Source organism: Balearica regulorum, chromosome 2 (assembly GCF_011004875.1).
Source record: "Balearica regulorum gibbericeps isolate bBalReg1 chromosome 2, bBalReg1.pri, whole genome shotgun sequence".
Taxonomy (NCBI): domain Eukaryota; kingdom Metazoa; phylum Chordata; class Aves; order Gruiformes; family Gruidae; genus Balearica; species Balearica regulorum.
The window spans coordinates 19,880,716-20,021,499 of NC_046185.1; the positions used below are offsets into that span (position 1 = coordinate 19,880,716).

At 40.6% G+C, this 140,784-nt stretch overlaps 1 protein-coding gene across 1 annotated transcript; it reads right to left on the reverse strand.

The window, feature by feature from the left end:
- Positions 1–75,579: 75,579 nt before the first annotated feature.
- EMC2 (ER membrane protein complex subunit 2) lies at positions 75,580–120,759 on the reverse strand. Its single transcript, XM_075743488.1, has 11 exons — positions 118,396–120,759; positions 111,896–112,009; positions 108,391–108,455; positions 104,036–104,121; positions 101,762–101,819; positions 89,541–89,626; positions 89,305–89,364; positions 86,815–86,896; positions 85,554–85,664; positions 83,029–83,133; positions 75,580–76,858 (listed from the first exon to the last, which is right to left on the reverse strand). Exons 1-11 carry the CDS (start codon positions 118,433–118,435, stop codon positions 76,772–76,774), a joined length of 894 nt encoding a protein of 297 aa, XP_075599603.1. The 5' UTR covers positions 118,436–120,759; the 3' UTR covers positions 75,580–76,771.
- Positions 120,760–140,784: the final 20,025 nt, after the last annotated feature.

The following is a 140,784-nucleotide window of genomic DNA, read 5'->3' on the forward strand; positions in this document are numbered from 1 at the left end:
TTTACCTAAAAAAGATTCTGCTGCACATTAAGAAGAAGATAAAAATGCTCAGATGCCACACTGAGGGGTGTTACATTAAAGACAAACCCCCAAATAAAAGCAGACAGAGATATTAAACACATAATGTAATTGCTTTCCAAATGGAGAAATCTTATGTATTCCATAGACATTGCTCCCTCTAATGGGAAGTTAGTGTTAAAGTTGCAGGTAGCACCTGCCTAATATAAGCCATAAACATTTGTGGATATTGTTCACACCACTTTCTGGAGGATTTCTGGTCACACTTGGAAAGGAAGTTACCAGAAGTTACACAGAGAATGAGAAGATGAATGTCATAGCAGGAGGAAAGAGCTCAGACAGAGGAGGATTGATTGGGCAATGGTTAAGAGAAATTCTACAAGTTGCATGAACAGGAGAGGCAACTACAAACAACACCCACAGGTAATGGGAGCCCGGTGAAGAGGACACAGAAGACATGAAAATCCACAGATGTGGTTGCACAGGGGTAAAGGTAAGTTTCAGAGAGAACCAAGAGATAGAAGGTGAAAGAGAGAAAGAAGTGCAACATGCTCAGGCACAGTGTTTTGTAGTTCCAGTGTACAATATCACAATGATGAACCTACTTCTCTTTATTTTCTGTTTCAAGTTGCAGATCAGTTGGGAGCCTGATGTATTCATGTGAAGTCCTTGGTTTTTCTTGGACTTCAGGAAAGAACCTTAACTGAGGGGATTTGGTTTTGCCTGTTCCTCTAATTCTGTTTTTGCTGGGAAAGTTCTTAATGCATCATTGGATCTCACCTCTGATTCATCCTTTCCAACCTGACCTCAGAGGAACCAAGGACTGAGACCCAACTCACGAACTATAACTCTGGCCTGAAACTAACAACAATTACCACAATTACCATCCACTTCCCACTAAACTGGAAAAACGGAACCTCAGCTTTCTTCCATATTGCCTTGGCTACCTTCCCTTCAGTGTGGTACATCTTCTCCAGGTTTTGTTGCGGGAACTGACAAGACAAGGCTCACTGTTGGGAACATATTGGCTTCCATGCTGATATTCCATCACTTAAGAAAAGGGTTAAGAAATGAAACCAGTATTGTAATTCACAGAGAAAGTGTGTTCCAAAGTCCTCTAAAGTCAGTGGAATGAATCCCACCAACGTCACCAAGTACTGGCTGAAGGCCTTAGTAAATACAGTATTTATAAAGGAATCATTGTACGTAGTGGGTGCAAAAAAAGATGTCTCAGTGATTCAGAAACCACAACTGAGGAAGGACTAGAGGCAAAGATTGAGGCAATGATTGCTAGAGGTGAAGGCTGAAAAAACAAGGATGTTAGACCAAAGTGAGGTATGGAAGGGAAGTTGAAAGACATAAAAGCTAGACTGAAGTTGGTCCAGCATCACCTACTGTTAGAAGAAGGCAAGCATGTCATACTCTGATGTCCCTTTTATTCCTTGAAACACTGTTGCCTCTGCAATTTTTTTTATCCTTGGCTGATATTTACTACTTCTTTTCCTGACTGCAGCTGCACCATACGCTCTGTTACATCAACACCTTAATTCACATCATCTGCCCAAGAAGAGTTCTGCCAGTCTTTTCAGTTCTTCACAGGTATAGACACATCCAAGGACACTGGCACCACAGTCCTTTTCTTGTGCAGAGAAACAGCCCATGGAGAGATGAGACGGGAGCACTGTGAGTGCTGGGATGTTACTGCCCCCTGAATCTGAGGGCTCCTAGATTCAGTTTAACAAGGATTTCTCTGTATTTTGTGAAAGTATCTTAGTACACTGTATCTTCCTATGATAGGCTAGAGGGTGCTGCCCCCATCACCTTATGTGAAGCCTAGTCAAGTGGGTTGGAACAGATGTTCAGGGTTTGGCCTAATCCAGGACACCATTTGAACGTATTTTCTACTTAAATTAACCTGCATAAAATGGGTTTGTATGACAGCTTGTCAAGCTAGCTCACCTCTTGTAAATCAGCTCTATGATCTTCTTATGGCCTGGTTTCCTCCCACCGAGATCCACAACATGGCCTTCAGACATCAATGGACACGCTTCAAATGTCATAACTTTAGGGTCCAAGTTCATAATTGTTGGCCATGCTAATCAGTCATAGAAGAAACACTTCCTCTTTGCCTGCTTCTCTGCACTTACATGCCTGATGTAAGATAGGCAGTAAAGAACGCATTCGTTCACTGTGTCTCTTTACCCAGTAAGTCAACAAGGAACAGCTCTGCATTTGTAGGCATGTAGAGGTGTTGGGTTTCACCTGAGGTAGAAGAGCAGCTACTAGGTGGTCCCTGTATGGCTTCTCTCATTTCTCTCTTGTGCTGCCAAGTCCTTGGCAGAGAGGGTACCCCAGCACTTGTGGTTATGTTCCAGCATTGCAGAAGAGAAGCCCAGCAGAACAGGAGGGGCACTGCAAGATCGGGCAGTGCTGCACTAACGTTGATCCCTGGAGAGTTTCCTCCTGGGAATTGCACTTGTCCGATTTTTAAATAGGTATTTGCACTTTCCGTCAAAACTATCAGCAGACTGCGCCGCACTGAGAGTTTCCAGCAGGGAGCAGCATTTATTCATTTGTGAAGGAGAAGAGGCTCCAGCCTGAAAGGGTCAGCCACCCGCAGCTGAAACACAGACTCAGAAATCCCTTGCTGCAGAAAAAAATGTCTGCAGATGGGTGTACAGCCAGCAGTGTGAGGGGTGTACGAGGGAAAGCAGGTTAAACAATTGGCACTAGGCCTCTCCTGTCCTTTTGATCCGTGCGATGCCTCTGCAAACATAGCTTGGCATTTGGGGCTAAAGAGGTTGGGTGCTCAGAGGCAGTGCCCACTGATGAGCTGGATCAAAACATTCCTGTTCAGGAAAATATTTTCATCAAAAAGTTCACAGTGTTCTCCCTGGTTCAGAATTATTACTTCAGGTACTGAAAATCCAGATTAAGTTCTCACTAATAATGTGTGCATAATATTACCATGACTCTAATAATATAGCATATTTTGCTCTTAGAAGACTAATAGTGTTCTTCATCCATCTAGGCTACTGTCTGTTTTGGAAGATTTCCATTTAAAAAATACCTTTCTAAAGAACTATTTCTTACCATGAAATCTTAACAATTTCAAATCTGCAGTCTCAGAATGTCATATCTTTGAAATCAGCCTTCCACAGGGGCAGGGTTGTGACTCTGCAAAGGAGAATATTTTAGTATTTGGAAACTATAGTAAAAAATCCTCTTTGCTACATAAGGAACTTTCCATTAAAAACAATTTTATAAAACCCAGACACCTCATTGACAGCATTTGTGGTACTGTCACAATGCTTCCTACCTATCACCTGTAGTGATAGGACAAGGGGTAATGGGTTTAAGCTGAAGGAGGGTCAATTTAGATTAGATTTTAGGAAGAAATACTTTACTGTGAGGGTGGTGAGGCACTGGAACAGGTTGCCCAGAGAAGTTGTGGATGCCCCCTCCCTGGAAGTGTTCAAGGCCAGGTTGGATGAGGCTTTGGGCAACCTGGTCTAGTGGAGGGTGTCCCTGCCCATGGCAGGGGGGTTGGAACTAGATGATCTTTGAGGTCCCTTCCAACCCTAACCATTCTATGATTCTATGATTCTATCCTTGTGCCAGTCAACCCGCCCCGGCTCTGCACAGCTGCCTCCTGCTGCTGCCCCCCGAGAAGTGGCTGCACCCCTGCGGTGGAGTCCTGGAGCTGGTGAATCAGTCCACGCAGGGTTCAGTAAATATTATAGTCTATGTAGACGTACCCAAATTGGCTTTAAACCCTCAGGCTAGATCACAAGAGCAGTGAAGCTAAAACACATGTGCTTGTATGATCCTCTACCAGATCCTGGGACTCTCAGTGTGTGCTCAACAGGTAAAGCCTGTGCTGCTGACAGCTCAAGCTTTCAATCACCAAGTTAAGAAGATGAAAGCAAGTTCCATCCTACATCTAACTGAAATGTCGTATAACCTTATAGTACCTTGGCCTTCCCTGCGATCAAAAACATACAGTCAGAAATTAGATTAAACTGACTTTTACAGACACATTTTAACTTTCATCATATTTTTTCTCTTCATATTGGGGCTAAAGGTTTGTTTTAGTGAGATTGTTATGATCATTCAGTTGTCTTAAATATGTATTTCCATATCTTCATTTGCCTAGATTTATTTTTTTAAGTATAAACTTACTTTGTGTAAACTTAACTTTGCAAGTCCTGGATTCATAATGCTTGGTTCTGAGATAATAGCGACATTCCTGTAATATTTTTTTACTCCTCAAATTACTATATTCTTTTAGCAGTGTCTCCAGATTAATGTAGCTTTGTTTCCTGGCATCACTTACGTGTTTTTAAATAATTAAAACTGCATATATGTTCTCTGTATGAGAAGCCCAAAGCCAGTACCAACAGTGTGTTTTCACTAGTTTGAAAACTGGTAGACTTAGTATTACATTCCTTTTCAAATTTCAACTTCGAGGAGTAGATCTGTCGGTACAGAAGCGTCTCCACAAAGCATCAGCCAACACGACTCAAACGGCAGCAACTCCCTAACACTGGTATTGTGCAATGACCAATGTACCGTGGTAAACCTCTCTCTTAATTTGCAATGTAGCAATCGAGGACACATACTCGAACTAAGAGGCTTGCGACAGCAAAGCTAACATGTGGCTTGAAAGTGGGTAGGAGCAAGGGGCACATTCATGACAAATGGGGGAATAATCATTCTGGGTGGATGGAGAGTGTAGCCCAGTGCCTTGTCTCCATCAGTTGCAGATGGAGATTTTGCAGATTTCTGGGAAGAGCATAAGAGCAGCACAAGGATCTAGTGTTACATGCCCAAGCACTTTCATAGCATCCAGCACCTTACAGCTTGGGAACTTTCTGAGGAAGACTCACTGTCTTCATAGCTTCAGCAATTTTTTTCTTCAGTAATGGATCCAGCTTCTCCTTGAACTCATGGGAACCACATTCCTACAGCTTCCTGTGGCAAGGAGTCCCACAACTCCCTCACACCCTGAGCAATGAGCAGCCTCCCTTCATCTGTCTGAACCCATGACATGCTAGCTTCATTTGATACCCTCAATTATTGCACTAGGAATGGTGACCAAATGTATCCACCCACTCCATCCCACCCGCCTAGGTGTTCTCCTTGCTGTGCTGAAGACGCTTAGCTGTTCCTTCATGGGAGTGACTCCCTGCAGCAACCAGACTAAGAGAAGTACAGCCAAGGACACTGACTTAGGGCTACCAAAGCCATCAGGGCTACGACCATGAACAGCCCCGAAGGATCTGCCCCCTGTGCAAAGCGGAGCCAAGCCAACAACTCTCGAGGAACCTTCAGGCCCCGCTGCCCAAGCTGCACGAAACCCCACGTTTCTTTGTCTGCAGCATATGCTGCAGTGTGGCGTGGTAATAGCTGAACTCGACTTAAATGAACCACAGCCTAGCCACAGCAGCACGGAGCTCAGCAGAGGGTAATTGACTCTGCCTCTTAGCAGGGATCCTTAAAGAGTCATGACAGGTCCAAGTAATCTGTCAGAGAGCAGCCTGACGAGCCAGCAGTCTCTGGATGCTAATCCCTTACAAACAATAGACTCATTATATGCAAATTAACAGGAGAAGTGGTGATTGGCCACTACATCTACCGAGACAACTGCTCCATTTAAAAGGAACTTTAACTACCCTGAAATCTGTAAGTTAGTGACCACAGTCTGCATCTTTGTTTAAAAACAACCTAATTTCATCAGCCAGCCTGCGCACGGATCCCGTGAACGCTGCCGACACGGCACGCTGGAAATACTGCTCAGTGACTGAAATCCACAGGGGAAATAACAATAACAAATCAATGCAGACACTGAATTTCTTAAACAGCCCTGGTTTTAATTAATTTTAATTGCCAACTCCATTACAGATTTACTTGTTAAATGTCAGAAAATCCAATCTGAATCCGGGCAGTGAGTTGTGTATTTGTGGAACAGATACACAGGCAGGTTTTATACATTACTCCTGTCTTACAGAGGAGTCAAAGCTGAACCTGAGGAGCTGGGCAGCAGCTAGACACTGCGTGATAAACTGCAGCCGGTTCCCACCTTGGTTCAAAGTTAAACATCTCTGTAGACAACTGCTTACTGCTTTCTCCAGCTGATATTTGATTGTGGGAAGGTTATGAGTTTTCCAATGCCAGTGTGCAAAGCTGATCTTAATTAAAATATTCCATTGAAAATGTTTCATAAGATAGGAATACAAGACTGACGCCAGTCTGTCACAATTCACTAGACCGCTTGAAATCTGGAATCAGCCTGGCAGGTCAGGAGCTGCTGTTGCTGTACTGTGGCCAAATGGAGTCCCGGACAGAAGGCTTGGCTTCTAGATGGGTGGGTTTTTTCTGGTTTGTTTTTTGGGGTTTTTTTTGTTTGTTTGTTTATTTGTTTTAAAGCTCACCATGTCAAATGAGTTTGTGGTGCTTTTAGGTAAGCAAGAAGCCTGGAGGGTCTTTAAGACCCTGTTCTGCTCATGTAGGCTAAGCAAATACTAACTTCCATAGACGTGGCAATAGATACGGCATTTTTAAAAATTAGCCTTACAGGGATGGATCTAGTTACCCAAATACACACACCTATTTCTGAAAGTCTCAGCCAGAATTCGACAGAAGTTGACTCCCCAACTCACCTCTCCCCATTATAGCTCAAAATCCCATTCTCACTTCCAGCTTCAGTTCAAAGAGACAATCAATCCGACACGTGGGAGCCCACTGAAGCACAGCTGATTTTCTATGCCAGTCGATAGATAAAGCCCAAGGAGCCGAAGCTTGCGTGATGCTGTGGCTGTTGCAGTTATAGTGTGCTTCAGGAGTGACAGGGAGCAGTTATCCAGCTGCTCATTTTAGTCTGCTGTCCTACATCAAATGTTTTCATAATTGGTACCTTTTTATAATATGTCATCAATTTAAACAAAAAAAAATTCACATCCCTCTTCCCTGTGAAAAAATCTGCATAATTGGCAGGCTCAAGGCATCTGCAGCAGATGTATGCATTGGTAAACATGGGTTTCACCTGTGTTCCTGTTCTGTTCCCATTTTTGAGGGTTTTTTCATAAGAAAGTACTCAGCACACAAGACCTCAAGCACCAGTGTTGTTACATCAGTGATGATCATACCATACAGCACACAGAACACTTTGCAGGCTTTTCCTAATACTAATACTAAACAGCTAGACTAATACTAAACAGCTATTTCAGCTGTACACATAGGATAGGGGAATGTGACTCAGCCTACATAAAAAAATACTTCACACTTACATTGTGCTCTCCTTCCAAGGATTTTAGTGTGCTTTCCAAAAGAACTAATTTAGACTCACAATATCCCTGGGTGCTTATTGAAGGAACAATTTCCCCACACTTCCTGACGGAAACATTGGCAAAGAGGTTGTAGGCCCAATTGTCGGATGTTTTCAGTGCAAAAATATGCATGCACAATGCAGGCATATCGCTGAAAACAATTCTTTATTTCACTAACTACAAGTGCAGATGACCAGCCAAACACATGAATGGTCACTTTAATCCACACGCAGCAGTTGTTTGGCCAAAATAAACATAAAAAAAGAAGTATGTGTATTTGTAACCCCTAAACTCCTGAACTTCAGGCTTTAAGGTCATGAAGGAAATCTGTAGGTTTATTTGGCGCAGCCTTGCAGATAGCTTCAGTGACCCTGCCTGTGTTACTACCAAAATATGCTGCTTTTTTCACCAAAGCCATGAGTGTTCTTGTATCTACTGAAGCAAATCATTAACAGAGATCTCTGGTGATGCTGTTACTGATGAGTGCAGCAAGGATCTTTGCGATGAGCAAGAAGCACACATTGAGAAGTCCCATGCTCTGGTGAACCCACCTCAAATTCAGGGAAAAGTATGAGCTGGAAAGACAGATACCAGTTTTGCAGATGAAAATATTTTCTCATGATGCAAAGAGCTCTCCTTTTTTCTTTTTGCCCTGCTCAGTTTTATGATATTCTGAGTAATTTCCCATTTAAAATTCTTTTTTTCTTCCCTCCGCAGGCCACCATCCCCAAAAGTATCATATTCATCCTTCTTCTGACTGGATTTTTGAATGATTGTTTTGGAGTCTGGCTTTATCTCCCTGGAGTCTCATATCTAGGGATCAGCAAACTGGCTCATATAACTTACAAACTGACCTGAACCATAATTCAGAACTAAGGAAATGTTTTGAGGTTAAAAAGAAACAGTGTACTTTTCACATTCATACACCTCTCTGCTTCCACCTCCTAGAATCAGCTGGAATGGCAAATGATACTGGGTTACCTGCTGCCTCAGGAGTTTGGGTACGATTTTGAAAGCCCCATGGCTTACAAAGCATCTGATTTCTTGAGTCCTTGTTTCTACACCAAATTGTAATTGTTAGTGACTGTCATGGAAGGTTTTTTCCTTTTTCTCTTTTTCTTTCATTCAGTTGTGCAATAACATCTGATTCCTTGTGTGTTTATAACCATATGGGGGATGGGCAGCTAGAGGAAGAAATCCAAAGAAATTAATGGAAAGAAGAACTCTGTATTTGTTCTGGACTTCCAAATCCACACCCCCCCAAAAAAAAATCCACCGCCCCAATATTCCTGCAGTGTTCACTGTGTCTTTTATCCCAGAGGAGAAATTTTGTGTGGTTTTCTGCTCTGTCCCCCTCTTGTGAACGTGTAAAGATATGCAGTCCGTTTTTATTGAGAAAGCACCTACAAATAAATTTAATCCAAAGTCTTTCTATATCTGCTTTCTATCTTCACCCTCACATTAGGTGGATCTAAGCTCACGCAGCTCCACACCACTGAGAAGACACAGATGCCTCACAAGATCAAAGCCTGGGTTTTGCCACACTGCCCTTTGTTTTGCCTGATTTGCCTGGCATCTAATCTACATTGCTCACTTCGTCACAGTAAGACTGTGCAATCGTGCAGGCTCCTTCTTTAAAGGTGAAGAGAGATAGTGGACAATCAGCAGAGTAGTTTTGTGGAGCTTATTTGTTCAGAAAATACGAGGTGGCCTTTCATTTTTATTAGTTATATTCCAGCTAGCAATGGCACCACTGAAATTATCTCCTTACACTATGTTTAAGTCCTTTTCATGACACATAGTGTTATTTCTTAAACAAAAAGGACATTTGTAGACACAGTTTAATCAAAACAAATAGAAATACTTGATATTGTAAGTTCCTGGCATAGAACTTACTTATTTCTGCTTTCACTGAAAAGGACAGGAGTTTTGCCATTGATTTTACGGGAAGTAGTTTCAGGTTGAGCTACCACAGCAGTTTTAATGTCTGCTAGCATGACTTTTTTCATAGAATCATAGAATCATAGAATCTTTAAGGTTGGAAAAGACTTCTAAGGTCATCAAGTCCTATCATCCTTTTTTTAACAGAAGTCCATCTGTTTTCATGTCAGATTGTGTACACCAAGTTAACAAGGCTTATTTGGAATGTATAGCTGGGTGGATGTGATGTGGTTGAAATAAAAGATGTTGCAGTAGTTGAACTAGGCATCCAAAGTGATAAAATCAAAACTCACTTGTCAACTGGAACTCGTTTCAAACATGGCAGTCTGATAAAACATTACCCTGCTGCTTGTCCTTCTCTGGCCCTGGCTTTACAATCCTATTAAAATGTGAGGCAAAAAAAAAATCAATTGATGTCCAGCATCTACAAATTATTCTTTAAGATATCCCTCCTGCTTTAACTATACATCTAACTTAACACACCAGCTGTTGTACCCGTCAGCTCTGTTAAAGTGCTTTCCTTTCTATACCATCTGCGCCTAGAGTAACTACTCAGAGAAGACATTTAGCAACACTTCAAAATTTACAGACATAGGTCAAAACTATTGGGCATGACCTTGCTAGCAGATACATGACTAACGCTAAAAGACGGCTCACCTAAATGTAGGTGCTCACACTGACAACTTTTTTTCAAGGGTTGCAGGTTCAGGATCAGGACCTACTGAATATTCATTTAACGTGACAATTTTAGAATTTTAGCTTCACCATTTGCAAGTGAAGCATCTTTTTTATATATTAAAATGCACTGTTGGATTTTGGCTTTGATAGTTGAGGAAAAATAGGGAAGTTCACAGATTTAATAAAGTAACTGTAAGACTGAAGTATTTTTCAGGGGAACTCACCCACGGATATTCCTATATTTCAGCAGTGTTAATTCAATTAGTCTGAAACTAATTCAAATAGATCATTATTGTCCACAATGGTGGAAGTTCTACAATCTTCCTTTGAAAGCATTTTTATCCCCATGAAAACTGAATGCCAAAAGCTAACTTAAATTTTACTGCAGCAGTTTACAGGGCCTGTTCCAATTCCCACTGAAGCTAACAGAGCCATTTCAATTACTCTTCCAGTAGGAACAATTTATTATGACAGTGTCTCGCTCTTCATTGACCCCTATTCAATTTATCTTCAGCAATAATCCCCCCATTCCCAATCTCAGTGTTAAACTACTACTGAACCAATTTCCCTCTCTTCACCTATTCTTATCTATTTCATGATTTCTTCTCCTTCAAACCACTTCATATTGGCCTTTGCTGGATCCCGTTGATTGATTTCAGCTCAGTTTGCCAAGATGTAATTCTAAAGTTGATTGGATTTTCAGTCCTCCCAGATCTCCTTCACCCACAAGTTGAAGCCTGCTATTGTCAGCAAGGCAAATATTGGGACTTTAAGTTGCTGGCAAATGAAGTAGAAAAATGTATTCAGTCTGGGATCACTGGAACATTGGGAGCTTTTTTCCTTGCATCTTTGCTTTATGGATGGCAGGAATAATGTCAGAAGAAACTCAAAGCCACTTTGTCATTTGCACCTTTGGCAGTCCATTCCTTTAGAAAAGCAGCTGCTACTGCTAAACTTTTTTATTGCTGTGAGTATCACTAAGAGAATTACTGGAGGTGCAGGATGTAGGGGAAGAATAGGTACTCTATTTCTTGGCTGACAAACGGCATCATTCTATTTGCAATTAACTAAGGAGTACCAAAGAAAATACCTTGACATGATGATTTAGTAACCACTTAAACACCCTGTTGACTTAGGTGTCACAAATGACATTCAGCATTAACTCAGCTATAAATCGGAGGCAGTTTTAATGGCTAGAAGCCTGTTGTGACCAGTATTAACAAAGAATTTTAGATCCTCAAAGTCCTGGGCAAACAACTGAAAGTCTTAGACTTGCCCATAAATTTGTTTCAATATAGTTTCAGAGATACCACTATCAGTGTAATGATCTGCCGTGCACAAGCACTGTGCTCACTTTGAGAACATTGTAGTTTCACACTCATAATTAAGGTGTTCCAGCTGAAGACGTTTATAGAGGCCACAGTGACAGGTCTAACAGTGCTGCTGGTCTCTGTGCGGTGGTGTATGAACAGCTGTTGGGAGTCAAACAAAAGATCTGGTGGCCAAACTCTGTCAACAGCCAGTAAGAGAGGCCAAGAGAAGAGTCCAAAGGCAGGTCAAGCATACAGTGATGATTCCCCAGCCTCCCCTTCCAGCCTACAGCAGTCTGCAGCTCAGCAACCTCCTTTCCAGAAAAGGGATCTATATATTCAATAGCCCTTGAGGGATTTCTTTCCTTTTCTTTTCCCACAAATTTGGCTACTCAAGTTAGAAGCTACGTAAACCTTTTGGCATCCACCACTGACCATACAATTGTGTGTTCCACAGATTCACTACCAATGGATGAAAAAATGTCATCTTCTCTTTAATCAAAACTAATACTCAGTCATTTAATTTGATGTTCTCTACTTCTAATGTGGACAGTGAAGAGCCATTTCCTACTTACATTATGCATTGTTTTATAGACATATGTCCTCTCTACCCTCATTTATCCCTTTTCCAAGCTGAAGAGTCCTAGACCATTTGTTCCTGATGTTAAAGCTCTTCCACACATTTGATTATCTTAGCTGCCCTCCTCTGAATCTTTATTTTTACTATCACATCCTCTTGAGATGGGGCATCTGAACTGCATGAATTCCTCTGTTGATGGAATACACTGTAGAAAAATGTTTTCTACTTACACTGTAGAAAAATGTTCTTCATTTTCTGACATTTCATTTGGTTTTGACAGCACTCAGGCCATGTGTCTCTTGCTTTTAGTTGGAGCCTTGCTATTTTTACATTCATCTACACTGAAAGATGATGCATTCTAAATAATTGTGTTTATTTTTACTAGCTGGCATTAAAATAACAGCAAGAATAAGGTTTCAATTCCTACTGAAAGTTTAAGTTTGCCCTCTGTTGTCTACAAGTCAAGTCTCTGACCTAAATTGCCCTTTATTCATTCTTGTTTTAACCGAAGCTAGCCAAGAGTTTGCCACTCCAAATAAAGAATATGTGCTTCTCACCACGCATCTTCCACTAAGCTCAAACATTTTTGTTTTCTCACTTCCAAAGCTCACGATAGCAATACTGATCAAGGACCTTTTTAAAATAAAGCATTTGTCATGGTTTAACCCCAGCTAAAACAACCACACAGCTGTTCGCTCAATTCCCCTCCCTCCCAGTGGGATGGGGGAGAGAATCAAAAAGAAAAAAAAAAAGTAAAACTTGTGGGTTGAAATAAAGACAGTTTAATAGGACAGAAAAAGAAAGATGAATAAGAATAAGAAAAAGAGTATACAAAACAAGTAATGCACAGCACAATTGCTCACCACCAGAAGCTGATGCTCAGCTAGTTCCTGAGCTGCACCACCTCCTGGCCAACCCCCCAGTTATATACTGAGCATGATGTCATATGGTATGGAATATCCCTTTGGCCAGTTTGGGTCAGCTGTCCTGGCTGAAAAGTCCTTGACTGCTTGGCAACAACTAAAAACATCAGTGTGTTATCAACATTAATCTTATCGTAAATCCAAAACACAGTGCTATACCAGCTGCTAGGAAGAAAATTAACTCTAACCCCGCCGAAACCAGGGCAGCATTTTAAATCAACAGTTGAAACGATGCATTGGAGTCATAAAGTTGTTACAATAACAGAAATTGACACACCTAATTAGTCTAATTATTTTGTGCTTTACAATGTAAATTGTGTTCTACATCCCCAAGATTTTAGCTAGGAGGAACAGTTTTTGCAGAAGGGTTTGGCTGGAAGAGACTCTACCATAGGCTATGTTAATCTATTCAGTCTTTGAATAAATTATTCAAACTATTTCAAGGCAGGATTAAAGTATAGCAAAGTAAGCATTTTTATGTATTCTTGCACACTTACACTCTAACTGGGAGGCGTTTTGTTTTAGCTAAACCATACTCATTTCTCAAATCAAAACCAAATACAAATTCTATAGATCAAAGAGTGTGAGTATAATGCCCTCTGAATAAGATGTGTCATTAATCAAATGCAAACAACATCTGACAACAGCTGTGGATTTTGAATGATGCTCAGGTGAGCCCTGGTGGAGTTGAAACATGGATATCATCTGTAGGTTAAAGACAACACAGCCTAATTGCCTCACTGTGTTTCTCACCAGCCTGAGCATGAGAAGGGACTGAGGGAACAAAGTGATGATGCACAGCAGTGAACCTTTGAAGCTGACAATGAATTTTACAATAGTACCATCTGGTCATCTGGAATCGTTCTGCTTCTGCCCCGCTCACAGAGAAATGCAGGCGTCGGTTTAAAAATGACTGATGGCAGGCAGAAAGGTGAGGAGATGCTTAGCCATCAGCTTTCCTTGGTTCCCTCTGAAACGGGAGTTTCTGTATTTAGGCTACAACATTCCCAAGTTGTTTCATTAGTTAGATGTGTTTCCATTTTCAGATAGCAATGTGAAGCTCCCAAAGGATACATCCAGGGGTAGCACAGGCCCACCTCATGTAGAATAACTTGCCTTTGTCATCCACAAAGGACTTAGCCAGTGCTCCAAATTTGAAAGCTGTTCACATCAATTTAAAATGAATCCTTCCTTCTGGCAACAAATATTCAACTCTTCTTCCAAATATTGAAGAATTATAAATACCATTGGTGAAGATACAACATGAAAGTAGAACAACCCTTTAAAAAAGATAATGACAGTTAAATATTTGAATGTAAAACCAAAGTCACACTATCACAACTACCATTTCCTTGCCTGATATCAGGCAGCTCTGAGCAGCTGTCAGTCTTGATGGCAGCCATCTGCACTGGTCAACCAAATGGCCACTGGTTTTTCAATAAGCTGGAAGCAGAAGCCAACATCTCTCCAGTGCTGGCTGTTTACTGGGGGGATCTCTTCTTGCTTAGAATTGGCATCGGTTCTCTGTTCCTCTACTGCAAGAATTACAGGAGTGAAATAGAGTGGAAAACATCAGATCACCAATGTCATGTGATGAATGAGGCTATTAGAGCAATTAGATGAACAGTTACTGAGTTTTATCTGTTTTCCTTGGTAAAATAAATTTTTAAGTAGGCTCATCTATCTCACCACACCTGATTACTCTGCAGGTCAAACTTGCGGAAAACATTTAGAATGGTAACAGAATGAAAACTGCACATATGGGCATCAGATTACTTGTAAACACATTTTGCCTAGCCTAGACAAGAGAAGCCTGCAAAAACCCTGCAGTAAGGGTAAGATTCGCTTGACCTAAGAAAATCTATCAAATGATTAGGAGTTTAGTTTAAGCCAATTCTCCAAGCCTATTCCATAACCAAGGAAAAGAGCCAGACCTCTCCAATAAGACATCATTCCCTCATAAAATAAGGCTCTAAAATAGGTGAGAAGAATCACTCTCTGAAGATTTCTCTCTCTCCATTGCCCATAGAGCAACCACAGATGTTTAGCTCAGACATGATGCCTAACGTTTTGATGGCTGAAATTATTCTACTCCCAATGACTGAGCAATGGCACTTAGCATTGCACGTTGATTAGTGTCAAGTGATTCATACTGGAAGACGCAACTGGAATTATATCAAATGAGCTCTGCAGTAACTGCACCCAGCCTGAAAAGGACCCAGATTTCATATCGCACAGCTCTAGGAATGCTTTGCTTACAGCAAAGCTCTTGCAGTCAGGAAAGCCAAGCTCATATGGGGCTGTATTCGCAAAAACATAACCAGCAGGTTGAAGGAAGTGTTTATTCCCTTTGGTTCCAGAGAGGAAGCTCATCTCAAATGATGTGTCCCACTCTGGACTCCCCTGTACAAGCAACGCCCACAAACTGGAGGAAGTCCAGCGAAGGGCTATGAAGGTGATTAAGGGGCTAGAGCAAGGAGGGACGTACAAGAAGAGGCTGAGGGAACTCAGATTTTTCAGTCTTAGGAAGGCTAAGAGAAGACCATATTGCTATTTACAACTACCTAATGAAAGGATATGGAGAAGTTGAGCCAGACTCTTCTCAGTGGTGCACAACGGACAAATGAGACAAAAGGGATATAAATAACAGCAAGGGAAATATAAAATAGTTATAAGGGAAAAATCTTCATAATGAGAGTGGTCAAGCACTGGAACAGGCTGTCTTGGGAGGCTGCAAAGTATCCATCCTTGGAGACATTCAAAATTCAACTGAGCCAGGCTCTGAGCAACCTGACCCAAGTTGGCTCTGCTTTGAGTAGAAGGTTGTGCTAGATGATCTCCAGACATCCCATCTAATCTAAATCATTTTATGACTCTATGTTATGGTTGACAAAAAAAAAAAAAAAAAAAAAAAAGAATTTTATGTTTTTTAAAGAATGGTATGGAATGTGATACTGAAAAGATTGGGTGATATAGAAATCCATGATAGTGATTCATCTTTGGTCACGTATGTAGGATCGATCTCACCTAACTTTAGCTGTCAAAAATGTCAGTGTCTCATAATGGAGACTACACTTCTCTCTGCAATTAAAAGACAGACAGACCTTGAGGATGGGAATTGTCTGAGCTATTTCAAACACTCATGTTACAATGCAGTGAGATTCTCCCTGGATGTCAGTCTTCCTACTGAGAGATCCTAGATGACTATCTTGGACTGACACTACCTTTTAGGTAGTTCTTGGGGAGGATAAAACCCATTCTTGCGTCAGACGACAGAAATAATATAAATATATTCAAAAAATGTTGAAATGAGTGTCAAGAGTTATTAAAAGGAAAAGTCATTGTAGGAAAGAGGACAGTCCAAGTAACAAACATGAAGGGACACAAATATTCCAGGTCCTTTCACATCCTACAGTGGACTTTCAACAAAACCAAAGAGCAAGATTCAAACTGTTAGGAGATGCATCATCTTCCCATAGTGCATTACACAGTGGAATTCACTGCCAACAGGGACCATCAAGCCGAAGAGGAAACATAAATTAAATATTAACAACATCTTTTCTTTTCTGAGATTATATGTTCTTAAAATAATCTCAAACTAAATTACTTTGCCAATGCTGAAGTTAAGATAAAACCAGCAACCAATCAAATACATATTAATATAAAAAGTTACTTTACCAGCCAGCAGCACAAAAAAATCAGTTTAAGATAATGTGCTTTGGCTAATAAATAAAACTAGAAGAGACTCCAGACTAGGCGCAGGAACACTCAGCCTCTACTCAACAGCCATATCAAATAAACAGCAGACTGGTAGTTACATTAAATTAAAAACAAAAAGCAAAAACTCAGCCATCACAGTACAAGTCACACTTACTGATATGAGCTAGGAATTTCCTTGCATATTATCCCATAGATGGTCTGCTCTCCAACATATCTGCTACTGACCACTCAGTTGTTAAAGCTAAATGCTAAATTAAATAGACTAAAATTTAAAGGTGTGATCTAGTATAGAAATTGTTATGTTTCTGTGTCTGAATCCACTTTAAAAAAAAAAAAACAACTCAGTATTTTAATCTCTCCCTTTTCACTAAAAATGTCTACAGTCATATCCCTTTCCAGTTTTTTTAAAAAATATTTTTCATATATACTTTGTAGTTTTTAAGTTGTATAGACAGTTCAAATCACCCAGGCCATTATAATAATCTAACCCTTCCACCATACAAAAATCTACGCCAGTTCTTGAGGCGAGTCAAAAGTTGTCCTTGAGAAGGGGTGGTCAACATGGGCCTACTCTAGTTTGCCAGATTTTTGTACCCAGTGACCTGATTCCTGTTTCCAGTCTCCTTGTGACCCCTCAGATGCAGTTAAGGGCTCAGAGCAGGTCATGCTTCACTGTCTGCTGTCTTCTTTTGACATATGTTGGGGTTCCTCTTCTGTCATATGGCTCCTCTTTCGTTGAAAGCACATTCAAATGAAATTCAATGAATAGTTAGGTACATGAATAGAGTGTTCTGGCCTGCTAAACAGTGGGGGAATAGTGATTGTTTCAGTGACACAGCACAGGTAAGTCCTCCATAAGGTGAGACATGTGAGCAGCCCTCAGCTGCATGCCACACACATCTTCCACATGGCTGGAAATACTCATAGCATGGTGGAGGACACCTGGATTTTGGTTATGTGAGCAGTACCAGCCCTGTCACAAAAGGAAAAGTGACTCATTTAAATACTTCAGGCTGGAAATAATTTATTGTAAATTTGTGTAACCTCTTCCTAGGATTAAAATCCTCACCATTAATATGATCTTACCATCTGCTTGCACTCTGCTAACTTCTTCTTCCTGGCGCTGGTTCTGTTAAAGATCTCCATCTGTTATCAACAGTTTCTACCAACAGGATTATTTACCAAAAAAATCATTTGACTGCCCCTGAACTGTCTTTCTTAGTAAGTTAACTATATGCAGCTCTTTTAGGGATCCAATGTCCTCTTTTCAGTTCTTCCAACCGTTTCCAGTTTTTCAATGTCCTTTCTGAAGTGTGGATGCTGAAAACAGTGCAGACTGCATCTGTATTGGTGCGGTGGGTTGAACCGGGCTGAATGCCAGGTGCCCCCCAAAGCCGCTCTGTCACTGTCCATCCTCAGCTGGGCAGGGGAGAGAAAATATAACGGAAGGCTCGTGGGTCGAGATAAGGACAGGGAGAGATCACTCACCAGTTACTGTCATGGGCAAAACAGACTCAACTTGGGGAAATTAATTTAATTTATTACCAATCAAAATAAAACTAAATCTTAAGAACACCTCCCCACCCCCACCACTCCCTTCTTCCCAGGCTCAACTTCACCCCCCATTTCTCTCCCTCCTCCCCCCCAGCAGCACAGGGGGATGGGGAATGGGGTTTGTGGTCAGTTCATCACACGTTGTCTCTGCCGCTCCTTCCTCCTCATGGGGAGGACTCCTCACACTCTGCCCCTGCTCCAGCGTGGGGTCCCTCCCATGGGAGACAGTCCTCCATGAACTTCTCCAATGTGAGTCTTTCCCATGGGCTGCAGTTCTTCATGAACTGCTTGACTGTGGGTCCCTTCCACGGGGTGCAGACCTTCAGAAACAGACTGCTCCAGCGTGGGTCCCCCACAGGGTCACAAGTCCTGCCAGCAAACCTGCTCCAGCATGGGGTCTTCTCTCCACAGGGTCACAGATCCAGCCAGGAGCTTGCTCCAGCGCAGGCTTCCCACAGGGTCACAGCCTCCTTCGGGCACATCCACCTGCCCTGGCATGGGGTCCTCCACGGGCTGCAGGTGGATATCTGCTCCACCATGGACCTCCATGGGCTGCAGGGGGACAGCCTGCCTCACCATGGTCCTCTCCACAGGCTGCAGGGGAATCTCTGCCCCGGCACCTGGAGCACGTCCTCTCCCTTCTGCACTGACCTTGGTGTCTGCAGAGCTGTTTCTCTCACATCTTCTCACTCCTCTCTCTGGCTGAAAATGCTCTTGGTGGTTTTTTCCCCTTCTTAACTATGCTATCCTAGAGGCACTACCATTGATGCTGATGGGCTTGGCCTTGGCCAGTGGCAGGTCCATATTGGAGCCGGCTGGCATTGGCTCTGTTGGACACAGGGGAAGCTTCCAGCAGCTTCTCATGGAAGCCACCTCTGTAGATCCCCCTGCTACCAAACCCTTGCCACACAAATTCAGTACAATTGGGTTTATGTGTCCGGGCTTGGTAGCAGGGGGAACTACAGAAGCGGCTTTTGTGAGAGGAAATCAGGGTCTGCCGTGCTGGACATAGCTGGTTCCAAACAGCTTCAAAATGGACACACTGCTGGCCAAAGCTGCGCAATGTTGGTGGTGCCTCTGTGAAAATGTATCATCTAAGAAAGGGTAAAAAATTCTGTGGAGCATCTGCAAGAGAGAGGAGTGAGAAAATGTGAAACAGCCCTGCAGACACCAAGGTCAGAGAAGGACAGGGAGGAGATGCTGTAGGAGCCAGAGCAGGAAGATCATGGTGGAGCAGATGTCCACCCTGCCACCCATGGAGGTTAATGGTGCAGCAGATATCCAACCTGCAGCCTATGGAGGACCCTATACTGGAGCAGGTGGATGTGCCCTGAAGGAAGCTGCAGCCTGTGGAGAGACCATGCCAGAGCAGGCTCCTGGCAGGATCTGTGGCCCTGTGGAGACAGGAGCCCACACTGGAGCAGGTTTGCTGGCAGGACTTATGACCCTGTGGGGGATCCACACTGGAGAGTCTGGTCCTGAAGGTCTGCACCCCGTGGAAGAGATCCATGTTGGAGCAGTCTGTGAAGAACTGCAGCCCATGGGAAAGACCCACGTTGGAGCAGTTTGTGAAGGACTGTCCCTTGGGGTAGACTCCATGCTGGAGCAGGGGAGCAGCATGAGGAGGAAGGAGCAACAGAGATGAAGCGTTATGAACTGACCACAACCCCATTTCCCATCCCCTGTGCCTCTTGCAGGGAGGAGGTAGATGAGTCAGGAGCGAAGTTGAGCCTGGGAAGAAGGGGGGCTGGGGGGGAATGTGGTATAAGTATTGCCTCTGTTTTCTCACCATCCTACCCTATTTTTAATTGGCAATAAATTAAATTAATCTTCCCTCGACTGAGTCTGTTTTGCCTCAGACAGTAATTGGTAAGCGATCGCCCTGTCTTTATCTCAACCCATGAGCTTTTCCATTGTGTTTTCTCCTCTTGTCTTGTTGAGGAGGGAGACTGAGAGAGCAGCTGGGTGGGCATCTGGCAGCCACCCAAGGTCAAACCCACCATGATGTCATTTAGAATCTGGTTGTGCTTCTTGATACCTACAGAAAAATCTCCCTTTCCTAATCCTGTTTGCCTATTCAGTTTTGTTATTAATTTGTCCAAGTATTATACCATCTCCCTCTGTCACAGGGCCACACTGGGAACACAGGGTAAATGGCCTTTCAGGACTACTTTGCAAAACACTGCTTTTCTGTATGCAGCCTCCCACCCCATGAGTATGAGGTCCCTTTCCCTAAGCAGTCTGTGGCCTTCTATTAAAGTGTAGTAACTGGAGTGTATCCAGTTTACAACAAGAACCACAACGTCCTGTAAACAAGAGTTGGCTTCAACATTATTTTTCCTCTAAGCATCAAGCCACTCTATCACTCCCCTCCTCAGCAGGAGAAAGCCGGGGGAGAAAGTAAGATGGAAAAAAACCTCGTGGGTCAAGATAAAGGCAATTTAACAAAGCAAAAGTAAAGGCTGTGCGTGGAAGCAAAGGAAAACAAAGGATTTATTCTCTACTTCCCATCAGCAGGAGATGTCCAGCTGCTTCCTGGGAAGCAGGGCTTCAGTACATGTAGCCATTGCTCCAGAAGACAAATGTCTCAATAACGAATACACACACACGCACACGCACACTTTCTCTCAGCTTTTATTGCTGAGCAGACGTGCTATGGTATGGAATACCCCTTTGGTCAGTTTGGGTCAGCTGTCCTGGCTGTGTCCCCTCCCAAGATCTTGCCCACCCCCAGCCTACTGGTGAGGGAGGGGAAATGTTGGCGAGACAGCCCTGATGTGTGCCAGCACTGCTCAGCAGCAGCCAAATCACTGGTGTGTTACCAACCCCTTGCTCGCTACCGATACACAGCACAGCCCTGTGAGGGCTGCTGTGGGGAAAATTAACTCTATCGCAGCCAGACCCAATACAAGCCCAAATTAATAGTTTTATTAATAATACTGCATTTCTGCAGTTTTTCATACTCTAGGTTAAAATAACTATGTTGCTGCTTTTTGACCTTGCTACCTTCCACTGTCTCCCCAGATTACAAATGCATGGTTTAGTTTCTGTGCAGAGGTGAGACCCAAAGGCACCAACATGAAGATGCAGCCCTCAGGAAGCAGAGATCAGTGAGTGACAGCTCCCCCCAGGTTAAAATTAACATTTCTGCAACAGCGTGAGAGGTGTGAAAACTGCACTGCGTAGGTTAGAAATCCAGCTAAGGTGCAGTTCATGTAAGTAGCAGCCTGCATGTCCTACACAGTCTGTAGAGAAATTTGGGCAACTCTACAGATGAGTAGGATGGCTATGGTATGAGAATCCCTCATATGTGAACAAAACAAGGTGCAACGCAGACTTCTGCATGACTTATTTCCTCTTGATTTGTGTCTGTTTTCTCCTAGGGTCTCCAAGGTACTTGGTATGAAGTTCAGTGTTGTTCAGTAGCATGTCATTGTGCTTTGGAATCTTTCACCGTAAGAAATTATTTCAAAGTTAGAAAATCAAAACAATGTAAAGTTTCAATAATAACAATCTGCTGGATAAATCAGGCATAAGACAGTGGAAGAAAAATTTACTCTTACCCTTTACTATAAACCCTGTCACAAACCCTTCCTGGATATGACACTATTCCTATCATTTTTTAATGTCTAGGTAACACTAATAATTGGGGCAGCCTTCTCACTCGTCACTGCCTTGAAGATCCTCTGTAGCTTATTCTTTGTAGTCTGTTATTTCTTCCTGGTTTGTGGCAAAATTTGAAGAGGTAGCAATGAATAAGAAATAAATTATGGCTGCAATAATACCTAGTCTGATGTGATATTTACTAAGTGTAATTTTTATTTTAATAAAAATGGTAGTAAATCAAATGTGGTGTCTGCTACACATCAGGGAAGAGAAGAGAGTTGCTTATAAGGAACTCAAATATTTCCTAATTCTAATATTTGCTGCAATTCATGCAGCAGGTTGACTGCTTTGTGATCTCTTTGGATACTTTTAAACACATTGATTTTTGTGGGGTTTTAAAGTCTATCAATCATGCATGTCACAGGAATTTTGCAAAGCCAAATTGGCAGGCTGGAATACTGCTGAATATATTTTATCTGGCATATAATTCACAAGTCCATGCACTATTTTTTCTCTTGCTGAGCCAACAGGCCTGTCAAAAATTTGTATTTTACAACTTATTTTGGCTAATAAAGCATCCATAGTCTGTGGAATCTTAAAGATACTCCCAGACAAGAGTCACTTCGATTCAGTTTTTTCATGTCCTACACTAAATGCAGGCACTAAGATGTTGCTGATCCCCACTATAGACAATGCTGTACAAGAATATTCTCCACACTCGTCATATTTGTCAACATTTAACCATTTCAACTAGTATTGTTTGCCTGTGGTTTTTAAGATGTTGATTCAGATTAAAATTATTAAAAATAAACTGAAAAAAGGGTTGGAAAAATCCACAAAACTTCTTGCAATTGATTTTCTATCTATCTAATTTCTTGAAAGATTTCCAATAACAAAATCTAATATTTCAAATTTTGAAAATTTAGGTGGATTTTTACTAATATTTGGAAAAAAATGTAAAAATTAACTTTGCGTAGTGATAATTGACAATGGATGACTAGGAGCATTAACCATTTGCAACCCAGAAAACAACATCAGATGGCTGGTATGGTATGGTTGGTATCAGATGGATGGTATGACTGCACAATGTGTAGTATTCAAATGGAACAGAAAAACATTAATGCCATTATACCCGTGTGAGACCTTAGCCAAAACAATCAGCCATATTCTACCCTCTCTGTTCAGAAAAGATCAGTCCAAGCTGTAGCAGACAATGACTGTATCTAGGACATTTGGGTTAGTGAGGAAAATGGCATATCTACCTTCCAAGAAAACAAACAAACAAACACACAAACTTGCTTTAGCAGAATAAATGAAAGAATAATATATGATTGTTGTCTAGAAGTTCTTTAAGAGAGGAAAGGACAGGCAGGGGAAAATATTTAAGATACCAGGCAACACTCACATTAAAATTAGAAAAGTAAACTTGCCATGAATACCTTCTGAAGAAAATTAGACAAAAATTTCTGACCATCTAACTCAATTCCTATTTGGAAGCCTGGGAACAAAACCTACCTGCTCTCAAGTTGCAGATTCAGCAGTTCAGAATACATACTGCCTTTGACATTAAAGAATTCTGCAAGCGGGCCTGAGGACGTACAATCTTCTGTAGTCCTATGAAAATGCTTGTACTCGGAAAACTGTATTGCTGCAGTATATTGAAAACTAAATCTTTCAACCATTTCTTATTGCTTTTGCTACAAAGACATCCTTTAATGGGAAAAATATGGTACATAAATAGGACCACCTTGATAGCAGAGTCAATCTTGGACAAAACAGTATTACTGTAATCATCTGTGCTGCCATCATTCACCCAGTGTTACTCAGAAAACTCACACGTGTCTAAGTCTTTGGCTTGGGACTCTCCACACATAGAAGTTTATTTGCCTATAGGGGAAAAGTCTCATGGACTTTGCATTACTGCAGAAGAGATTATAATTAGATATAATTGCAATTTCAGAGAACAACTACTCAAAATCAGTCAGTAAGATACTGATAGTATTATTAATAATTCTTGCATATGAGTGTATTGAAGCTATTCACCTGCAATTCCATGTTAGTGCAATGTGAGCATCATTTTTCACTGAACCAAGAATTATAAAATTCCTTATGAGAGTTACATTCTTAATGTGGAAAAGTGAGAAACTGTCACCAGGGAATTCATATAGTTCTCCTGGAAAAGGCCAGTATTTCAAATTATGTGCAGGTAGATCCATTAGGTGCTATTAAAAGGTCTAGCCAGTGTGACTAGGATCCCTGGACACTAGTATAAACACATTCAGCTCAAGGTATCTGGGAATACTTTGTGGGCAGCGCCTTGCCTGACTGCTGTGTCCGTGAATGCAGGACTCACAGGCTGCAGGTGCCGGAGCACTGTTTCCCACCTGACCTGGGGGTATGCCTTGAGCAGACAGCTCTGGACTCATGAGTCCAAACAGTAAAAGAAGAAATCAAAAATACAAAAAAAATTATGTTTGCAGTAAGCAGAGAAAACCCTCAGAAATCTCCTTCTGTGACTCTTTGAGAAATGATAAAAAACTTTTGATTGGGCTGGGGCAAGATAACGTCTGTGGGTAGAGAGAATACCCCTGCTAAGCCACGAGATACATCTGGACAAAATGGAGAGGCTTCATCAGATCTGAAACAGAAGAGTAAACTTCAAGTTCAGTATTGGCTGAGGACCTGACAGGACAAGCAGACTCATGTCCACTAATAGTAAGACTTCAAAAACAAAGCACATGCACACAGTCATATTCTGGCAAACAAACAAAGGGACCAGCCTTTCAACAGCAGTATCTAGTGGAGGCTGAGCCGTTGGGGAATATGGTTTTAAATCATTTATTTAAACAAGACAAGATTCTGATCTCGTTAGACTGGTGAAAATCCAAAGTAATTCCAAAACCTTCTAGACTGGGGTTCAAAAACCTTAATATCACAAAAAGAAAGAAAAGAGATCTCCTTTTTCAATAATATTGATATAAGAAGTCTGTTTGATCTTTGTGGGCATACGCTTCAAACATTGTTTCCTTTCATTAAATAGGAAGCTTTTTATTTTTTTCTATTTTTTAAAGGACCGTCTTTATTACTTCTTCACTTTTGCTGTCTCACTATTCCAAGCTATTTGGAGTTTTTTATTTTCTGGTTCCACCCTTGTCAATAGATTTATAACAAAGTTTGCTGTATATGAAGATCAAAGCATTCATCCTTAATCTAGCACAATTATCAGATGTGAAAAACAAAGTAGAAAAAACAAATATAAAGGTTTCTTATAAAGGCAGGGTGGGTGGGAAAGATGGAGACCAACTTTGCAGTTTGAAGTAGGACACAGACCGGCAGCTGCCTTTGCACTAGGGAATAGCAGTTACATAAAGCATATGTTCTTCCAGAACGTCTGACGATGTCACAAGCAATTCTCCAGGCCCCCCTCTACCACCCCTTAGCCACACCAGCCACCTCCTGCCAGCTCTGCTCTAAAAGCCCTGAGCTTGTAAACTTTGTGCCTGGAAGCCGACCACAATGACCTCACTGAAATTTTCCACGTGCATGTCTGTGGGTGCTCTACTAGGTGTACGTGCAAGGTTGGACCCAAACCCCATTTGCTGCAAGCTCTTTGCCTGCGTGAGACATACGAAATGCAGGGACACCCACAGGAGCTGGGCAACAGAGTGTCTGCAGCCAGGCCACGTGCCCTGAGGCGAGGCGAGGGGCTCCCCGGCACTGACCGGCCAGCGCCGACCGGCAACAAGCTCTGTCGCTCCAGCACGTCACACTCCTGTCCCCAGCCCACCTGCCCAGCCCCAGGGGCGAAGGCCAGCCTGTAGGCACCGAGTCTGCTCTCCAGGCAGAAGTTCCACTTACGTCTCTGACGAGCTACTTGAAAATGAGACAGATGTCTCTACAAATTCGTCCTCAATTTCTAATGAACAATTGATTGTTTTTAAACTAGTGCATTGTATATTTTGGGAAAGAATTTATGATTTACCAAAAATTTTCCTGCTGAAATAAAGCCAAATGGAGACTGGTCTGGGCCAAGTTGCTCAATGTTCATGAACAAGAACATGTTTTTCTTTTTATTCCTTTCTTGCTTTATGCATGTATCTGGACTCATTTCATCAGCTGTCAGTAGTTAAATACCATTTCAGAAAAGGGTTTATTATTGTAATTTCCTCAATTATTCTGTTTGTTTCTGCTATGGTCTCTTGAAACAAAATCAGTCAGCTAAAGTACCAATAAAATATTTTCCCCTGCTGCTCCTTGTGAAGGGCCCAAACCTTCAAGGTGCTGTATTTCCTGAGTCGGTTTGCACCTTGGAGACCCTGCCCTCAAATGAGGGCTTTTTTCTGCATGCTGGATTACTGCTTTCTGAGGGACATCACCAACACAGTCAGCTCATGTCCCCAGGTGGTACCTAATGGCATGACAGTGCATGATAAGCAGGAAAGGAAACCTATAGGAAACAAAACTGAAAGCAAGAGCCCTTTTTCATCACATCAATAAAGAAGAAAACCAGAACATGTACGGTAAGTGATGAAAGCAATCCAGCTTAAATATACAGCTAGATAATGGATTACCTTAGGCAAATGTAGGTGCTCATCTAACAGTATGTGCCTTTTGAAATCTGAAATTAAGTTTACATTGCAATATTTGGAAATTTCTGGGTTTAAAGCTATATTCTTTGTAGGAGAGAAGAGCAATGATTTTCCATATAAGGGCTGAGCAGAGCAGAATCCAGCCTCTAGCAAATGGGACATGCTGGGCACGTAGGGCCTGCTCTGACACCACAGAGGTCGGTGGAAGGGTCTCGTGGGGCCTCACGGGCCATTGGATGAGGAACCTGGCCATAAATGATGGTGGAACATGACAACACGCAGCAACATCAGGCAGCCCTGGCACTCCCTCACTGTTCCCCCGCAAAGAGAGAGCAGAACACAATGTGTGACAAAGGCACAGAACAAGGCAGCCAAAAATTCATGAGCCTCAGATGTTTAAAGCGTGACATCTGCTTCTGGCTCAAGCAATTCGTATGCTGAATTCAGTTGCCTTTCCTCCAAGACACCCAACAGCAGATAACCTCTGTTTATCGGTTCCCATTTCCAATATTGTTTATCTTAAATACAAGCAGAGATTATTTGGCACACAATGGAAATGCATCTATTTAAAAAGCAAACTAAGCAAAATCTATTTACAGCTTTGTAATTTCCCTGTGAATCATCAATAACTAGGCCAATGCTTCCAGTGTCAGACATTCAAAATCATGAATCAAGCCTTGAAAACAAGCACTTGGCTTTAAGAACTCAGATTTTTAAAAATAATAAAAGCTAGATTTTTTTTTTCTATTAATTTCTCTACATTTTGGCATTCATACCTCTGCAGTCATTAGAACTGGAAGCCTACATCTTTAAGATGCAGCTGAGTCTCCCTCGTTCACTTGACGCCAGGGGATGGGGCTTTAAAGGAGCAACCAACAAGTCTGAGTCCAGCAATAAATTCCCAAGACTGGTTTGTGTTTTCACTACTCCACATGGGCAGGTTAAACAGGTATCAAGCATAGATTCTCATATTAGAAACAGGTTGCACTGAAACAGCTCAGTGTTTTGGTGTTTCAGCATATGCGTTTCACATACATAACTTTGCTGTCATCCAGAGATGGGATAATGAAGTGTCTGTTGAAAACATCAGGAATGTTTTGCTGTGTCTCAGGGCTTTGGATCATTCATACCTCCTGCTTGAATTTAATAATTTAAAATTAATAAAAACCAATAAATAAATTTTGTACTTTATTGCAAAAATAGAGAACTGCAGAATTTACAGAACATTTGTAAATCAACACGTATCCACTCTGCACAATCCAGCCCTCCCTCCTTTCCTTTGTACAGGGTAAATTCACTCAGGCAGGCAAAGCTGTCCGTGCCTTTATGTTTGTGCAGTGTCCAGCACAGAGGAGATCTGATGGGGCTGTGTTTGGTCCACTACTCTCAATTTGCTCTCACCTCTGTACTTCAAGGCTGCAGCAGGCAATAAAAGTGAAAGTGCCAAAATACTGCAAGTGTGCGTATTCTCACTTCATTTCTAGCCTACCTGGAAGCAGAGGTACCAGGGACTTGGTGAACTCTTGTAAGACTTCCAACAGCCCTAAGCCATCCAGATTAGATAAGCTGCAGATAAACATCCGAACACTGTGATGTTTATCTACATGAAATCAAACTTTTTGAAGTTCATCTATTCCTTTCTCAAGCTACTATTATCTGTTGCTTTGAGATCCTGCATCCATCCCTATCACAATTATGTAAGCTCCCTGTGATGCCCATAAACAGTCCCTCTATCATTTGTAAAAATGCAGTCTCTCATTAAATGCATTTGTGGCTTCAGCACTTGATGCATACAGTATTTTATTGGCTTTTTCTCAGAAATACACATTTGTTTTATCATCTGATACTTAAAATAGCTATTGCAAATAAATAAAGAAAAAAATGTATGTACCATAGAAAAAAAATAATAACATACAAAAGGTTTAGCTATGCCAAGATTGCTTAATTCTGATTAGCAATGACCATTAAGTAATCATTTATGGATTTTCTGTGAGTGTTCATAGATACTAATGGGTTTTAGAATTCCTTGAGAATCCTCAAAGGTCAAAGGAAGAAAATGAACTATGAAGTGATAAAAAATGTATTAGGTGACTAATGGACAGGTTGTATATAGAATGGTTCCAGCAGAAAACGTTGAATTTTACCGCTCAGATGTAAGCAAAAGTAAATCTTGGGAGCAGTGGCCCTTCCCCACCGAAGTAACTAATGAAGAGAAAATTAAAATGCTTCATGGGGAGGCATTACGCAGTGTGCTTTTCCCTGTCACTAAGAATGCATAGGATATGGCAAGGTCACTGATATGAAGTTAAAACTTATTAGATTTTTCTTTGGAGAGGTAGCTTCTTGCTCTTTATTTATCTTCAAGAGTTTAACTATACATTTACATTTTTTAATATTTTTGCAATATTGCATTCTATGCAACTCAAGACTCAAAGCTCTTCCCAACTTAATGAATTTCTCTTTATACCACTTAGATTAACAGTTTGGCTCCCACAGAAGGAAAGGGAGTAGGAAAAGTTGGAAGGGACTTGCATGCCTCTCTGCAGGCACAATCTCAGGATCTAAGCCCAGACTGCATCTGCCCTGGACGCCAGCCCTGCCTTGTGCATCACAGAGCAGCCCCGCATCTCCACAGCAAACCCACCTCCCGGGACCCTCCGATGAGACTGAAATCATTGAGGGCACACGAGTCCAGGTGTTCAACCAACACAGACTCATTGTGCATGGTCAGATACGTTCAAAAACTTTTGACAGGGTGAATTGGTCTCAGCAGACCTCGGGCCAGATCAGATACGGTGTGCTGGGGCTGCTGGAGCCGGTGCCAGCTCCAGCACTGCTTTGTCTTCCCATGGCTGGCGGGAAGCCAGAAGCCGGCACGCAGCCTGCGTAAACACCATAGCCCCTGCTCTGGCTAATTTGACAGAAACGCAGGCCTGGTCCACAGCAGATTTATACGGGTGGGTGAGTCAGCCGTGCACAGATATGTTATTAATGACTGCGGGGCCGCGTGCGGAGTGAGCATCCAGCCTGCGAGTGGCCCACAGAATTTACTCAGACCTCATCCTGGCTGAAGGCACCTTGACCATGAAGTATTCTTCCCGGTACCATCACTCAAAGAGTGATGACAAATCCAAAGGGGTTTTCTGGAGGTAATTTTAATGTATTTTCGCATAGTGAATGGCAGTTTCACTGTACAGGGAAATAGATTTGGATTCTTGTTAGAAACACTTTCATTCAGAGCAGAAGAAAGCAATCAGAAGTAAATACAACCTGCAATGTGATATATGCCTGTTACCCACATGAATTCTGAGGATTGATACCACACTACATACCTTTAAAGTTGTGTTATTAAAATGAAGTAATTCCATTCCAGTTTTTCAAGAAGTGATTCAATCAGGTGGATAAATACAGGCCTAACTTTTAGCTTGTCGGCAAAGTTACTAATCTAAATAAGATTGTCCAAGTATAAGGACAATTAGGGGGTTTTTTTGTTCATAATTGGTCATTTTCTGCAAAAAACACTGGTTTTTTTGGTCTGAGTAGTTTTTAAAATTAAATAGCATACATATATATCCATATAGGGAAACCAAGGCAAGGCAAAGTAGGCAAAGCAAGGCAACAGGGGAGGAGAGGAGAGGAGAGGAGAGGAGAGGAGAGGAGAGGAGAGGAGAGGAGAGGAGAGGAGAAGAGAGGAGAGGAGAGGAGAGGAGAGGAGAGGAGAGGAGAGGAGAGGAGAGGAGAGGAGAGGAGAGAGAAGAGAAGAGAAGAGAAGAGAAGAGAAGAGAAGAGAAGAGAAGAGAAGAGAAGAGAAGAGAAGAGAAGAGAAGAGAAGAGAAGAGAAGAGAAGAGAAGAGAAGAGAAGAGAAGAGAAGAGAAGAGAAGAGAAGAGAAGAGAAGAGAAGAGCTCTTGACATGGACTTTTCCAAATCAGCTATTTTAATTTCAGAGGCTGAATGCACAGGAGCAGAGGAAACATGCAGCTTCCCCCTTCCCCCTGCTTGTCCTCTCCAGTCCAGTAGTTAATAACATGCACATGGGTTGTGAGAGATCCAAGTTCCTGTCCTCCTGCTGCCTGATTCAGCACAGGAGGTTGATGCAAGGTCTCCCACTCTCCATGTGGGTGTCCTACCTGCTAAACTAGGAGATAAGCAAAGGAGTTGCTCCTCTTCTCAATCTTTTCCACTCTAAACTGCTTACACATTGCCTGAATGAGGAGCTGTGGTAAATAGTGACTGAGGAAGGAGCTGAGACAGTCAACATACTGAACTAGAAAAATGCTGAATTATTTATGCAAAGGACAATATCTTCATCTAGAAGGGGTAAGACAACCAGTCCATAAAATCTTGTGGTGCACCATCAAGTCCTAGTCCTAGAAAACAGAGGGGATACTCTTAGCTAAGCACTGTAAATACAGAGCCATATATGGAAAGAATATTACCTCTCAGTAGCTTTATGAATGCAATCTTTTCAGTTTATTAAGTGTGCCTATAAATTACTTGAAAGTATTTACTTAGTGAGCAAAATTAACTGTTTCATTAATGTGGAAAATCTGAATGAATATTGAGTGATCTGATTTTTATTTTCAAATTACAATTTATATAAAGAAGGAGGAAAAGGAAAGAAAAACTGGCAGTGAATGGATCCAATGGACCAAAGCAAGTGGGGATTTACCATGGGTAATACTGTAGGTATAAGTACTTCTTTTGCAGAAGAAAGATCATGCTGGAGGAGCCGGTTTGCTAGACTTCAGTATATGCAGAGTAGGGAAAATCTTTGACCAGTTCTGTTAGTTAAGAAAACAGGCAAGGTGCTTATTTTGTTTAATCTCAGTCAATATCAATGAAAAAAGTATCACTGAAAATGGCCCAAGGAGTCAGTGTACTACTTGATGTTCCTATCTGGAAGAACAGAGTGTAACTGATCAGTGGTCATCTCCATCATGATGTATTTAGCTGGGATTTTTCCCTTCCAAATCCTTGTGTCTGAAGCTAGTAAAAGTTGAAAGGAGGATGGATATCTGCAAGGATCATCTTTAAGGTGTGTGTACTGTTTTCACAGCTATTAGATCAAAGCCCTTTAGTGAACTATTCTATTATCAGACTTATAAATCAGCCTCAGTTCATTTTACAAACATTAGTAGTGCCATCAATTACATGCATTTAAGACTAATGGTTTTACAGGAATGTTAATAGTACGACATTATTTCCTGAAAACCAGCACTGAAGGTTATTAAAAGGCTATTAATTGCTATATGTAGCATGCAGAATTATTTGTCTCTGGTTTTAAACAATCAGTAAGCTGGCATGCAAGTACATTTATAACCAGTTAAACTTCATGGATATCAAATTCAGTAAAAGCAAAACCATCTATAAGCTATCCTTGTCCAGCTTTCCTTCATAGGCATCGTCGGATAGACCACAGACATTGCTGCTGCTGCCCCTTAAAGCCACTGCGGTCTTGCTACAGCACTCCAGACACTGCCACTGCCCCTGCAGGGTGCTGGTCGGGGCAGACACTGTACCCAAGCAGAAGACATTTTACCAGGCAGGGACAAGCGTCTGCTCTCAGCCTGTTTGCTCAGGATGCAGTACTGAGACCTGAAAAAAATAGGAATAGTACAAGCGGATGCTTGAGGAGTGAGGGGTTTGCAGGAGAGAAACTTTCCTGTGTAGGCTGTGAGTCCCGCTGCAGCTAACTTCTAGGCTCTGGCTCATCCCACACCTCAGAAATTATGAAGCACTTCCTACACTTAGTCAGGCACCTCTCATTTCGCTATCCAACCCCCTGCTAATGCAGTAGACCTCTTCTCCAGATGCACAGATTTAGCTCCAGGAGTACATAATACAAATTACAAAACAAGATGTTCCTCCTTTTGTGCTGAAATCGCCTGCCCTCCCCATCCAGACCTACCCTTGGCCCATACTAAGTGCTACAGTTCTGTTTCTGATATACTAACTAATAAAACAACCGAGGCTCAAGATGTGAATGTTACACGAGTTCATCTTATCTCCTTTCCCTTTCTAACTGTGTCGTGAACCTGAGATTGCTGTTCATTAGTTTAAGAGGCTGATTCCACATAAGAGGAGGAAGGAAAGACAGATCCTTTGAAACATGTGGAACTACAGCGATTTCCACCAGCTGAGGAGATGTTCCCAGTAGAGCTGTCAGGCAATCTTTAATGAGCTACTATCTGGAGTGCAAAGTAAACTTCAGAGCTCAAAGACTGAGCAGTATTCAGCTTCCGTTAGGTCAGATATTTATGATTACCTCAAAGATCTGCAAAGTCGGAATAGAAAATTTCCAAGAAAAAACTTAATTACCTTTTATAACCCATTCCTACGACACAGCCTCTAGCCTTGTCAAGCAATGGATATACACTGTTTCACTCACAGCCCTTAGCAAACCATGCTGCCTAAAGAAATTTCAGTAAGTTGTAGGTACCATTTTACAGCTGAACCTTTATGTCAATCCTTCATTCCAGAGTGGTTCAACATTGCCGTGACCTTCACATACCCCTTCAGATTGAATCTGTTACCCTCAGTGAGTATAAAGGCTATAAAGAAGCACCTGATCATAAAATCCACTTGGAATGCTTTCTTAAACCTTCACCAATTACCCATTAAAAATTCTGCTTTTTACAGGCTTACTCTTCTAATGAAAACAAAATAATAGTATATTTTTTTAAAAACCTTTTCTAGTTGTCTGGAGAAAAGTCTTGACAACTTGAAATAATCATTGATTGATGCGACTAAATAAAATCATCCGAGTACTTCTATGGATAATAAGAGACATTAACTGTTGCTTTATAAGCAAGGATCTGATCTAAAAGAAAAGCTGTGGAAGGCCTGACAATCACCTCCCTAAATCAGCCACCAGCCTTGGAAAAGAAATATAACTGATGTGATATTGATAACATAAAAAAAATTTATTTCATTCAGAGGAGATGGAGACGCATCAGGAATAGATTTTCAGGAGGAAGCCTTTTAATTTGCAAGGAACTCTTACACTGTAAGGAAAAACACACCAGCAGTAGCTGCACCAGAGTTTCCAGTGAGTCACCCTGTGAAAGCCGAGGGTAACCAGGAGCTTCGAGGCTTTGGCAGGCTTAAACCAGCCCAAGGCAGGAAGCTGGTCCATGAGGACAAAACAGCAGCTCAGGCGGAGATTAATGCAGTACTGTAGCCTTCTTTTAAAATAGACAAAATATGGATTCTTTTTTCTTTGTCATTTTCACGTGCTTCTCTCCCCTCAAAATAAAGTGAGAGCTAATCTCTCTGCTTTTAAAACACAGCTCTGACTTCACTTGATTCTATAGTTATCACCTCATGGCCTTTTCCTCCCACAGAGCACTGGCAGCCCTGTTTGCAGCCAGCTTTTTTCCAATTTTGTTGTAAATTGCTTTAAGTGCAGCACGTGCCCTTGCTGCCCCCACACCATGCTCACAGCTGTCTGCAATGACCTGCCTCAGAGAGATCTCTGACCTTACCCTCTTGCCTCCTCATCTTCAACTTATCTGAAAGTCTCACACAGCTGTCCATGACCCTTTTCTCATAATGTTGACCTCTTCTACAGGACCCTTTGGTATAACTTCTCTCTATCAACACACAGAGAGAAAACCTCCAAGGCAGCTTCCTTCCCTGCTGCTTGCCCCCAAGCGAGGGAGCACTGCAGAGCATCATCTCCCATCTGACTGTAAGTCATCTCCCCATGTTCATACCTCATCTGTGGAGCTTTTTCTCAAAGTTTGCTCTCAAGTAGCTTCAAACAGGCAAGAAAAGCACTTGTAGCTAACTAAATATATGAGGAATGACAAGACAAATCTCACAACCCATGGCTGCAACCTTTTCCCTGGTGTTCTCACAAAATTAGCTGTTTCCACTTACTTAATGCATTAGTTTATCTACTAATAATTTAATCTCTGTCATGGAAACTCATGTCATGTTTTGTAAAAGAGATCCCAGTGTGAACATTACATCATTTTGTAGTATGTATAGGCCTTTGCACCTCACCCTTTGCAATTGTTAACCAAAAAGGGCAACCTTCATGTAAAACATCTCTATTACTGTAAGCATAACGTCACACTCACATTTCATGACATATGAAGTTCCTACAGATCGGAAAACTCAAGAATTAGTTATGGCTACCAGTTTCAGAAAAGAAAAAACAAGAAAAGTCAACTTGAGGAGTTTAATTAATCTTAAAGAGAATAGCACCACACAGAGAAGAGGATGAATTCTGCTTCAATTCCAGGCTAAATACCTAAGACCAAAGCTGAAATTCAGCTACGACATGTCCCAGGAGGCGCTGACTTTTTATAAGTGCTTCGGTTTTCACAGGGCTAAAGGTTTGCTGAGGGGCGGCTGCACAATCCTGCTGAGGTACAGTGAGGTCCTTGCTCACACCAGGGTGCACCAGGACCTGCGGACCAGGACAGGCCATGCCTGTAGCCTCCCTGCCAGCCTCCCTGCTTATTTCATTGTCTCATCCCACCACCCACAGAAAGCGCTCCTTCCGCCAAGATGTAGGAGAGCAGAGCTCAACTCCTCCCTCTAAATGTGAACTGGAGCCAGGGAGAGGAGCAGCCATATTTTGAAAGAAGGGAATGGCCACAGACTGATTTCCAAATGGCTTGCTGGCACTGATTTTCAGAGGAGAGTTGAAGGCCCCGTGCAGGAGAGAGGTTAGTCTTCACACTGCAGGGTGAAGCGAGTGAGCTGAGACATATCCTTGCCCTGAGCATATTCCACTCACAGGGAGAGGAACACTGATGTCAGCTTCATGGATGCCTGTCCTTGTTCCCTGCTTCGGAGGAGAACCTAGGGATTTGATGTGGGGATGTTATTATGATTTGGAGATGCTATTATAGTCCTGTGGCTATGAGGTCTTTAGTGGAGATTAGAGCAAAAATAATTAAATTCAAAGGGATTACAGAATCCATGTAGAGCCAAATACGTTCCTTAGCCAGGGGCATCCAAACTGTACTTAGAGCTTGCTTGTCCAAGTCACTATCACAGCTAACAAAAATGGATATATTTTTGGTCTAGGAGCTTTAAAAGGAAAGTCGACAGCTGAGACAAAAGATATTAATTCTGAGACTAGTTTTTGGCAGGACTGGGAAGACTACTGAGATTGCCTGAAAAGTCTCTGGAAGTTCGGTGTTGTCCTAGCAACCGTGAGAATGACATTAAAGAGAGCAGATACAGACCCTGTCCAGACCACAAACCCCACGTGTGCCGATCCCCAGGTCCACTGGGCTCTTTTAAAACAGCTGACATTATTTTCCAGCTTTTTAAACTATCCCAGCTTTTCTGAGCTGACATAAATCTAGACAGTGAGCTAAGCCTGGAGACAGGAGAAACATATCCAGCTCTTCAATTCCCTGCTGAATGCTGTGATGGGACTTGAACTGGTGAGAGGTTTGAAGTGAAGCTGCTCCAGACTTTTTGTGAAGCCAGCATACCAGAAGACCTCCAATCCCTAAAGTAATTTTTATTACAGAACAAAATAATGAACCAAACATTGAAGTCAGTAAATAGGAGAAAACTCAGAATGTCTGGATGGACTAATCGAGTAAAAGGCTTTAAAGCAAAGCTCCTTGGTGTCCTTGCAGGATGGGACACATCCTCCAGCCCTGCTCCTTGGAGGTTTCCTGAGCCGTACTGGCTCACGTCATCCCCACCGATGGTCACAGCTCCTTTCCTTCAGGAGCCTCTGGGACCTTACTTTGCTGCAGACATGCTCATTGGCCCTCGCTGAGCCTCTAGTCCCCGGCTGCAGGCCTCCTGTGCACCCCTTCCAGTGGCCGCCTGGGAGCAGCTAGCAACAGGGACCCCTACCCTGTGTCCCGGCCACTGGCCCCGGTGGGGTGGCTGTCACGACAAACAATGCCTCACGTCTCCTCCCACGTTAGGAGACCTCTCACTTTGCTTCAAGACTGCTGTGCTGAAGCAAGGTGATGAGGAGGGTTTAGTGCTCTCTGCTTCACCAATTTCTGCTTCTTGTTCAAGCAGCTTGCATACCTGGAAAATAGCTTGAGAGGGGGAAAGCGGGCACAAACCCTTGCTGGCTGCTCCTGTTACAGATCCTCTGGCAACCAGATGATATTGCACACACATGTAGCCGTGACAGGGAGATGGCAAAACATGGCTGCTGGTACTCCTGGTATCTGCAGCCCCTGGTCACTGTCACTTTTGCTCCTGGTACCCTGTGCCCCCATCACAGCTTCCCCTGTGGGCAGAAAGCCAGGGCCAGCGGGCAGGGACTGCTGGGGTGCTGGTGACTCCTGCCTGGCGCTGATGTCACCTCTGTGGGCTGTGGTCCATGCTGCCTTCAGCAGCAAATGGGCAGAATTCAGGTTTCTCAGCCTCAAATCCCAGATGCAATGCATGCTTAATATAACAGAAAAAGCAGTGGAGAAGGGTATAAACTAATCCTCATCCCTCAGAAAAATTACTGGGTGACATCAATCTCTTCTGGGGAGCCACAGAGTGAAGAAAAGTGATTCTTGAAACATTTCCTTTCTTCCACCAGGAAAATAGTAAAAAAGTTGAGGAGCTCTGTGCCTTTTATATGCAATAGCTGAGCTATGGTGTTCTCACTCTGAAATCAAGAGAGACCATCAAATCCATCTTCTGATTTTATTTGTATTAGCAATAGTTGGATGAAGCTGGAGGAGGCAAAAGAGAAAATAAAAAGCACAACTGGCTTTAATCTCAGCAGGGAGACTGCTAGTGGAATATAAAAGTCACCAGGGTCCAGGCTTTATGCTAATGACTACTTAGTAAATTGATAGAAAGTGGAACAGCATGGAGAGGAATCATAAAAAAAGAGGAGCCTCTCAGTACCAGGTGAGATAGGAAACTCTGGGCTATATCCAGTCGAGCAGACGCAGATCTGCATGCCAGAGCTCAGGAGATGGGATGTCCTTGTGCTCCGGCAGCTGGGACAAGAAGGAAAGGCTTTGTGGGTGGGAGACAATCAGGTGTGCTCAGACAGCACCAGAGCAGGCAACATGGAAATGCAGAGGGGAAAGGAAATGCCCAGTTTGGGATATGAGAGGTGTCGTGCAGTCCGACACAGCACATACCTGGTGCAAAACATCAGACACCTACCAGGTACTGCTGGCAACATGAGTTCAAACAGCTCCCAAATGGGATTTTAAGGAAATAAATTTTGGCCTTTGGGTCTGAAGCAGCCACTGTGGACTGTACTTTAGCTGCAAGGGTGCAGAAAGGTACCGTCTCCAGCTGTAGCTCCAGTTCATCTCAGAAGGGTCTCTGTGAAAAGGTGTGTAAGAGCAAATCACCCCCTGCCAGCCCAGCTGAGTGCCGGTGGAGGCTTACATCCCACACTCCAAATTACAGCTCTATGCTCTTCTGTCAGACAGCAACGACTGAGGAAGATAAATACAATGTGTATTCCTCTGGCCTCCAGGTGCCTGTATGCTGCATTGAGCAACCTTGGTTCAGCTCCTGGGAGGTTTTTTTTTTTAATACAGACAGTGCAAAAGCCAGAATTGAATTAAATCCACTGTAACGAGTAAAAACACTTCAAGAATTTGGTCTGGTGACGTTAATGAATGGCTGAAGACCATGTGTCTTGGAAGACATCTCAGGATTACCTGAAGGAGGATTAGTTCGTTCCACAGCTCACGCACATCAATCATTTAGCTCCTTATGGATCTCTTAGCAAAGTAATTTTCATGACCCTTGATTTCTGCTTTCTGTATGAACTTGTTATCACAACAGAATACTTAATTAATTCCAGGCAGTATCCAGAACAATCCCCTAAAACAGGGATTCACACATTTGCATCTTTTCAGTGTTTCACAGATGTTTGAAAGCTTTGTATTGTTTTTAAATACAAAAGGATCAGAAAAAATATACAGCAAGTATTCACCATGTCATTTGGACTCAGATTGGTACAATGGCTCTTCACAGCGCAGCTCAGAGCTGTGTGAGGCCACCATCCTTCCTGCTGCTTGAAGACGAATGAGGCCGTGCTGCTTCACAGGGACACAGTATTGACTGAGGAATCCAATGTCTTTCAGAGAAAGGAAAGCTGTATGTGTCATCACAGCCAAAGACCTCAGATTCACTTCATCCTTGCCTCTTACTGATTCTACATCAAAATCAGCTAGTTTGGCGTGTAATTCAATGGACTTCTTATTCCTGGACTCTGTAGACAGGACCACAATCAAACCCTTCAGCTCCAAGGGTTGTATGAATTATATCTTCCTTAAGGAGGGTTGGTTCTAGATCTAGTGAGGACAGTGGGCGAGCCTAGCTTATGGACTAAAGTTTCATCTGCAGAATAGGTCATCATTCATGATGGCTTACATATGCTATGGGCTAAATGTTGTACAAATACATAGACACTATTTACGCCAGGATGGAGAGCAGAGGCTGAATATCAGATCTTGTTTCTGCCTTCTCCTTGGGAATGTTGATATGATACAAATAAGAATATTAATTAAAATGCTTGTAGTTTATGGACTGCTAGCACACTGCTATTACTGTCACTTCAAAGCTATAATTCTGCTAAAATGAACTGCAGTGATGAATTAATTAACTTCTGCTATGTGAAGAACTGGGAATCACATCTGTGCAGGATGTTTATGATACAAAGAAAGATTTGAGGATTTTGGGACCAATTACCACATCCTAACAATGATATTTAAGACAGAGGCAACCCCGTCATTTTCCAGAGGCTCAGTTGCGCGTCTCCTTCTTGCACCTGTGCAGGGCAGTGAGCGGGTGCCACAAGCAAAAGGAGCAGCAGAGGCAGACACGAAGCAGCGAGAGCTAGCGGAGCTTCAGTTTAGCATCCCCAAAGCTTCAGCCAATGCAGCTGAGAGAGTGGGAGCAGGTAATAAACTGACCCAGAAAAATAGGTGGCGGCAACCTTGTTCCTCCCTCCAGGAGCAATAGGGAGCAGGAACTGAATTGTGACTTTCATTGGCAATTTGATCTTTGCTATGTTCCCGAGGCAGTGAGACCATGCCCTGCCCCTCACCTTAGTGTGGATTGCAAAGTCAGTGCTAAAGGAGATAACCAGCTGTAGGTCTTTCAGAGAGCCTGAATTTAATCCCCCCAGTGAGAGCATTCAGTTATGTATTTAGAAAGGAAAAAGGTTTCTACACGGTATAAATCCTTGCTTGATAATCCCAAAGCTAATGGGGAAGGCATTCGGTAGTAAACTACAGTCCTTAGACAAAGACATCTGTAACCAGACCGGAGCTCTATGATTAAACTCAAATTCACAGATTGGTTACACGCAGCTAATTTTATTCACTGAGAATACGTGACCCCCCTAAGCGGATGTTTAAATTAAATAAGAATATTGATGACAAATGTTCAAAATGTAAGACAGATGCCTGCAACTTTTGGCATGAAATTTGGAACTGCCAAGAGGTTTGGGAATACTACTCTGGGGTCATTAGGAATTTGGATACCCAAAATGTTCCCCAGCTGCTGATCTCTTCAGAGGCTGCTATACTTGGTCCTGGAAAAATATGAAATCAGTGCAGTAAGTGATGCCATATACATTGCTGGGCTGGTAGAGTGCACAAGCAATTGAAGAAACTTTCCCTCTTTTCTAGGAAAAATGCACTAAAGATAAGGGTGCTGATCTGAATCTGGGTTAAAAAAAAAAAAGCGTAATTAACAAAACATTAAAATCCCTGGTTCTTTAAAAAAATCAATGTTTGAACTGTCTGGATCTGGTCTTTCTCACTGCTTCTGAGCCCAGGCGTGACCACTGGGAGTTCATTTGCGTGTTGTGTTGTTGTTTCCCACGAGTGCGTACAGACCTTGTCTGCTACAGTCAACGTCACCACTGCACCACTGCTGCCTGCCCCTCGCTGCTCAGTTGGTATCTACGGAAGGCTCGCTCTCAGCTAAATAGACAGAATGACAACAGAAAGAAAAGAGGATGAAGGTTGAGAATTTAGCCCACAACAGACATGAGGTAGAAATCCCCAGGGCATGTGTGTGGGTCTGATCCAACGCCCAGGAAGTTAAAGGAAGGAATCTCATGTTATTTTAATTAGCTTCACACTAGATTCATTACTGCAGTGCTATAAATAGAGACACTTTGCATGGATCAGAGACATCAGACCAAAACTGGAATAGATTCTGCTTCCTAACTCTACTCCTAACCACCAGACAATACAGTTTTTCCAGTGCTGAGTCCCCTAGCTCCTTCACCTAGGTATTTGATGGCAGCTCCAGATTTTGCTTAGCCATGCCAAGCTGCCATAGGTGGGGCCTTCAATCACAACCCAACATGTACCACTGCTTTCCTAACTGACCTGGGAAAATCTTGCTTCAATTTATGGAGTTATGTGATCCAGCTACAGTATAGCTAGGAATTCTAGAAGAACACTGAGGTGTTTGATGTCTCATTTTCCTGCCAACAGCAAGAACAATTTATCCACTCATAACTGTTTCATAGCTAGATTGATAACTGGGAACAAAAAAGTGTGTTACTAATACTGTGTTTTTCCTAAGGTTGTATGAATACAGGCCAGAATTACAGGGGAGGGGAAAAAAAAACCTTTGAATTTAATTTTTGGGGAAAAAAAAAAAAAAGGCAAAACGCCTCTTCTCTAAAGTACTAGGAAGTTTAGTTTTCCACAATGGCCGCTGGCAGCTTTCTCAGCAATTCATTTTAATAGTGCACACTTTCTGGCAATAAAAAGGAGATAGCAACTAATATAATTAAGTCTGCAAAACAACCTCTAAACTGAAATGTGTCTCCCGACAGAACAAGCATAGGATTGTTCATTACAGTGCTCTCCAGGAATAACAAAAACAATTCCCAAAAATGCATTATTAATGGACATTCCCAGAATTAATGATAAAGCAAACCAGATGTTCTCTTACATTTGTCTTATGAATGCAAAGTCAATATGCCAAACCAAAAACCCATCTTTGGAAAGCTATAGGCTATTTATGAAGGCACTTTAACTGTGTTTCCCTTTACTATAACAGACAGAATTCCTTATCTATAGTCTAAGACAATGTAGTTATGATTTTATATATATTAATGAAAAAAAGGCTCCTCTCCAAGAGAAAATGCAGGTGAAATGTTTTTTACATAGCCTGCATTTACTATAGAGCTGTCCATTTCAAACGAGACAGATTTTTTGTAAAACAGAAAAATACAATATTCTTACATGAAGAACACTCCAGTCACAGTCACAACTCCCTACAATAATAAATCTGCTTAAAATATGGTTTAAGACTGAAAAAAATCCCTTCACCAAATAAGTTTTAGCTATATTAGCAGGTAATAGTTTGATATTTATCCTTTACAGAACATGATTACTCACATGGAATGGATTTTATTCCCCTGAGTAAAGGTTGCAAAAGTGCACTGAAGTTGATAGAAAGCAAATACGACTGATAAAGAAAAGTACAAAGCAAATTATACATATGCTAATACCTTAATGTAATAATATCAAACATGGTGGGCCATCTGGTGTAAATCATCATAGCTCTGATGAAGTCAATGGACCTGGAGTAATTTGCATCAGCTGAGGACTTGGAATGGTGTACCATATTTCTTAAGAGAATTTTTTTAAGAAAACCATTATTAAGAAAAATGTCTTTTGAGAAGTTACAAGTGTGTGTTAGGACTAAAGAATGAACAGTAATCAAGCACATGGGCCGACAGCAGAAATTTAGTATCTTTAGTTAATAAGTAATAGAAGAACATAAAAGATTTTCAAGCAAACATTAGGTTCCTATTTTATATAAATGCTGGAGCCCAACTGCTGTTTTTTTTAATTATTATTGAACAGTGAGTGTTTTTCATTTTCATTACTAACACTTTCAGCTGCCAAAGGACATACAGAAGGAAATGGCAGCATTTATGCTGAAGGATGCTGTAATGACAGGCTGCACTGCAATACTGTGTGCAGACAGACACGGAGCCAAAGCCATTGAGGAGAAGGAAGAGGTCATTCTTCACTTTGTGAACTTCATTAACACGACATAGGTTGTTGGGGTTTTTTCAGTACCATCATTCCAATCTTTATAATGTTCACTAGATATTGCCAAGATCCTGTCCACAGATTCAGAGACTTTTAAAATCCTTTGGGCCTCTTGCAAAGCAGCAATGCTGTGAGGTGCCATCTGCCCTGCTGCTCCACCTGGCTGGGGCACTGTGCCCTCTGCACTGATACCCAGATACCCAGCATCAATAACACTGCAAACTCTCCTTATCATTATTGCTACTCCACTAGTCAGATTCATGACATGACCAGCTAACTCAACCTTTCATCAATCCTGGATTACACTGTTGCACCCTAGCAATGGTGAACAGTCTTCCTGACCTTGCAGGACCAGATATGACCATCTCCATAAGTTCCACTCTGCAGATCTTGGAGAGCTGAACAGTTCTGAGCTCCAGGAGAGCTCAAAACCATACTTTTCACTGAGGGCTGAACACCACATAGCCTGCTTTGGGGTCTCAGCACAAGGAGGGTCCAGATACACCGTATATCCTTCCCAGCCCACAGCCAGCTTTCTTTATAGCAGAGTGGGTGCAGGAGAGGCACAGGTACATGCTTGGATCTTACCCTGATAAGGGGCTGAATGCACACCTGGACCTAGACATGCAGATATCCCATGTTATGTCCCATGTAAACATGGTATATTGCTCTTCAGACACCCAGTCTCTCCACTATAGGCTGGGGTAGGCTGCAGGACAAACAGTGACTTCAGGAACAGCAGATCCTGCTAACTCACCTTCCTCCAAACCCAGAGCTGGGGTCAGCTGGCAGCCTGTTGGTTGTGGGATGCAGCTGGGGCACAGCGCCGTGTGGAGGATCTACGTGCTGTGCTTCTGCCCTGCTTCCTTGGCCATGAGGCCCATACCAAGTGCTGGGCCTGCTCAGTTTCCCAAAATACTGACTAGGTGAGGCTGTCCCACCTCTGGGACTCCCTGACCCCTTCGCAACTCTGCTCTTAGAGATAACAGAAAAATAAACTGCAAGACTAACATGCAGTTGTGCAGATGCTGAGGTCCTCTTGAACACCATTTTCCCAGGCTGTCTTAAGGTCACAGACCCCACACCTCCCAAATGAATCACGAACAGCAGCTTTCCTAACAGGCAGGTCATCTTCAGTCTTCCTCTCCCAAATGCCACAGAGTGCTGTAGATACTCATGACAAATACGCACATGGCCTCTATTCATATGAGTGGGAACAAGGATGGGAAGATAGTCTGCTTGGAGCATTTTAGTCCCTGTGTCTCCAACAGGAGCTCAGAGACTGAAGTGAGAAACATGGGAAAAGCTGATAAACAGAGCAGAACAATTAAAAGTATGTCCCACCTTGGTTTGCATACTTAGGATCAGTCAAGAGAAATGGAAAGCAGAGGTGGATGCACTTCTTAGCTGATATGCATATATGCATTAAATGAAAATATTAAATATTAAATAAAAGCAATTTAACTAAAATAAAGAAATAATAAAAACCTTATTTCTCTATTTCACAGCTACTGCATACTGTTCGATCATAACAAAGGTTGGAAGAACCTGTGACAGTCACCATATCCAAACTCTTGCATAAAGCATGGGTTATGCAATGGGGAACATCCTTCATGGTTAGGGAGAGTGGTTATTTAAAGCAGATTAAGAAAATAATAAAATAATACCAGGAGGGTGCATTCTTCAGTTCTACAGAAGGCCACAGGAAAAGAATTTGGTATTGGTTTTGCAAACTTGTCCATTTAACTTCCATTAATCGCCTGTTTTCCAGTGATTTTACATTCCACTTTTCATCCATTAGCAATTTTGTTAGGGAAATCATGCAAAATATGTTCAAATAGAATTTGGGGAAGGCTGTTTGCAGAAAACATTAAGGCGATTACCTTTGACCAGCCTAACTGGCCAAATTAGCAGAAAGCACATTTCTAAATCAAACAGAGGAATACAGCTGGAAAACAAAATTTTAACTGATGCTTAACCAAGTGTTGGAAACTAAGCCTTCGAATTTGATAAGTCAGTGATACCAGTGACACAAAACTTAAATATTCAAGAGCTATCCACAGGAGTCAAAAAGAAATTGAGCAATGAATACTTACAAGGAGAGTGAGTGACTACATACAAGGAAAGTGAGACGCAAGGGTGAAACATTTGCCAACACTTGGAGCAATTATTCTACAGTCCTAAAACAGCCCCAGTGAGTGTCACAGGTTACTTACACAAATTTGCTAAAATCCATTTAGCAAGATCTCTCACAATGTGGTTAGCACAACCCCAAGAGAATAATTGAGATGACTTTTAAGCTGATGCTACTACATTTGTCTCTCTTGCTGCACATCTCGAGTATGGATTTTGAAAAGCCCTTATTCTTACTTGCATGATGCTTTCTTTTTACACCATTGCATTTTTTTAAAAGGCAGCTTTGGAAATAAGTCAGCTTCACTGACTTTTAAATGGGTGGCACCATCATCCTTAGCAAAAATGCATATATAAGTACAATGCCTACAGGACAGTTTGTGGTATTTCAGTGTTACTGATGTACATGGGATCTGTCCTTATGGAATCTTGTGTAAGTATGGGATAACCCAGGGGTGGATCAGGACCCGCACGTATGCACAACCAGGACACGGATCATTAGGCCCATCATGTGCAGTCTGCCAGGATGACAGGTATAGCAGGAGAATAAACTTGTATTAAAACATGTTAACATATTTTTCATGCTGTAATGGCCTAATTCTCGTTCTCTCAGTTGCCCTCCATGCAGAGTCTCTCTCTGATGCTTTCTCTCACGTGCTGACATTGCTTCGGTGTTTTTACATGAATCCCCCGTGCCTAGAGATAATTAAGAACAAATTATTTGGCAGAAGCCCAACATCTGTAATTGGATCTATTAAACCTTAAAATGTCTCAATTTTTCTTTATTGAAAAACATGCAGTCAAAACACTTTTAAGGAGGAAATTTATCATTCTATTCAAAAAACTTTGTGAAATTTTCACCCCAATGTACCACCACCAAGAGGTGCATTGAAGCCTTCCATTAAACCTTCAATAAGAAAGAAGATCTCCTCCGGAGGAAGAGAGAAGCAGCAGATAAGCTTCAGAGGAGGAGGAAATCCCTTTGTAGCGGCAGTGGCCGCCAGATCCTGCCTTGATCCCCAGCCTGCCTCACCCCCAGTGTCGGTGGGAAGGCGCAGGGCCTAATCTAACCCATATGACAAATGAGCTTCTGTGCACCGCTGCGCGCTCGCCTCAGAGATCTACCCGGCGTCTATGAATTATAAGATAAAGTAACACATGTAATACTTGTTTTTCATGTGTCAATTGCCATCTGTAATTTACAGGCACAGGGAATTGCAGAACTAAATAACGAGTTGCTATTTGTGCTACAGAGGCCTTGTTGGGCCTGCTCTCCCATGATCCCCCAGCCATTGCCTGCCTGCAGCCGGTGCCCCAGACATCACCTTCCCTGCCCGCACCTCAGGGGTGCAGCCGGGTGAGGGTATGAACCGTCAATGGCAGCGTTTGCTGTGGTGTTTTGGGTTACCATGTGGCAAACAGAGAAATTACAGGTAGCAGTTTGCATCTGGCTGGTTTTGTGGAAAAGCTTTTATGACCAGAATTGTTTTCTGATTGCAACCTGCTGGCTTGTTTTTAATAAAGTTTGGGAACATTTTGGTTCTGAAGTTACCTGTTGCTATTCTCTGCGGTGTGCAAAGCAGAGGCGTGACATTTTTCATGTGCAACTTCGTGATGTCGTCTTGCCCTCACTCCCTCAGTTTGAGTATGGCTGAGCAGAGACTGTGTAAGCTGGACGCCTTTTCCCCTCTTTTAAATAGAGACTACAAGCATATAATTTTTGTATTCCTTATACAGACTTCTCTATTTTGTCACTGCCACATGTATATAAACGTAAGTCTCCAGCATAACAGTTGCACTGTCCTACGTATAAGATTTCTGTCCCTCTAAAGTGTCAGAGATAATTCCTCAATCTCAAGAGTATGAACATTACACAACCCTAGACTTTTCAGCTTGATAAAAATAATCTCCATTCTTATCCAAATATTTCAGAGCTCTCTAAGAAAACAAAGAGTAAATCTTCACAGCCCCCAGCATCCAGCCCCAAGGTATTAACCAAAGCTACATCTATACCTAAAGTGGCAGAGAATTAGGATCAACATATTTACAGGGCTTTTCCTGGATCTGCCTCCAGCTGTTTGCAAAATTCCACCTGAAAGGTTGTCCCTGTGGCTGGGACCAAGGAGTGTGTGACAGCTCAGGGGACACCTGTACCCCACAGCCCCTGGAATGAGGACACGTTCCCTCCCCATGTCTGCCCCCAAGCCTGTAACACACCACTCACGCAGGAGGCAGGGCGGCGTGAGCCCCCAAACTGTGGGGAAGTTGTACCATTGGCTCATCCATGGCTCCTGGGTGAGAACAAGCCATGGCAGGAGGTGCCAGGGCAAGGATACGTAAGCAGTGGAATGCGGGAACAAATCTGGCAATATGTTTTGGGCTTAAACTCTCTGCATCACCACTCAGCTGTGCTTCCTTCAGACCCCATCTCCATCAGGCTGTTTCTATCTTGTGTTTGTGCATTTGCTCCTCTCTCTCCATTATCCTCCTTCTCATTAGCGCCAGGCACAGGCAGCGGCTCTGCGTCTGTCAGGCAGATTGCACATATGGCGCATTCCTGAACAACTTCAAACGCTGTTTCCAAGCATGTGCAAGAGCTTCTACGCCATATTCCCGGCCGTTGCTGTATCGCCCTAGGTGGGCTGCTCAGGGTCTTTCTGCAGGTGCTTGGAGACAAAGAATATTCAAAGAAACATCTATGTTTCATTATTACTGCATATCTCCCCTTTTTGTGTGATGCCAAAGGGGAAAGAATGCAAAGATTGAAATATAGGAATTAAGTTTATAATATCTAGGCATGTTCATGCAACCATTCGGTCAAGCCTGGGATCTGTTGCTGGTCAAAATTCAATAGCGTGTGTGTTTGCAAAGCAACACTAGACTTAGAGAAGACATAGGGCCAACGTAGATGGACACTAAGAAAATGATCAGGGTTGAAGAAACGTAAGGGTTAAAATTACATGACAGTTTAGTAGCTGGAGACATTATTTACAACTTTGGAGTAAAAGTTTTTATTGATCATTTTAGGCATCTTAAAATAGAGTATTTTACGATGCAGAACTCCAGAACGGAAAGTAATTACATGTAATATGTTAATCTAGATGAGGAATTTTGCAATACCCGTAATTAAGGAGAGCGACAGCATGCTAAATACTAGCTAACTAACCTCTGTCAGGGAAGCCTGCTCCTGGAACCTGGGTAACCCAGTGGTGATCCATCTCCTACGCATTTTTAAAACAATAATAGAAAGGCTTTATCTTTTCCAGATTCTTGTAATGAATCTTGCACTACAAAAATGCTTCCTGCAGCACACCCTGCACTTTTAGAGAAATCACATTTGTCAGTGCTTTGGACTGGGAATTAGCACTACAGTGACCAGAAGGAAAGCATCTGAGTATGCAAAAAAATTAGATTTGAATAAACCACCAAGAGAAAAAAGTGATCTTCAGAAGTACCGATTGACTTAAATATTCTCTTCTGGAGGCAAAAAGAGGTGCTTTGGAAGGCTTCATCAAAAATGCCTTATGGCAAGTTGGCTTTGACTGTGCAATTCAAATTCAGAGGAGATTCAATTCTTGTGAAGCTAAACTGAGCTGTAGCTTGATTTGAGTGGTCTTGGTGTTCAGGGGTTTTGTCTGCACAGTGACCTGTTACTGAGCAGGCAGACACCTCAACTCCTTCTGCAAACGGAGGGTGAGCTGGAGTGAAACAGCAGCGGGCTTCTGTCCTGAGACTAGAGGAGGAACCCTAATTAACTCTGTGGATAAATGTGCTTCCTGGGCTGAGGCAAGTAGTGGATAAAACTCTAAGGTATAAACATCATGTTTGTTAGATGCTTTTGCTGTCTGTGAGGACTGTATATGTGATGTGACGGCCAATGATGTAAATGTGCCTGGATGTGCTGTCTGGAACTGAGGCCAACGGGCTCTGGACGGTCCCACCTGCACCATCGAACTCCTGCACCCTCAGCTGAGACAACACAGGCTGCATCCAGGCCGTGCACTGTGGGCGATACCCGGCCTGTGACAACCCCTGCACCAGCTGAAGGGACTCTCCAAAATTTCCTGAGGCAGGAAGGGCCCTGGCTACTGCCTAGTTTACTTGCACAGAGATAACTGTACAGACAGTACGCTGCTCAAAAAATACAGTATGCTCCACCTTTGCAGGTGACAGTGGCGTGCACACAGGCACTCAGTGCTGAGCAGCCAAACCTCCCTTGCTCACTTGTCAGCTCCCTCACAGATGTACCTGGGGCCAGGGCAAATGAAGACAGGGATTAACCCAGCGTCACATCAGGACTCAGCATCACACCACAGCCTGGGTGCCTGCACACTGCGCCTAAACCGATGAGTGTAATATGAATAAGGGATGCAAAGTATCATTTCAAAACGCGAGTCTCAGAAAACACAGGGCTAGCCAAGGAGTAGCAGAGGGGAGGTGCATCACCCCTGCTGCTTCCTCCTCAGCTCTGTGCCCTGTCTCGGGTGGGACGCAATGCAGCAACACTCATTACAGCAATACGGGAAAATCAAACCAGGCCAGGAGCCAGGCTCAAGCGCTGGCATGCTGTTGTCCGTGCTGTTTAGTTATCAGGCTGCTCCCACCCCAGGCAGCACTCGCCCAGGCAATGCCTGGGCACATTGCAGGGACAATGCGTGCCAAGGACTTTTCCCAGCAGGCAGCAGCCTGGGGGATGAAAGGAGCTGAGGTACACGGGCAAAACCCAGGCCATGGTGTAACCTTGATTTACAGGTGCCAGCCAAGGATGCGAGCACAATGTGCAAGGCACTGCTAGCCAGAGAGGGAGTGTTACAGCCCCATGACCCTCCTGCCTCTGGCCCCTGAGACTCTTGCGAGTCCAGCCCACAGAAAAGAAAATGTTCATCTCAACATTTACAAGGAAGTAAACAAAATGTCTTCAACTTTTTAATGCACTTCAGCTTGGCATTGTTAGTTGTGTGGCGCTAGCACAATGCATGTTTTTACAAAGAAACATTATGTAAGAAAATAGCAATAACCCTACCTAATTAGTCATCTTATGTTTATTAAAGCCACTTTGTGAATAAACTGCATTTTAAGCATGATATAATGTCACACTTCAGGGGAAAAAAGTTTAAATGAACTTGCAAAACTCAGTGATGACTTTTATGACTCTTTGGGAATGAAAATGACTAAATCCTTTTTTTTCCCCTGTTATAAGCCAAAGTTCAAAAATTGGAGCAAGGTCACTTTTAAACAGACACATTCCACCCAATCATCATTTAAGTGAAACAAAATGTGAAAGTCACCACAGATTTATGCAGTAGCCACCAATGAAATCCTATTCAATATAAATCAATGAAATTGGATCTATTCAGATTGATGGGGATAGGGGTCAGGGAAGCATGCCCATTCCTCAGCAGTCAAAGTGACAGATTGTGTAGGTTTTCCACAAATCTGACGTGGTTTCTTAATTAGAAACATAAAGGAAGCGGATATACAAATCCCACTGGTATCCGGTGGAAATGAGAGGAGAATGCCAAATGATAAACCAATATTTATAGGGGATTGTTTCCAAGAATTTATTACATTGTTTTTCCATTTAATTACCTTGAACTGCTCCTATAGAAATACTATAAAGAATATAAATGTGCTCTTCTTTTAACAAAATAGCAAATTCCTGTTTAAAATGAGCTAATTAGTCTTACTAAATACTTTTGAGATCTGCTGTGAAATCCCAAGGCTTAGTCTGCTTACAGCATAATCACCTTAGCTGACATCTCTCAATGGAAAAGTCTAACCTTTATGGGGCACTGGGAAAGACGATCTCATATATTATTCCAACATTTACAAATCTCTAAGGCAGCTGGATCCATTTTTAGAAGAAAATCATACATATTCTATGATTTGTGGTTCATTATTTGCATTGAAGAAATTAATTGTGTGTTTGTAAAAAAAAGGAGGCAAACAGCAAGAAAACTGTTTGCCACAAAAATCACCTTGAACTTTTTTTTTTAGGTAATGTTTTCTAAAAGAATTTTTTAGGAAGAAACTGGCTTTATTTGGTGGGTTGTTTTTTTTTTCTACCAGCATTCAGAATTAAACAGGGGCAAATACGTACCATTTCCTCTCAGTCATATCCTTGAAACAGATTCTGGTTTGATTTTAACTTTAAAAGACCCATCTTGGGAAATTGCTGGAATCAACACCTACTTTGAAATCAGAAATAGAAGTCAGGACCTACTATTCCAGACCAATAAAAGTGTAACAGTACATATGAAAACAGACAAACACTGTGAGGCAGCAGAAGATAGGGTATATTTCCTTCAGAAAGAAGTAAGGTCAGGCATTTTTCCAAGTTCTATTATTTAAAAAAAAAAAAAAAATCTGTAATACAATAACATTTAAGAGTTTTATTCCTAGATCTGTCTCAGTTAAAAAATATATCACTGTTCCTCCAGAAGAATTTAAACCCAAATTCACAAAAAACATTGAGCTTCATATGTCCTATTCATATGAATTCATAGGTCTGACAAACTTAAACATATTTGCAAACCTCTGCTTTTCAATCAAATTTAAACTGGAAGGTAATGGATAGATACAGATCGGCAAGACAGTATAAATGAATATGAGCTATCAATAGTCAGTGACACTTCATATTTGTCTAGTTTTCCATAGGCAGCAGGTACAATGAAGATCTGCACATGGCTGTAGGGAACAGGGATGTGGACAGAGGTCCTGCCCACGCTGCGGGACGGCAAGGGAGAGAGCTTGGCAGTGTCTGAAAAATCTGTCAAAGGAGTAATGGAAGTTGGAGTCAATCCTTTTTACTGAACAATGCACAGGATGAAAATAAAGTTTTGAAAGGTTTTAAGACAAAGGAGATTATTTTTGAAATATTAAAGAGGGAGCCAGGGAAGGATTACAAAGAGAAGTGTCATGGCCAAAGCAACAAGGCGGAAAGAGGACCCATGCAGCAATATGCTCAACGGAACCAAAGAGCAAGACTGCATTTATCAAAACTAGAAAAAGTGTGTAGAGAAATCAAGATATAAGCTGACGAAAGCTGCAGGGAGAGCTTCAGCTATGCAGCTCGGTAAGAAAGGCCATGTCTTAGAGATGCAGAGCAGACTTCAACCCTTTTTTCTCCCCACAACCTCACTCCTCTTTCCAGGTGTGAAAACTTTGAAAGATGTGGGAAGGGGATTTGTCAGTTAGGTGGAGTGACAGACACATGGCGCTGCTATCTGCAGGAATGATGATGGAGGGGAGAGTTAGAGGCTGGGAGGCTGATATGTTGCTTCCTAGTATAAAGGGCACAAGATATCACAGCTACCTATGGACCCTCAGTGAACAGAACTGGGTTATAACCAGAGACCAATTTTTTGTCCCCCTTCACCAGATGCACACTTACCTGTTCCTATTTTATTACATAAGATGTGCCAGACTGTTTTCTGGCTTTGCACAGCACAACTTGTGTCCATGCAGCTATACCCTCCCTCTCTCTCCTGCAAGAGGGTGCTCTCATCCACGCTGGCTCTTGGAACAGTCCCTTGGCAATCCTTTTCCCCAAACTATTGGGGATGCCCTTTCCATGGGCATCCTTCCATGGAGAAACGATGATTGTGACAGCCCAAACCATGCTAGAAAGCGTGCTACCAGTTATGCTACACAACTGACTGTACAGCAGTGCTGTGTCTTGTTTAATTTACTAGAAGTTGTAAAGATTATTTTAGTTTACCAGACTAGTGCTCCTTTACTAGACCCAACCTGAAAGCGTCCATGTTGCTGGGGTGTGGAGGGGGTAGAAAGAAATGTGTAGTGGGGGGAGATTGCAAAAGAAACATCCTGAGCAAATCTCAAGAAACAATCTTAACTCATAATCTCAAGAAACATCACTACCAAAATCTTCCCCCACTGCATATTTACTACTAGCTGGAAAAATTCTGCAAGGGGCAATTTTCTGCATTAAGCTATGGGTCTGGCTTTCCACCTACTGCAGGCTGTGGGGCTGATCAGATCCATTTTACCTGTTATACAGCACTTCACACCTATATAATGAATCACCCTAGTACTAGTGAGCCGCGAGCAAGCCCACCACCCGTTTTACCAGGAAAATTAGGGTCAAGTTGTTTCACAAAGCTGTATGTTCATTGCAAAAGTCACATCTTAAAGCTCTCCTGATTATTAGTATTTATCTGCACCGCAGTACAGCCTATGCACCCTGAGCCTCAGTGTGTGAGGTACTATATATAAAACTGAGTAAGGCAGCCCGATCTGCTCCCCATATAACAACCAGAGCAACTGAGAAAAGGTGACAGGTGATAGTAGTAGGTGACTCTCTTCCGAGAGGTACCGAGGCACCCATTTGCCAACCTAATGCATTCTCTAGAGAGGCGTGTTGCTTACCAGGAGCTCGCATCAGGGACGTCACCGAGAGACTACCAAGCCTCGTACAGTCCACTGACTATTCCTCACTGCTGTTGTTTCACATGGGCATCAGTGACACAGCCAGGAGCAGTCTGAAGAGCATCAAGAAGGATTACAGAGCCCTGGGAGCAGCAGTAAGGGACTCTGGAGTGCAGGTAGCTTTTTCATCAATCTTCCCAGTGAAAGGGAATGGATTTGAAAGGGCCAGTCAAATCTGGCAAGTTGACAAATGGTTACAGGACTGGTGCCACAGCCAGAGGTTTGGCCACTTAGGCCATGGGACTCGCTTTCACAAATCTGGTCTACTGAGGGCTGATGGGGTCCATCTATCAGAGGAGGGGAAGAGCATCTTCGGTCATAGCCTTGCCAAGCTGTTGAAGCCAAGTTGGGCTTTAAACTAAAGTTGCTGTGGGAAGGGAACGTGAATCCATCCCACTCCTACCAGTTTGATGCCAGTACCAGCAATAGATGCCCAGAGCTGGGAGTAGGATCAAAAGGTCAGCAGGAGAACACCTGAAGTGTAGCATAAAGGAATTCCAGACACTCCAGCCAGTAAGTCAACCTCACTGGGGCCCAACTGAAATGCCTCTATGCAAACACACATAACATGAGGAATAAATAAGAGGAGTTAGAGATGTGCACACACCTGCAGGGCTATGATCTTATTGGCATCACGGAGATGTAGTGGGATGGCTCTTATGACTGGAGTTTTGGGATGGAAGGGTACATACAGGCTCTTTAGGAAGGACAGGCACAGGAGATGGAGTGTCGCTGTCAATGACCAGCTAGAGTGCATGGAGCTCTGTCTGGGGATGGATGAGGAGCTGACCGAGAGCTTACAGGTCAGGATTAAAGGGAGGGCAGAGACAGAGGACGTATTGTAATGTGGGACTGCTACAGGCTGCCCGACCAGGAAGACTGAGCAGAGGAGGACCTCTATAGACAGACAGGAGCACCCTCATGTTCATAAGCCCTGGTCCTCATGGGGGACTTCAACCACCCCGACATCCGTTGGAGGGACAACATAGCAGGGCATAAGCAATCCAGGAAGTTCCTGGAATGCATCGATGATAACTTCCTGCTCGAATAGAGGAGCCAACAAGGAGAGGTGCCATGCTGGACATTGTTCTCACAAACAGGGAGGGGATGGTAGGGGCTGTGAAACTCAAGGGCAGCCTTGGCTGCAGTGACCACGAAATGATGGAGTTCAAGATCCTCAGGGCAGCGAGGAGAGTGCATAGCAAGCTCACTATCCTGAGCTTCAGGAGAGCAGACTTTGGCTTCTTCAGGGACCTGCTTGGTAGAGTGCCATGGGACAAAGCCTTGGAGGGAAGAGGGGCCCAAGACAGCTGGCTAATATTCAAGGGTCACCTCTTCCAAGCTCAGGAGTGATGCATCCCAACAAAGAGGAAGTCAGGCAAAAATGCCTGGATGAACAAGGAGCTCCTGGGCAAAGTCAAACAAAAAAAGGAAGCCTACAGAGGCTGGTAGCACAGGCAGGTAACCTGGGAGGAATACAGAGAAACTGTCCGAGCAGCCAGGGATCAGGTTAGGAAAGCCAAAGCCCTGACAGAATTAAATCTGGCCAGGGACATCAAGGGCAACAAGAAAAGCTTCTATAGTTATGTCAACACTAAAAGGAAGACTAGGGAAAATGTGGGCCATCTCCAGAAGGAAACTGGAGACCTGGTTACTCGGGATAAGGTACTCAATGACTTCTTTGCCTCAGTCTTCACTGACAAGTGCTCAAGCCACACCACCCAAGTTGCAGAAGGCAAAGGCAGGGACTGGGAGAATGAAGAACCACCCACTGTAGGAGAAGATCAGGTTCGAGATCATCGAAGGAACCTGAAGGTGCACAAGTCCATAGGACCTGATGAGATGCATCCACGTATCCTGAGGGAACTGGTGGATGAAGTTGGTAAGCCACTATCCATCATATTTGAGAAGTCCTGGCAGTCTGGTGAAGTTCCCACTGATTGGAGAAGGGGAAACATAACCCCCATTTTTGAAAAGGGAAAAAAGGAAGACCCAGGGAACTACAGGCAGTGTCACCTCTGTTCCCAGCAACATCGTGGAGCAGATCCTCCTGGAAACTATGCTCAGGCACATGGAAACTAAGGAGATGATTGGTGACAGGTGACATGGCTTCACTAAGGGCAAATCATGCCTGACAAATTTGGTAGCCTTATGTGATGGGGTTATAGTGTTGGTGAATAAGGGAAGAGTAATTGATGTCTTTTACCTGGACTTGTGCAAAGCATTTGACATTGTCCCACACAACATATTTGTCTCTAAATTGGAAAGACATGGATTCGATGAATGGACCACTTGGTGGATAAGGAATTGGCTGGATGGTCGCACTCAAAGAGTTGTGGTCAATGGCTCAATGTCCAAGTGGAAACCAGTGACAGGTGGCATTCCTCAGGGGTTGGTACTGGGACCAGTGCTGGTTAACATCTTTGTCGGTGACATGAACAGTGGGATCAAGTACACCCTCAGCAAGTTTGCCAATGACAGCAAGCTGTGTGGTGCGGTTGACATGCTGAAGGGAAGGGATGTCATCCAGAGGGACCTTGACAGGCTGGAGAGGTGGACCTGTGTGAACCACATGAAGTTCAACAAGGCCAAGTGCAAGGTCCTGCACATGGATCGAGGCAATCCCAAGCACAACTCCAGGCTGGGCAGAGAATGGATTGAGAGCAGCCCTGAGGAGAAGGACTTGGGGCTGTTGGTTGATGAAAAGCTCAACATGAGCCGACAGTGTGTGCTTGCAGCCCAGAAAGCCAACCGTGTCCTGGGCTCCATCAAAACCAGCATGGCCAGCAGGTTGAGGGAGGTGATTCTGCCCCTCTATGAGTGAGATCCCACCTGGGGTACTGTGTCCAGCTCTGGGGGCCCCCGACATAAAAAGGACATGGAGCTGTTGGAGCGAGTCCAGAGGAGGCCACAAAGATGAACAGAGAGATGGAGCACCTGTCCTATGAAGACAGGCTGAGAGAGTTGGGGTTGTTCAACCTGGAGAAGAGAAGGCTCTGGGAAGACCTTATAGCAGCCTTCCAGTACATAAAGAGGGCCTACAAGAAAGCTGGAGAGGGACTGTTTATAAGGGCATGTAGTGACAGAACAAAGGATAATGGCTTTAATCAGAAGGAGGGTAGATTTAGATTAGATATTATGAAGAAATTCTTTCCTATGAGGGTGGTGAGGCACTGGCACAGGTTGCCCAGAGAGGTTGCGGATGCCCCCCTCCCTGGAAGTGTTGTCCCAAGGCCAGGTTGGAAGGGGCTTTGGGCAACCTGGTCTAGTGGAGGGTGTCCCTGCCCATGGCAGGGGGGGTTGGAACTAGATGATCTTTAAGGTCCCTTCCAGCTTAACCCTGGCTACACATACAGACTGGGCGATGAGATGCTGGAGACCAGCCATGGTGAAAGAGACTTGGGGGTCTTGGTCAACAGCAAGTTGAACATGAGTCAACAGTGTGCCCAGGCTGCCAGGAAGGCCAACCATATCCTGGGGTGCATCAAGCACGGCATTGCTAGCCGGTCTAGGGAAGTGATTGTCCCACTCTACACTGCGCTGGTGCAGCCTCACCTCGAGTACTGTGTGCAGTTTTGGGTGCCACAGTACAAAAAGGACATAAAACTATTGGAGAGTGTCCAAAGGAGAACAACAAAGATGGTGAAGGATCTAGAGGGGAAGACGTGTGATGAGAGACTGAAGTCCCTTGGTTTGTTCAGCCTAGAGAAGACTGAGGGGAGACCTCATTGCGGCCTACAGCTTCCTCACGAGGGGGAGTGAAGGGGCAGGCACTGATCTCCTCCCTCTGGTGACCAGTGATAGAACCCGAGGGAATGGCTTGAAGCTGCAACAAGGGAGGTTTAGGTTGGATATTAGGAAAAGGTTCTTCACCAAGAGGGTGGTCGGGCACTGGAACAGGTTCCCCAGGGAAGTGGTCACAGCACCAAGCTTGACTGAGTTCAAGAAGCATCTGGACAACGCTCTCAGTCATATGCTCTGATTCGGCTGGTCCTGTGTGGAGTTGGACTCGATGATCCTTATGGGTCCCTTCCAACTCAGGATATTCTATGATTCTATGATTCTATAAACTTAAACCATTCTATGACTCTAAGATTCTGTGAAAACCAGAACAAAAAGATGTTCCCATACTCCAATGAGCTTATTCTGATCTGGCTGCACAGTAATATTGAAATGTTTTGTTGAATATTAAGATTGAATAAACGGACAAGGTATGTGGCATGTACTCAAATATTTTTTAATGAAAATTTCTGACCCAAATGACCCTTGAAAGGTATAAGCTGTCATTCTGAGAAATGCATAGGGGTAGGCGTCATCTTTTACAGTGCAGAATCTGAAACGCTTTCAAAGCGCTGGCACCAAAAGAGAGACTTGGGGACAATTTTTGGCATAAACCTGAAGAAAAACTGCCTGAGCACTGGAAGAAACCGAAAAGTTGACACCTTTTTGAGAACCTAAACTAACCTATGGTGCTTCAGGGTATTTTCCTTTAGAATAAGTATTCTGTCTTCTATAGCGCTGAACAGTACATACAACAGAGGATACCATTTTTGAGAAAGAAAACAAGCCTCATGACACAAATCCTGCTCACTGAACTTAAGCAAACGTTCTTCATATTGAATCCAATAGGGCAACTTATGAAAAGTAGAGATGAGAATTTGGTCCATTATGTTGCTATCAGATTTAAATTACACCAATAACTGAGATGCATGGGGTATCAGTGACAGGAATACTGGACGTAGAGTGTATGATTACTCAATTACTCCAATGTCTGTTGGATGCTTAAAGGCTAAAACAATTTTGGGTTCCTTCCAGTCAGTGCATATCACTGTCAGCTCTTCGGATAGTTTACCTTTCCCAAGAAGCTTTTGCTTACCTTATCACCTTCCCAGATCTGCTGCCTGCATTCTCCAATTACTGCACTTAACTGCAAGCCACGTTACATATACTTTACACTTCATCTTTATCTGTTCCATTTCGGTGATGTGATATTAGGCAAACATCTTAAACTTACAGCACTGGGCTTTAAGGCACTGACATCTTAGATTTATTTTCCCCAAAGCTTTCAGTTTTAGCAGGAGCTCAAATGGAGCACTGAGAAAGCAGAGCAGGGAGCCATAGCCACAAATGTGGAGGTAGTTTGGCAAATGAAAGTATTCTTAAAATGCAAGGCAGAAAGGGGCAAAAATCTGCAGTACTCTGTAGTTCTGACTCATGAAGGAGATCACTGAATTGAAAGTTGAAAAGAAAGCTGAAACAGAAGATAATCTAAACCAAAAAGGAGAAAAGTTTGAAGCAAGAGGTACCTAATTAATATAAGTTAAAAGAAATCTATAAAAAAGAATACATTAGCTGGAAATACTTCTTATTACTGTTGTTATTTCTATATAAAAATTCTTTAAGGAAAGCAGCTATTCAGAGTGAGCCAGAAATATCTATTTCCTCCATTAAACAGTTTTATCTGATTTCGGTTTACCCTGCAGTACCACTATTTGAAATGCAATGCATCATTCGGGGAAATAACAGCCAACCCATAGATTGCTCATAAAAGGAATGTGGTTCATACTTAATATCCAAAATAAAACTTTTTTGTTCATTCTAATTTGTCACATGGGTCTTAAACTTGCTTCTGTGTGCTGATAAAATGAATCCATAACCAAGTGGCTTCTGCTTCCGTCGATTACACATTTTGAGCACCAGTCATTGCTTCTTACAAATGCTCACTAATATTTTCCTTGGTTTGCTGTTTCTCTGAACACTTTTCTGCTCCAAACCTAAAGGAGCAGTTTTGTAATACAATAAAAAATTTCATCAAAGTGAAACAGATTTATCACAGCCAATATATACAGAAAACTCATGTATCAATAAAAGGAAATAGTAGGAAAATCAGCAATGACTACAAAATAAACAAACTATTAAACTGCTTTTCTAATATTTTTATATTAAGATACAGATTTAATATGAGATAATAATGGACATGTTGAAAATGCTGTCTGAAGTGGGGCTCTCCATATAACTTCAGAGTGTTCCTAATCCTTATGCTTTCGGGGTAAGGGCTCAGGCCCACAAAGCTGTTCAAGGAGGGCTAGAAACCTAAACACCTCTTCAGAGCCAGGCTACGGTCAGAACCGGGTCTCTGAAAGAGACTTTACAGGCACTGAATGCACTGATTTAAAACCATCTTTGGGTTACTGACATCTTCTTTAGGGAAGCACATAAGCATTCACTTGACCTTACACAAATGCTGACTGAAAAAGTGCGTTTTTGGGAGGGTACCATTGGCACTACTGGTTGCTTAGCAAGCTCTGCAAATCATATTTTTCCCAGAGGTGACCCTGTTTAAAATTAAAGGCATGAGATTTTATAATATCAAGTCCAAGTCACACACACATACCCCACCCATCTGTACATAAAACTAAATCGTATAAATTCATGGAGTGCCTTGCCCAATAAGGCCATATAAACACACTCCATTATTCACAATTTAAGAAAAAAAAACCCTCTCTAGATAGTTATATTAATCATTGATTGGAACTTTGCAGACTTCAGAGCTAGTAACCCAAAACCTGCCTCAAATTAGAAAAAAATGGATGTGGTAGTAGTTAACGTTAAGGTGGAATTCTTCTGATTGAACTATTTATCTGGTAGTGTTTCAGATAATTAAACTGAGCTCTGAGTAATATGAAAGGGTATAGTTATGGTCAGTTTTTATCTTCTAGCACTGCAGGGCTGTTGGGACTTGAAAATTATATGCAGGCAGGTTTGGAATGGGTCCAAGGTAGACCACACCGGACTAAGTAACATCTGGTGTATAGGGCTTAGGCTTTTTAAAAGTGTGTCTGGACAACTGTAAAATAGAAATGACATACATCTCTGACTAAAGGCCGTACGTAAAGTTGGCAGCAAGTTAATTGTATGTTATTTGGAAAGGCACTGTTCTGGTCTCAAAGCTGGGTACAACCATCCTGGAATACATGCGAAGACATTCCAGTTACACTGTAAAGAATTTATTTTACATCAAGTGAATGAGAAATACTTGTAAAACCGTCATCTTTGACCAGCATTTCTCCTGCCTCTCTTTCATATTTAACAAGCTGAAAAAAAAAACCAACCCAAAAGAGTTCTAAGACCTTGGTCCGGCCCCAGGATGTTACTGACACAGGCGATATATAGAGGACTTCAGAAACTGTTAACATGGTATGAAGTGCTGATATATATCAATCTAGTCATTGCTGAATTTAAACAGTTATATTTTTTACTCTAAGTTTTTGGATCAGAAAGACTCTTCTGTAAATTATAATGTACAAGCAATGTCTGCCATAAGTTGTCTCCACACTTTTCTCCATACCAGTGTTTAAACGTAACAGGGCTTTCTCCTGTGAATCCATAAAATTGCCTTCCCGTAGGTTAGAGCCAAAGCCAGGGGAAAAGAGATGCTCTCCCACCCCCTGCCCTGGGCATGCACTGTACAGCGGGGACCCCGGCTGTCAATGGTGGAAGGAAAGAAGCGGAGGCTAAAGTTTATCACCATCTGTTTCTGGCTAACTAACTGCAGCACCAAAATGTGTAGTTGAGCATTTTCTAAAAACAAAAGCAAAACAGCTCCCAAGTGATTATAATCACTCTTGGAAACAACGGCCGATGCCCACTTGTGTGTTTATCACCATCGGCCTGCTCTCCTTTCCTCTCTCCAAATGGTTGTTGCGTTTCCGTGTTGCATGCTGTCTTAAACAGAATTGCCCCTGGGACAGGTCATGTATCACGGCATATGTCCACAGAGCACCTTTGCGATCCAGCGCCTCTGATCTTTACAGCAATGATACTGTGTAGGCAGGAAAGAGCATCTGACCTGGCATAAGGAAAATTCCCTAGAAAGGTTTCTCCCTTTGGAAAGAGGTGAATGGAAGAAAAAAGATGCATCTAAAAAATTAAAGAACTAATGTATTTGACCACAAGTCAGAACTTTTTTGAAAGGAAAAAAACCCCAAACTAAATGATGTTTTCCTGATTTTAACAAAAAACATCAACAATCATTTTCTGTCATTTGAAACGCAAATATCTGGTGAGAAAAAAAAAATGGTGAGGAAAAAGGATTGGGCAGAAAAAAAAGGTATCTTGAAAAAACCCTATCTTATATTTTCCTAAACACATAAAAGGCCAAAAAGCAATTATGTCTTTAGAAGTTATTTTCTTGGGTCACTTCAGATGTGTATATGGTCAGTTTTACCATTCCTCAAGGAGAGTCAGTTGTTCCTGGGAGTGACTACAAGATGTAGGCAGTGGCAAGGGATAGCCTAGACCTCAGCTTGCCAAGAGAGCTTCCACCTTGCAGCTACATGTGCTGAAACTTCAGAGCACAGTGGTAGGTTCTGTGGTTTTTCTTAATACAGGCAGTTGAAATGTCTATCAATCAAATTAAAATCAAATTTGCCTTGTCCATACCAAGACAGAGTGGAGTGACAGGAAAACCACCGTTGGTCTCTGACAGAGGAGCTCTCACTCCACCAAATTTTGGTGTTTCAGTCATTTTCAGCGCAGCTCACTGAGGGCTCTGCCTCTTCATTTGGAGAGAGAGGGAAAGGGAAGGAGGAGAGAGTTTCCTCTTGATTAGAACCACCATGAAAAGGATGCTTTTTCTAATGAAGCTCATAGCTGACCTAAATGCATGGCTGAGACAGTAACAATAATATATTGTGTTATAAATATATAAAATAAAAAATGTCTGAGGCAGTAAAAACTTTAAAAAAAAAATCCTACAATATGTAAAACATTTTCTTTTACTTATCACCTGAGAGGCCCACAGGCTGCTGCTGAGAGCAAACCTCTCCCAGCTAACCACTGGTTTGGGTGCCCAGCTAAGTTCCAGTTGTGGTAATTAAGTCCAGTCCATACTTCAGTTCAGACTGGGCTGCATACGTGCAAAGTGCCGAGCCATTTGCTCTTGAGACCGTGCGAGCTGAATGCTTTTTCTTCTGCTTTGCATGAAATACAACATGATTTTTTCCAAAGGAATGGCTGCGTGCTGTTGCCTGCTGCAGCCGCTCACCCAGCGAGGCAAGAGGCTGGGCTGGGCAGGTCGGTGACACCCCGCGACGGCGGCTGTACACACGCACACCAACGACCGCGGCTGCTCACTCCCAGCCGGCTGGAAGCCCTTTATGAAGGTTTGTGACCTGTTGCTTTCACAAATAGTCATACTGTAAAACTCCGACAGACACCTCAGGACAAAGCACCTGCAAAATACACTTACTGCAGAAATATTTTTTTCATTTAACGGCATCTGAAACCATTAAGTCAGCAAATAATAGTGTTCCTGAAAGTGGAAAAAAATAAGCCAAACCTTTTTCCTTCCAATGTCTGAAACATAATTCCTAGGCTGTGATCATCGCCAATTTTTATCCCGCAATTACATTTTTTGCTGGTTTTAAATCTAAATCTATTGCAAACTGTGACTGAGATTTTACAGCATATCAACTCCATATTTAAAACTCAGTCACTAATTCCAATACAGCAGATTTCTTATGATAGGCAAAATGGACCTTTAACAGCAATGGTTATGTTAAAAAAGGGCTTAAAAAGGTTTAAGGAACTTTTTACAGGAGGAATGCTCATTGCAAAGGTAAAGCAGGGAGAAGTTAAAATGCAGGAGCTAGAAATAGTATGATTCTGTCTTCAGAGCAGAAGATTGCCTGTGGAAATACGCCACTGCTCAGCAAAACTTTTTAAGTGACCAGGGTAAAGGATGAACAAAAACGTCACTACTATAAATGAGACTTGGTAACAGGTCTGGCAGATGCTGAAAGGACAGCCGAGCTGTGCCACCTTACACCCCAGAGATGAAGAAATGCAGAGTGGTGAAGGACTGAAAAGGTGAAAGACTGGGCACACAAAACTTTCTGTGCAACAGTGTCACTGCAGGTTTTCTCTTCAAAGCTCTGCCCCACTTGAAGCAGCGCTCCTGCTTTACGAAATGGTTGCAGCCATGTGGGTGTAGGAGATACTACCACCACAGCCACGTACCAGTGTGTAGCGACATGCTGAGCCGCAGATGATGCTCTTGCTTCACTGTCTTGCGCTGTGCACTTATGCTGGACACCCTAAATTCAGTCTCAGATCAAAATCTCCCTTGAGCAGAGACAGTTACATCCACCGCACCTCAGATCTGCCCGCCTGCCCATTTCTGCAGTGCCAGTGCCCTAAGCTGCTTCCCTCCGAGCCTCCCCTGTGACAGGATCGTACCTGGGGGGGGAAATTCATCCCTCCTTTCAGCTCCCCACATAAACCATCTAAAATAAGGTCATGCTTTAAAATACTAACGGCTTATTATTTCACTACCTTTTTCACTTCTGCATTGAAAATACTATTACTTGCAAAGTGCTCACAGCTTTTCTTCTCTATCTGTAAATATTCCTCCTGATTTGAAATATAGGGAGCATGGAAGAGGTCCAGGTACAACCTGAAATTCAGACCAGCTTCTAAGTAATACCACGGCCAGGGGTGGCTTCACGCTGACCTGTAATTCAAGAAAACCTTGATCACTTTTCATATGGCCGAAATAAATGGAAGGCTGAGAAAAAGGCAAACATACTTTCCATAATAAATTTTGGAAGGAGCAAAAATAATGACATAAGCCCACATCCTGGGGTGACCTGAAAGTGGATTCACGCAGGAGATGTAAGCTGCAAGCTGCAGCTGTGGGCTACTGGAGAGAAAAATGCAAAGCCTATTGCTACAGAACTACGTCCAAGGCATGCCCGAACCCATTCACAATCCAGAACTTGCCTCATGTCCACGCTGGACAGACGCGAGCAAGCCCCTGCTCAAAGACAGAAGGCAACTCTTTTGTGACTGAACATCAGGAGCGAAAGCCTGGGCTCTCGGTAGCGTGGGTCAATGCGTACACCAGCATGTACCTGCCACACGTGGACACAGCGTTACAGACCAGCAGTCATCCTGTGCTTCCGGGATCCAGTCATTTGCTGCCCGTGGTTAGAGATGTTTTCGATCATATCTCTAACCAGCTTGCATGCAGTAAATGTTTCCATGTCTTGGTGTCTTTTCTAGCTACCTTCCTGACCCAGCTTCTCATCCCAGCGCTGTCCTTGCTCTGCCTGGCCACGCCTGGGCTCCCCTCAGCGTCGCACAGAGGAGAAGGGCAAACCCATCCCTCCTGGCTGCTCACCTGGCCACAGCAGTACAGCATTATGAATTTGCCACTTCCCAAAAGACAGGAGAGGCTTTTGCTACTCCCTACAAGAAGGATCATAACTTTCACCTGTAGAAAGTTACACTCGCATGTAACAACTCATCATAACTGAACCTAAGCTACCCCTCCAGTGCATACCTCCAGCCACACTGTATGCTTAGCCAAAACCTGTTTCAAGTCAACATAAACTGATCTGAAATCCATGCAGTAGTTTACCCAATGTAATTACAGCAGATTAGGCTTAATTTCCCATTTAGCTTACTGTGGCGGGCGCTCAGCACCACCACGACAGCCTCCACCCATGAACAAAGCACCTCGCTCTTGGTTCTTGTCCCAGCGCAGTTCTCCATGCGCACAGTTGTGGTTGGTGATTTCCATTGCTGACCTGGCTACTATATGAGCAATTTGACCAGATTACCAGGGTAATTAATGTTCTAGCTTCATCTCTCTCAACATCCATACATACAATGGTTAATAACTGCATTTAAGTAGAAGCCTTGCGTGTGAGTTTTCAAAAAGCTTTTACTCTCTGCAAACCTGAACACCATGTTTTCAAACTAGTTGCATGGAAAAACCACACAGCGAGTGACACAATGAGAACTCAGCAACATCTCTGAATGACTTTTACAGAAAGACTCTCTCCTTAGACCTGAAGCCTGCTATTCAGTTCCTGCTAAAGCAATATTCCCAATAAAAAAGCATAGGATACAAGGAGGAAGGTAATACAGCACAAGAAAAAACACATTGTAGAAGTTTATGGCTGCAGCCATAACTGTACAACCCTCACAAACAGGTGATGAGGCTTAGCCCATTCTCAGCCTAAAAAAGCGTTAGGCCTTCACTACGCCCCCACTGAACCCTTCCAGTTCCCAGTGAACCCTCTGAGATGCCATGAGCAGGCAGGGAGAAACATCTGCAGCCCAGCGTGCAGTGTACGGGCCACCACATGTTCCACGAGCTCTGCTGGGCACCTCTGGGGCACATTCCTCTTCAGGTTGGCTTTTGGATGTCGCAGAAGGCTGGCCTTCAAAAGCATCCTGGGCCGCCGAGCTTCAGGAGCCCATGTGGGATTTGTCCCCCAGACAACAATGTTCTGCACAGCTTGGCTCTGGGGAGGGCTCTCACAATGAACAAGCACAGCCAGCTCGGATATACTATACCTCATCAAGTAGATGGTTTATCAGGACTTAAACCTCACTATACCTCGTAAACATGTCCTTTCAAAGAGCCACTCATAAACTGGAAACAACACATCCTGCAAAGGGGAAAGTGTGGCCTACAGTTAACTTATTTATTCCTATATAACATACTACAGACGTCCTGATTTTTACAGCATTACATGTTTTGAACCTTTTCAGTAAAGTGGAGGTTTCTCATTTCAGCCTAACTGCTGTTAATCTGTTCCAAATGTTAACATTGCAAATAAGGTCTGGTTACCATCTCTGCCCCAAGTCGATAATAGGAACGGAGCTGATCAGCATCTGGTTTAGTTCAGAGTACAACTTGCTGCCTAATACTGCAGAATTTGGGTTGGAAGATCGTTGCATTTCATGAACACCACAAAAAAAATTAAACTAACAACACTCACATACAGTCATGTGTCATTATTTATTGCTCTATAGGCTTGCTAAAGATGGAATATCGCGTTACTAATTTTGGCAAATTCCAGCACACATAAACAGGCCAAAACCTCTTAACATAAATTATACCAGAGCTGCCTAATGATAATTAAAAAAATTCGGTCGCTTACTTTCTAGACTTGTGATGGAAAAATAGTTTAAAAATAAGAGAAATTTTTAAATCAGTTTCTTTTCTTGTCTTGCACTTTGAACACTTGAATTGTTATGTGTCTGATTCATTGCAAGGCACTTGGCAATAAAGCTCTTTCAATATATAGAAAACTATGGTTATAAATGAAAATGGTCTAAAAAAGATTTATAAAATACAAATTAGTATTTTAATGGAATATAATCATTGACCTAAAACTCACACCACCATGTTTAGATCAAAATACAACCTCCTGCTGAGTTAAATCGGAGCTGAATCCAGCTCCCAGTATACAGAATAATCCATCCCAGGATTAGCTGTGACCCTTCTAACATTCAGAAATACTTCTCCTTTTTTCCTTCAAGCACTTTTTCATACTTTATTCCAAATTCCTTTACTGTGTGATCTATCATTTTGCAGTTGATCATATAAAAATTCTGCATGCAACATATTTCAATTACATTTCTTAATGTAGTTGGCAGATCATCCTTTATAAACTCGATGAATGATCAAAAGCTCTTGACACGCATAGAAAATAAACCATTAATAATTAATGAAAGTTTTAGTTTAGCAAGAGATGCTAACTTATATCCATTAATAATATTATCGTATTCATAATAAAGGTAAGCTTGAGGGAAAAGAAATTAGTAACCACCTCAAATATTAAAAGACCATATTTTAAAACACATGCATAGAATGCTTAAAACATCTGGAGCCTGTATAAAATGTACATGAATTCTGCCAAATTTACCCTACACTTTCCTGTCACCTGAAGCACTGACTGGGGTGACGCACTTGACATAAATTTCTTGTTACCTGTGAGAAATGACTGGACACAGAAATTACTTCTTTCCCCAGACAGATGTAGCTGGTTGATCAGCCAACTAGTAAGATAATATTTATGAAGTTAAGCAGGATAAAACTGATAAGTGCTGTATTAATTTCATGGCGACACCTACAAGCAGCGATTTTTTTGGGCACAACAGATTCCATTGATCCTATTTTACATTTGAGAAATCTGAAGCAGAAAAAGCCTAAATTGCTGAATTGCATCATGTTGCAGAGCCAGGTCAGTAACCAAGCTCACAAAGTGGCAGGCTTTCATGCTAGTCACAAAACTATACCGTTGCCCACCTTTTAGCAAGATTTTTCTCCTTGTAACAGACTGAATATCTTCCCTTCCACTCCACAAGGGGAAAAATAATTAATCGAAGATAATTTCCAGCACACTTACCTTTTTTCTGCCTACAGATTACATCAGAGAGATTTTAAACTATTTAAGGGGAGGAAAAAAGTAATCACCCCACAGACTGAATGACTCAGGAGATATGAGTATACTAGTAACACAAAGACCAGCATAATGAGGAAAACTCAGCCCAGCTATAATCATATACAAACCCCAAAATCCACCAACCTCAAGCAGGTGAGAAAAATGAATGTTTTAAGATCTGTCGTTGCTGAAACGGCACGCATCTTCCTCACCAGCACAAACTACGTGCGTTTGCCCTCTGAGCCAAGTGACAATACTAGGAGCAAGGCGCTAAGTTAATTGATCGTAAAGAAGTGAGTATGCATCCGTACCCCTGAAAGATAATTCAGTTTATTCAAGCTCAGTTATCACTTCAGTATTTTGCTGAAGTTCTCCGTGAAAGAAAGGCAAAGTGTCTAAGCAATGTTTCTTCTCCTTTCAAACTGCCAAGAGAAAGAAGACTTACTAGGCTGGCCCAGGTCTGCAGCTCCCACTGACTCGTGCAGAAGCAAGGAACCTCCCTTCTCACCTTTCTCTCCCTTTACGCTCCTTAGAAGTAATTTTCCATGTATTGTTTGCACAGTACAGAACTTAATTTAAATTATCAGAAGCACCAAAATAATTTCTTCAATTTTTTTCTCTATGTTCCTCCTGAAAATACAAATCTCTGCCAGGCCAGTATTTTCCTGGCTTCTCCCTTGTTTCATGGCTGTTACCTGAGCTGCAGCCTGGCCCTGCAGATGTCCAGGCATGCAGTGAGTGACTTTCCTGGGTGGAAAGTGGATAAAGCTGGGAACCAGGCTCTGCAGAGACAGCAAGGATTTCAGAAGTTTCTTCACCTGGTTGCTCTGCACTTGAGGAAACCTGGATGATTTTGGTCCCTGTGTGTAGCTCAGTCCCTGCTGCCTTCTCTCAGATTTTCACCTGGGGCTTTCTCCTTCGCTCACTCTTCAGGACAGAACCAGTTGTGCACGAGCTTCCTCTTACCAGCCACCACTCCCTCCTGCCTCCACCTTGACTCTACGCTGAAAAAGGAGTGATGCTTCCCCTCCTGCCTCCTCCCAAGAGCAGCCACAGCTCAGGAGGTGACTCTTCCTCCAGAGAGGAAAAGATGGCCAGGATGAGCAGCTGGGTGCTGCTCTTACAGCGAGCTAGAGGAGAAGGGGGAAGGCTACAGGGAGCAGAGCTGCTCAAACCCACACGTGAACCCTGACCTTGCCCTCGCTAGATTCTGTTGAACAGAAAGCTGTGCACAGAGAAGGCAGACAGGCTGCTCAGAGTAAAACCACCCACCTTCGCCTGTTCAGACACAGGTGATGCTCCATAACGTTGCCTGTTCTGTGCAGCTGCCTGCGTTGCCTGCTGCCCTGAGCTGCCTAGAAGCTCAGAGAAACCATTCACATCCGTACAACACGAAGTGCATTAGCAAGCAAAGAAAGGAAGCAAACACTGAGACCAGATTTGTGTTTTCCTCTCCCTATGAAGTTCCAGATTTGTTATTGAAAAAGATGCCAGTTACTTCATTATTTTTAATGCCCCTGAGCCACTGTATATTAAATAAATGGTAACGTCCATGTCCTGGTTGTGAAAGATCGCAATTAATAGTGTAGTCATTAGGACCCATAAAAGCCAGATGCCATCCACAGAAAAGAATTTATTTCACTAGAGCTTTCTCAGGGTTGGGTTTATTTTAGGGAATTTTAGTGCGAGAGAAACCCAACCTATCACAGCTAATTGGCCGATCTCTCCTATTGAGTTCTCTCATTTTCCAACCATCCGTGGGCCAGAGACTGACTCAGCAACATGATGGTTAGGTCACTTGCCGGGAATACGAGAAACTCAAGTTCAAAGTCTCTTTCCTAATCAGGTAGACAACTTGACTTAAACCTCCATCTCCTGCAACCCAGGGAAATGACTCAGTCATTAGGTTACTGGTAATCCAATGTGTATACAACCTTGTGGGCACGGCTGCTTCAGCAGTGAAAAGGTTTCTGTTTTTTTTCTAATATGGAACGAAACCAGAAGTCAAACCTCATTTTTATTGTAAAACAAAATTCTTGCATTCTGGCCAGTCCTCAGTAATATCACTGCCCATTTAAATAGTCCTCTTCATTCAGGGTGTTTGTGCTCCCCTCCCTCCCACCCCAAGTGGCACTGAAGAGTTGGTTCCACAGCTTTCTTCAGATCCAAGGGACATCCTCCCGACACCTACTGCTCTTCCGTTTCATTTCCCTGAAGTGATCAGAAATAGGTGAACACAGCCACTATCTGGCAGCCTTCTGGCACTTTTTGTTCGCCGCCAAACACCACACCCGCAGTTCTCACCGACCGCTGAAAAGGAAACAGGACAAAACAACAGAAAAACCACCACCCAGGTGGGACCAGACGCCATCCCTCAGTTCTCATGCATGCCAGGTTGGCCACAACATACAGACAGAAACCTGCCCCAAAGGACCGCCGCAAAAGATGTAACTGGTGGGAGGTAGCAGGCAAGAGGCTGCAGGAACGGACGGAGCATGAAGAAAGGAGACCATGTGGCTCCAGAGCCCAGCAGAGCACAGGCCTTCTTACATCTCCTCTATCTCAAGTAGACCTTTCACCTCACTAACTTCTACCATTTCCAGCTTCTGCAGCCTTTCTTGCATTAATTTTGTTTAAAATGTTGTTCTTACTGCATTAGTCAGCAGTCACTTTTGTTGCTTTCTTCCCATGATTTTACACATAGACGGCCATGCATGAAAAGGCATTTTTCTATTGCTTACAAATACACAGCGATTTAGACAACTACCTATTCTGCTTCCACTTAGGAGTCTGGCAAATGAAGGACTTAAAAAAAAAAAAAAGAGGGGAAAAAAGTTGGTGCCTAAATTTAAGAATCAAATCCACATCTAAGCGCTTAAGCACTTAAATATGTGGTCTGATTTTACAAAAATTTGGAATCAAAAAAAGTGACAGCAAGGCCAAATGGGAGCTGATGACTTGGAGAATTCCATCCCTTATTTTGTTGCTTAAATGGCAATCCAGGAATAGGGCCCAGGAGCTTATTTTAAACAAAATATTTGTACGTATGCTGGCTAGAGCTGGAGGGAATAAATCGAGTCATTGATCCCCTCTGAACTGGCAAATCACTGGAATTTTTTAAAAAAGCACTATTCGTATTATACAGGCATTCAGAAGATTGAATATGACAGTCGGGCATTGGAAGGACAGGAGAAATGTTGTTCTTGCCCTGAAGACAGATGCCAGGGGTGGGTAAGAGCCCCACCGCCTTGGCAGAGAGGGGCCAGGTGCCCTCAGCCCGGGACCCACCCGACACACTGCTCTCGCACTCACCTCCGCCACCCACCAGCTTGTTTGGCTCCTACTCCTAAAAATTCACTTTCTGTTACGTGGTTAGACAGCTGAAACACAGGTATCAGCCAAGCTAAACGAACTTTCTTTGCAGAGGGCTTTTTCTTCAGCAAACTTTACATTAAAAAAAAAAAAAAAGCTTAAGGAAAAGCAGACATAAATCTCTCGCTAGGCTTCTTCATCCAATTCCCTCCCAACGTGATGGTGCCACATATCGATTTGCTCTCAAAGTTTGCTCCCAAATGGCCGCACCTACATCTCTGCTTTACTGAGAAGATGGTTTGTACGTGAAAAAGCCTTGATGTTCCTTGAAACTACTCCGGTAATAGGTGTAGCTGTGTCTTTCGTACGGCTAATCAGGCTCAAAATTACCTGAATACGGGAGCTTCCCAAGAGGAGTAAATTATCTGTATTAGCAAAGGCTCCTTTCTCAGTCTGGGCAGTGCCTACACTTAACTAAATCAAAGTTTACTTAAAAGCTTATTAGATCGTTTGGCTCCATACAGACATCACATTTCTGGGAAGTTTTGATCAAAAAGCTTGGCATGGCTACAATTACAATATTGTTACAAGTCACTAAATGTTATTGATACATTTAAAACAGAAATTCTGTGTTCATTTTATATACAATTTATCTCAAATACAGTCGGCAAGACGAAGGTATTTAAAGTTTTTTTCAGAATTTCCATCCTCCCTTTGACTCTTTCAAATGTACTTCCAGCTTACAATAAAGCCTGCCAATAATGCCCAAGCAGCCCATACAATAACCATTCCATTAAAAAAAAAGTAAAGGAATAACAATGTTGATTACAGAATTAAAAGGACGCAGCAGCTATTGACTTTTAATAGACGTATTAATAATTTTTCACGGTTTTCATTTTTGATCCTAAGTTAAACAGAACAAACTGCAGCAGCTGTCCCAGGAAAGAGATACTGGGTTACCGGGTAGTTTTCTTACACTGCTGCCCACATCGTAATCTATCCACATTTACATGATTTCCAAAGGCTAAACTGAAACAAATATTCTCCGACGGCCAGTGACAGCTTTGAGTGTCTTATCTGTATTTAATGGAATAAAAAACACAAACCAACTTGTCAGACACACCACTGTGTCAAGCTCAATTACCTAAATAAACAGAAGTAATGGTTAATTTTACTTGCTGCTCATTTTTTTGAAACTGCCTCAGTGTTGACTTTTGCAGTCTCTTCCCAGGAGAATTACATCTGCCTGGTTTAAAGTTTCACGTCCAGACACCATATCCAAAACCTAAAAGCTTGCTGCAGAAAAAAAGTATAAATTTGGGAAAAGATCCTTCAGTCCTTAGGGAAAATTAGCCTTCATCCAAAGAGGAATTTTATTCAAGCGAGCACCGTCCGTGGGACAAGTAGTGCTCCTATTGCCGATGCAAATAGGTCGTGACCTGCCACGATGGAAGCCCATCAGGAACTTTTCCCATGTGAGTAGTCACTCCAAATGTGTCTTCCTCCACTGGTAGCCCTGAGGCAGATGCCTACGTGCTAGCCAAACAGCATGAGGAACCCTAGCATCAACGAGGTCACATTGAAAGCAGTTAAAATACATAGGGATGAGGAGAAAAACATTTTTGCACTACAATTCCAAGGTTTTTTTTTAAACAGGGTCTTACACCTCTCATGCACACAGCGCAAAACACAGCATGTTTTGTCATCCTCTACAGGGAAGAGAACTACCGGACCTATGCTGGCTCACGCCCGCTGAAAAGGTGGCTCTTCCTCCCTCCAGCCGTCCCTTTGACCTTGGATAACAGGCCTCCCATCTGGAAATGTTTTCCCGTTCCTCCCTCCATGCTCTTTCACACACACGCACAAAAAGGCCCAGTGACTGGAGCACTGAACTGTGGTCACCGTCACACCATGAATAGATCTTTCTATACGTTTGCACATAGTTCAGCTTGGATAAAGCCCACTCTCTTACATTCTTTGTCCAGCACCACCAAGGAGCTAAGCAGACGGCAGATGTTTAACAGGACAGGTCTGCTTTCTGATGTCCTTTCAGTCCCAGGCAGAAGCTTACGTGCTGACCTTTAGGCGTGCACCAGTAACTGAGTGCACTGAAGCTAAGAACGTGCAAAACCTTCACGGGTCCACGATGAATCCAGCAAACCGACCCATCTGTACCCTCACCTCCGTGCCTAGCCCCAGCAAAACCCAGGTAGGGTACCACATCGGCACGGATCTCCTGCAAGATTCCTGCTGTCAGAGGCCAAGGGGAGAAAAGTAAAATACAAAGGACAGTCCCTAGGAGGGGCAGAAACCTGTAAGCAGATTCATGCCCATGTGCAGCCCTACCAAGGGCTGGGTGGGACCCAGTGCTGTGCTGGGTCTCTCACCACGTGTATCTGAGCGCCTGCTCCACAGGCTCGGGGCTGCACTGGTCCCTTTTCAGTTGCAGTGGTGCCTGCACACCAGGAGCGCTCACCTATGGGGTTCCAAGAGCAGAAGAACAGCATCTTCTTTGCAACATGCCATAGGAAGTCCTACTATGGCATACAGGTTCAACAGGCCTTTGTACTACTCTCCAGCCTTTGTTCGTTCTAGAGAGGCATTAAAAAAGCGTTAAAAAGGTGACTGCACTTCTTTATACAGGGGATTTCCTCATCACACAAGAAAATAAATTAATGACTATTTATTTCTGAAAACTAGTCTTTGGGTTGAATCCAACTTCCAGGTGGTGCCTGTCAAGAGGATACAGATCTGTAAGGGTGCAGAGCCATTCAAGACCAATGACTGATTTCAAGTACTTCATTCTCCATGTAGACAGACTCAACTATCTGTAGTTAAGCAATAATTAGTCCTAAAATTCTGTTCATGCACTGAGCAATGGAAGTAATAAGCAGTATTTTGAGATGTGTTAAGCAGTATTAGTTTTCTAGACAAAACTGCATTAAAGAACTGTTCTAACACTCCTCCACTCTGATATCGACTTGGTGGAGAGTGGGAGAACTGTCCTCTTGCTGCAGACCAGGGTACGTGCACGTTACATAGCGCCATTTCACTGGAATCTATATGGTTTAGATTTTAATGGAGTGTCGGTTGTAGAGCTGAATATATGGAAGCTCTTGAGTTACAAGAAGAAGAATTATTATTGCAAACCTGACTACAACTACAGTTGGTGTTCTTGGAAGATGAGGGTGCAAGTAACAAGAAGCTAACAAATTCATGCCAGTAAGTCAAGTTTAATTTGCTTTCCTTTTCCCCTCCCTTCAAAAGCTGGCTGAAATACAGGTTCCACTGTATATGCAGTGACTAGCAAGTGTGGATGCCATCACAAATACAGTGCTGCCAAGAGGAAGTCCTCTACTGACTAATAACAGAGTTTCCAATAGCAACTGCAAGATATTCTGGGCACTGAACTGAAGAGATTTAGGGATATATTCGAAACAAGATGTGCTTTTTGCAACTACAGAATATGAATTGTATAACATTTGGACAAAAGGTCTTTAAGAAGTGACCAGTAACATGTATAATAAAGGCAGAATCTGACGTTTTGCTGCCTCTTCAACAGGTAACACTAAGTTCTCCTTACCAAGTCTATTATCAAAGTATGGCTGCAAAACATAAAGACACGAGTCATCACTACACAGCTTGGCATTGCAAAGGTCTCAAGTTTTTGCTGCTGCCTGAAACAATATGAAAACATAGCCTTTTATTTTGGAAAGAGGAGATGGCATGCTTGATAATATTTTTGCGTAGCATTTGTCACTGTCAGCACAATACAGAATATAATCAAGTTCATTCGTTAACTAAGTAACCCACTCTTTGAAAACCTATTCTTTAATGCTAGACAGCGTCAGTGACATATTACAAGATCATTTACTAGAACTGGAAAACTACTTTTATAAAGATCACATTATATCACAGCTTCCCTTCTGTACCCTTTGCTTGCTGAGATTGCAGGGCATTTCATAGAGTTACTTCCTCTACAGACACAGGATTTTTTTCTTTTTTTTTTTTTTTCCATTTGAATATGGAAAACCCCCTGAATTTCCATTGCTGCAATTCAATAGTTCTATCAAAGACTGCCCATGCATTTTCATAGAGGTAATTTATTTTATCTTTGAAGTAAATACAAATTTGTCAGAAATATTTGCTAGGTCAATTTGTAAGCTCTACTATGTGGGAATTATGCCAAAATACAAGCACAAATCAGAGTGCTAAATAGTAATTTCAAAAAGATGCTAAGCAGTAGGGAAAACTAGAAGGCTCTAAGCAGCCAAATGAGATGAAATTTGTCATCAAATCACTGAAAACAAGAAACAGAACAAACTTCCTTACAGAGAAACTGGTATACTACATGCCCGAGCCTGACACTGTTATGTTAAAAGTTGCCTCTGAATAAAACATTCTGTACAACACTTTCCTACAGCACAGATGCCTGCTGCATAAGAATACTCCACTGCTGGGTTTTAATACCAGGAGGTATGATGTTATGCACCACTCAGTAATTTTAGTCTACAGTACAGCTTCCCACCACTTTTAATTTTAGAATGCAACCAAGTTATTTGAGATGTAGGTAAAATAAAAAAAGACTAATGAGGGTTTAAAACTCTAGATGGCACACTCATACAGTAAAAGACTATAAATCTGAACAGAAATACCTAGGTTCCCCTATGATATTTTCTTGGTTTTCCACCTGAGACACACATGATCTTATCTGCAAATACTGTCCTGAGGCCAGTTTGTGAATTACTATTATAAAAGGATCTGCCCTATTTCCCCAAATTAGAATTGGGTGATTTAATATAATACTATGCAGCATTTGCAGGTTTATATCTCAACAGTACAGAATTAAGTTAATTTAAGATTCCACATACAATTAATTGTCATGGCATAGCACCCATCCTGTCACACTATCATATTCCAACCTACTTCATGGGTAACAGGACTGAGATCTTACATGTTTATTGAAGGCACAGCCTCATGCAACAACCAGCTCAGTTGTACACATTTTCAAGCTTTGAACTCACAACAGAAGTTTTCGTTGCTGCTTCGTTTTTAAGCAGAAGCTCAGCTTTGTTTTATTAGATCAAGTCCAGGGTCATAAAAAGGACATGTTAATACACAGCCTTTAACCTACCCATCTATATAGAGTAGGCAGTATAAAATCTGAAACTCAAATCATGACAGTAACAGTCATGAAAATAGCATTGCAATATTTTTATTAGAATATGCCAAGGGTATGTTGCTGCTGTTATGCAGCCGTACTGAAGCCACAATAAATGAAATGACAGCTGTGCAACTGAATTCCCACAGTGCACATCTGAACAACATCCAGAATGATCAGAACTGCAAAATTCATTAATTAGGGTGTTTGACTAATTATTTGAGTACACAAACAAGTGCCTAAAGACAAGTACAATATATATTTACAGTGTGTTAGATGCTTTATGCTAATGGTGTAAAAACACTTCTATCCTCTGATAGGTACGAGGCAGTTGAACAATCTATCTCATCCTTACAGTGCCCTAATACTTGGTTACTGTGGAGAAGCAACTATACTGTAGCTTACACCTCAGTGAAGGGGGACCCATACGCAGGTACTAAATCAGCACAGACCAGCATGCAGCCCTGCATTCAGACGGTTTTGAAATTCATGATGTGGAACATGTGTACAACAAAGGACACACAGAAGGAATTTTAAAAATGCATATGCATAGATTGATTGGAGAACTACATGGACGTGGAAGCATTTGCCCACAAAGCCACAGAGAAGAACGTCTTTGGCCTTAAGCCAGTACAAAAGCCCCTCTGAAGCAAAGTACACAAATGTCTTCATTTCTACAGTACTAGATATCAACTCATTAATAAAACCATTAACATCAACTTTTTTCTCTAATAAAGTGTATTCATAATCACTCCTTGCTGTATGATAAATATTTACCAGGAAGTGTACATCTGTAGCACGCTATTACTCTTAAATATGCAAATAAGATAAACATTTCTAACATGTTATTTGCCTACATATATAAATTCATAATTTCCATCACAAGTCAAATAAATCACTGTCATCTTTTTTAATCATTTAACAAGTTTATTTCTACAAATTATGGCTTAAAAGCAGGTACTGTTGATAGAAAAATCTAAAGAGACTGATGTGCAGCACATGTCATTTCTTTACGTTGTCTTCGTGGATAAGTTATTCATTTCAGTGGGTATTTATCACATTTTTCATAGCAGCAATAAATAGACATTTTATTTTTCATAAAACATTATTTTGAATAGCATGTTAATCAATACAAAATTAACTTTTAACAGCACTGAAGTAACCTAACCCATAGGTCATTACAGGTTGATCATGGAATTGGAAAATTTAATATTGGATCTCTACGCCAACCTAAGACTGAGTTATTTGCAGGGTCTCCAACATGTCTTCCACTGCCTTCAAAGAGTATTTAGTTTCTTTCTTACTGCGACCTGCAAACTAAACAACAACAACAACAGATTGTTATTTGTCATGTATCAGAAATTCTGTGCATAGATCCTGTACAAATAACGGTTCTAAACATTAAGCACCAAAAATTTACTCTAATTACTACAAAGCCTAAAGCACGGTCTCTTTATTGTTTCACTAAAACTCAGCATTTTTACTAGAATACGGGCTATATCACCCTTCCACTAATACGTAATGAAAAATACAACAACTCCTTCATTTCACTCATTTGCTCTGAATTTGAATATTCAGCACTAACAAATATTCTACTTTGAAATTTAACATTTATCTGAACAGAGATGTTCCTGTTGGTTTGCTTGCTCTGTAAAGTTGAACATAATTTTTACTTCAGACTTACTTGAAATTTTTGTGATCCAAATTAGATTATATTCATAATTTAAATAGTAGCAAGACTTGGAACCTGTTCTTTAACCTAATCTGTTTTCTATTTCTGTTACAGTGAGACAGAGAAAATCTACTCTAAAATAATTCAGTCATCGTATCATTATATTTTATGGTTCAAAGTAACTGTGAGTAATGACCTTGTATTTGATTGTAACCTACTATAACAACAGCAGTTGCAGAGAGCATTTGAAATAAAGTCTGTCTTGATAACAAAGAAAGATACAGCTTAATAAATACTACTTATGGCTTTATATTCTCTAAGCCACGTGAAGTTGAGTTTGGGAAAGGAAGGCGTAGAAGAGTAGGACATGTTCATCACCCCACGCTGACCTCAAAAGGGTTTTTCTAACTGTACTGACGATTCCCATCACTCATCAGTCGTATCTAACACAGTGGATTTATTGACAAGGTTGGTCTTCAGTCGAATGAAACTCTCAACCATTTTTAATACACCTGCACTAAAAAGTTTTTCATTTGGGGTTGGGAGAGGTGGTAAAGAAATTACAGAAGCAGTTACTATAACTTGCTGCTAGTAAAACAGCCTATTCTCTGCGTATATGTTAACATCTAAACACTCAATAAATTTTCAATTTAATGTTTTTTATTTCAAATACCACTGGTGTCTTGCATAGTTAGTCCTTGATTTATAATGTGTCCCTTCTCTCTTGTAATTAACTTAATTTAGCAAACTCTTCATGACCTGTTAAGAAAGATTAAGTCATCAAACCCAGGTAATATCACACCAGGAACAAGCTGCAGGACCTGTTAACCTGCTTTTGACCCCCAGGCTACAATCTAACACTGGGATTCCCAATCAGTACCTGATTCTTAAATAAAACAGTTTTGGCACAGTAAATGAAATGCTATTTCAAATTAAATAGTTAGGAGAATGAAATGTTGTTACTGTGACAACACTTTGCAGTGAAGAGAGATACTGAAAACACCATATTTTCATATTTGATATTCAGCGATGAACTGATGTGCCAAGTTTTTGACTCTAGTAGTATGTATAAACCCATTTTTCAGGTTGTGCAGTTTCCATAATGAGCTGCAACAGTCAACTTCAGAGGAAAATCAAACACTTCTTAACACTCTCCCAGGTGAGAGATGTAACTTTTGCTTGGATCTGACTTAATATAATATCCTTTTTTTTGTTCACACTAAACAAGCATAGTCCCAAGCAGATACTTGGGGAGTGCACATCCTTTCATAAAAACAAGCAAATGAAAAAACAGAACTCAAAATCCTCGACTGAAAAATTGGTTTAATTCAAAGCATTCAGAGATTTCAATAAAAAACACAGAAGCCTGAAGATACTGTGGTCAAAAATCACGCTTGGCAAGAGACACAGAAAGCACGCAGAGGAAATCTTCAAAATAAGAAGTATTTTACTTATTTTACTTCTCTTCAGGGACACTGAAAACAAAACTGACATAAGACATTAGTTTAAAAAATGTTACTTGCTAATTTCAAGAGTAGTTGCCTTCATGATACTGACGTGTACTTTAAGCTGAACAAATAAAACCAAACTCTGCGTCATAACAAACAGAACTATACTTGGAAATGTAATCACTTCAAATTTGCCCTGACGAACAATTATTTTGTCTATTCTGCCATTACACAGCAATTTGACTGATTGAGCCGGAATCTATTTCTTAAAATCATGATTTAATTTTCTGTTTCCCAAATGGTTTGTAACAAAATCACCTCTCCGGCCCTAAATAACATGTGGATTGCTAACACAGAAGAATTTAGCAATGTGCCCAAGAAGCATGTATCTGGAAAATTACAACGAGTAGGATCACATTAAAGATTTTTGTGAGCATTAATCAAACTTGCCTGCCTCTGCTGAAACGCTTCTGCCAGAGGACATGCTAAACCAATTACCTAATTGAAGAGCACTGGGTAGCCATATTTTGTTTCGGTGTTAAAATAACTGTGGCTCACGTCCTCAGTCAGAACAGAAATGTTCCTCACAGGGTTTCACAGAGAGACTAATCCAGTTTCCCAGAGATAAGGCAAAACTACGTTTATAATAATATTAAACTTACAATAATTCTCTGAATAATGACTACTTCTCTAACATCTGAAATAAAAGACTAAAATTAAATTTTATTTGTTTTTTTGTTTTTTTTTTCACCTGGTCAATCAAATTTAAATGGCCTAGAGAATAATGACCTTTTTTTTTCAGAGCATGTGTTAGCAGCCAGGAATTCCAGCTCCATGCAGCAGCCCTAAGCTACAAAACCTTTCTGTCTTCCTTTGAAAGTTTACGTTTCTCCTAGATTAGGCACAGATGAGAAGTACTAATCACCACAGAGGGTTACATATTTAACATCAAAATAAGTATATTAACCAGATGGAACATAAATTATCTATACTTGTCACAAAATTATTTAATTCAACTATTCTTTAGCACCGTATTTTCCTGTAAAGAAACTGCTGTAGCCTAACCAACATTGGTGAAAGTAAGGTTTTCTATTTACACCCAAAGATTGTTTTCTTTAAATGACAATAAAAAGTTCCTCTGATTTCATACAGGAATGCACAGGAAAAGCAAAAATCAAGTGCCAAAGCAAACTGCCTGAATGAGAGAATAAATCGAAAGCAGAGGATCAGTAAAAATATTTCAAGTAAATTGCCTATAAAATTAAAAAAATGCAACTATGGCCAGTGCTGAATTTGAAAAAATAAAGGCAGTTTTCCAAAGTTACTGAGCAAACTGCTGGTAATTCAAATTCATACTGAAAATAGGGAAATATCCCACTGTAACACAATTGCTCAAAAGTAACTGTTTGAATTAATAATTTCATTAAAGTCACAAATTCATATAATTTGTCTAGGCACCTAAGTCGGGATTCTAAATGCATCTTATCCTCTAGAACATGCCTACCGGAAAAATTGCATTTAATAGTATAAGGAGGTCCAACTAATAAAACAAGTCAATGCCAAACTCAACAAGCTCTTAAGGCTCTTATTATGCTCTAAAAAGCACTTTGGATAATGCAAGGAAAGTGGGGAGGATTTATAGAGATAATATAAGTATCTAGCTTAAAACCTGGCTAGACAACACTCTACTAACGGAGGAACGCTGTAAGGACTTCCACTGGCAAAAACGACCAAGGTTTCATCCTTAGGTCCAAAAGATGACAATTTCCAACCGCTCAGCACACTAAGGGAGCAACAAATCAATACTGACTCATAGGGGAAACTGCCACCTACTACATCACCAAACACCATTTGCTGTAGGAGTTGGATGTTAAGTCTCTGACATAGACACTGGAGTGGCCAAACCCTTCTGCAGTCACGTAACAAGCTCAGTAGGGTTGGGCTGGGGCAGCCCTGTCCAGCTGTGGTCACTAGAGCTTCTTGTGGCACTTCTGTAAAGAGGGAGTGTTCACACCATTTGCTCACCAAATCCTAGCTTGAGCACTTAGACTCTCTGTATAGCTTAATTCCCCCTGTGATTCCAGTCAGATGTGCTGTGTGTCACTTTATGTCCCAAACAGCTAAAAGAGCAGCTGAAGTATGCAACACATCACAAAAGTATGAAGTCACAAAGAAGTTATGACATGTGTTTTAAATAGATGTTAGCTGTGTTAACGTGATCTGTTCTGGTACGCATCAACCAAAAACGCTTAACATAGGTTGCAAAAGAGCTTCGCAGAAACAGTGCAATTGCACTTTCCAGTAAGTAATGGGTTTGCATGGCAAGGTTTTAGTAGTGGAGGGGCTACAGGGGTGGCTTCTCTGAGAAGCTGCTACGTCCGATAGAGCCAATGCCAGCCAGCTCCAAGAGGGACCCACTGCTGGCCAAGGCCAAGCCCATCAGTGACCATGGTAGTGCCTCTGGGATAACGTAGTTAAGAAGGGGAAAAAAACCCAGCAGGAGCAATTGCAGCCAGATAGAGGAGTGAGAAGATGTGAGAGGAACAGCTCTGCAGACACCAAGGTCAGTGCAGAAGGAGGGGCAGGAGGTGCTCCAGGCGCTGGAGCAGAGATTCCCCTATAGCCCATGGAGAAGACCATGGTGAGGCAGGCTGTCCCCCTGCAGCCTATGGAGGTTGATGGTGGAGCAGAGATTCCACCTGCAGCCTGTGGAGGACCCCATGCTGGAGCAAGTGGAGGCACCTGAAGGAGGCTGTGACCCCATGGGAAGCCCACACTGGAGCAAGCTCCTGGCAGGACCTGTGGCCCCATGGAGAGAGGAGCCCACGCTGGAGCAGGTTTGCTGGCAGGACTTGTGACCCTGTGGGGGACCCACACTGGAGCAGTCTGTTCCTGAAGGTCTGCACCCCATGGGAGGGACCCACGCTGGAGCAGTTCGTGAAGAACTGCAGCCTGCGGGAAGGACTCAGGTTGGAGAAGTTCATGGAGGACTGTCTCCCATGGGAGGGACCCCACACTGGAGCAGGGGCAGAGTGTGAGGAGTCCTCCCCCTGAGGAGGAAGGAGCGGCAGAGACAACGTGTGATGAACTGACCACAACCTCCATTCGTAAATGGTTTATTAAATAAAAGCAGGGAGTCATTTAAACAGCGAAACAGAGAAAGAAACTTTAGGCACACAGGTATAAAATGCTTAATTATGTCCTCAGGGATACAGTATTCTTTCCTGTAAAGTACAGTCAGAAGCTACAGGGCCAATCAGGGGAAATGGAAAATACTTCAAAGTTGTAATACATCAAAAACACGTCAGCCACAAGAAGCTGCGCTCTTGGCAATGAATTGACATAACAGTGTACTAAGAAAACTGCACTGGCCACAGAAGAAAATCCTAACAATTCCATAATAGATGGAGCTGGTCAAAAGGCCATTTGGTAGTATTAACTGAAACAGCAGCAGCAAGAGAAAAATTACATATTATGTTCTGACACTGAAATATTACAGAGAGAAAGGAGTGTTACATGTATATAAAGTCTTTGCATTTAATAGCAATATTTTTGCTCAGAAAAAGTTCTGGGGAGAACTGGACAGTATGATGTTGATATTCAGGATTACTTATACATAAACTTTGATTGGTAGATCATTAATAATAGCTATAAGGGAGTCAGACATACTATGTTTGGGATGCATGGGCAGCAGACACAACCTATGTGCTAAAACATGTTTTCATTCATAGTTATAGAAAAAATACAGAGGCTTATAATACCAAAGCAAATACAGATGTTTATGCATAACTTTTCCAATAGCTGAAAAGACTCCTACTGACTTCACTAAGCTTTGACTGTGGCTTACAAAGTCTACGTTTTCACAGTTCAACAGGCATTTTTCCATAAAACTACACAAAACCAACTTCAGTCACAATTTCTAAGGTAATTATTACGAACACTATTAACTATGATTTTGAAAGGTCAGGATAGACTGAAGGAAAATAAAATTCTAAAATTTTCTTTTGTTTTCTAATAAGACAGAAGTAGATGAGCAAGTGACTCTAAGAATTCAGAAATACAAAGTTTTATTAAAATACTTAGCTGTAGAACTGAGTCTTGGAGGTCAACATCACACTAGTGTACATTCAGTTAATGTTAGAAAAAAACTATTTAAAGCTAATAATAATAGTAATTAATAAATGCAAAATATCAACTTTCTATTAATTAAGGCTTCCAAGATATTAAACAGAAGTAGAAGGCAAAAAATCCAAGCAAATTATGTTGTTTTACATGTCATAGCTAACCTCTTGAACACCAGTTGATATAAAGCGCAGAAAAGAACTACAGAGCATCTTAAAAGTATCATAAAACAATGATGTACTAACCTGGTATGCTCTGTTTATTTGGTTAGCTGCCCAGCTGGCATATTTCATATTATCTTTTTTCATTTTTGCACTTGCTTTTGGATTGGAAGCAATATGGCTGGCAGACTAGGAACACAAAAATAAAAACAGTGTAACTATAAAATATATGTGCATGAAATAAACTGAGAGCATTCATCATCTTTGCATTCAGAGTCCCGCACACAGTGATGGAGGATAAAGAGAAAAAATAATAAAAACAGTTACTGATAAAAAGCATCCAATTAAGAATTAGCTAAACTTTTTAAACACTTGTTTGTTCTAACTAAAGCTAAACTAGACTTCAGTTCAGCTGTGTACCGAGTTAGGAACCAAACCTGGACATGACCAGTTAATCCAATCTGCTTTTCCTAAAGACAGAGTTATGAATTAGTTCTCCCCATTCAATTTGTTATCAGAGATGATATGAAATATATCACTTGTGTGTCCAGACTGCCATTAAAAACATGACATTTTTCCCTGTGGCATCAGAAAACACATTTTAAAAGCGGGTAAGACTCTACATAAACTATGTCCATCTTCACCTGAAAAAACAAAAAAGATTACTTAAGAACCAAACTCATCTCAGAGACCTTTCCACTTACATAAATAAATCCACTTCACAAGGAATCATTGCTACTCCCTCCCTAGAACGTCTTTCTGAGTGCAAAAGTACTTGAATGCAAAGAGCCACAAAGAGCCTACTCTCACCCATCAATGAAGAATGTCCACAGATTTAAAAAAGGAGCACTGAAGCAAATGCCTGCGTGAATACTACATTTCAAACTCAAAGAATGTTCCCTTACAGCTACTGCCCTGAAACTACCTCCAGAAACGGGAGAGGAGTGGGATTGCCAAAGCAGCAGCCTCCACAAACTCAGGAACACTTCCTCTGAAGCCATGCCTGCATGAATTGAATTTGTGATCTAGGATAGGGTCAGGGTCCTGAAGTGAGGCATCATTCTCTCTCGTTTCCTGAATTCGATGATGACCAGTTTCTTCAGCAGAGATGGCTGAAAGCCTTTGTGGAGAATTTACTGGGGTTATGGACATTCTTTGGGGACTACAAACGCTGGGTATGTCTGTCAAGTACAAAAGCAGCAGCCACAGCAAAACCAGATCCTAAAGCCTGGAAACAGCATTACAAAGAAATTAGGAGCCACAGGGTAGATACAGAAGCAGCGATGCCAAGCTGTGCTTGCAAAAACCACCCAGAGAAATGTGACAGCAGCCAGCCAAGCAAAACTGAAGAACTGAAACAGACTACCAGAGTGTACACACATTTTTTGAAGTAATGAACTTGCATTATGCAAATCAGGATTTATGCATATGACTTTCAGGCACTGCCAAAACACGCAAATTTCTCAAATACTTGGGTCATATTAGCTCAAGGTTGCCAGCCAGATCATCACAGATAACAGGCTCTAAATCTACTTTACAGACAGAAAGTAACAGGCAGGATGTAAGACCTCACAGAGGACAAGCCAAAACTGGCCATAATGAACACCCAAGACTGTTCTAGAATCAATGCAGAAGTCTACAGATATACACACCTTAAAAGTCAGTTTAGGTCAATAAATAGATTTGCTACAAAACTTACTCCCAAAAAGCTGAATGACCTGAGAACCAGCAAGGGGCCAGTCGTCTTTCCTTCTTGAGCATAAAATCATCAACCCAAGAATCTCTGCAGATGGGCTAAGAAGATGAGGTCCACGTCTCTTTGAGTCTTAAAGGTGATGCAACAAGCCCTTGAAAGGAAGCTCCTATTGCCTGGTCTTTATAGGAAGCCTCAAAGTTATCTGCATGATGCGTCTCTGCAAACTGCCCCCCTCCCAAGAGACAAAAAGGTGGCCTAGATTTTTTTTAAATAAAATATATGGAACCTTTCTGGGTTTGTTGCTAGAAAGATCTTTTAAAAGATCTAAGATCTAAAGGAAGATCTTCCATAGAGGCCTCAATATCTTTGGAGAAACTGAAGAACTACCAGTACATTCTACCCATAGTTACTGTAGTCCCAGCCACACCCAAGCCAACAATGCTGTGCAAGCTAAACACTCATCTTGACATTGAAAGTCAAAAATTGTATTTAGAAACTGGAGTGAGAAAAAACAAAGCAAAAAACCCAACAGAGAAAGGAAAAGGGGAGGGAAAGAAAAAAGAAAACGAGAAAAGAAGCCATCATACTGTGCTGGTACTCTTCAGCAGTTCACCTTTCTGCAGAGTAGAGTATGACTTTAAATCCTTTTTCAAGAAGTTACCTTCATGTGTCAATAACTATAATCCTTTGGAAAACATGGGCAAGATTTAAAGGTTAAGAGCACTTCAAGTAAGAAGTACTTGCTGGCATAAAATTGTCCATTCTCAGTACTTAAAAATAGTATTAATAATCTGAGCTATTAAGTTAAACCAAAAGAAAAGAAAAAAAAAACCCCAGCAAATGGTAAAGGATAATACACATGCATAAAAACACATTCAAAATGATAATATGGAAAATATATAATCATGCTTACCATGTAAAGTCCAAACAAAGCTCTCATATTTCTGTTGTTAAGCTTCAGTGCTTGTGCAAAATATTTTCGTGATAGCTCAAGGTTTTCAAGCCCCCCTTGAGTGTATTTAACCTGTAAAAAGTTATAAGGTCCTGAAACTCGCACGTCATCCATACATTAGGCATTCACTATTGAAGTGAAGATACTACGAAACTTCACTTCAGGTTTGTTTCACATGATATTTCAAATCAGGTGAATCCTACCAGAGGCCAAATACTAGCTTGGGAGAAATCCGAGCTCTTTTCAATGTAAAAATTTTAAAATATTTAACTATAGCAGGAAAAAAAAAGCCAGCATTAATTTAAGTAATTTATTGATACAAGAATAAAAAGTGATTATTTTGCACTTATACATACTTACAACCTTGGGACAGTCTCTTATGAAAAGTAACACAAACTTTAAATCTAAAGCTAAATTCTGAGTGCTATAAATCCATACGAACTGTATATTCCTTCGGCACAGCATTACATCCATACACAAACAGACACAGTGCCTTTCATTATCTATTCAACTGCAACATAGTGCACAAAGTTTAGAAGATTACTCCATTGTTTTTCTATTCATTTTGCCTGTTGTTATATCAACAAAAAGAGGGATAAATACTAGAAGACATGTTTCACAGTCTTTCTACCAGAAAGCTACTTAGACTTTCAAGTTTTAATGTTAACACAGCTTTAGTCACATTAACAAAATTAATTAAATCAATTCTAAGCAGTTAACAGTATAATTTGGGGAAAAAATAATATACATCTGGAAAAAGAGTGCAAATGGCTAACAACCTTGAGCTAAAACTTCTAAAGGCCCTCTCTCCCCCCCAGCACTCTTTCAGGCAAAATTTCCTATGTGGTTTCCAAGATCTGGCTCCACAATAACAGGCAATATATCACAACCTCCGAGGCAGCATTGTTGGGGAAAACTTTAACTTCTCATGCACTTAATTTGAAAAGCGCATAAACACTTCAACAAGAATAGCTCATTTAAAATGAACTGTAATCTTCAATAACTCCTGCCCTTACTCTTATATTTAACTTAGTCACACTGAATAAGAAAACACAGTTTTCTTAACATGTTAAGTTCTATGAGATGTTAATGTTCTCTGTGTACTCTCTTAAATCTCCTAGGGAAAAATTAAAGAAACCATTTTTATTCCATTTTCACCACTTCAGTAACAGAAAAACAGAGTATGTATTCAAATATAATTGATTTTTCTGAAAATACTTACTTCAGCATATTGCTGACAGTATAAGTGGTTGTGTGGATTAGTCATCATAAGCTCCTCTAAGCAGAAGGCTGCCTTTGCATAGCTGAGGAATATTTAAAAACAGTGACAAAATGAAACAGAGTATACAGTTCTTTGCTTCAGTTTCTTTGCAGCACATTAAAAGAAGTCTTACTTTTCCCCCTATAACTTCATCTGATCCACAATTAAGAAAAATGATTTATTTTTAAATGCTGTTTGAAACCTCAAGTTACTATTTTTACATCATAGATAGTGAAAAATATACAAAATTTAATAATCTAGGTATATATGGAACAGCTCACGGAAAGCATCTAATATACTCATTCACAAGTGCTATTTCTGATCAACAAGAGTGATGAGTAGAAACAGGTATTAGGTACTATAAGACATTTGAACTCAGACTACAAAACAGTTCATATTTTTGTACAAGAAAATTCAGCTATTGAAGGATTCACAAACCCAGCTACAGACCAGAACACCTCCACTGTCAGCTAACTTTAACTGCTCACAGTCAACCACAGAAATGAGATTGAAAAACCATACTAAAAACAGTTGTAAAAATCAAACAGTTCAAATCTATATATGAAAATAGCATCATACCAATCCAAATGGGCAACAACTTATCATTGCAAAAGAAAAGGCTAGTACTTGTTCATTAAAGGAAAGCTTTCAGAAAGAATTAAGAAGTCAAGCTCAAAATGTAGGCTTATTTAATTAAAAAAAAAAATAATCTTAGCTTCATAATCTTTCAACTAATAGAGTTTCCTGCAGAATTTGCATCTTCTACAGATATGCGATAGAGCTGTTGCACAGAGTTTACATTACAGGATTCCAAAATTCAGGAGACGCAATGTTTATAATGACAGCGTGGGTAGATATTTAATATCAGAGTAAAAGCAATTTAGCAATTATGAGACAATATTAAACGATACAATCTGTAAAATCTTATTTCTTAAAATGAGTATATTGTGGTTTTCTCCTGTGCACGTGATGATAGTCGTGTACGTATTTCAGATATTAATTTGGAGATAGAAGGACAGTCACCTCATTCTCCAAAGGCAGAAGCCACAGTCCCCATAATTGAACAGAGGACTGTATAAACCTTGTACAGCTACGTGTGTTTATGAACAGTAACAGCATGGTGATTTCACAAGCGAGACTAAATTTGTGACACTGATAAAACAAGCAAGCTGATGAATTGTTTCCTTTTTTTAAAATTAACTTCTAGTTGTTTAGCAAAGATTTCGATTTTTTCCCCATTTAATCATCAAAATAATAACAACAATGCTCATAAAAGTACAGTAAGCACAGTCAATTTTTTTCAATCAACTGGAGAACATTTGACATTTTTTATTGGAATTACAGACCAAGGCAAATAGAAGCAAAAGCAATTTCTTTCTCAGGTTTTAGCACACAATTTTGTAATAAAGATTATAGCAAAAAAAACCCCTCCAGTAGTGGAATATGTATGTTTGCACCACTCTCATTCACTTTTGTACCGACAAATTTGAAAAGCTTCACTATTTTTTTTAAAAAATAGCTATTTTCTTGGAAAAGTTGCTGGTAAATTTCCCAAAACAAATGGAAATCTGGATACCAAAATTCTAGATTATTCCTTAAGTCAGCATTTGAAAGTGTTTAATAATTATTTTCTTCGAGAATGGGGTGGAAAGAGAGGTGATGGGGGAAGAATTTTTTCATCACAGTGAGAATGGCTATTTCTCCCTTGAGAATTTGATTCTTTTACTACTCTCTAGAAAGGAAGGAAGGAAACAATGTGACATAATTCAGTCTGGGCTGAAGAACTAAAGAGGAGGGGAAAAAAAGATACGCCTTTGGGTGGAGGTTAGAATTAATGCTGTGATATTAGAAAACTTGCACTAAGGCTTTGAGCTAATCCTCTCACACTGGGATTTCCTCCTGTCACTACAGCAATAAAAAAAAAAAAGCTAACAAAAACATTAAATATCCAATAAGCAAGTTACTACAACATTCAGCATTCTTGATTGCATTGGGTTTTGTACCCAGGCGACCAGATGCCTCTAACTCTGGATCCATGTTTTGGTTTGTTTTTTAAAGGTTACTAAAAGTTCTTACAGAGGTAGGCTAAAAGAAAATCAGAATGTTTTGTCATGATCGATTGATTTTAGTAGTAAAGCACTTGAATGAAAAATTATGGGAAATAAGTGCTGTTCCCTGCTACACTCAAACCACTTTTAAAATATCAGATTTTAAAAAATTACTGAAACATACAGATAATTAAGTAAACTGTTTCTGGTTTAAAATCAAACATCTTCTTAAAGCATATGGTAGTCAAATAAGGTTGGTAATTATTTCCTGTTGATGCTTGTTATATTGGAAACGAGACAGCATACTTTCTAACACTAGTTTGTCAAAAAAAATTACTGAGGTCGTTGACATAGAGTAGGTTTCAATTTAACAGTTTTTATGTGGACTTAGTAAACAACTTACTCATGTTCATTGATGTAAAGTTCTGCAAGCTCATGCCAAGCTTCTTGGTCTCCAACAAATCTGTATAGAGAAGACAAGAGAGGAAAAAAGGAAAAAAAAAAAAAAAAAGAATGTGCAAGGGATTCTGTAAATGACCAGCATGGAAGCAAAAGCGTAAATGAAATGCAAATTCCATTTTAATTAAAAAGATTTATCAGAATAGCAAAACACAATCCGTATTCTTGTAAGACACTCACTGTTCCAGATACTCATTCAGCTCTCGGATGGCCTCAAGATTCTTCCCCTGGGCTTTTCGAATGGCAATCTTACGCTTTCTTGCTGCCTATGGGTTGACATTAATAAAGGATTAGGGTCTCATAATTCCCTGGGTTTTTGTAAAGAAAGCAATTTGACTGTGCAAATTATTATCTCAACACCATTGGAATTCCACTGCAGAGCAACTGCTAGGTTGAAGTTTATAAACATACCCTATGACATCCCACTGAGAGACTGAAAACCTCTTCTTACAATCACATTATGTATGCTTTTCTTTGGAGGCACAAACTGTACGCATTATTTCATTCAAATAAATGATTGTCCAGATTCTGATAATTACAAAACAGCAGGGGATGCTAATCTTCAACCATTCCAAAGACCCCCACCTTGTCATTCACAGAATCCATGACTATAGAGGAGAGATATAGACTGAGTCTTAGAGAATCCCACAGATGCGTCTCACTTGCCACTGCACAAATATGGCTTTCAGCCATTTTTAAAGATTCTTGTTGGCGTGCTGAATGTCATCTGTAATTAATGTTGAATACACACCAATTTCATAAACAAGTTTCTCATCATTCTTGGAGCACAAAGTAGACTCTTCAATGTAAAGGGAAGAAAAAATAGCTATTTCAATGGCAAAATTGGGCAGTACTTCAATATGTGGGTGGAGAATGTATTTCAACATAAACAATATAAAAATGAGTTATAAGAATTATAACATATTTAAATTTTTGAACTCCATAAAAGTTGCTACAGACCACCAGGAGAAAAGATACACAGAATTTTAATAGTTGTTTATTCTGTACTTCAATATTCCAGCTTTTTAAGTATGTTGGTTACAGTCCTCTAAAAGCTGTTTTCAGACCTCTAGGAGTTGTGCATCAAGACACCCTTGAGATGTAATTCAAAACAACGGACATCTTCCCAGCAGTCTGACAGAGTTTGGAGCAAACAGCATTATACCATAGCCAGGCTGAAAGTCATCCGATCACGAACCTGACAGAAGGAAAGTAAAACCAAATTCCAGCGTAACATGCCTCAAAGAATGAATGCCATCAGCTTCCTGCCTTGCCTATAGCCCCTCTTCTCCTGGGTGATCACAACCGCTGTAGTCAGACACGAGAAGACAGATAGTCTGGTGTGTGTGATGTGTCTGCATGTACACACACACTTATATGCCATTTCTCCATGAGACAACGAAGAAAGAAAAAAAAAAAAAAAAAAAGCACACTTTTCCGGTAGTGAAGTCCCACTGCTTATTCCCCTCAGAGCTGTCATCATTTCCTATCTTAAGAGGTTATACAGTTGGGTGTCACCTTATGGAAGCCTTGACAGCATGGGAACGGACAGCTCTTCAACAAAACATTAAACGAGTTTAATCTCTGAATTTAAGACAGTTCTGAAATGAGTTTCTTCATGATGTACCTTCCTAAGATCACAGTCACATATACTCTGAAAGAGTTCTTGTATTTTTACAGTATTTTAAACATAACTATTCTCTTAAATAATTTCTTATCCTTTGATCATGATTTGAACAAATTTATTGCTTCAGTAAGAGAGTGTACCATTTAAGTAAACTAGTTCAAGCTACCAAACCAGCATAGCTAGAAAGGCTTTTAACACTAACTGTAGGTTTATTCTTTCCTTTGAGTTCATCCCCCTCACCTCCCGCACAAACATACAATCAATGAAAATTCAGTGAAAATTACTCAAGTAAATAAAAATATTTCACTCTTCTGCTTAAACACAAGGCACAGGCAGAGAGAAAATTCATCAGAATGACCAAGAGACAAGTTAGGACACAGGCAGTGTGGTGGGTTTACCCACAGTCATTTTGTTTTCCACTGCTGCTTTGTCAAACTGCAACCTGTGAAGTTACACTTATCATTATGCTTTGACTGGGAGACATTTGGCTAAAAGCCATAACTGACTCTGGAAATTTTAATGGCTGACTACATTTATCACTATAACAATAATACACACTGTTTATTTTATTTTTGAGTTTCTAAAATAAAGATAATAGTGTAATTAAACTTTTTAAAATATAAAAAGAATAATCCCACATGCTTATCATACTGCTGCTATCACTAAACAAAACAGCCAACCAACCAACGCCATTCCTCTCTATCTCATTTTATGAGGAGGTCTCAAGGCATTTCATAAAGCAGGTCAGCACCCTTGCTATGGTGGGAACACCAGGGTAGTCTTAAACTCACTACCCAAGGCTGATATTATTTATACACAGCCCAGTGACCTGCTCACTGAGCCCGAAAACTGAAAGAAGGGAAAGCAGGGATAACAGCGCGCAGAGCCAAAGGAGCATATCATGCAATTACGGCTTATGGAGACAAGTTTTTTTGCAGGTGGCAGACTATCTACTTTAAAATGTAGCTTTTGGATTAAAAATTCAGCTGTTATTTCCAAAATTTAAAGAAAAAACAATCAAGAGACTGAACTGATCGAAACTGACTGCTTGAGAACTGAAATCATCTGTTTAATATATAAAATCAATCAATGCCTCTGACAACTTAATTTGCAATGGCAAACAGGAACAGTCGACATAAGTTACCCTCCTCTTTCATTTCTAATGCAACTCATTCAATCGCATGCAACTCAGTCCTCCAAGAGAGTCTGGAAACAGATTTTCTCCATGGTTGCTTCATTTCTTAACCACAGCACTCCCAAATAACATAAATCACCGTAACCTCAAGACATGAGTTTATGAAAAGCTACAACTATCTCTAGTCACAAATATAAACTGATGTTTGCCTATAACAAACACATCATCTAATGCAATCAAATAATGAGGATGTAGGGTGTGTTTTTTTAGGTAAATACTACCATTTTTCAATCACATAAATAAAATTACAACACACATATTTTGAATGCATTGCCAAGAGACATACACATAGGTGTTCAGTAGGTCTGAAGTATTCAGATCTGTGATTTCCAGGAGTGATAAGACAGACTAAAAAATAAAGAAATTAAAACAAACCACTATTGTTTTTATCTGTATTCTCAGACTACTCTCCCATCCAACTTTCCAGCTTTTCTTTGAATTATGAAGAATATCAGTTAAAGTTGGGGTTTTTTTTTAATAAAAACGTGACTCCAGTAGTCAATGCTTTAAGAAAAACATGTATGAAAAGGCTTGCACTAAAACCAAGACATGGGATGTTTTGTGTGCTGTAAACTTCTACTTTTTATTGTGATTTATATTGTCCCTGAGCCCTCATCTAGCTCCCTCTGTGTATCAGCTTCCTCTTCAGTGAGCGGAAGCTCACACTCACTATGCTTACTGAGCGTAACTAATGACAATTTACACACAGCATCAATTTTTCTTTATTTCCATCAAATTAAACAAAATATTTTAGTGCACAGAACCACTGCCAACACTATCAACCACTTTACCAAACAAAAATAGTTATTTTATAAGGCAGACTCCCACCAATTCTACAGCAGCTTTACCTGGCATTTATTTCATACATCCAATTTATTACCTGCTTTAGTATCAGCTGATATAAGAAAAGCAGGCCACTTCATATGTTTTATTATGTTTCAGGGCTTTGTTTAGTAAAAATCTCACATTTAAAAATATAAGCTCATTTTTAAGGGACCTATTGCAGGATATTAAAAAACTGCAGAATGCAGAGTACAGATCTGTTCAATCATTAAGTCCACTAAGAATAGTCATGAGAAACCTATTTTTAACTACAAGATTTGAGATTATTTTGCAATCTATGAAGCGTCCTAAAATAGCTGTAATAATTCTATTAACAAAGATAGAAAAGTAATATTCAAAAGTTATATTTCAGCTCTTTGCATCATGAGAGTAAGATTTTTAAGAAGTCTGATGAAAAAGTGAACTCAGTCTCCCTTCTCCTTCCACCTTAAATCAAAAGGAAAAGAAAAATATTTCAGTGCTGCAACAAGATCTGCAGTGTTTGACCATGCAGAACCTATGACAAGGAATTCCCCTTATCAATTTTTCCAGAGTTTAAAACAAAACACTGGAATGGCTATTGGCAGATTCTGTATCTTCTGCATTCTTAATGGAAAAGATATATGCCATCCTAAAGAAACACTTATACTGTAATCAGTATCATATGGACTAAGGTACTTCAGTATGTCACATATTTATTAAATAGTGAACCTTTCCAAGCTATTTCTTTTAAAGACTAATAATCCCCGATCTGGCACAAGAACTAATCCTCCATTTCTCATGATTCTTTTTAATTAGCATTAACTAGACTCAAAGTGCAGTGAGGATTTGAACATTTATCAACTTCTGCATTTGATTAGTAAAACATACCGAGAGAGTCTAAGATTGCTCTAAATTTCATGGTTGCAAAGAAAGTATTAGTAGGAGAATTTTCAGGGACTGACACCTCTAAGAAAGGAACAATATTGTATCTGCACAGTTGCTGCAGCATTAAACATATTATATTTTGCATCTTAAAATGAAATTCTTCAATTGTTTAAGTTTGTTTTTATCAGAAAATGTGCATTTGGTCTAAGAGTTTGACACTTTAAAGTAATTTCTTTCAAGATGCAAGTCAAAACAGAAGTGTAAACAACTGATACAACAACAGAGATAAAGGGAAGGAATTACACAGATGTCAAAAGGTACTAGAGAATCTGAATACAACCACAATAACCAATGTACTCTTACTCGATGTAAAGTTTTTTCATAGTTAACCATGGAAGACAGTTAAATCAGGCCAAATCTTGCAAATTAATCTATGCAGGCACAGAGCTGCCAAGTTGAAGCTGCTCCTTTAGGGCTAATGTCAAAGCAGAAGTAGCAATGGTGAACATAACTTTCTACAGGGTTCTAGGGGGAATCCAATAAACAGTAGCCCATCAAATCTAACACCAGCACACAGCAAATTGGTAGAAGCTATAAAGGCTAACAAGCTGAAGCATGGAATCGGAAAATGCTATATACCAAAGAAGAGTAAGAACAGTTCACGCAGAGGAAAGTAAGGCTTCCCGGATCTACTGGAGTTCTTCGAAGGAGTCACTAAGACTGCGGATGAATAAAGATCCACTTAGAGGTCAACTTTGACTTCAAAAATAATTTCAACAAGATCCCTCACTCCAAAGCCAAAAGCTCTGAAGGAAACTAAGCTGCCACAGGGTAAGAGGGGAAGATCTTCACATGGATAAATAAATTAGCCAAAATATATAAAAATAGAGGAGAAAAGAGTTCTTGTCTACCAGGGAGTTCTCTGCACTGAGAATACCAGAGTCGCCTGTACTAAAAACTACTACTCAGCATCTTCGTAACTGATCTAAGGGAATTAATAGTAATGTGCTAAAGTTAATTAATGATAACGAGTTATTTAAGTATAAAGAACAAAAGTCAACTGCAAACAATAGCATTCACAGCAGTGAATGTCAGTATGATAAAACAGCCCCTGAAATTTAATCTAGATAAAAGGGTTCCTTATAGGGTAAAACAATACTAATTTAATGTACACAGCAAAGCTCACTGAATTTGCTTAGTTAGAAAAGAGAGCCTGGAGTTGCAATAAACAGTTCCATAAAACATCAGTTCAATGTTCAGAGGAGGTCTTAATAAACAAACCAAAACCAACAACACTGTGATGCTGGAATTATCAGAAGAGAATACACAACACAACCCATCAGTGGCATCATTTTGCCATTGTGTAATTCCATAATGCTCTTGCATTTGTAATACTGACGGCAGTTACGTCCTCTCCTTCCTCATCCAAACATAGGAAAAAAAAAAAAAAAACCAGAAAGGACACTCAGAACAGCAGCAGGGTTTCAGGGCACACAGTGGCAACAAGAACTGCTAGACAGATTAGGACTTCTTAGCTTAGAGGGATGAAAAATGCAAAAGATCCCTAAAATCATGAGCAAGAATAAAGTGAACAGAAAACAACTGTTGACTATAACAGATGAATTAGAGGTATCAAATAAAATTGTTAGATTGAAGGTTGGGGAAAAAAAGAAAAAAAAAGGTGGGAGATTTGCTCAATCCATGAATAAATGATGAATTTTCATTTCTAAAAGATGCTGTAGACACACGCAATGAAATTTATACAAATTCAAAAAGCAGTTAAAAAAAAAATCCATGCGGAAATTTCATTAAGAACTATTAAAAACAGTTACCACTTCTGGCACAGGAAAACCGTAACATGAAGATCAATAGAAGCTGGCAGAAGAGACCAGAGCAAACTGTATGATTGCCTTGTTCCTATCCACTTCTCCCGGTATCTGCTACTGGTCGCTGTCAGAAACAAGCAAAATGGCCTTTTGGCATGACTTCAGTATAGCTGTTCTCATGTTCTCAAATACTTAATTTCAAGGGACAAAGTCTCCCCCAACATTTAAAAGTACTACACTCTCAGAAGTAAAACACGGGAAAAATGCTGGAATGCACTCTGCTCTCTCACTTCACCGATCACAATTCAACAGGAAGCAGACACAACCTAGCAAAGGTAAATGATGCTCTAACTGTCAAGCGAAGAAAACATTTTTTAGGATCCACATAGTGCATCCCCAGCTTAATCATCCATCCTCCTTGGGGACTATTTGAAGCAGCAGATGCAGTTCTTCACACCTCTCACCAACCCCATCCCATATCACCACAGTGCCAAGCTATCTTTTTCGATCCCCTTTAAAATTACCACCACAGAAACTAAAGTTTAGGACCAGTCGTGTCTTTCCTGGCAGTGCTAGCAACATATTTAATGAAACATAGACTCGTCATCTCAGAAAATACTCTCTGTTAGCAGATACTTCGTTTGGTGAACAATTTTGCTTTTTGAAACTTAAAGTGTCCTGTAGATAAATGTACAAATCTGCAAGAAGTTAATGGGAGGTCTCTTCTCTGTTCAAAATGAATACTCAGGTACTGGAGGAGTTTTAAACAATTATCACTGTTCAGACAATAAACAGATATCCAATGCTCAGACTTAGTGCTCATTATTCTCAGCTTATTTGGCAGAGATAAGGAACTGGGAAAAAAATGTTACCTGTACAGTCAAGATGGTAGTAATGCACAGTGATAGAAAGACATGCTAGGAAGAATGAACTCAGATATTCATGATATATAATTGCTGCCTATTTACACGACACTAAGATTTTGCTTTGAATCTTTCTAGTATCAGGATTCCTGTACGTCTTCAACCACCTCCTGTGCCCTTTCTGAAACATGTCCGCTTTGCTAGAAAAAGAATCTGAAAATAGTACAGAAAAGTGTATCTTCGTATGACCATGCTGTTGACCACACAACTTGTTCCTGCCCACTCCCATAAATAACAGAGTTGTTAGTGAAGTATTAGGAACCCTGAAAGAGAACAGCTTCACCCAGAACACTATCTTGTTCTGAAAATTCTATTTTTAATTCTTCGTTCGCACAATTATGTTATGAGACCCATAAAGTTAATGAGATTATCCACATGCCCTAAGCTAAGCATGCATATACAGTGTCTTGTTGTATTAAAAGCTTAATTGAAAAAGTGGCAAGAAAAACAGCAGAAGAATTATCCCAATAAAGATATCATATTTTCTGAGGATTAGAAGTAAGGCAGAACTTTCCTCTGGTGTTGACCAAGTGCTCTGCAATCTTCTTAATGGTTGAGTTGAATCAGGAGAAACTGTAGGTGCACTAGGATGACAGTGGGATGGGTTAGACACTATCATGTGGCTTGAACACATGAACTCCATTTCCTTTCTCATCATCAATCTTCTTCGGCCTGGACAGGCCACCTTGAGAAGGGCCCAACTGACAAAAATATTTATCTAATTAAAACAGATGAGTCTACATTCAAATTGCTCCCCAAAAGCAGAATCCTTGCCAGGGTAAAATAATGCAAAAAGGCATTCAACCTAATCAGATAGAGACACGTACACATAGTTTAAAAATTCTTCATTTAATATTCATTACAGGATTGAAATGAATAGCAAAATCAGAGAGCTAACTGCCTGCTTAGGAACTGAGTCCTAAATAATTTTACAGAGCTGGGCTTTCATCTGCTTTCCATATGTAAAATGTCAGTACTATTTCACCTCACATAGCTGCTGTGGGACAAATGAGACAAAAAACCCATTCAAGATACCACTTCCATTTGTAAGGTTCTAATGTAAGAGCCCCATTCCCAGAAATGAGGACTTATGTATCAAATAGAAAAAATGGATATATCAACACCACGCAAATTTCCTACTGAATTTTACACAAGCAATCCATCCAAAACATAAACCCCAATGTAGTATCCAGACCACTAGTAAGTCAGAACACTGTGAAGATCAATTCACAATTTAAAAATGCCTAGAGTTTGAATGTGGCATTAAATTTCATATTACAAAATTATATCAAACTTTAGCCATTGTATTATATGAATTTACAAAGGATACCCCTAAACAATAACTACTTACTTCAAAAGACTACCAATCATTTTAAGGGTATGCAGATTCTGGCATTTTTTAAGTAGCCTTATCTCCAGAGGGTATATATTGTACCTGGGTTTTCTTTAGTGAAAGAACAGAAATTCCATCTTGCAGAACCACAACTCTGGTTACCTGCAGCATTCAAATGGTATATGCCTTCACTATTAGAGCTAAACCAGTTACTGACAGAACTAATACACACCAGGCACTATAGGGAATAAGAGACATTTCACCAGTAGGTCTCAAAGCTAGTTACTGACAGCAGAAAATATAGTGCCTCAAGGCAAAATGTGATTTTTTTTTTTTTAAGAGGAAGAACAAAAAAAAGAACCCAAGACTTAAATGTTAATACAAATTCCTCTACCCACTCTTCAAGCCATCTGTTCCCCTACATCTGACCTGTTTACTAACCACCTAACCCTCCATTACCTGTCCCTCTCTATTTTGATCCTCACAGTTCTGCTTCCTTCTCTTTTTACTCAGTTCCTTCTGGATATTTTTTCCTTCTCCTGCTCATCACTTGGGTGCAACTCATAAAGAAAGGAGTCTCCCTACTTTCTGCCCCTTTCCCACAGCCCTACAGCCATGAGGAGCAACTGTAAGGGAGCCCTGCTTAGTCTCTGTAGCCTGGGATAGATCACGCTTAATACAAACAAGATTTTAAGAAGATGTATTTAATAAAAATTCCACCAGTCTCTACTGAGAACATGAAGTGAAGATTTTCAAATGCCTGTAAGTTAGCCAGTTTGGGTGTTTTTCTCATAGTGTAATAAAAGCTGCATTCTACCGAGAGCTCTTTTCCTGTTGGTATCCAAGGCTTCCCTCCAAAGCAGAGCAGGATGAGGATTTCTCAATGAAATATGTTAACAGCAAAAACAAACAAAAAAGTCTTTTCTACCAACCCTGCTAAAATAACAATGCCCCTCTTATTTTGTTCTGAGGAACAGACTAAGCATTTTATCTGAAGATCTACGAACAACTCAGCCACTGTTCACACCAGTATAAAGATTTTCAGTTGGATACTACATTAAATTCTAATTAATAAAAAGACCCAACAATGGAAAATGTTATGCAGCCTTAATAACAGAGTAATCTGCCAGCTACAGCTCTAATTAAAGCCTTCATTTCAACCAAAATGGACAAGATTGGACAAGGTTCCCATTCTTATTCTATTAAAATGCACACAAGTTGTGCTTTTCACAGGAGTCACATTTCATTCATTAATGTTAAACTCTTTAGAGAAGAGACAGACTCTTACTCAACTACATGCTTTGAAAAATGAAACACGATCTCTGAAGTGACAACATTAACATTGCTCCATTGTCAAATGAGTCATCTTTTTCAGCAAATAAGCTCAGAGTGAGAAAAACATTGAGCTGGTCATCTTTTAAAAACAAAGACTGTTTTGAATTCTATCCTAAGAAATGAAATAAAATAATTACTGTTATCTTAATTTCAGAGTTTTGCATGCAACAAAACCTCATCCAAAAGTGTAAATATCCATTACATAATTTGAGTTCAAAGTTCACTTTTCATAATGGAAAAGTCTGCCAGGTGTCTCAAATAATTTTTGAAAAGACTTTTTCCATGCTTCTATTTGAAACTGTCAGTCGATGCAAAGTATGATTTTAGACTACTCGTGTGAACAAATGTCTATGTTTCACTTACAGCACTTGCCAAAACATTTAATGTATATAAGCAACTCCATGTGTCAGCAGACCAGAAGAAATTGCTATAAGGTAAGGTGAGTGCCAAGACAAACTCGGCAACAGGTTTTTTTTTTTAAATTTTGAAATATTTATTTTCCTACAGCAGCCACATGTGTGCATGGAAATAATTAACAGGTAAAAGACACAAAGAAATGTGTACATGACAATTTATCAAAACTTTCTATTTAACTTTCACTCTTCACATGCAAGGCTTAGCCAATCTATTCTGCGGTTACATAGCAAGGAACCTTTGCTTTGCATTTAACACTCCACCTCTGTTCTCAGATCTTAAGAAATCCAATAAATCATGCAGCAGTTCTAATATTTACATCTCATGCTTCTAAATAGTAGCGTTTTATGGATCTTTATGATTTTCTTAAGGAGGAAATCCAAATTAGGTAATAGTCATGCCTATTACTTATTTAAATATATCATTTTGTTTTACAAAACTATCCCACGAATCACTCCAATGATGTTAGCCATGTTGAGACAGCTGAAGAGTCGAACTGCCAAGAATGTACACTTTCAAGATCTGTGGTTCACAGAAGTCATTGTAATATGGTGCTCCATTTTCCACTGGCTTCAGCAAAAGGTCATAAAATGTGCAGCTAGGCAACCTATTCTTGTGGCTTCACTGTTGATGGGTTCCATCTTGTTTTAACATGACTCTGAAGAATTGTCTCTGAAACTCTTTGGGCCATACACTGATAAAATCCATCAACATTTACTGCAGACAGCTACACACCTTGTGCTCAAACTTCTACTCAAAACCATTATAGACTTTCAAAGGACAACTGCAGATCACCTACATTTGTCTTGCAGAACATAGTTCAAGTAGCACTGCTCAAGGGAGAACAAAAAATAAGAGTGAAGAATTGAAATAGTTCTTTTTACCCTTGCACAAAAGCTGACTTCTATCACCGCTAAAAAGCACAGACTTTAACCTACCACTGTCATCCAAGTGCTTAACTGGGTATTAACGTTTTCAGATGTGTTGCCTTGAAAATAACTTTCTGCTTTGGTGACTTTGGGTGATTTTTACTTATTGGGTTGTTTTGGGTTTGTTTGTTTGTTTTTTAATGTGTTTTCTGGGGTTTTTTTAATGGTTTACTTAGTTTAAGTGATGGCACTCTATATATATGCAGCTTTGGCATATCCTAATTACCCCCAGTTATCTGCGTTTCTGTGGGTTTTCCCCTCCTGAATAGCAGACCACATCAAATAAGCTGACTGAAGAAAGGTAGAGGTTCAAAACGCACCAAGGAAGGTTTACATGAGTCTGCCAAAACATCTGCAATAGCCCAAGTATTACATTTACATAGAAGTTTACCCAATAAAGAGAACCAGTTCCTTGCAACCAAGTAACACAAACACATAGCCTCAAAGAGACAACGATTAACAATAATTAACTCCACAGTTTCTTCGTATTTCTAGTTTTGTCCTTGCGGAAAAAAATGCATGAAAATATATTGCTACAAGTTTCCCTAGACTTTAATTTTGGCATCTAATAGCTCAAGGTGGCTTACACAACAAGTATTCAAAAAGTGCTTAAAAGAAAAGTACAGCCTGTCTCAGATTTTGTTTTATATGACTGGGAAGCCTTGTAGCATTTTGATTCAAAAGCTAGTAAAGCGTCCCAGAGAATACATCAAACTAACTGCCATTCAAGCACTACCTGAGTGTACTCATATTTAATCTTTAATTAAGATTAAGCGTTAGGAAGACAAAAGACACATGGCAGACTGTATTGGTCCTTTACATACTGAATATTCAGGGCAAATGGAAAATCTGAAAGGCCCGATCTAAACCCAACCAAGACTGCTGGAAAAATTTCCAGTTATAATCCGGTTTTCTACGTTCAAGGTTTAAGCAGATATTACATCACACCTTCTCATCATGAAATGAATCTCATTTGTTCTAATGAAGGTAACTTAGGTTACTATACTAGGAAACTAAAAGAAATAAATACAGTAATACAGACACACATTTTTCCACAGTGAAACCCACAAAATGTTATCACAATTTCAAACAACAACCCACTGCAGTTCAGAAAAATCTTTTAAACTTACTGTGTTCGTTGAATCTTCTTGTAAAATTCTATCATATAACTGGATAGCATCATCATACCTGTTCAAAGAAATCATTTGTATTTATTTTTTCTAAGATAGAACTGACTTTTTGACTGTCCTTGCAATAGCTAATAATGCTCCTGTATGTTTTATATTGAATATATTTAAGCAAACTATATTCACACAAAATTCTCTTGAGTGCTGAATATGAACAGCAGTATTTTATGTCACCAAATTAAAAAAAATACATGGTAATTGCTTTACAGAATACTGTTTCAGCAGCAACTTATATATTTTACACCCAATTTCTTACTTTCCTATCTGTTCTCCTTTTTCTGTACCCAATAGGTTCAACCATCACATCCCAACTCTCCCTTTCACCTCTCCCAAGAAACAGAAACCCCCAAAATTGAAAGCCCATCCAAAATAATGACTTTTCACTTCAATTAATTTGATTTCAAACTTAAAGTTTCTTCTGTTACAATTTCATCAAGTCTAAGCAGCCACATACAGTAAACTGGGGGGATTCACACAAGAGTCCACCCCTAGACTATACCATAAATCTTGAAAGAAAATATTTTCCACCATCACTACATGGGTTTTATTAATTAATTCTGGAATTTTGAAGTATGCTTGAAACAGGTTACTCTAGCTGCTATAAATGCTTTAAATCTTCTGGGAAGCATATCTCTGTGTTCTGGGTTCTGTACACAGCTCTCTGACTGGACAAATGAAACAATTCAATTCAAAATACACTTGATTACACAGCTGTTGTGCTATCACCACATAACTATGGCATACTTTGTGTCTTCATATATGTAGTCTGACAAGTAGTTTTTCAGAGGTATTGTTGATTGATTTTGATGCCACACATCCCCTTCTCACCTTGGACACCCATTTATGTACTACCGCTGTGATCTGCACAGCTCGGCTGTCCAGTCCAGTTACTAGAAGGTACGAGAACAAACGTGAAAGGCAGCACAAAAGTAAAACCGAGCAGAAGGTGACTGCTACAGACTTGAGCAGACGCACTGTAAAATGCTGTATTCATGTTCCCTATTAGTTGCTACTTTTTCCAATGTATTTTACAAGACTGAACATGACGGCCATAATCCCAGCTTTACGGGATGCAGTTCCAGAGTACTATTCTTTTGACTAGCCAATGTCTACAGGGATGTCTCAGTCTACTTGGATGTTCCTCACTGTTTCCTCTTGCTGCTGGGGAAGGCAGGATCTTATCAACTCCTGGAAGTCACTCAGAATTTAACAAGAAATTCACTTCTTCAGTTGAACATGTGATCACTCCAGCCTAAGTCTCCCTAGGCTTTCCAGAGCATGGCTTAAAGCACCTGCAGATTGGTTCCTGTTCAAGACAGCCCAGACCTGAAGCCTCTTATTCTCCTCTGACTTGTGGAGAAAGTCTGTGAAGATGAAACCTCAGCCTTTGTTAATGCCTCTGCTCCTGTGACACTCCAATCTCAAGGACCTAACCTGACAGAGACATTTTGTCAAGAATTTTTATGAGCACTTTTCACCAAACTGTGGCTCAATCTCACATCATGCTGAAAAAACACATAATGTTTGTGCAGCAGTAATCTCCCACAAAGATCTGTTCCCATGCATTAACATCTTCAGTGTAGTCACATAAGCCTGAATAGAATTATGATCCTTTGCACTTCCGAATAGGTTTTGGGAAGGGGGGAAATCTGCTGCCATTCTCTCCCTGTCTTCCTACTCTATATCAAATGAAGAGAGAAAGACAGCTAAGTCTAATGGAAATTCTTCATGAATGAGTATTTGACATAAAGTGAGTGTGAAATGTGGAACATCTAGTCTACTGGATTTTTGCACACTCAGAAAACAGGGGAAAAGAGGTACACCCTGCAGTAATTAGGAGCATAGGAGAACAATGAAGGTAAACGCTGGCACTGATTTTCATACACTGCTCTAGCTCTGTGAGATGAAATGTATACCTCACGGAATTCGCCAAAAAAGTGCCTAGTGTTTTACTGTATAATGACTTATGCTGTCAATTAAGAGATCTTTTTAACCTAGGAAGTCTGAAGGGAAGATTGAAAAAATGTAACATTGCATAGTACATGCAAAAATGCAATAAAAATGTCTAAACATTATAATATGATCGTGCACACCATTATTTTCTCTAAAGAAACTGCCCAGCACTGCTTTGCCATGTTTTCATAGTGCCTGAATGCCTTTTTAAGAAATAGCAAGCACCAGACAGAAAGTACATTTTTTTTAAAATTCAGGTTTTACCTTTCCATAGCTTCAAATCTCATTCCAGTTAATCGTTTCACTCTGTGGCTCCCAGGAAACTGCCGCCTTAGTTCCTGAAGACAAAACTATACAAATAAAACCAAAAATACTATTGTGAATATAATTATCCACACAGAATTTGAAATTAAAAAAAAAAAAAAAAAGTCCTTGACTGAGGAACCTAACATGGCACTTCTGAGTAAAAGCAAATACCAATTTTTGAAATAAGCAATAAAATGTATTGATAAAGAGAAGCTCAGAAACTGAAACTTTGTCTGTTAGAAGACTAATTCTAAGAAATATCTTCCATACTTATCGTTAGATCATCAGGCCTTCTTGGAAATAGTTATTTGTCTAGAAAATTGAACTCATCCATTAAAACAGTTCTGACGCTATTAAAAGTCTCCTTAGTTGCCTCATAATAACAGAAGACAGTAAAAAAACAACAAAATAAAGATGGTAAGAGCTTATGTGATACTTCTTTAATAAATGGATATCTCAAAATGGAACAAACTATGTTAATACTATGCTCTGTGTTTATTTTTAAAATAAAACTTTGAAATCCAAAGAAAATGTTTGTCACTGGCTTGGGTTGAGCCTGCCGGCAGAAAGGCATAGCTTCTAACTCCTGAAATCAACGAGACACCTGGGCTGGATAAAAGAAATTAATCACAGGCGGATTTCTCTGGATTAGCAAAAAAAAGGATGTTTGGTAGAGGGATTGAGTCACAACTTCCCCAGAGCAAACTAACTCTATCATGAACGTGGCTAGATAGCATTGGAAAGTTTGTAGCTGACTCATTATGGTGGGAGGCAGGACAGTCCTCAGGCTCTCAAAAAGACCAGTGGTTTTAATCACATTAAACACTTCACACAGAACCCTCCTTTTCCAGGCATCAATTTATACAACTCAGTTTATAAACTTGTTTTTCAGACCTAAGGTTCTAGCAGAGGCCTATCTATATAATTTCATCACATCCACTGGTCAAAGGAAAAACACAGAAGCAAATCAGTAAAAATCAGTAGGTTCCCTCTCTGTTTCTGTAGATAAACAAATTGCTAGAGCACAGCAAAGAGAAATACTCACATCTCTCAGATGCAAAAAAATAAGAGATGGAAGAGAGAAAGGAAACAGTAATCAAAGTAATGCTTAGCCTCATGTAAGCACAGAATATTTTCATCATGATGATCTTAGTTTCCCATGAACCAAGATCTCAACAATAAAATTTCACACAGCAAGATTCAGTTTACTGGCATTTTGAGTGACGTCTAGGTGAACTGCTGCTACTCGGACAAGTTGCCATAAAAAAGTACACGTACTTAGCAGCACATTACATGATGGCTGAACTAATCTGTGAACATTCTTAAGAGACAGGAAAACTTAAATAAAACGCCAAAAAGGTAGTTTCACTCTAGCTTTTAGAATACAAACAATCGTCTAGATTTTAAAAAGAACTTTTGCAGACAATAAATCCTAGTGATCTGGGGATCCTGACAGTGATTTTCAGTATAAAAACATACACTGCTTTTCTCCAACAAAATTTTTAAATATCAAAAATAACACTTGCAATAATACGAAACTCCACAACCTGTAGATGGACTTTTACATCTAGAAAAATCCCACTGACAATATAAAAAAAGCTGATGAAGTAGCACTCAAGTGCAGAAGTACTACAAGACCAGAATTATTCACATTAGATCTGACTACATGATCATTATTCAATGAAATATAGCAGCCACAAGGCCAAAATAAACTCCTGTCGATTAAAACATCAGACACAATAAAGTGACCTGAAAAGTTGTGAGGAAGTCACAAACAACTCCCTGCATTACTTTTGGAAACAAAAGTGCACGAATAAACTACAGTAGCTATATCTTCAAAATGTTCTGGACTCAGCAGCACTGAATGTTCTCTTTTTAAATTTAAACCTGTAATTTCCATAATAATTTAAGTTCTTGAGGACTGGTTCTGCACTATGTCAATAATCTGGTTTCGAGATTCTCTAAGAAACTCAGCAGTTACAATGGTAAATCTCATTTGTATGTGAAACTTTAATTTGCAGTTAATTTGCTTTCTGATTTTTTTAATCATGTTGGGTTTTAATTTTAAAGGTCTGACAAAGGCACAGAAATATAAACCTGGGCTTCAGCATGTAAAACACTGACAGTGCCAATAGTCTGTGTTTTCACTAAAACATGCGCCTGAAAGAACTGGCTGACTGCCATAGGGGCATGCATTACGCACAGTCATTTTGTGCAGGACAGAGAGGACAACAGTAATAAAAAGAGGAAAGAAAAAAGTGAGATAAATGACTCTGAAAACCATCTCAGCCTCCTCATTTGGAGCAGATGAGACCTATCCCACCCTTAAGCAAAATGCATCACAGCTGTCAAAACCTCACTGCTAAAAAACAGAAGTTCCAAAGCTGTTTGTCTATTTCAGGGCTACAGCTGTAGCAAAAAGCCACATATGATGTTGACATGTTCGAATTAACTGCTTCTTTACTCTAAATCAATCAAATTGAAAAAAATAATAATAATAAAAAAATCTAAGTTTCCATTTTCCTCTAAGCTTTTAACCTCCTTTCTGAGCTGCATATAAAATGTTGCACTCCCTCATCTCAAGCAATGTTCCTTAGAGGGCACAGAAATTGAAATTTAAAATCCCTGCCAGGATTAGTAAAAATAAATAGTGTTTCACAACTGATCTTTCAACATTGGCTCCCTCAACAATTTTGTGAAAGTCTTCCTAAAAAGACCCTGAAAATAAAGACCAAGACTGTTTTAGATATACATCAGAAAACAGAAATGTATTTATTTAAACAGTAAGTCTATTTGTTTTTGCTTAGACAGCTATACTACAACAGTATTTTCTTCGGGCGAACAAAGGAAAGGGAAGTTCAGTGGGTTCATGACAAGTTCGGCGTGTTGTGCCGTATTTCCCAGCATACTCCATTTTACCATATACATATGGGATGCAAGATAAACTTGTCTAGCTCTGCCTACTTTCAAATTGCCCTTCTCCCAACTACATCCTCTAGTCTGACCCCTTGTATATCACACACCATTAAGTTTCACCCCAATGACTTCACATGAAGCTCAAAGACTTTATGGGGTATTTTGCCATCTGACAGAGAACAAGGCACTGGGAAGAGTAATCCCCATGAAAGACCTGGACTCCTGAAAATACCTTTCTTTTTACTTACAATAAGCTCAAGCTTGCTGACTTTCAGGGCATAAGACAAGCTCATGGGTTTTTTCCCCAGTATTTTGTAAAGAAGTGATAAAAAGATTATTAAACTCTGCTTGCAAAACACACTTTTGCCTATTTCAGTTGCTGCCTTTAAAGGATTAGCTGAGCTTGGTTGGGTTTTTTTGTTTGCTTCGGTGTTTTTTCATTTTTAATCTAGTGAACAGTTGTTACAGTTCTAAATAAACCATTTTATCTAAATTGTTATTTGTATAATTCAAATAAATTTGCATACAAACTAACATTAACAACATTTTTGTCAAGAATTGCTGAATAATTTGGATTGCAAGGGACCTTTGGTGGTCACCTGCTCCAAATCCCCACTCAAAACAAAGCCAGCTTCTAAGTGAGTGCAGGGCCATATCCCAAACCTTTTCTGAGCATCTCCAACGGAGATTCCACAGCTTCTCTGTGCCACTTGTCCCTGAGAGTTCACTAACCCCATTGTTAGTAACTTTGTCCTAATATCTAATTGGAATTTCCTTTGTTGCAGCTTATGTCTCTCACACTTGTCTTTTGCTGCACATCTACAAAAATCTGTCCCCACCTTCTTTATACCCTTCCATTAGGACATATTCAAAAATAGCACTAAAATCCCTTCTTAGCTTTCTCAAGACTTAACAAACCCAGATCTCTCAGCCTTTCCTTATACATTATGCAGTCCAGCTCCTTATTCATCTTGAAGATTTGCTCCAATATGTCAATGACTTTCTTTGATGATAGCCAACATGACATATTATATGATATGCATGACAGGACTTTTTACCTCAAAACATTCAAAAAACCAATATAATTTGAGAGTTTTTCAATAAACAAACACTCTCTGTACTGTTTGGCAACCTCAATATTATTCTTGACATTTAGCCCATACCAGAGTAGCTGTAAATATTTTCATGGCTATTGGAAAAGACATGATCTGTCTAAACAAAAGTTACACATTAGAGAAGGTGGGTGGAGGTAGTTTCTTCCCAGCAGTGTATTTCTCGATAGATACTCTACAAGTTCGAGCTACGGAGTATACAACATCCTGTCCAAAGAACTATCTGGAAGAGATACCCAGGAAGAAAACTTCAAGTTTCAGGGAAAAGTCAAGTTGAAAACTTACCATTGCCAAATCATCTCGACTGCAGTCCAGGGCAGCAATCATCACCTGTTCATATATTATCCAAACTGGACACAAAAGAGACATTAAATGCAGATAATTGATTTTTTTTTTAAAAGATAATGGGAAACACCTACAATGTAAATAAGATTAATGAATTCTGTCTGTGTATTTTTCCCCTTCTACTCCCGTGGATCACTACTGAAACAGGGACATCTTAAGAAACTCCTGGGATTAATTAAAAACGCATTTAAGCAATTCTATTGCTTTCAGTAACAAAGTATCTTCTGACATCTTGAAAGGAAAAAAAGGTCTAATTCTCTGCTTTTCCTAACATTATAGCTGCAGTCTTCTAAACAGATCCCCATGAGGACTTGCTCTCTGATCAGACCTGGAGAACAGCCGTTTGGGCTAGAAAGAAAACAAATTTCCCTTAACTGTTTCACTGCTGAAAGTCCTAAAAATGTTGTCTTCTTCCTGGATTTGAATAATTTCTCTAAATCAGTAACAGATTACATTATTTCTGTTCTAGGCCTACCAAGGTCTTGAATGTAAAGAACTTAACAGTGTAGCTATAAAAGTTGCAGAAGAGAGAGGTTATAATAGAGGGAAACACACAACGCAAGTATTAGAACTAACTATTTTGAACTCCTGTAAATCCAATCAGGTGCACCCTGTATTTCATAGAACTGAAACAGAAGCAAATGTCTTCCAAAATAAAACATGTAAAATAGAAATAAAAAGTAAAGATAATAAAGACATTCTCATTTTTAAAAATAGTTTATATTACATGATTTCCTGATATTTTTAAAAGAAATTACTATTTCTTGCTAAGTATATAAAAGAAGAGAAACAAGCATTAATTTGCCTGTAACCCCTCTTGCCCATTGGAACTATTTGTAAGACATATATTCTATTTTTATTATATAATGTACACATTTTTTCCATGAATATAAAAACACATACATAGATACAGACAAAATATAGATAACATATATCCATGATATAAATTAGATATTATATTTTTTAAAAAAATCTAAACACAAGAATAAGATACTTTTATAGTTTATGAACTTGCTCTCCTCACCCGATCAAACCTCTAGTTTGATACTCAAACTCTAGCACAGGTTAGTGTCAGTTATTAGGTAAGAGAAAACTTATAAGAGAACCAAGTATCCAGGCCAGAGGAGTGTGTTTTTCTAATCTGTACTAGGGCTTTCTTGTTCAAGCTTTAAAAAAACAAGAACAAAAAACCCCAAAACATCAAAGGTCTTATTCCTCCACTTTGAAATCCAACTCTATAGCTTTGGACTACTGCTTATCCATAAGAAAATCCCAACTTTTCATTAAAATTATGATGTGGATAACAGTATCCCTGCCCCTTAGACTGAATATTCAGTAAGTTATTTTTATTTTAAAAACACTAATAATGATAATTTCCCCCCCCCCCAATTACAGTGGATGTCTTCTGCCTGAGGAGGCAAGTTACAAAGATATCCAAATAATCTACCCCACTGCATTCGTTATTTTCCCTTCTATATGCATTTTGAAATTAGCCATTGTAATATCCAGGTATTTTTTGAAAACACATGAAACAACAAGACTAACATCCATCATAGACAATTCATTCACCTTCTGAGGCTACCCAAGAAGGAATTCTAGGTCTATTACATGTTTGGGGTTGTTTTGGTGGTTGGTTGGTTGGTTGTTTTTAAACCTGTATACAGTTGCCATTCTGTTACTACTTTTTTAATAAAAAATAAACAGAATAGAAATATGTAAGTAAATTTCAGATACTTCTATACATTTGCTAAGAACCTCAGGAATACTGCAGCTAATTTATCTAATGAATCCTGAATGCCAAGTTTATGAAAGAATAAAATATATACATCTTGAAAAGAAGGGCAAACTCAACACTGACAGGAAAGGAATGACTCAGCCTGTATTACCGAGAACAGTGTTTCAGAGAGACATCGTTAAGATCTTGAAAGGAGTATCAAGCTCCTCAACAATTTCTTACTAAAACACAGTTCCCATAAATTACTAGCAACATGGTAAGCAGCAAGTAAAACCAAGGTTAGTTCTCAAAGTTCTTCTAAAGCAGTGGGAACCTAGGACAACTCTCCTGCAGGTGGGTGTATGAAGCCTATCCATTCAGTCTAAAAACAAACAAGTTCCTTCAGTTACAGTGCAAGACCCCCACACAGTGCAGTACCTTCTTCAGGCACTGAATCTCCAAACACACTTCATGACTCACTGCTATGCACAGAGGTGCCTCAATACGTGATAATTTGGGGTTTATCCATGTATTTATATCCAAAAAAGCACAACATTTGCAGTGGCCAAGTTCTTTACAATGGAAAGAACTCCAGAACAGAATTAGAGCTCGGAGGGTGCAAGACAGAACCAGAGCAAAGCATCGATATAAACCAAATCCTATCTGCAGAACCCCAAACTCAATATTGAAAGATTCCTCATCTGACAAGAAAAGGAGACAAAGTGTCTTTCTGAAATGACTACGTGGATTTTAATTCCTGGAACACTGTATGTAATTAGGTATTTGAAATTAAAGTTAACTTACTACAAGTTAACTAACTGAACAAAGTTAATCATATGGAATACTGCAACTTTTATTAATAAATACAGTGCACTACTGCGGCTGCTAAAATCTACTTGTGACTATATAACAGCAGTTAATAAAATGAAAGAACTACAAGAGAAATGTATTAAAGAATGTCTGTATTAAATTACCTGAATTATAAAAAAGGGAAAAAGAAGAAAGAAGAAGCAGCATTAAAATAAAAACCTGTGTGAGATTAATATGCACACATATACAATCTTGATAGAATTTTGTTATACTTTGGTTTATTTTATGCTTTTAAAGAGTACTATTGTATTGTGACATGTTTCTAAACAATTGTCTTTTAGTCTGAAATGTTATACCCAAGCTTCTGTCTACTGAAATTAGTATAAGGTAGTTAAAATCCCCTGAAAATAATAATTTCATGAATAGTGGAAACTTCGACTTACCTTCAACTATGATATCACAAATGTAATGTTATAATAAAACATATATTAATGTTTTTAATATATGTAATTAACATAAATTAATATTAATTCCTGCAGTATGTTCAAGTTGATTAAGGAATAGCTTTCTCTGTTATAAAAAGATACGTTTCAGTTTTTGCCACAGGGTTGAAGAACAAAAAATCAGTCAAATGACAGCTAGGTAATAGTTTCACGCTAAGTCTTCACATAATGGTCTAACTACTAATCTAGCAAACCAAGAGTTCTAGGAGGTAATTCTTCCATCTGTTTTTGCTGCAGCCCACATTTGGAAAAGAAATAACATCTAGGAATTCTGGCAGCGTATTAGACTAAGAAAGTAATATACATTTAATGAACATCAGCAGATACAGAAAGGCAACACAGAAGTACAAAATAGCGACTGAAAAGAGAAAACAAAATCAGATAATAGAAGCTTCAAAAATAATGATTTTTTACTTACTGTCATCTCCAAGTTTAGATGCGTATTCATTAATTAACTCTTCTCCAACATCTACTATCTGTTCACTGTTTCGGTAGTTTTCTTCCCTCCATTTCCTCATTTTATCACGCATATCTAGGGGCAAAGGGGAGGAAAAAATAAAAAGAAAATTTTGAGATTTCCAGATAGTACTGGAATTTGAATTTTATTTCTGGAAAATATGCATATGAACAATGGGTTTAGAGAGCAATAGATCTAAAAAAGTGACTTCTACTATAGAAAACTACTAGAGAACAGATAGGTGTATCAGACCTCTGAAACCGTATCACACAAACCATGCTTAAGCTGTAATATAATCGATTCAACTTCTAAGTTTGCAGTCTCTCAGGTTAGTAACATAGATCGTAAAAACCCCGTAAGCAAAACTCTGTGAATCTACACGCTCCAAGGGAAAGGAGCCTCAAGAAAGGGAGAGATGGAAGAGAAGAATAGAAGAATGCTTCTATACCAGGGAAGCACCCAAAAGTATAAAAATTATCACTGTTTATCTAGGTAAGATAGAAAAGACAGTTTATTTTAACATTAGGATTTTTGCTCTAAGAGTACATTTATTATGAATCAGATCTCCAAGAGAGCAATCATACTCATGAAGTCAGCTAGAGAGCACTACCTAGTCTAGGTTTTATTTATCCTCCGGATCAGGAAATTGCTAAGGATGTGATTTTATATACACATATACATTTATATACATGTAGATGTTCCATATACAAGAAAAATTTGAGGAAACATACGGAAAATAGTTCCCATTAATAGATAGTGTCTTTACTAATACGAAGGTACCACAACAACGGTTGCCAGTATTTTTTTTAAACTTTACAACAGCTGGAAAAAACAAACACAACGATAGATCTAAACACTGTCAGTTTTTCTTGCACTTCAAAATGCATAGTTAACATAACTGACAGTAAAAATTAAGCACTGAACTTTCTTCCATCTACCTGAAGTGATCTCGGATCGCTCATAACACTGTTATTGTGCTACATTTTCTACTTTGAAATTCAACCAAAACCACCACAGGGTTACATTTCATATGCATGGGTAAAGTTAAATGTTTCTAGACACATGATGGTCCCTGGAAATTCAAAGTTAGACAGCAAGAATGTGAGAGAACACAAACATTCACAAAAGCTGACAAGCTAAACCCATAAAAATAAATAAGCTGTCTGATTTCTACCTACTCATTTACCGGGAAATTACCAATGCCTCCATTCCAGTGTGATTCCAAATGGAATAGTGTCTGATTTATGAATAACAGAACGTACATCTACCATTCATCACACATACAGCATTTACAGCGAAGGAGAAAAAAACCACAGAACTGAGAATAGTGTATCAGCTGATGACCAAAAAACAAAGTAAAAGTAAATGTTCTCATTCATATGAATCTATCAAGAGGCTCGTTAGTTTCAGAAATACTGAATTTTAAGTAAAAGGTAAAAGAAAGAAAATGCTAAAAACTGCAGTAAAACTTACGCAAGGTTTTTTACAATGTTGTCAAACTTCATGAATTTTTTACTACAAAAGCTTTCAAGAGAGTCAGCCAACAATTTAAGTCTTGGAGGCAAATCTACATACAGCACATAATACAAAGCTGAATAGTAGAAATTGGAGATTTTAGAAAAAAAAAATTTGAAGAAACATCTAGTTTTAACAACAATTACTGCTGTCACGTATATAGGCAGGTCCCCAGCAATTGATATATTTGTTGTAGTCTTAGGTTCTGTAGCAAGCTTTACAGATATAAATCAAAACATTACAAGTTCAAGGAGCAGAGGCACTTGCCACAATGTTTGTTGTTCCCTAAAAACATGCAAGCAGTCTACAGGAAGCCACAAGAAATAACCTGTGTTTTATTTTTGTGTCTGTTACGGTGTCAGCTAATTTGGTCTGAGCACCCAGATATGAAGTAATCTTCTTATAATTACTTATACTTCCACTGTTTAGTTGGATCATACTTTTCCTTGGTATCTAAAAGCACCTGATGAAATGAAGGAAGTTAGCCCTATTAGGACAGACGTACATTAGAGACATCTCATACACAGAGTCATACAAAATATCAATCAAACCAAAAAAACCTCACCAATCCACCCAGCTTACCTAAAGGCACAGGGTGTGTGACGGCCTGGCGGCTGCTCTCTGCGGCCTTCCAGACCCCCGACCTCACCCGGACGCCTGACGGGTCCTTTGCAGGTGCAGGCGGAGGCAAGGGCAGCTCAGCTGGGCACTGCGGCTGCTGCCTTTAACCCTAACAACTCAGCTTCCAAAGTGGCCTCAACTAACATCCCAGCATCTCACCTTTGCCTGTTGTAATCCCTTAAATTCATATATAAAATCCATCTGTTCCTTTGATTACAACTAAAAAGCAGGAATACCTAAAAGCAAGCAAACACAGCATGGAACACAACAAAAACATCGCACCAACATTTAATTGCACACAGATTATGACAGAGATAAAATGTTACATTGTTTTCTATTTCATAGAGTCTGTCCACAGAAAGTAAATGCGAATTCAGTTTCTAAGTCATAGGAAGGAACCAATTTTGTCGTCTAAAGTGTACTCTAACAACTAAAGACACTAAAGATAGAAGTGTTCACTTTTAAAATTAATTTGGGATTCTCTTTGTTATAGATGATGTTCCTCGATACATACATTTGCAAGAAAATGGTCTCACATAGACTGTTAAATTTCATCTTATAATAATTTTATGATATTTTCAAAAATTTCAAAGAATTCCTTGAAAAAAGTCTCACATTAACATGTAACAAAAACTCATAGCATGCCACTACTTAAGCAGCACAATTTTTAATACAGAAAATAGTAATAGTAATTTAATGATCCAGAAAACTTAAGTAATTTAAGCATCAGTCATCATGAGCTATGCAAAATCTTCCGAAACATTCCTTTCACTTGATTTCAATTTATATTAAAAGAAATCTAGTTTAGAGAATATGCCATCCCTTTCTCTTTTTGGTTTTGATATCCAGTCAAGAATTATTGACTGGAACAAGAATTGCCATGGCAGCATTCAAAGGTCTCCAGAAGTCCCATCTACCAGTAGCCAAAAGTCACGGCTTCGTTTTAGCTGGGTTTGAGATGTTAACGTTATTATGCTTCTGTGCAAGGTAGAGAAAGAAAAGAAAACCTGGTTATTCTGTCCAATGCTGACAACATGTCAGATGAGTTTTCTATGCAAGCAAATTGTAATTTTATTAGTTCTTGACTATCATGACTGCTTCTTGTTTGCAGATCATGCTAATTCTGCACATGCAAGCCAACTTGTGTGCTACAAAACCTGCTCCTAAAATGAGCTATACAATGTATTTTTCTTTTTTTTTTCTTTCTTAAATATTTCCACTTAGAAGCCAAATTAATCTTTAATGTATCACTGAAACCATGTTAAATATTTATGAGCAGTCTCCATAAAGTTCTACATGGCTTAAGAGGGTCCTAACAAGAGGCTTTGCATCATCAGTTACGACTGATGTGCTAAGCTACTACATCATGCTTCTTTGCCAGACTTGCAATTCTTGGCTCCCTGTCACTCCACATAGTTTCTAATTCTTGTAAATATGAAGGAAGCAAGAAACAGAATGCCATTTTCTACAGGATAATTAGCAACAGTGGCAAAAAGAGGAGCAAGATATCACCTGGGTCTCAAATAAATAAACTATAAAATATATGATGCATGCCCACATAAAACATTTCTCTTAATACAATAGCACCCTGAAGCCACATTTGGATCATCTAAGTCTACTGATCAAGATCCTGAAGTTTCCTGCTCCACAGGTTTAAAAATACACTTCAAAGCTCAAGACACAGCTGCAGACAAAGTAAAGAAAGAAAAAATAAAGACATCATCTCCAATGGTGGAAATCAGAGTTATTTTCCATTGTCTTTCCTAACCACCTGTGCAATGCATTTACCTAACGTACAATTTGTTCACTGTTAAACTCCCACCTTTGTCCCAAAGAACCTGAGTGAAAAGTGAAGCAAGGTACAAACTGTATTTCATCTGCCTTGTTACTCTTCTTCCCTAACCTCCAATCAGTTTCATCTTTGAGCAATATGTAAGTAAAAAGCATCTTGTTTAGAAAGGATTGAGTATATAAAGGACATTTTTTGAGATTAATATCAACCATACACCTGGTTTCATAGAAATTAAGCATTTTAGACAAATTCAAGATAAGCTACATTCAATTCCTGGAGCTGTGTTCAAGTTCTTTGCTAGGGACTACGTCACAACGCTGCTGGGATCACCCCACTCATGAGAAGCCTCATTGTACCAGGGATCTGTTGAGGTATACAGGGAATAGAGGGAAGAGCCTCCTTCTCTGAGAAAAGCCTTCGCAGGATCTGTTGCAGGAATCTGCTCATTTTTACTTTACTTTGCATCCCTTAAAATAGAGGGAAAGAACCACATAATTTTTTTCAAATGTGTGCTTCTAAAGCGCAGAGAGACACCTGTACCAATGCAGATCTTCCCCTACACTGCAACTCTTTCATTTGGATGTAAACTGGAAGATATCAACTGAGAAGCTGATATGATAAAATTCCCCAGCTAGTCCCCAAAAAACTCACATTCAACACACCCATATGCAAAACCATGCTCCTAGCACAATGTCACAAATGTCAATCAAAACTCTTGGACACAGAATATGGAGGTTATTTCTAAGAGTAGGACGCTCACTTCAGTATGAACTAGCCAGGTTCAAAAGCAGTAAGCTTGAGCATCCTACACCTGGCCTTTATAATAGAGGATAAAGACATCAACTCTGCGATACTCTCAGCCAAAACAATCAGAAACACACCCACAGTGCACGTTACCCATCCTTGGAAAGACAAATGAGATTTTTCACATCACTGACATCTGAGAACAATAGGAAGAAAAAAACCACCCTAAATCTCTGGAATTTGTAACTATTTCTGTTGAAGTAAAATAAAAACTGGAAAAGTTCTTTACACAAGCTGGTTTTAGAGCAATTTTTGGGAAAGGCCAACAATAACACTAGTAATGCTCCACGCAACTTCCCTTCCTGTACAGTGCCCTGCCTGCTCTCTATCCAAGCTGAGCTTCACACCGCCATACCTTCTCAAAAGAGAAAGAAAAGAACAGGCAACCAATCTTTTCCCAAAGTGTTAAATTAGTCTAATGACATCATGGTTATGCAACCAAACATCAGAGCAAAACCACCTATAAGGCAATGACCACTCTGGCAAGAAAGCCTCCTTCTTCATCCTTAATCATACAGTTACAGTTTTGTTTTCTTCAATATCAGCTAAAATGTCTTCTGAGATCAATGCAATTTGAGCTGAAAACTGAGTATTTCAAATTCCATTTTGTTTTGCTTCAGAGTCCTACAGAAAAAAGTGCAAGAAAGACAGCATGGGCGATATTTCTGATAATCTATGCTCACGGAATTATTCTATTGCTCAATTATTTCTTCACAGAGTAGCAGTACATAAATAAAAAACAGAAGACCACACAGTTTCTGTCTGCTTTACGTTCTCTACTGTAGTTTGTAAATATATTGGACCACCAAAGCAAAGGTTCTCCCTTCATGGCCAAAGTTATTAATTTATTCCTGATAGAAGACTGTAATGGCCTCAAGTGTTGTATAAGCTCACATTTGAACATGTACTGCTTACGAGAGAAGAAACATTGAGAACGTCAATAATAAATAATCATTATGACCAAAGATATGAAAGGTACAAAGACCTGGGGAGCAGGATTTTCAAAAACTTTTATGTCCTTCCACAGCTTCTAGGAGCTCCTCCACAATGCTCACAACGAACTTTTAGGAAAACATGTAATTTTCAGGCCCTTCAAAAGTTGAGCTAAGACACAAACTGCTGACCCAGCCAAGGGGCCATTTTTTCCCTGTATTAGTGCTGTATTAGTATTTTGGGGGTCGGGAAGCAGGGTGGGAGGAACGCCCCGCCGCCAGCCTCTGGGGAAACGGGGGCCCGTGCCCGCAAAGCGGGGCCAGCGGCCGGAGGGCCCCCGCCCGTGGCGGCGCTCGGGGAGGGCACCCCCGCAGGGAAGCTCACCCCACAGCGCACCCGGGACAGGCTCGGGGCCCTCCCTGGGCGATGTGCGCGTCAGGAGCCGGCAGACCCGGGATCAGCGAGGGGCTGAGCACAGGTCGCCGACTCCGCTTCTCCAGCAACGCCGCCCCGCTGGTGCCGGCCGGCCACCCACGGCCCGCGGAGCCCGGCAACTGCCAGAACCGCGGCCCCCTCGCCCTACCCTCCTGTGCCGCCACCCGGCCCCGCCCGGGTACCGTCACCGCCCGGCACTGACTGCCGGGGCGCAGGCGCCGGCCTGCCCCGGGTCCGCCGCGCAGCGAGGCTCCGGGGGCACCACGCAGGTGCGGACACCACCGCCCCCACCCTGCGCCCGGGGCTCGGTCGGCCCGGCCCCGGCTCCAGGCGGGAGGCCGCCGGCTGGCCGCGACGTTACCTTCCCAAGTCACGTCGTACATCTCCGACACCTTCGCCATCTTGGCGGCCGCCCGCGTGACGCGCTGGCGTGACGGCCCCGGCCGTCATTGGCGGGGAGGGCGGGCGGCGTCCCGCAGTGGAGCAGGCCCGGCCCGGCGCAGCGGCTCGGCGGGGCACGGGGCCGCCTGACGCGCCCGGCCCACCTGAGCGCCGGCCGCCTGCGCAATCCCGCCGGGGCGGCCGAGGGGCTCCGGCAGCCTCCTTCCCCCACAGGCGAGGCAGGCAGGAGACGCCCTAAACCCGCAGGACACGAGTCCCCGAAGACCTGGGCTGGCAGGGACGGAGAGTTAAAAAACTGGTACTTGTCCCGTCGTGGCTGTGGGGTTTAGTGTGTGTTTGCTTCGAGCGTGCAGTGAGCAGGGAAGAGGTGTGATTGCCTTTTCCCTGGCACCCCGTGCTTGTCCTGCCTGCAGCCGCAGCGGCCTGGCTTAGCTGAAACAAAATGCAGAGTTGCTGCTGGGTTTTCCAGAACAGGACATGGCACTATGGGCTGCTCATTAATTTCTCTTACTTTATAATCCTTGTAAACTTTTCAAATCCAGTTCACGTGGTGCAGAGTTTTACACCTCGAATGCACACTGCCTGAGGAGGTGCCCGCTTTGGTTTCTTTGCAGGTCGTGAAGTGGCAGTGTGTTCCTTCTGGAGACGAGGATGAACGGTCCGTGTCTCTGTGTTTGCCCCAGCCACCCCGTGTGCCGCGAACCACGGCAGTGACACGTTCCTGGCCGTGAGTGGGAGAAGCCCAGGAACAGACAGGAATGGGGTCAGGGACCCGCTGCCAGCCGTGCCCACCTCTGTCTCCTCTCTGGCATTTATCTTCCAACACTGTGGCTTCTGCTGACCACCAGTCACAGAGAAGAAGCGTTTCTTAGTAAAGAAGGCTCCCAGTTTCAATCCTATGTTGTTAGGAAATAAATGTATCTCTGCTGAAGATGTTAAAAAAATGGTGATGGATTTTTAACTTCATGTATGCTAAAGAACTGGATTTTAGAAAATATCACTAGAAACTTACTTGTCTGACATTCGACTCTGACAAGATGTCTTCTGGGAAATGCCTCAGACTCCACACTCAAAATTAATCCCCTAGATCCATCAACAAATGTACCCTAGTATGAAGAAAACTATTTCTGTATTTATTGTTTTGCTTCCCCTGAAGTAGAATAAACTACAAATTCTTAATACAATCTACAGTGTAATTACATGTAATGACTTCAACAGTTAAAAGGCCTCAACTGGAATTCAAATGGTGGTCTAGAAAGACAGTGTATGTCTAATTTTTCTTCCCTCGAAAGTGGGTTTTGATCATTTAAATCACTGAATTATTTAGACCTTGTATAGCACAGCTGTACTTCCAGATAATTTTACAATGCCAGTGCCTATTATCTGAACATTTCCAAAACATTTATGTATTTATTATCATAGTATTCCTCTGGGTAGGGAACTATTACTCCTGTTTTACAGGTGAATGAATGAATGCAGAATGGTTATGATGTGCCAGATCTATAAAGCATTTAGCACACACCTGCTCGGCACATTACAGGGTAACACTGAGATAGCTGAGGTAAAATGAAAAATTAGCATGCAGAGTTCAGTGCCGCTGGATGGCTGAGCTAGCTGTAATGCCTAATGTAGGATGCAGACAGAACTTTTAAGCATATAAATCCAAAATTTTGATCCTTCTAAAAGCCCTGTCAGCTGCCACTGAATGCTGAAGGAACTGAGAAATGTGTGCTTGAAGTGTTGGGGAGGGGTTCGGACTTTCAGTTCCCCAGACATCCAGCTCTGCACTTCTGCACCCGCCTGCAGCTTTCTGTCTCGGCAGGAGGCAGGAGACAGTACCTCACAGGCGCTTGGTCCAGTCACGGTGCTCGGCGATAACTCTGATCTCTGCTAGCTAGATTTAGACAGCTCCCCAGTTATGCTGGATTGCTTCCTAAGACGTGCAGCCCTCCACCTGTGCTGTAAGAGGAGACTTGATCCTCAAGTTGTGTACTGTAAGTGTTGCCTGCTGCCTTTCTTGGATGTAGTCTTGAACAACTTGCCTAAAAATCACACACGCCCTGTTCTGCCGAGCTCGAAACTGACCCTTCCACTACATTCCTCTGCTCTTACTGTGGAAGGGGAAACCATCCACACTCATCAAGAGCCGGGAATTATTGTTCCAATATCCCGTTATGCCAGATACTGTTATAGTTAGAAATGGTTTGGGTATTAAGCTTTCTCTTCTTCGGAACTAAAACAATGGTTTTGAAAGCTGTTTTATAATGCTAGGAAGCTCCATCACTTCATTCAAAGTGTTTTGCTAATAAAACTTAAAATGCTCTAAAAAGGCAGCAGTCATATGAAATCTCTTTTCTGGATCTGTTATGTTCTGCTCTTGTGCCACTTCTGCAGGAGCTAACTGGAAAGGCAGTGATCCAATCTCACATAATAGTGGTAAATGCAAGGTGTTTTGACGGGACTATTTACAAATGCAGAAAACTCACCATAAGCTTTTTGTAGGTATCATCACAGCTAACTCTACATACTACCAAATGAAAATGAAAAAAAAAAAAAAATTACCAAATATCCTTTTTTGCTCAGTTTCCTGTTAAAAGACCTTTCTTTTTTATTATGAAACCCATCAGTCATTTCAATAGTAATTCATTCAGAATTACAGTTCAGACAGTGACACCTACGAAGGAAGCAGAATGTCATTTACCTTCATCCTTCAGGTACATAGGAGATAGGAGAAAACAACTCCAGGACAGCGTGGCACAAGGAAGAATGTACACGTGTAGGATCCATGTATACTGTGAATTAATAAAGTGATAATTTGTCTTCTGTGTGAACCAAATGGTTCATTTGCTTGTTATGATGCACTTTGCCTCTGTGCAAGAGTATGGACAAACTTCATTTTATGTATGGAGCATTTACAGATAATATTAACTTGTACAGTAGCAGTAAAGATGTGTCCCAGAAGATAAATTAGTGGATGAGAAATACAGCAAATTCAAGAAAATCGAATCACACGACTTTTAAGGACTCTGTGCTTTAATGTAGGTGCCTTTGAGCCTGATCCTACTTGGCAATCCTTTATTAACATTGGAACTTCAGATATTTTCTTACCTCAAGTCTAAAATTTCCCAACGTGAAAGAAAAATAGGTAAGAAAATAAATGAATAAATTTGCTTCAAGGGAATTACTATGGCAGGTAATATATAGAGGAGAACATTTTAACATGATTTTAAGTTTTATCACAGCATCACCACAAATAAGAAAAGCCAAATAAAAATTTTGTAAGTCATCCTGAAAAATTTGGAGGGTTTTTCCTTATTTTGACTAGTGCAAACTATTATATATTGGAACATATGTAGCAAAGCAGTAACATTTTGAATTTGTAATTCAGCATTAGTATTTGTAGTCAATTTAAAATGAATTCCCTCTTTCTGACTCCTAAACTAAAGGACAAGAGGAGACCATAGCTGGATGAGGTTTTTATCCTTAAGCTATAAATCTTCTTGGCTATTGACACTCACAAATGGAGAACGCTGCCAGAATTACATCATTCAGCATGCCATGAATAAAGGCAAAGAGGAGATGCTTTTGGAAAGCTGGGGAAAACAAGAAATATAAATCAACTTGATGAATTGACAACGTTAACAATCCTTAAGTAAGTCGAGCAGCACTTCCTCTACAGCTTGATACTCTGTATCGTGAGAGCCTCCCGAGATTGATTTTAAAATGGCAGTGAAGAGAACAAACACCAGAGATCCAAGTTTCTGAGTTCATATGATAAAGTAATATGTGCTTCATTTTTAGCATTCATAGGCTAAGTATATACAAGCTTGAAATTGCTGTCCCAAAGACAGCTCTCCGAGTGCTTCATTAAGAATTTTTGTACAGTCTTAACTAGATCCTGTGGGCACTAATTAAATATAAGAATCCATTAATAGTAACACATTGCAGAAGCTTAAATGTAGCCTTGGAAGCTGTTATTTCCTGTAGCTAAAGTGAACAAATTTGCAGTAAGGAGTAGCCTTTGGTGGGGGCAGATGGGGAGCTGGGGGGGGGGTCAGGCTGGGACATAGCCGGGGGCCAGCGCGGGCACCCCGCATGCCTGCTGTCCTCCTTTTACTCTCAGTGGACACCAAGAACGGGGCCAGCCCACCTGGGAGAGGGGCAGAGTCAGGCTCTGCCGCCCCAGTCCTTGCCAGCGGTGCCGGGCGCAGGAGGGAGCAATGTGTGCAAATTACCAGCCGACCTAATGCCACAGTTTTCATCCAATTTCTCTTCTGCTCCCCAGGCAGCACAAATGCACCGCTCTGCTTAAGCAGGCCTGCAGGGCTCCGCAGTCTCGTGCTTGCTTGTAGCAAGCAAGAATACCTCTCTAAGGGCAGAGCACAATAACTAAGTGTCTTGGCCAGGATGAGTACTTCTTTCTTGCACAAGAAGCAAGGACAAGAAGTGGCGGGACCAGAGAGAGCCCCTCGCCTGGGGCAGCAGACGTGCCAGTGCTCCCGAGCCATCGGCTGTAGGAGAAGTGGATGGGGAAGAGGCAGAGGGAGTGCTGGGGGCTGGTGTCTGCAGCTGAGCAGGTCCCATGGACTTCCTTCGAGGGTGGTGGGGGCCACCACAGGCAGCTGTATGCCTCTAGGCCTGCGGCCGAGAGGAGTCGGATGTTCCCTCCTGCATTCACCTCTCCAGCTCCCAGCCCGGTTACTCATCTCCTCATAGCTGCAGTAGTGTGTCATATACATTTGGGGTCTTTTTTGACTGACTTGAAATAAATTGTATTGAAGTTAAGGGAATTACAGCGCTCTCCCTGGGCTGAAGTCTGCTCTCAGAATGTTTTTTTAACGCCCTCCTGACATCCTGACCATTTAAAAATCTTCTCATTTCTGAACCTCATGTCTGTCTCACAAAGAATTCTCCTGTGCTTTCCCCCAATCCTTATTTATTAATTTTGTTCCTTTCTCCAAGTTATCTCCTTGTGTTCAGCTATATCTCATTATTTTTGCAATGTTTCCGAGGTGCTTTTGTCAGGTCAATGACTGCACTTGGATGGGAAATTATGTCTTTGCAGGGCAGCATGTTTCATTCATGGATACAGTGGTTTGTGTTTCTATCCTTGAAAAGAAAGGTAAACCAGAGTGGAAACAGGGACTGCTTATCATACCTGCCAAGGCAAAACGATGATGACACCTTGTCAGTGGTAGCTAATCCATTCTTGCTTCAGGAGAGGCAAAAATGACTTCCATACCATTTCTGGAGTGAGGTGTCTCCTCATACTGAGGGAAATAAGAGGCTTCTGTCTATGCCCTTCAGAACCCGTGGGAAAGGTGTACGGCACTCGGCATTAGAGATGAGAAAATCAAAATATAGGGAGCTGATGTAGCTTACCTAAACTCCCAAAGGGAAACAAAGGACTTACCTCCCATTCATGCACAAACAATCTAATTGGCCAACTTGAAAGTCCTTATTCCTGTGTTTAACCGTATCACTGTAAAGATGGTTTAGTATTCACATGTGTGTTTTACGCGATGCTTACAACTGCATGCTGCCAGTTTCTGCTGTGACTAGGGTAGGCTTGTGAGGTTTGAAGCTTCCATATTCATTTTTCTAGGAATTCCAGCCCTTCTCCTGCTCTGACTTCTTAGAAGCTTAGTGGCAATGTATACCTTGTTATTTGTCACATCCCCTCATTTTCCTTACGAACTGTTCCAGGCTGCTTGGCCAATCTATGAGTTTCAACATGGCCACCTAGCTGCTGTTTTACCAGTCCAACCAATTGCTCTCACACTCCAAGTCACCGGTTAGAAAAGTAGAGTCTGTATCCAAAGAATGGCACATGTCTGACGGAGGTACAGTGAACTGCCATTGCAGTCAGAGCAGTAGTAACGCACATCAGTATTGGCAGCAGCCTCCTCAGCTGCGTTTTTATTCTACCAGAGCCATGAGCACACCAAACATGAAACAGCTCAACTGGGAATCAAAAGAAATTCATTAGAAAGCCAAGAATGCCTTGACTACATATGCTGTTACAAAAAACTGAATTACATACTTGCTGGTTCTCCAGACACTAATCTGCTGATTACTTCATCCAGTTCTTCTTCAGCTTGGGGCTTCTTTTCGGAGGCAGAAGCAGACTGTAGAAGAGCAGTGGTACAACATGGACACTGCAATAGCAGTTATCGCTTGGCAAGTGCAATGTGCTCTGAACCTGCTCCGCGAGGTGGCCTGGGGAGGTTCTCTGCAGATGCTTTTGATAGTGCGGCCTCAGGTGCACTCCAAGCTACCGGGCAGTCTCAATTTTTTTTGACTGGTTTTGAAAGCAAAATTTCAAGGAGAGGAGGCAGTTTTCTCATGGATTGATAAAGAAAACAGAGTTAAGGAGGATTCTGACTTTCCTGGGTGTCACTAGCTTTAATTTGGGATAGAAACTTTACTGGATGCTTTACACATCTCCCTTGCCTTGCCACGTCCTTGGCAGTATGGCTGCCAAAAGAGAGAAATAACATTTTAAAAGCATAAACCAAGCAGAACATGCATCATAATAATTTAAACTGTGATTCTAATTATCATGACATTGTTGCACACTAGAGCTGTTACATAAGATTTAAAAAGAATATACAATACATCATTACAATCTGCATGAGTGAGTGTTAATGGACTGCAGCTTCAGAAAAAAAAAAAGTTAATCAAAACAAGGCTGTGATTTTGCCTGCAAATAATATGACTCCTTTCATGGAAACTGTTCATGTTAAAAGTCAAGAGCAGAAGGGTTCATCTCACTTCACTTTAAATGCATACAGTCTAGATGTCTATACACGAGCTGTTTATCTCAGTTTCAATTTATAGTCAGTGGAGCAAATTATGTATGTGTGGGGTGCATCTCATCCTAAAGTAGATGTCCAAGGCATAAGCTAAATCACAACCTACAGGCAACTTTTTCTTTCCATTAACTGTAAAGGGAATCGAGAGGACTAGCTCAGCTGCAGATGTCTTCATTGTCAATGTCTATGTTTAGTTGATGAATTCTCCCTAGAAGAGTATCTCCTGTCCTTGCTTGAGCCTTGCTACAGCCACTGAAAATGGGAAAGAGAAAACAGTGCTTTTAGAAAACCTCTCTTAGGGAATGAGTCATTAAAGTTCTCAACACAAAGCTCCTGAGAGTCTTCTTTCTTCTCTCCGGTGATGTTCTTCCTTTCACCATTGTAAAGAAGTGACATTTGCAAGTTTTTATACATCTACTAATTGGTGAGTTAAGGAAAGAATCATTCCCCTTTGTTCATGTAAATATTTTGCAGTCACGAGGCTTGTAAAAGAGTCTTTGAAGAAAGTTCTTCACTGGTGAAGTGCCACCACGCTTTTCCAGCTGGGAACCTGTGTAACATTTATGTTCCTAACAAGATGATCAGCTTGAAAGAGAGCAATGGAGCCCTGGCTAGTGAAAGACATCTTTTGTGTCAGCCATAACTGTGTCCCACTTACAGGAAAATTGCTATCCACCAAGATAGGACACCAAGGAAAAATTGGTAAGGATAAGTAAATGCTGTAAATGACCGCTTGGGCAGACTGTGGAGTCTCTGTCACTGAAGGATATTAAGAACAGACAAAATAGGAATGATTTAATTAAGGGATGGGTTTTATGTTTCTATGACTTCCTATATTATTTGTATGAGAAAGGAGAAAACAACTTACCTTCTGGTATGACTTCAGTTGCTTTGCCTTTTAGTGTTCACCTCTGAATTACCTGTCCCGGATATGTGTAGGCACCATAAAACCATAAAATGCAAACTGTAGCTTTGTAACACTCAAGACAGGATGTTAAGAGGAGAGGAGGGGAAACTATATGTACTTAATTTAAAATGAAACATTGAATAAACTATTTTTATTTCACACTGACAGCACATGGGGTTTGTGGGGTGAGCTGCCTGCTGATCAACATGAATATGGCTCTGCTACTGCAGATGGCTGGAGGATGAACCCTAATGGTCATTCCATGGGTGCCAAAGAAGCTCAGCAACTGCGAAGCCAAGGTTGTCCCCTCTTCTTTCACACTTGTTCCCTGGGATGGGAAAGGAAGATGGGAAGGGAAAGTAGAAAGCAAAGGGAAAAGATGGTAGAGGGCATCACTTGTAGGAGGACCATGCTTATGCCATGTATAAATAAGTCTAGGCAGCAGGGCTGGTATAAAGAGTTGCCTGTCTCATCCAGATCTATTGTCTCATGCCTAAGAACACAGTGTGTCCTCAATTGTGCTGGTATGACTGCTTGCTGGTTCTCAACCAGTAAATATAAACAGGTGAAAATTAACCCAAAAAGAGCTTTAAAAAAGAAGGATAATTTGCTCCAGCTCAGGGCCAGGGATCTAGTCTTTCAGTCAAGTTAACCACTTTGAAGGAACAATACGCTGTGGCCAAGGACAGCAAAAAAACGGCTAAGGATTTCCTTACACATGGAATGATGAATCCCTTCTCTTGTGGAACTGCAGCTGGATGGTGTGACTATTCTTCTCATGAACTTTAATTTTATACACACTTCTAGTTTTGGAATGATTCTGCATTTTAGTTTTGCCGAGCTTCATTTGCACATTATTTTATCATTTAAAACAAAATGCTTGTTTGCTTTTGGCACAGCTGACTATGGGCTTGTTTAGCTTTCTTTTTCACATATTTTCCCAGTTTAATAAAATTCAGTGTTTCTTGAACAATTTATTGCTGTAAATGCAACTGCAATGAAACAGAAAGCCTCAAGACATTACTGAAATATTACAAACCACCAAGCAATATGTACAAGCCTCAGAAATAGTGTTCCATGATCTCAAAATTGCAGGCAGAAAAAGCTCCAATTAAATCAATACTTAATTCTTAATTCAGCAGAAAAAAATAAATCAATGTTTTTTATACACTACCAGACTTAGAATTTTTCAGGGATAACATCTGCCCTACAGATCAACATCTTCTTCAGTGCAGTACTGGAACAGTAGGAGCACTTCCAGTCTGCAGAATAGCACATGAGTTAGCAGGTGACTTCTTGAAAGGATAACTATGTGTGGCATGAATGTGAACACATACATACATACTCAGAGTGCCATATGGGCTATATTTATTTGGTGTATATGTGCAGAGGAGAAAGTAGTATATGTGTTACATTTCATATAATAAACCAGGTGTTGTTGTTTTTTGTAAAACACTTTTTATCCTTCTCGTGCTTTTCTGTGAAGGCAGAAAAAGTAAGTAGGAAAAAAAAAATGTGAAGAATTTCAATAACAAAAGGTGCTATAAAAATGCTATTGACCATAAAGTGATCCTGAAAAATTTGTAATTATTGTACACTAAAGTTCCAGTGTGACTTTCCTAATTTCCCTAGTCTCTTGAACTAGGACCTGCATTACCTTTGGGAGCCCTTTCCAGATTTTCAGATCAGCTAATGAGTTCATCAGTATCCAGATATTATTCCAATAATAAATAAATAAAAAAAAATCACCTCCATTTTCCCATATGTTGTAAAAAGGTAAAGCAGGTCATCATCATATGTATAGTTTTTATACTATTGGCATTCAAGTGACTCTGGAAACCATGCCTTCTTGCCTCCAGCCTTCCCGGTGAATAATCCACCACCATTCTGCAACAATTACAGGCTGTAAGAGTATGCACTGGGTGGATACACTTTGCGTATATTTGGCTTCTTAAGTTCTGGCAGGATCAGCTAGATGGAATTCTTCACAATAACAGGAGGCACCTGCACCCTATTGAGAATGTTATTAGTGCGAGAGAATAAAGATCTCAGCTTGTCCAAGGGTCTGTGTGTCTTATCTGCTCCAAACACAGATGTGTATCTTGCCAATGCCTCCCAGGCTGGTGCTCATAAGCTTGCTCTACGGTCCTCAGGGCTCTTAAAGAAAGTCTTAAGGTTCACTTATTCACTGGTTCCTTTGGTGAAAGGGCAAATACTGAGTATGTTTGTACCACATAAGACCTCAGTTCAGTTTTTAAGCCCCATGCTCTGAAAGCCAGACTCCAGGATTTATCACTCAGAGTTTAGCAACTTTTAAAGTAGCATCACAAACTAATACAAGCAAAGGTTTTTCAAGAACAGATGCTAGTCTTGAGTGGCTTTCAGGTCATGATCTTCTGCTGGCATGAGCCCTCTTTTTTGTGTGCTTCAATAGTAGAGTGATGGGTAGACTTTGTAGGATGACTGAGGGATACGAGATCATTTGGGACAATGTGTTTTCCAATTGTGTCATATTTTGTCACTGTGTTCCAGATCTTCTGGCCTTGAACATCTTGGAAAATTTGCCAAAGTCATTCAGCTCTGACCATCTGTCTGCCTCACAAACTGCCTCTAAAAACTTCTGATGGATCTGTGGTTGTTGCTTCATACCACATGACTAGTTTTTGTCCTTTGATTTACAGCACTTCCGTGACTATTTTCTTTAAGATGATACAGTCATTTCACATCTATTGTGACAGGAACCCTGCCATGGCATTTAACCCAAAATGAAGAATGGGTTGTGGACATTTCTGGTCCCACAAGGATCCTTTTGCCTGCTGGCCTACTCTTCCAAGGCTTGAAACCAACACTGTGCATACCTTTCTGTTCTCCCCTTCTGCTCTCCGCCATTACACATCTATTAATTTTTAATAAGGGCTCTTCTGTAAGGCAGATCTGCCTTTTCTTAGCATGGATCTTAAGTCTCACTTTTTCTATTCTCCCAACATTTTAAGTATCATTCCAGCTTTTGTTCTTTCTGATGATCTAAATATCATCATGATTTCTGCGTAAGCTGTGACCATCTCCACCATATTTCTTCTCTTCTTCCTGATCCAGAATGTCCTTTCCATCTTTTGTTTCTCCTTTCCATTCTTGTATGAAGCAAATACACAATAATTTCCTTTTTCTTCTGTGTTGTCCTTCTGGTCATATGACGGGTTACTGTTAGCACTCACAGATCAGTTTTTCACATCTTCTCATCAGTACATATCTGAAAATCTTGGTTTTTCTCTCCTCTTTTCATTACATCCCTATCTTGACTTCCCTGTGGACTCCAGACACATTTCTGGATCTTCTCTTCCCAGGATCTATCAGATGACCTGATATGGCTCAGACTGCTGCTGAATGCTCAAGGATAACATTCAACCTGCAACTGTTGTGTGCAGATAATTTTCATTATCTTTGTAATTTTCCAGATCTCCTCCACTTCTCTAGCAGCCACTGTCTTCTCTGTCTTACTTTTACCAGTAAATAAATGCCACAACAATCACAAAAACCAGACCTGCCCCCCAAAACCTTTCCCTCCTTCAGCTGTCCACCTGCTGTTGTCCTTAGTTAAAGGACTCTCAGGTACTGGCAAATTAAGTTTTAAGTTTCCTTGATTCAAAAGAAACATTTCACTTTGGAAATAAAACATTTGACAATAGCATATCCAAAACAGAAACATTAACAGTGATATCCATACCGATTAAGGATGAAAATGGACCACTGATAATCCAAATTTCCTGCCTGTTCTATGATGAGTCCCTGTCATTACAAGGAAGGGACTTCCATCTATGAGGGTCCACTCAAGTGTCCAGTGGAGAGTTTGCCAGCATTAAATCCTGAGGGCCACTGATGCATCCCCTATGCACCTATGGAGAACATCATATATGCTTCCCAAATGTGGCCTGATTAGCCTCTGGATTGCTTACCATGCAATGAATAGCCAGAAATCAGAGGGGTATCTGCCCTTTTTACACTTCTCAGCATGCTTAAGTAGTCCCAGCTTTATAACAGCCCAGTTGCAATAATAACAAATTGTATAAGTGCTGATGTAATGCACTTTAGTATATATTTCTTTGTAAACTAGAAATGGACATGTTTGGGTTTTTTCATTTTCCATATAGAGACTGATAAGCATAATGAAGTATTTCCTAAATTCCGTAACAAGCTACTTTTTATTCTAAAATAACACCTGCAGACACAGCTTGCATCTTTTGTCACATCTTGCTAGCTTTTTTGGTAAAAAGTGAAGTAGCACAGATTTGAATACTATGTCTTTCCAAAACTGTATAAACATATATCCAACATCCTTGGAAATTTAAGGGCATTCTCTCTGACCTGATATTTTCACACATCTGATACTCTTGTTTCGTGTCATAATAAAATATTAGTTACAGTAATACCATTGTGAGAAGATTGAGTAAATACACAACCAAGACCTACCTAGGTTTTAATGAGATTGTGCTGGAAGTATGAGTTAAAAATGCATTATTTTTCCTTTAAGTCCAATGATGAATTGTATTGTCTTTTTTTAACTAAATTTTTCTTCTGCATTTTTTTTTATTACTTATTTGCTGTTCCATGGAACAACAATTTTTGCAAAAGGCAGCAGTGAATGTAAAAATGCTTGTTGTCTCCTTAGAGATGGATAAGTAGAACTCTGGTGTAGGATCTGTAAAAACTAACATCTTTGAAGGACACGAAAGTAAATTGCATATGGTCATTTTTTAAATTTCTGCTTCACTCATCTCCAGGTCTTAAATCTTAGTATCTCCAGATGATTGTGAGTGGCTATGCATCCAGACTTACCAGGGAACTCAAACACTTCTATAACCACGTGAAATAATCAACCGCCTTTTGTCTAAGTACAACTTTTCTCAGAAGGACCAAAGTATAAGGGAAGTTATAATCTCAAGCTGCACTCCAGATCTGCCTCAAACACAGCTTTGACGTCAACAGTCCTTCCTTGCAAAACAACTGCTCGTCTTCCAGCTTCTGAAAGTTAAGTCGCAGATGGAAACTTTGACCAGAGAGGAACACAGCTTGTGTGCTGAAATTGCTTATTGTGGAAACCCAAAGAAACTGTGCATATGTCATTAGCCTAGTTCCACAGGCAAGAGGAAAAAAACGGTGAACATATACATTTTAACAGCCACTCTCAAGCATAAGAAGTCATACTGTGCTATCATTTATATTCATAACAACTCTTGAAGAACTGGGATCGTAGAAACAGAAGTGAGAGACAATGGCTAGATCACCCCTAACTATAATAACAACCCTCTGAAGGTTAGGAGAGAAAAATCTCCATGATACTCCAATGGAGTTGCCTCTAGTGAATGAATCACAGGACCTGAACTCAAACCTGGATGCCAGGGTGCAAGAGCTTTCTGGTGAAAGACCCCTTGTAGTAAGAATGAAGAGGGTTATTGAAATTTCTTGTGCTTCTCTGCGAATATAAAAAAGCTCATGCTTGTGAGCAATGCTATTTGGGCTCTCATATTCTGTATCCTGAAGTTCCTGGTCAAAGAACTGCGTTTACCATGGGTGAGGTCTCGGAGGCCATGGTCTGACATGGTCCTCACTGGCTACGCCCATACAAGTAAATCCATGCGCACAGGATCATTCTTTGTTACTGAAGCAAACTGGCATTGAATGGTCAGCATCTCTACTGTTAAACTCTCTTGTCCTCCAAAACACGCTGGCCGCATCCAAGCTGTGATGGTCTGTGACCTATGCCTCTTCCTGAACTGCTCCCAGGAATTACTTGGGAGATTGCTAGCTGGCCTTGGACACAGCCATTCTGGGGACTATTCTGGCAATTTAACAGTAGAGGCAGTGGATTTCTTGCTCCTGGGAACACGATTTGATTTATTAACCTAGATGTAGCCGTGGGATACCATCAAGAAGAGTGAATGAGACCACCGACACATGTAAATTGAGAGATATTGCAGACACCAAAGGAATGTCAACCAGTTACTGAGCTCAGATACTGACCAGTGAGTGGCAGTAGATTTGTGATATCCTTGCTTTTAGATAATAAAAATGGATTATCAATGTATTATTTTGTTTATTTTTTTGAATATTCATAGTTTGGGGTTTTTTTTTCCTGTTACAAGCATGTTATAAATCTAAGGGAAATTTTTGCACTTTCAGTAAATGTTTTTTTACTCTGTGACTGATCCTACAAATATTATTTCCATGGTATGTTCATACTCAATGGGTAGAAAAGTAGAAAAACATGTCCTTCAATGTTTAGAGGAATGAATTGGCTATGCTTGCACTCTCAGTTCTCCTAGACGCATCAAGGAGAGCTTTGATTGCAAAAGACAAGCAGAATCTGGACCAGTACATGTGTAACAAATTATTTAGTCATCAGCACTTTGCTTTGCAAATAGATGACTGCTAAAAATAATAGTTGTTACTGTCTTCCCCTCAATCGCACAGTAGTTCTACAATGAGTACCAGAGATGCATTAGTACAGCAACTGAAAGTTTCAACCACAACGTTCTTCTCAAAGGTATCACCGCTAGAAACCCCAGGGTCATTAAGTGGAAAGGAACAAGAACTTATTCCACTACATGAACCACAAACTATTTCTGAACTAAAAATGTGCAAAAGTTGTCAAAAAAGCAGCTACTGTGAACCACACCATACATAAAGTGTTGTAACTGGATCTCTTCTTGGCTGAGTAGTTCAGGCTGGCTGTTGCTCGAAAAATATTTTACTGAAAATCAGAATGAAAGAAAAAGGCTCTACTGATGAAGAGATTTTATCATTCTCTTCAGTATCATCTTTCATTTTACTCAGTATTTGGTTTACTTTTACTGACAGCTTAGGTAAAATGTTTTGCAATCTGGTGGCAAACTAGTAAGTATGATCTCATGAAACAGTGGATGTTCACTAGTGCATTGAAGAGATCCACAGATAATGTGTGGGATTTATTTGGTCCCAAATTTACTGGACTTGATCCTACACTTAATAAATTTAATTTCTATTTGTATAAATGGCAAGAGTTTGCAATATACTGCAAAATATTTTTCTAGTAAATCAGAAGCAAGAGGCAATATGTTAATACTGCCCAAAGTGTTAATATTAAGTAATCTAAAGCTATACAGTATGCTTTTTTTACTACTAAGACAATTTCTATTCCATATTTTTGTTACGAAGAGAGAACATGTTGTATTACCAGCACAAATGGTGCTAGAGATGGTATGAGAGTTGTTTGTAACTCTTAGTTTGTAATTTGTGTGGATCTACTGCGTGTATTTTTACGTAGAGTTAATGATATGAGTTCTTAGCAAACGTAACTGAAACTTTTACAATCTAGGTCAAACTCTGTATGCATGGATATTCTATCAGTGCCTTTTTATTGTTCTCATTTTCCATCTTTATTCAATAACACAAATGCCTTTTGTTTCTGCAGGAGAGGATCTGCCCAAAATCTTTTGGGGAACCAAAAGAGTACTGATATCCAATGGATGCCAAAAGAAGTTGCACCTAAATGTCTGTAATAATTCTAAGCACAGATGTTAGGTTTTGTGCTATACTTATTTTCATTTTACATTCCTCTCTTCAGATTATCAAAATGTCTTGACTTTTAACTTCCTTGGTTGAGAGACATCACTTTTTAGTTTTCTGAAGGTGAAAAAATGGTATTGAAGGAATTTTAAGCAGAGAAAAAGAGCTCTTTTGTCCTGTTAGGAAGTTCTAACTGAAATTCTTTAGTCACAGCTATGAGAAAACTTGGCTGAAGTTTGAAAACTGAGATGCCACTGCTAAATTGACTAGACAGCTATAACGGTTACATTTGACTGAAAAATTACTTCTGAAAATACTCACTGGACATCTGTCAAGAAGCACCTCCTCACTCATGATCTCACATAGGAAATAGGAAGGGCATATATTATTTATCTGCTGAGTTTGATAAAGCTGGGACTGAGAAAGCAATTCTATAAAGAAGACTGCAAATGCCTCATTGCGATGTTCAGAACAAATTTCTCCCCCAAATTGTTGCCTTATCCTGAGGGAGATGGTGGAAAATCCTGCAGGAGCTAAATGCGGTTAGTCAGATGCTGGAGTACACAGTGACCATTTTAAAAGGTTAGTATGGACAAGAAGCAGCGCGGTTACAATATCACCTTGGCCTCATTGCTCTGCCTGTGTGTCCTGTGAGACTTCTGTGTGCAGAACATGGAACAAACACGTACCACAAAATCAACACTGCAGCAGAGGCAGGAATGGTAATGCCTTGTTTTCAGCTTAGTTACTCCATGTTTACAATGCAGTCTTGCAATATTTCACTTGTAGGGAACAGATTTACTCTATATCTTTCTCTTTGTGAGGTTTTTTGTTTCATTTTCAACTCTCCAGGCCACTAATTTACTACAGAAATTCAGTATCTCAATTACTCTGTGCATTTAATAGTTCCAGTTCCCAAAATTATCTAGCCAGTGATGCAACCAGTAGGTACCAGCCCAAGAAGCCACTATCACAGGTGCAATACAATCGGATGACTTTGCCTTCAGGTTTAGATTCCCAGGTTTGAAAATCTTGAATAGCTGTACTACTCTGTTTTATAATGAATAGTTTGTAAAAACTTTTGGCTCACAAAAAACAAAGGTTTCATACACATTTTCTTTTCATTGGAAATTATTATGAATTTGTGACTGCCCTGTACTTGATGTGTATGTGCTTGGCTGAACACCGCAGCCTGTCAAAGGAAAAGAGACCACTGTACTCAATGGCAGCTTTCACGATCTTCTAGAAGTAGGCAAAGCTCCCTGGGGAAACTGCAAAGGTAATCCTGCATGCGTTCCACAGCTGTTGTTCTGAAGGAAATGAGTACATCTTGTGGGTACTATGAATTATAAAGATAAACTTGGACAACCACAAAAAAGCATTAAAAATTAAATGCAGCCTGACTCCTGTTTCATTTTCCTTTCGGAGGTACACAGCTCAGTGTCTGTGTTGGTGTTACCTAACCACAAATAGCCTTCTCATCTTCTGCAAGCTGCATTGCTGTCAAATGATAGTGATGACCCAGTCGCTCTGTCTAAAGATGTCAGGGGAAGAGGAAAACCAGACTACTACAAGTTACATGGTGAATGCTCCTTTCCTGTTACAAATTCCACATTAAATCGAAGTAATTACTTGGCTGCAGTGATACTTAGTCTACAGGACAATGCGTTTACAGACATTTAGGAACAGCAGTTTACAATAATGCTTGCATATGGGTTTGATATCTTGTGTTGTTAAAACAAATCAGCAAGTCTAGACTGTAATTTGCTGAAGCAATTTATGGTTATTTCATGGCTTTTTTCTCTAAGTAGAGGTGAATACATTTGACTGTCCTAAGAGGAAGGATGGTAGTGCACATTCTTTTCATTTTAACTCTAGGACTGATCTGAAACAGAAGCATTAACATCCTGATTTTCATACCACATAAAAACTGCCCTAAACTATTAGTGCTTTCTTCCACTACAATGTTCAAATATTTTGCAAACTGCTGATTAATCATGAAAAAAAGCACTGGAAATTGGTCAACACTGCTGCAGCCATTTCTTCACAAATGAGTAAATTGAGACTGTCAATATGGTAAGTCAGTAGCAGAACAGGGAACAAGGACCCATCTGGGAAACCCTCAGCTGCATTATATTGTTACTGAAGGCACTGAAGCATAACAGCTGACAGTAGTCGAGGGTTCTCCTTAGCTCTTCACTTCTGGGCTCCTGCTCCAGTAGCAAGGCAAAACAAATGCTTTTTATATTTCTGGAAACATTGCCAATGCTTTTTTTCTAGGTGAGCAAATACTTGCAGGTAATTTTCTCACCCTGTTTTCCCATCTTATGGCAAGTCTCACACAGCATCAAGATCCGTATAACACAAGAAGATACCATGCTCATTCTGCTTAGATGTTATTGTATTTCTGAAAAATGTAACAGGATATACAGCTATATAAACAAAAAAGGGCTCTCCAGAGCTAAGAAATACTTTCCCAGTGAGAGTTTGATTTCCTTGTACCATTCAGCCAGGAAAACGAGTCCCCAGTCCCGCACGGCTGGTGCCCAGCTCCCCGCGGTGGTGCACCCCAATGCCAAATCCCCATGTGGATGAAACTGTTTCCAGACCACAGACCCAGAGGGGCTCTGAGATTTGCAGTGAGCCTTTATGGAGACGGCTCCCACTTCGAAGCTGCCCGTCCTCCAAAAAGGGAGCCTCCTTGAGCAACATGGACTAGAGCTTCAGGGCACTCACCGGCAGATGAGTACACTTGGCACTGGCAGCACAGAAAATGGATTTATATGAGCTAGTCATTAGCAGACTATAAGTCTGAAGAAAATTTAGGCTGTATCTTTTTCATAAAGTTTTGTAAAAAAATGCAGCAACTTAGCCAACAGAGACCTTTTCATTTGCGTGGACTGCAGTGCTTTCCAAAGCTAATCAGTTATTATAATGAAGATCCTCATGGACTTGATGGAGCTTTGTACTTTTCAACTTTCTTTTTTTCTTTATTTTTTTATAATGCTCAGGTAGATGTATATGAATTACATTCTAACAACATACGGTTTAGGTAGGTTTTTTGTGTGTGTGCTGTGATTGTCATACTACTGACAGAAAGACTTTGAAAAACCAAATGCATTTATTTTTCCTAGCAATCATCACATTTGGAATTTACAAGAAAGTGTGTCCTTTTATTAAGAAGGTAGAATAGCCATCATCCTCTATTGGTACAAAGTGGCATAACTCCACTAATGTTAATGATTTGCTACCATACCTTGTTCTTATTGAAAGTGGAGGTATGTTATGAGAAACATAACTATATACTCATTGCTCGTTGACCTTAACTAATACCCAAATTCCTAAATGTCCATCTCACCTTTGCCATTGGCTCCTAATTTCTATGCTTCAGCCAGGCATTAATATATCATTTTGTGATATAGAAAATGAAATATGGTTGCTGTTTTACAGAGCACTACCTGAGGATCTCGCAACATTGTACCGAGTGTAATTAATCGAGCCTCAAACCTTCCAAGGCTGGATTGGGCTTCTGTTCCACATAGGCTGCAGTTTGTAACAAGCCACCTCATTTCAAATTATTGCTCTTCTGATATTATTACACTTTGGGCTGTGTTTGGTTTTACTTACTTAGTGCTGCCCATATGGAGTGCAGCTTTTCTGCAACTTAATCCTTAAAACATGGGTTCTAACAAAGGATCCTTCCTTCATGTAAGAGAGATGTGTATGTCTATCAAGGTTATCAAGAATCAGACTTGAGCTTCTACAGGCTGGCACAGAATTCTGTAAATGGGTAAAAAAGCCTGTTTCGATGATCTAAAAAGGCTGTAGAAAGACAGACGTGAAACTATGCAATTGTATTGGGGTAATCTACAAGTAATAGCCGAGTATCTGTCCCTAAATGTTCAGAGAGATGTGCCAGGTTATTAAATTAACAATCGTAAGTGAAAAATGTCCTGGGGCTCACACTGGGGTTCGTAGGAGGCCTCTGCCCCTGAAAGATGTTTTTGACATTTCCATGCACCATTCCAGGATGTGTGTCATGGCCTCTTCTGAGAAGCATGAAGTCACTTGGCCTTTGGCCTTGTGACTTCCAGCACGCCCCAGGAAAGGAGTATCTCATCAGGAGCCACAGCCTGTAATGTCGTCTTCTTTAATCACCACTCTAGCTGTGCCAAACTATATTAACCCTTACTAAGCGCACATGCTGCCATGATCCCTGAGAGGCCTATGCTCGGGTGATCTCTGAAAAGGCCTGCTGCAGTAGCCGTATCTGCTGTAGCAGGTAATCCCAGCACGAGTGGTTTCAGTTTCTCCAGTAAACAGTTTGTGCGCGGAATCCAGTTTGTTCTTTTGCTTTTCAACATCTCTATAACACAGAAAGTTTTAAAATGAGATAAAAATCAAGCAAATGGAAAGTCCCTACAGTTAAATCAGACACAATCTTCTCATACTCCTTTTCTCCTGTGACTTCTGTCAACAGTTTGCTCTTGAGTGCAGGATGACGACACTGGAATGTGACCATGACACCACAACCACTGACAGTCTGATCAGACCAAGGCTGTTACTGCCACAGACAGGGTAGATCTGGGCTTAGCAGAGAGATGCATTTAACCCTTTTGAGCCCTGTGCCAGATGGCAAGTAAAAATGAGTCTTTCAGTGCCATCACCCTTGTGTCCTCCACGCAAGCACTCACATTTCCATGTATATGACAGTCACTCTATCAGGCAAGAAGCACGGAATTTAAACATCTAGAAACATTACATTCTACTTTAAGTGACACTGATGTAAACACAGAGCAACTATACTGAAATTAATTTGCTCCTGATTTTCACCAATGTGGAAACATGAATGGCTGGTCCTTTTTCTCAGAGCCTTTACCTTTCATCTGGAAATTCAGCCATTGTTCCTGATGAAATGACGTTTGACTAATGACAGGAAACCAGTGTCAGAAAAACAGCATATAACGTACCACATCCAATACACATAGCAATCAATCAAGACTAGATGGCAACCATACTATTTATCACTGCTTAAAACCTATGTAAATCTTTTCTCAGGGGCAAATAAGGAGAAAGAAGTCTAAATTTTTCACAGTAGGCCTGACTGGGAAAACAATATGTTGCAGAAGGTGTTTTAAAGCACTTTTCTGAGTGTGTGCTCATTTCATCCGCTGCTGCTCTTCATCCTTGTCCTGAATTTTTGGGATGAGGAGTTTTCTGGCCCATGGCTCTTGGCTGAGAACAGTCCTCTCTTTCTTCTCACACACCACATCAAAAGTGCATCAGCTGCAGCACAACTATCATCTTAGACATTTGTCCTCTTGAAATACTTTTTTTTCAAAGTAAATGCAACCAGCAATTATAAAATAACAACCGCCACTTGCAGCTGTAACAGAACAGTGTTATATTATATTGATGGGAAGGGACCAAACCTTCCTGGGCACTGCAGCCACACTGAGATGTACTGCACCATAAACTAGACTGTCCGGTTCAAAAATCGTATTAAAAAATATTGGAAACTGGTCAGTGGGTTATTCTGAACCTGTTGCTGCTTCAATCATGTGAATATTGCTGGAGAAAAGAATGTCTAGCAGAAAAGCTGGAACTGAACATACAAGACATCTTCATTCCTTCTTTATGAATATGTTTTTTCAGCTGCTCTTAGTCTTGTCTTGAACTCCCTGATGAGGAGATGCTTAGTCCTTCTGTTGAGAACAGTATTTTCCTTATTCCTAAGAGTTTCACTGAGAAACCCTCACTTGACCCATCTCTGCTCACTCGAGCCACGGTGAACTGCTCAGAACCATGAGCAGCTCCTGCACCTCCAGGTTACGGCCTGGGTCCCCAAACAGTAAGCCCAGGGGTCCCATGCACAGCTTTGCCAAATCTTAGTTCCTGGCCTCAGTCAGTGCCTCATGGAGCGTTCAGCTGAACTAAAGTGCGTTAAAATGGTATTGCACAGATCTGTACAAGCTTCTCCCTGCGTGGTGTGCACACAGCAAAGAGCCAACCGGGGAAGGCAAAGGGCAGATGGGGGATAGGCTGTGCCATATCTGACAGGCTTTGTAGATAAAAAAAGTATCATCAACTGTGGCACGTGAAGGGGAAGAATTTTTTGTATTTCTTTTTGTGGTTGCAAAACAAGATGTTCTTTGAATGCTTTGGCAAGGCCTTTAAACCTGACTGGAGAAAGGCAGCCACTGGGCCTCTTGGAGGGAGTACCCCGTTATTCCGGTACTCGCCAAAGTAACTTTGAACTGAAGGAGGATGGACCAGCCAGCTGGCTTCTGGTTGACACCGAAAGAGCTATGAGGGGGAGAGGGACAACAGACTGAAAACAGACTACCCACAACACATAAGAAACATGAAGCAGGAGAACCAGAGAGAGGTGTATGTGTGGCTGCTCTCTGGAGGACTTTAAACACTAGCATGATCACCATCAGATTTTTGGTTCATGTTTCCATGACCCGAGACTACCAATTTTCAATTTACACAACACAGGATTTGCAGGATATTCAACAAGACGTCCCAGGGCACATCTTACAGTATCTGTATAGGTATGACGTAAGTGCAGCTCATCAATACAGACTCTTGCTAGTAAGTTTGGGTCATCAGCTCTGCATTGGATAAGCTAGCCCATACCCAGACACTTAATAGAAATAAACTCTTCCATGAAGATAGATTCTGCTCCTATACATGTAGGAATAACACAGAAACATCGCAAACACACTTCAAAGAAGCCTCTTGACTCTTCGTATTGGAAGTAACTCCTGTTCAGTAGCTAAACCTACATTAGACCTGATTTGGTTGTTTGCTTCCACTTCTGCAGGGAGGCTGTTCTGGATCTTCATGTGCTTGGTGCTAAATGTCTTCCTCCAGATGCGTAACAAACAAGCTAGGTTGTCTCAGTGTTAATGTTTTGATGTGATAAGTTTCTGGGAAGGCAGGAGGAAGCTGATTTTAGAAGATGACTGAAGAAATAATCTTACTTTGGATATGATTTCTGCAACAGGAATTGAAGGAATAAACATAATCTGATACCAGAACTGAGATAAAAGGAGTATATACCAATACCAAATTATAA

What these genes read in the sequence shown, in the direction of transcription:
- EMC2 (XM_075743488.1), bottom strand. Translation starts at nt 118,435, where the DNA reads ATGGCGAAGGTGTCGGAGATGTACGACGTGACTTGGGAAG. An exon ending in CTTTACATCAATGAACATGA is followed by an intron (nt 86,897 to 89,304) that starts GTAAGTTGTTTA and finishes AATATTCCTCAG; the next exon opens with CTATGCAAAGGCAGCCTTCT. An exon ending in AAATAAACAGAGCATACCAG is followed by an intron (nt 76,859 to 83,028) that starts GTTAGTACATCA and finishes GTTGTTGTTTAG; the next exon opens with TTTGCAGGTCGCAGTAAGAA.